At 38.7% G+C, this 113,375-nt stretch overlaps 3 protein-coding genes and 1 pseudogene across 3 annotated transcripts; 2 read left to right on the forward strand and 2 right to left on the reverse strand.

The window, feature by feature from the left end:
• Positions 1-1,433: 1,433 nt before the first annotated feature.
• LOC140240377 (uridine-cytidine kinase 2-like) lies at positions 1,434-27,405 on the reverse strand. Its single transcript, XM_072320147.1, has 6 exons — positions 27,173-27,405; positions 10,592-10,748; positions 8,055-8,151; positions 7,354-7,493; positions 2,625-2,771; positions 1,434-1,914 (listed from the first exon to the last, which is right to left on the reverse strand). The coding sequence occupies exons 1-6, from the start codon at positions 27,260-27,262 to the stop codon at positions 1,721-1,723; spliced, it is 825 nt and encodes a 274-aa protein (XP_072176248.1). The 5' UTR covers positions 27,263-27,405; the 3' UTR covers positions 1,434-1,720.
• Positions 27,406-31,844: 4,439 nt separating this feature from the next.
• On the forward strand, positions 31,845-38,116 carry LOC140240998 (uncharacterized). The gene is made up of 5 exons (XM_072320775.1): positions 31,845-31,935; positions 33,000-33,191; positions 33,456-33,695; positions 34,582-35,252; positions 37,338-38,116. The coding sequence occupies exons 2-5, from the start codon at positions 33,038-33,040 to the stop codon at positions 37,557-37,559; spliced, it is 1,287 nt and encodes a 428-aa protein (XP_072176876.1). The 5' UTR covers positions 31,845-31,935; positions 33,000-33,037; the 3' UTR covers positions 37,560-38,116.
• A 12,444-nt stretch (positions 38,117-50,560) lies between these two features.
• LOC140240581 (uncharacterized) lies at positions 50,561-68,464 on the reverse strand. The gene is made up of 17 exons (XM_072320341.1): positions 68,197-68,464; positions 66,958-67,135; positions 65,289-65,576; positions 64,661-64,884; positions 62,918-63,070; positions 62,472-62,604; positions 61,871-61,992; positions 60,972-61,081; positions 59,684-60,058; positions 58,941-59,203; positions 57,416-57,833; positions 56,571-56,787; positions 54,369-55,426; positions 53,858-53,972; positions 53,429-53,563; positions 51,997-52,350; positions 50,561-50,817 (listed from the first exon to the last, which is right to left on the reverse strand). Exons 1-17 carry the CDS (start codon positions 68,374-68,376, stop codon positions 50,602-50,604), a joined length of 4,539 nt encoding a protein of 1,512 aa, XP_072176442.1. The 5' UTR covers positions 68,377-68,464; the 3' UTR covers positions 50,561-50,601.
• A 4,881-nt stretch (positions 68,465-73,345) lies between these two features.
• Positions 73,346-77,741, forward strand: LOC140240815 (uncharacterized; annotated as a pseudogene).
• The last annotated feature ends 35,634 nt before the right edge of the window (positions 77,742-113,375 follow it).

The raw sequence follows: 113,375 nt of genomic DNA on the forward strand, positions 1-113,375 counted from the left end.
AAGTGTGCCCACAGTGGACATTTGGATGGATGAGATAATCAGAAGAGATTTGCTGGTAATTCACAGAAAATCTCCAGAAATTATTTAGCAATCGATAATCATCACAACAAGCAACGGAGCAATGGCAACGCATCTCAGCAGTGACGGTCATATAGCAACGGTGTCTTTCCCTGAGTCTGTGGATGGCCTACGGACTAGCCGGTCAACTTCTCAATCAGGAAAATTCTTCAGTGAGATGTGAGCAAACTTTGCCGTGATGTTTTTTTTTTTTTTTTTTCACCAATATCTTTGACATACACTCTAACTCATCTTAATACAATATTTACACAAATTTACACACAAGATTGGCCATCACGGAAAACTTCAACTGATCAAACAAGTTTGTGATAAAAGAATGAAGACAGACTTTGCCAGCCTCTCCCTTTTGAGTAGGCGCGTACTTATCCAAAGTGCAAAGGTCAGCTGAACGAAAAACCAAATTTCATTCTGCAAGCTCCAACATGAGTATCACACCTCCAAGCAAAGTCTGAAATTGGAGATCACTCTCAGTACTTGTGACGAAAAAAGGGTGCAGAAATAAAAACATTTTTTAGTCAAACTTTGAGAGTACAATACACACACATTCTTTGAGGGGGAACATACAAAACATCCGTACTTAAGCCAGCCATGAAGAAGCCCATTCATGGTGTAATGATGCTAAGCAACTTTTCGCATTAAATTAATTCCCTAGGCTGCCGTGATATCCTCCATGGCAATCAATGGAGGGTGGTATATCATCTTCTCTTAAACAACTCAGCGCCTAGCCTTTTGTCAAGGCCCTCTCGCTGTATGGTGAAGAGAGCCCAGCCAAGCGCGACAGCATGAGGGCTTTTTGAGATCTGCTTCACATCTTTTTTTGTTAGCCCTTTGAATTGCCGACTTTTGCTCCTCGATTTTGGGAGCAAAAGTCGACCGATCAGCGTGTCTGTATGCCTGAGCCTGATTTGCATACGGGAATGCACGGCACAGACCTCCACTGGTGGTCATTGATGCATGCGAACAGGTCGGGACAGAGGATGCAGGGAGCATGCCATTCCATTGGTTGATCGGAACCCTGTTAATATGAATATTCAGTAGGGTTCATGTGTCACGAATAATAATGGATGAAGCAGATCTCAAAAGGCCCTCGTGCTGTCGCGCTCGGCTGGGCTCGCTTCTTTTGCCCGTTGCAGCGAGAGGGCCTTGACAAAAGGCTAATCAGCGCCATGACAAAGCGACTTAAAAAAAAAAAAATTTTTTAAAGAATCGGTCACTTTTTATTCTTTGCCGTGCTTACAAATTAGAATTATGACAATTCTAGCATTAAAAAAATATCCACACTATTTCCACATTTTGTCTCACAAGAACCCCATGGTGTGCACACACACATACACATTGACACACACACATGCATACACACATATACACAAATACACATATATCTATCTCTATGTCATACACTTCTTGAGTCATAGCCTGAATTCGGGTGGACAATACAATACGATACAATACAATACAAAATGTCCCGTGTGTCATAAAATCCTATTCATCTCATCTCAATCCACACTTACAAAACAAACATTTTGCGACAGCAATGGTAAAGAACAAAGACAAAAGCGAGAGAAAATAAAAGAAATTAAATATCTTACAAAACAAAATAAAACAAACAAACAAACAAACAAACAAAAAGAAACCACCGGGGCTAGTGAGGGCGTCCTCTTCCGCCCGACTCTGATATCTTCCTGCCTGTCGGTCCACCCGCCATGAGCACGGAGTCGTTCAGCGACGAGGAGAGGCCATCCTGGAGTTTGGCCTTGGCGATACCGTTGTGGTACTCCGTCTTGATGCCGTCGTTGAGAATGTCTCGTATGTGGTGGACAATGAGGTTGATGGCGACTGTAGCAGGGAGTGGGGGGGGGGGGGGTGGAGGCGAAAGCAAAAAAGTGAGTATTTATGAGACGCAAGCCCATTTATGACACTTGTCATGACGAGCAAACATGCCCTTTTTGCAGTTTCATGCGCTCATGCAGCATTTTAGACAACGCAAAAACCCTTGAAAAATTGTCATCACTCTTTCAAAATGAAGAATAAAAAGTTAGCAAAGCAAACAAAAATTTCCTTTCCATCATCTCTTCTGTTTCAAAATTCTTCCTGGTATGATACGAAAACATAATATCTTACCAGGTTATTTGCCTACAACAGATACAATCACTGACAGTTCAAAACGGACCCGAGTCTTATAACAATTAATTATGAATGAAAAATGAAAAAAATGAGTCAAGAAAATGGGATTCCATCAGGATTCAAACCCAAGACCTCTGGATTACCAGACTGCAGCTCTTACCGACTGAGTTATGGAAAGCCCTAGTACGGTGTTCGTCCTCAAAATCCCTTGATGCTTTTTTACAAACATGAAATACTAGCAAGTTGTCTTAAGATATAGTGCAGCCTGTAGGAAACACAGAAGAGCTATCTTCATACCCACTATGACCTCACTTGTTACAGATCACACACACACACACATAAAGAATGCATTTGACTCTACTGCTTTCACACTTTGTTTGATGAACATCAGTTTCTCAAGATTAATTCACTGCCTCACTCACCAGAGTTCTCGGCACCTCGCGGAATGATGACGTCGGCATACTTTTTTGTTGGAAGACAGAATTCCTCGAAGGCGGGCTTGACGAACTTGACGTATTGCATGAGCACCTTGTCCAGGTCCCTACCCCTCTCCTTCACATCACGCATCACTGAAAAAAGGAACGAAATCGCAAATTATACATACGGTATAATTTCACTGGGTTGCTTAGCAGCACATCTTCACACACCATGTTTGAAGACTGCTCCCAAAGAGTTTGGTATTTGAATTGCCATACTTGATACTACTTCACTCTCCTACCTGAGCAGAAAGAAGAAAGAGACCATAGTGTCATGTCTAATAGTTTAGAAAGGCGCTACACTTTATGTCCTACTACGCTTACACTGTACAACACTGTATTGTCATAATGTTGCTGGTTTTCTTTTTACCAAATTAGTGCCACTACATCTTTATTTTCCCTCTAAACCCAGTGACATTAAATGCATAATTTACCATTTGCAGATGAAACTAAAACCCAGCAATAGTGCTTTAAAATAGTTCTAAAATGTGAGTTAGTGTTAGACACAACCACTGTAAAATCTGAATCCGTATTATTGATGTTTAGTATTGTGAAATACACAAAATGTGAACAATAGTTATAATAAAAATGAGTCCAGACTAAACCGTCTACAGTTATGGTTTATGGGAAAAATACTGATATCTACTTATATTTTAGGCTTTATTGCAAAAATTTTATGTGGAAGGATGTTTTGTGATACAACAGACCTAAACATATGCATTAAATGTGATATCTTTAATTTTCTTTTTCTTAAATCACTGCTCCCAAAGGTAAACTGGACCTTTAATTTGGCTATCATGGTGGTTATGATGCGCTCATCATCTGCAGTGAAGTTTGGATTTTCAAGTGCTCTGAATAATAGCATCATTTCAGTACTTGTGTCATTGGAGTTGCATGCATGTACAGCCTCCTAATATCCAAGATATTTCAGACATACAGTCAAATTAGCCCCATCATTACCATTGGCAACCAGTTTATATACAATGTCAATGGCATTTTGTGGCTGGCAGGCCTGGGAGGGGCCATGGTCCATATTTGATTGGTGGCATACACACCATTTCCTGATCATTGCCAGGCGTTGCAATCTATTTCATCATCAAGGTCACTCAGACTCAATTCATGATATTACATACTGTAAAACATGATATATTCATGGCATGAAATTTTCACGAATTGGGGCCGACAGACTTTTTTGCAGCATGAAATTTTCTCGAATCGACTGGCATTCAATGCATACAGAGTAGATAAGAACTTTCGCGTGCATTTCAATTTCGCGAATCTTGGCGCTCGCGAAATTCGCGAAATTAAAATGCATGTGAACATTCCTTGTTTTACAGTATGTCCTTCAAAGATAAAGCCAACGATTTGGTTACAGCTCGTTATTCCGAAGGTTCGTTATTCCGAAGGCTCTTAAGTCCGAAGATTCGTTATTCCGAAGGTTCGTTATTCCAAATTTCATTTTCGGATTAACGAATCTCCGGAATAACGAACCTTCGGAATAATGCCAGAAATGTTCGGATTAACGAACCCTTTTTCATTTTCGGACTAACGAACCTCTAGGTATAGGGAATTTGCGTGTTTCGGATTAATGAACCTTTGGAATAATGAACCTTCGGAATAGCGAACCTTCGGAATAATGAACAGCACCCAACGATTTAGCCAGCACCACAAACAAACATGAGACTCGTACAGAGTACAGAGGAAAATTTTTGTCACGATCAACAAACTGCAAAGTGCGATCATCCCTTGGTGTATCAACCCAAGTTTCCAGCCAGTGCCAAGCTATTTATCATCCAGAGCTAAATCTATCCTGGGGACCTGACATAAAATGATATGACAGTGGTTGACTTCAAAAGAAACTAGCATCTGGAAATTGGCAAACAAGTGTAACTGAGGGGCTCAGGGGGGAATTACTCAAACAATGCAGTCAAAACATGTAAGATGTTTCATGAGCTGTTGCAATCACAGTAACAGCTGGGAATTCAACCTTGGCTCATGCCCTCCACTGTGCTGGGGAGGGGGGGGGGGAAGAAGAAATCTCCATAAAGTCATTGCCCCTCTACATATAACTCATCCATGGCCCACCTGTTGGAAGTTGTGTGGAAAATCGCTCCTCAAATCATTGCATTCACAGTTGCATTCCAGTAGTTGAGTGTTGCCGACCCTTCACTCTTAACCTCTGACCCATGGGGATGGGGGGGGGGGGGGGGGGGGGAGGAGGGAGCCTGCCCATGTATAAAACTTAACCCACTGCCAAGCAAGATCCCATGCTAAAACAGATGGTTCTCAGAAGGGCTTAAAATTCATTGCCCTGCATTTGGAATTTGCTGGCAATATATTAAAAGACTCTACTGAGAAACTTGTCTGGCTGATTGAATATGTTAGGACAATGAGCTGTTTGGGGGAATTCTGAGATCAAAAGTGTGAAATGATAAAAGCCAACGTCATCGGAGGAACAGAGGTGTGTACTTTGAGGTATGGTGTGTGTGTGTATATAGCCCTTTTTACACTCGTGTTTCTTAACCCGTACTTTCTATGACCCAGGACTATCGTTAATCCCGTACCAATTTTTTCAGCTTTTTACACTCGCCAATAAATCCAGTAAAGCTCTTGTCCTGGGCTAAAGAGAAAACTGACCTTTTTACACTCGTATTTTTTAGTCCCGTACTTTCCAAACCACATGAATATTCATGATTACGCTGTACACTGTACAAATACATGCACGCACCAGCAGCACTTGATTACCTCATTTCTGATAGGTCAGTGGGGGTCGGACTTCGTCTCCGTCGCTTAGCCCGGATTATTTCTTTGTTCTGTTTACACTCGCTTGCTTGGCACCACAATTGCGGGGTTAGCACTGCAATTGCGGTGCTAACCCTGCTCTTTTGCAGGGCCAGATAGCACGGGATTATCGGTGGGGCTAGCCCACTTTGGCAAAAACAAGTGTAAACAGAAAGTGGGCTAAGGAAAGTCCGGTACCAACGGTGGGGCTAAGGCCCCCCCTTAGCCCCACTGTTGGTACAGGACTAAGCAAAAATTTGCAAGTGTAAAAAGCCCTTATATGTGTGTGTGTGTGGGGGGGGGGGGTTATTGCTCCTTTTTTTTAAAACCAGACAGCAATAAAACGTAGGAAACACAGACACCACATTTGGCCATTTCCTGAGTAGGAACCATAACAATCCAGATAGCACACCCCGTCCAGTCATACATGATGCAAGCACAACTCTCGAACAGGACATTGTGCAAGGGCATCTCCGAACTTTCACTGAGAAAATGACCTAGCAAATCAACCATTGTATCATGTATTCGCTCTCTGTGCATCGCACCCATTCAGAAACATATCATACGGTACTTGAAGTATTGAGGGTGGATCACATGAAATTACTGTGCAACCAGAGAACGCCAGCCCCCACTGAGAAGGTAGCGACTGAACCACCTTAAAGGAGACCTCCGAATGATTTTCAGATTTTTACATTTGAACAACTATAAATTAGTTCTACTGAGGACAGAGTTTCAGAATTTGTGATAATTGGGATGAAGAATAAGAATATTTTCAAAATTTAGAACCAATTGCAATGAACAAGGATGATGACATGGCAGAGTCACCATAAGAATGCATGAGTTGGGGATCAAGGAAGCACAACAAAAGAAGAAGGCATGCATAGATTATACACAGGTGAACTTGCAAGCAAGCGGTATTGTAATGAAATTACACTGCTACATTTCTGAAATATGTGAACCTCTTATGTCATCATCCTTGTTCAGTGTTATTTGTTTAAGGTTTTTCAAAGTATTGTTTCTCTGCTCAAGAACCACAGTAAATTCCACAAATCTATACATGGAGTGGTCGATTTATTTACTACATGATGTGAAATTATGAAAATCGTCTGGAATATCCCTTTAACAAGTATACTTTATATGCTCAAATTAATGGAAATTGAGGAAAAGCTCCGAAAAAAAAAACAACCCAACTTGAACAAACAGAAACCTCAATTACATAAATGGCACCTGGAGCTAATATCATAATGGTTTCATCCAAAGAAAACTGCTATAAAAATTGACCCTACAACTAACCCTTTACATTGCCCCACTGAGGGAGTTATAGTGGCAATTTTGGCAAACAGTCATTTCATAGAAACTTCAAGATGTGTGATGTGGACCATTTACAGAGTATCCCTCATTTGTTTGTGTGTGAAACATCACTATAATTTCATCTCCTCTAACATATAAGAGCGTCTATCAGGAATCTACTGTGATTACTGAGGTCAAGTTCACGACAACTGTTAACAGACTACCTACATGTAAATACTCTACTTTCAAACAAAAATCAACTTAAATTGTATTTCTGGCCTTTTGGTGCCAATAGGAATCTATTGCTCTTTTTCATTTCACTGTTTGAAATCTATGATTCTGATCCTCGACCATGACCTCTCACCCAAATGAACATCATCATCCCAGTTTTTGCGTGGTTAAGTATATCTACAAACCAAGTGGCATAAACAAGACACGAATGCCATCTTCCCAAAGTTTAATTGAAGTAACAAGAAACAGCATCTAAAAAGATAAGCCAACACGACTTCAGCATCATCATGCGGTGGTGATACAAAACACTCTCCAAAGCAACAGATACACATTCTTCCTTAAACAAGAAATCCAACGTCCTTCTTGCGCTCACCTCTTCTTGATAACCTTGTGTCTGCATCTGTGTCCACAAAGAGCTTCATGTCGAACAGGTCCAGGATCTCTTTGAAGTAAAAGACCAGGATCCCTTCTATTAACACAACGTCAGTGGGATCGATGATGGAGAAGGCCGTCCTGTGTGTAAAATCAAAGTCAATGCCTGTGAAGTCTGGTGTAATCAAAGACCCAGATTCTTGACCGGGTTCATGAAGGTTTTGCTTTAGAGTTTTTCTGCTACTCTTCTTGCACTTTTGGTCATGAATGGTCAAGTTTCCCAGATCAAATTTCAACTATCATTCAAATTGCAGACTGATCACCAGTATAACTGGAAAAGTGTGCACGAAGGGAACTTGCATAAAATGCGGAGAACATTTACACAATGCTGACAAGACATGAGTTCTTTGACCTTTGTCAGAGGGCGGCTGACAGCTTTCTTTCTTACAGGGCACTTCTGTTACAATAATTGCGATTTGAACAAAATTTTGTTACAAAGAAGTTAAAATTCAGGTCAAATAATTATCATCCCTATCTTTTTACATACTTAATTTGTTGGCTAGAACAAAATTTCATTGTACTGGTATAATGAAAGAGAACTGTCAGTCCTGAGGACGTCATTGACACTGGAGTCACCTGTACACAATGGGGAAACAATGTATTACAAGACAAGCAGACGTACACACAGAATAAAAGGCTAACCTTGAATTCTTGATCTTGTCGTAGACGGGTATCTTCACCGTCTTTCCGGCCCGTAGATCAGTCAATGTCTGCTTCATCATCTTCTCATCGACAGCATCTGTTGTGTCACAAGGTGTACGTGTCTGTTTTTAATATCTATATTTTGATATAATCATTTATACAGTGCCCTCCCATTATCACAGTTAGTAGCTATACTCTCATTACAATGAAGTAAAAATTCAGGTCCCAAAATTATTGTCTAAATGAGGACATATCTTATTGTTCAGTTATAAAGAAAAATTTTGATTCAATGAAAGACCACTGCCAGTCCCAAGAACTTTGTTTAAACAGGAGTGGCATGTATATCAATTATATTTATAAATTCATATAGACTATATGTGACCCACTACAACAAAAGGATCCGTAAGTCGGGGAGGACAATTTTCTGAAAATGGCATTACATTATTCCCTTACCCTTCTACTTTAATTTCATATATAGCACAACTCATAAGAGTACTCGGTTGCGGAGATATTGATGGTTTTATTAGCACATGTTAAGTGGTTGTGGAAATTAGAGTTTCGAGAAAAACGTCTTCAAAGTTTTCCTTCCGACGCTGTCGTGATCAAGGGCTTGCGAGATATTTTTCACCACTTCCGCGATGTCCATTCAAGCTTAGCAGCAGCGGTCTACGCATGACCAATCAGTAAGCAGGGTCTCACGCACTGACCAATAAGATCATTCCCTCGTTGCTAGGGGCAGAGTCTTGGTACGGCGCTAAATCCAAATCTTCGGACACGTTTCTGTTACGCTGAAAGTCCGAAAATCATAGCCCAGAAAAATGCTGATTTCTTGCCTTTCCTTTGATCATTTAGCTTCGAAATTTCGGCAGATGATAGACAAAACATTAGACTACAAAATCATGCCAAAAACAGAAATCCGATTGTTTTGACCAATTTTTATGATGTGACTTCAAACTTATTTTTTCGGCTCAGCCGTCAGCGACTTTAGGATCTTTTTGTTGTAGCAGGCCACATATAAATCAACATTTGAATGTTTGGACAACATTACAAGTGGCATGGTTGTTTGTGTTTTATAGTCACCTGGGACAGTCTCACAGAATGATACACAACAGAATACTGACTGGCCAACATCACAAAATTGGTAGGTCGTCAACCTTCAACCTCCACAGCATCATTTGGGGGAGAAATACCAGAATTTATTGATGTTTCCTTCTACTAACCAGCAGACAGCAGCCATAATTTCCATGGGCAATTCTATGGCGAGGTACATAAAAACATCATTTCTTTTTCTCTGTATATGATACTTGGCTCGAGTTAATGGACAGCTGGTCTCAGAAACTCTACAGGCTGTACTTCACCAGTAATATCTGTACCACCCCCCCCCCCCTTCCAATAGGCAATTTCCTTTTTATCCAACTTTTGCCATCCCCCATTAAATGTGCATATTTATTGCTGGCTTTGCGGCTGCTAAGCACCTACAAATAACAATAACAATAATAAATCCTTAAAGGTCACCATTACTCTTTGAAGGGCAGTGTCATTCAGAAAGGGTGTGGCACATCGTACATTAGGGAGTTTTCGATTGGGTGAACGAGAAGGACGTGCCGCCGAGCGCAACCGTACGTCAAGGCGTCACGTCTGTACGTTGACCTGCTGCTAAAACACATTTCGATTTCAGGCGCCGGCGTCACGTCTCGTGGCGTGTGCAGGAGGCAACCTGTGCCTTGCGTGCATATATGCGGAATTTGTGACTCGTTTCTGTACTTGTAATATTTACTTTGTCTTTGACTAGATGCGTATCCTGGGAGGAATTATGTGAATTTTAAAACATGATGCATGGTAAGACTACTAGGCAAATGCACTGCTGCACAAGCTAGGCCAAAAGCACCAAGATCTGTTTGCGTACAGCGTTACGTGTAAATGCATGTGTGGGACTACGGTAGGCAGTTGCAAAGTGCGAAACAGTGAAAACGGGCAAATAAAGTAGGTACCAGAGGCTGTAGTTTGTATGTCAGCGCTGCTGCTATGACGTATCAAGATCATAAGCTTTCATGTAATTAGAATATAAATATTCTCTCGAAAGAAAAAGGAAAACAGGTGAACTGAGCACAGATTTCCCCGAGAGTCGTCGTGCTCTTTCGCACTATAACCGAGAGGAGTGTGACGTCATAGCAAGGTGGGTTGAGCGCGGCGCAACCGATTTGGGTGGACGGTGATAACCGGGGTTAACGCGTTCGAAATTTGTGCGATGAGCCGAGGGTCGACACTCGCGCATGCGCAGTACGTAAAAACTACGTCATAACAGGGTGACGCCTGGCTCAACGTGCAAATCGAAAAGTCCCTACTATCAATGTCACAACAGCATGCCACAGACAAGAAAAAGATATGCGCAGCATCAAGGAATAAAAGCACTATATAACATCACACTGTTTTTCCCTCTCTAACTAAATACCCAAGTACCCATTTCCATGGGCAAAGTTGAGTTCCTCACAGACAAAATATAGAGGAGGGTGTTTGGCAAAGTTTTCCACACCAACCTGGATGGTCAAAGTTGTACGACCCGATGGCACTGCTGTTGACCACGTCCGAGACGTCCTTGTAGAAGCTGTCCATGCTGATGATGGCTACCTTTCGCTGCCTGCAGTCCATCTTCTGCTGACCGACGGCCTCCACGATGCGCTCGCACACCGAGGACTGGACATGGGTTGGACAAAGAGGGAAGAAACAGTTATAAACAGTTATATGTTGCCAACTTCTCCACCAAACAGATGATTCTTATATTTCCGCATGTACTACTGTGAAAAACAAAATTTTCATGACTTTCAAATTTCATAGCACAAGTGAATTTGCCAATTGTAATGCAACCAGTTACATTGTACCTTTTAATGTAGTACATTATGCCGCTAATGTCCTTCTGTATCACCGTGGCAGTGGTGAGCAGTATGAAGCACTCGCTCAGTTGCCCTGACCATTTGTGAAATTAAAAACACATGAAATTCATCCCATCCGGCCTACCATGAAAAATTACTCGTGCGAAAAATTACATTTTTAAAGTAATGAGACGGTTGCAGTGTTAAAACATCATTGCCTCCTCTAATTTGCATATAATACTTTTATATTGATATGTTTGCGGCTCATACCAAAAACTGCAACTCTGAACTTCCAAGACTTTTTCATATATATCTCAGGCCAAACTTTGGTGAAAGTTCACCTTTTTAAATTTTTTTTTTCATTTCACTGAATCTATTTGAATCAAATTGAAAGTGATGGCTCAGATCACTTTTAAGGACTACTTGATGTACATAAAATAGTCATGGAACAAACACGACATGACAACGATCAGATGTACATTGTAAATACGGAAAGCAGACGTAGCGAGCACACAGACATGACGGGGAACAGATGCAGGATGAAGCAAACATGATGGAGAGCAGAAATGCAAAGAATCATCAATGAGAATATAAACCAGATGAAAGGACAAATTAATAAGTGACAGGTAACATACATGACAGGGAAAAGAAACAATAGGAACTAGAGACCATGACAAATGAGGGATCAAACTCAAGGGCATTACCCGGTACCAGGTATAAAAGTGAAAAAAAGGACACCACATGTCAGGGAATAAACTCATGGAAAAGGGGTGGGACCAGAGATGGTACCAGAGGTGTGACCAGTGGTGGTACCGGAAGTGGTACTGGATCTGGTACGAAGTGGGACCAAAAGCAATGAGATGCCCAGACTGGCCAGATGAAGATGGGACCTAACAAAGAAAGACACCGACACACACAGATCAAGACATCTATTTTTATAATATTGTATGTGACAGACCTGGGGCCCCGTTTCATAAAACATGTCATCAGTGACAACTGCCAATTTCTATGACAATTTTGCTCTCAGCCAATCAGATGCAAGGATTTCAGTAGCTTGTCACATCTATGACAACTTGTCACTGATGACAAGTTTTATGAAATGGGCCCCTGGAGACAAACAGAGTAAATGTACCTGTAGGGGCATGACCAGAACAGGGACTGGGAGTGAGTAGAAACCAGATGAAGAAAAACTAGGAACAGTGCACAGCTATCCTTCCTTTTCTTTTTCTGTTCTTTTCTTCTTCTTCTTCTTTTTTTTTTTTTGGGGGGGGGTGGGGGTTGTAGGGAGTACTGAGGTACTGCACATACCATGTTCAGTCTGTTTTGATTAAGACTTCATTACCTACATGTGGTAATTGAATACCAGTAAATATAAATTCTGTACTTGGCATAACTGCTGCAGTTTTTACTATACTTTGGATCATAATCTCTTTTTGTATTAAGTGGAGCCTACAAGTATGAAGGTAATGTACAGGTGTTTTTTGTTCATAAGATTTGTGTCATGGAAAGATATACTGTAAAGAATTCAGCCTGGCTAGCTGGCGGATACAAAACTCTAAGCTCGCTGTAAATATCACAGCAAGGGAAAAACAAAATTAGCCTTTTCAATCAATCAACTAGATGTGGTCATTCGATAATATGTCATGATGGTTACCATGTGATTGCTGGATTATGCATGTCACATGAAAGAACTAACGGGTGAGGGGGCAGGTCTCTGAAGAGAGTTCATAGCTCATTCATCGCGACTAGTCAAGTACTAAGGACTGTACTACTCCCACACGCATTAATCAGTCGGTGCTGCAAGGCTGTGGACATCACACACACGCTATTCATATTTTTTTTTCAAATATTGTCATATTTCAGTATTGTCAAAACAAAGACAAGGAAAAGGAAGTGTGATATTATGAGATATCTGTGTCAGCTTCCTTTCTAAAATTCACCAATCTTTACTGACCTGGTAATTTGATTGCTCAATCTTTTTCTTTCTTTTTCTCTTTCTTTCTTTCTGGTGTTTTTTGCAAACCTTGATAAGTCAGTAGGATACATGTATTTGTAGGGTTCTAAAGTGTATTAAACACAATCAATGTTACCCATTCTTAAATGATTGATACTGTCTATTCACTCTCATTCAAATTTTCAGTCTGAGCTGCAGCCCTACAAAAAGTCTGAAAGATGTGGCTTTATATGGCTTTCTTCATTTCATACACTGTACTGTAACTTTCCCTCATTGTCTGCCTCTCTCTCTCTTTCCCTCTCTCTCTCTCTCTTTCTCTCGGAACTTTGAGGATCTATTGGAATGTCTTATTCTAGCATCTTTATGTACACTTTGCATGTCTACCATTTTAAATTGCAGAACCATGTGTCAAAACGTCTCTCTTTAATACCCATTGAAAAAAAAAAGTGTTGGTATTGACAACATACAGCAACCTTTTTTGAACTTGATACTACTATTGTATGCCATGCTGTATCACAATGTCATTAAATTTGTGATCGAGGAGCAAAGTACTGAATGGAGAAATGTATGCATGCATGTCACATTCATGTCGGGATCAGAGTCAATATTTTTGCGTCTTTAAATTCATAAATACCACTAAATTCATAAATACCACCCGACTTGCGAAATGTGCGAAAACAAAAACCGCGCAAAATATTCCGCATATATACAGTATAAACTGCAAGAGAAGCAAAGCAGGTTTGTGAAGTAAGACAAAGTAAAGCCACCAGCAAAGAGGGCCATGGAGACCTGCCCAAATATCTTAACATATAATACACTGTATGCCTTTGAATTATCAAATTTTGCCATAGAATGAGATTTTGGCAGCAAAAATTGCAACCAGTCAACAGTTCTTTTGGAAACTCATGAATGCATCATCTTTCACACTGATGGCTAATGGGTGAATGGAGCAATTTCATCAGTCAAAGAGGCTGAATTTTTCAGCAGGAGTGGTATGGTGCACAATGTAGATTTTCTCTCAGTCGCGAAAAATAATCCCTCTCACAGATCTCAAATATAAGACATCAATTCCATTGACAGAGTCGGCTCCAGCTTTTTTGGCTCTTGATTGTCAATGCGTATTGAACAGAGTGAGGGTCTAAAAAGAAGGCTATTTTCGTGTTGACTACTGTTTTGCCATAAATGGCATTCAGTGGAAATGTCTCATTTATGTTTTATCCTCCTTTATTACGTGTGATATAACAACAAAACACTTGGATGTTTCGATCCAAGAGTGACCTTTCTTAAATAGGGTACAACAGAGACCACTTGCATATGATAACTACCCAATGCCCAGATGGTAAAATCCAAATTCACCACACTGTAGTTGCATGTTATGTACAAATTCATTGTACATTATACAACCCAGATCAATTTCTATCACACTCACTTCTTATATACTTCCATGCTTGCTACCAATGTGGGATGGGGTTCCTGATGTTCCATGACATTTTCAACCCATCGTGAAATGGCCACAGAATTACGCTGTGGCAGTTTGCACACCTTGAGTATTGCAGCACCAATTTAAATTCTAATACACACTGCTACTGTACTGTAGGCTCCTACAAGGGACACTTTGAGTCACTAAATTATGTTTGTCAGCAGAAACATACACAATTGCTTATAAAGTGCAACACATTGAACAAGATTTGTGCTTAGCCAATTTCAATGACCTCTTGTCTACTTGTATGATTTCACGAATGAGAGTGCTTTTGTGTCAAAATTAACATTTCTATTTTTTTTTTCAAAGCTAAAAAAATGTGCTATGATTTTTGTGAGGTTCAGACTACTGTCAAAATTAATTTATATTTCAGGGCTGCACCATAACCCATTTCTCTACTGGTCTGATCTGCCTGTTAGACCAGTAGATACCCAGTTTTCCAATTTTTACTGGTCCATTCCTGAAAAAGGTTCTGGTCTGACAGTGATTTTTACTGGTCAGGGACCGTCGAACATGTGCCAGTGTGCAGCGTTGTATATTTTTAAACTGAAATATTCCATGTTAACAGGTACTATAAATGATAAAATCATCATCTCATTGATAACAGAAATTATCTCTACATGTAGCATTTCAGTTATCGATATGGTCTACAATTTTAATATTATTGTAGACAATCTCTCTCATTAGCTTTGTGTCTTAATACATAATAAGTATGGTAAGTTTCACAGCTGCAGTACAGAACTAGCAGTACACAATTTGCCATCCAAGATGTAAAATGTCAAGGCAAACATCATCATTAGAGGCCTTTCAGTGGTAACTTTCATCAGACCAGAGGAAGAAAAGTCCCACCATTGTTATGGAGTCTTTGTTTGAGTTAATACTCGCTCACATCATATGACAGATCTATACGAAAATATGTACATTGTATATCAGGTAGACGGGGCTTTTAATACTCCTCAGAAATTCTGCCTACAATGAACATGGTTCTAAGAGAAAAACTTACAATGCATCATACAGCAAGTATAGGTATATATAGTATGCGGGCATAACAAACCTACAACTTTATGTATAGGATCAAAGAAATCACTCTTGCTCGGGGGGGGGGGGGGGGGGGAAACACACATTCATTCTTTTATTCAGAGCTCGAAATAGCTTACGCAATCAATATTTAACTAACAAAAATAGTCCATTCTGTAAGCCATATTAAAGAAATAAATTATAAGTACTGTACATTCTGTGGTGACAACAAACAAATAAGGACACACATTCAGTTCTGTAGTTATGATATGTACAGGTCTGGAAAAAATGACAAATAAAACCCAAGAATCAGCGGATAAAATAAAAGAGAAAATCTATTTTAAAAATCCCTAATGATTGATGGTACCAACTGTAAATGTCAATAATTTCCAACAAAATGTGTAAATCTAATCAAGATAAACATGTCTTTTCAAATGTCAATAATTTCCAACAAAATGTGTATCTAATCAAGATAAACATATCTTATTAAATGTCAATGGCATGCACAGATTTGCCACTATTCAGATTTACACTGATTTTTTGAATACAACAAGTGCATTATAGTACAGAATTCATGGAAATTGAATACTATGATATCAAAAACTTCTGCAAGTCAAGCCTAGAGATTCTCGCCAAGCAAATATTTTCGAAAGGAAACGTCCTCACATATCAGTTTCAGTAAGACTTGCACAGGGTGAGGCTTTTGTTGTTGTTGTTGTTTTTGGTATGTCAAAAACTGGAAATAAAAGATGTATGTGTTGCTTGAAGGTTTGATACTGTATGATGTAATGCTTTGCATTCATGACTGCTGTTTTACACATTTCATTCACAATGCTTGTAATACATACAACTGTATACCAGTACATTGTACAGTGCCAAGTAGCAAACAGTAGGTCATGTCCTACATGTGCATGTGTGGGGGAAGGGGGGGGGGAGGCCACTGCAGCTGTTGATTGGATGTCATTATGTTATGACTATGTTGCAAAAACTACCACCAAAAAAAAAAAAAAAAAAAAAAAAATCAGATTGTACTGTCTTCTTGACTTTATAGACAAGTTGAAGTTCTAAAAGAAAGGGGAGGGGGGACAGTAATGAGCTTGCAACCTGGGCTGTGGTTGGTGACTGTAGAATTATCATGATGAGTCTCCCACAAAGAATCTACTGTAGACTGTACAACATGCTGCCAATGAAGCTTTTAAAAGAAAACTGTACTGACATTTTCTAATTGTCTGATAATTCTAATCTACATTTTTTGATGCCTACTACTGGAAAGAAAGAATTGTAAAACCCAGGATAAGCCTGTAATGATTTTTTGAAAAAAATGAAAACGACCAAGCCATGGAACGATCCACACAATTTGGCCTACGTCACAGGTGCTCTTGGTGCACAACTCCAACATTAGCAAGACGAACTACATAATGCCAATTTACTGATGAAATCTCACACGAAGTACAGTTGAACCTCTATTATCCGGCCTCCCTTTATCCGGATCTCTCTATTATCCGGACGCAATCTCGCCGTGATTTTTTTTTTTATAATTACGGGAAGAAAGGGGAATTCCCAACTCCTTGAGAACTCCTACCCAAACACACATGAATTACATATTACTTCCAATATGATTAACATACATTGCATCAAATTTCCTTCCAAATTGCTTACCTTCAGACATTTCAACATCCCGAAACATCCCCAAATGTAACAATGAAAAGGTTGCAGTATACACATTACTACATGTGGTACTACAATGAGCTACATCAGTACATGTGTATGTATATGTACATGTATAAAGCATTGAGTCTCCCGTATCCGGCCAAATCCCTTATCCGGATGAGCCCCGGTCCCGACTTGTCTGGATACGAGAGGTTCAACTGTACTGCAAAAGCTGTTATCTAGTATAATTGCAATATGGAGCTATAATAAACATGTTTAACAATATCTATCAATCTTTAAAAGCAATCTCTTCAACAGCTTTTTATTTAGATAAAACTTGTGGGGAAATTCCAGATATGCAAAATGAAATTGGCATCGTTATCCGAACGTGCTGCCCATAGAAGACTGCGTGTAAGTAACGTTACGCATTGATGATCATGATCGAGCGATGGTTCGCCAGTTCAAACTATCTAACGTAGATGAGGGCTGAGTGAATCTAAATCCAAATGTAGATACATGTAGACTCTCTTCAACGGCACGCATGATTTACGCTTAGTGAGATGAAAACGGTACCCAGTACACTAAGACCCCGTTTACAGTGCGAGGTTCGGCCGCGGCTCGGCCGCGGCCGAGCCCAGCCTCGCTTCAGTGTAAACGCGCAAAAGGCCAAATGCGAGGCCAAAATTGGCCTCGCATTTGGCCTCGCTCTGGAGGTGTGGCCTCTTCTTGGTGTAAACACAAACTGGGCCAAATGCGCGACCAATTTTAGTCTGGCTTTCAGACCCTCTGCCCATACTATTTCGCTATTCACGATATTAACCCCCTCAACGTGGAAAACTAGTATAGTTTAAGGTGGTTTTGTCCTGCAAAGGATTTTTCCTTCGGCAAAGGCCTTTGCCCGAACGGCGACTTTGTCGCCACGGAATCCAGTTGGCAAAGGGTCTGAAAACCAGGCTATACCAAATTGCGTTTGTTTACAAGCAGAGCGCCACTACGACAAAATATTGAAAGGTTTGAATTAAAAGCGCGGCCGAGCCCAGTAGTGTAAACGGACAAAATTGCGAGGCTCGGCCGCGCAATTGAGGTCGGGCTTGGCCGCGGCCGAGCAGAGGCCGAGCCCGGCCCCGCACTGTAAACGGGGTCATAGACTCTGAAATACTAGAACTAGGACTAGGACTACTGAGCAGTCAAGGAGTAGGTTCTACGTGGCAGTCCAAGTTTTGATGAGTAGGCCCTACACTCACTCACCGTCGACATTGCAGCTGTAGGCCATATGTGCACAGCGTTAATAAGGCACAGCGTAACGTTACATACCCCTGCTGCCAGAACTTGAAGAAAGTCCAGACGAAAGTCCAGACTCCAGATCTAGATCTGGACCCTTGTCCTGCAGGCACTGTTGTTCCTGTGCTGGATTTTTCAGGTAAGGTATCTGCTTTATGGATTTCCTATGTTTTGTAAATCTCATAGTGGTGTTATTTACACCAAGGACTAATGTTAGATCTAACAGTTTGTTTCAGTAGGCCTACTAGGACCCATCTCTCGGAAGAGTGGCCTGACCACGTAGATTCTAACACAGTGTCGCCGCTTCGCGATCCCAGCGCTGGTGTAGGTATAGTGCTAGCGTACTTCCGTATCCATGTAGATATCTCAAAATTCACCTTGCCAAATGGCACCAAACTCACAGGAAATACTTTATGATTCATATCCAACAGCTCACGTTAATTGGAAACAAATCACATGTTGGGAAGCGTAAGTGTAGATGTCGACTTTCCTGTCGGCGTCACTAAAAATAATCTGCTCTACGACTAACACGAGTGATAGCGGCCAGACCCTACTTTGAGTGTCTACCTGCTGCGCACGCACAGACTGAAGTCAGCCATTTAATATCATTAGACAAATCTTTCAAGTAATCGGGGGAAATAAATAAATTTACAAATTATTTGTGGTAAGTTGAATGAAAAATGTAGTTCCTATATCACACAAGTCGCAAAAAATCATTACACTTTTGAGTTTAATTCTCGCGTAAATTCCCTATTCGTACAGTACTAGTCGGCTAGTCGTGCTGCGCACGCACAGACTGAAGTCAGCCATTTAATATCATTAGACAAATCTTTCAAGTAATCGGGGGAAATAAATAAATTTACAAATTATTTGTGGTAAGTTGAATGAAAAATGTAGTTCCTATATCACACAAGTCGCAAAAAATCATTACACTTTTGAGTTTAATTCTCGCGTAAATTCCCTATTCGTACAGTACTAGTCGGCTAACTTCAGTTCTAGATTGTGCATCTTGCGTTCGCCAAGATCTCTCGCGAAGAGTGAGTTTTTTTTGAGTGACGACTTGAAAGTCGACGTCAATATTGATACTTCTCGATTACTGATTTCGTTCAAATATAAGAGAATACTTTGAAATATGCTATGAAGTATATCCTGTAATTTTGGTGCGATTTGGTTTAGTAAAATTTGAGATATCTACATGGATAGAACAGTACACAAGCGCTGCCTGCTAGCTAAATTAGGCCTAAGCGTCGTCTGCTACCTCGATACGAATTAACGCACGCATATGCGAGCACTTGTAATCAGTAATAGTGAGAGCACCTGTGACATCATAACATCCGGGGTCGTCAGCTCATTAGCATAATTCTCACCTAAAAAGTTCCATTTTTAACATCAAATTATGGACTTAATCGTTATGAAATTTTGATTCTGTTTGCACCGCTGGGTCTTTTAGAATTAAAAGAACATATAAAAAATAAAAAACCGGTACAATGCCCTTTTAAAGGGGAAGGCTAGTAACTGATCAGTGGGAATCAGTAGAAATGCTAGGAGATGATTGTTCCAATCCTTATGGGATTCATTCAAGAGTTCATTGTATATCTATTGTTGTGTAAAAATGATTTGCTTCAGAATGGTCTCATATTCAAGTAATGTGCAGTTTAATGCTTCCAGGTTAGCGTCCCTGGTCAGTGACGGAGCATTAATCTGCACATTACTTGAATATGAGACCGTTCTGAAGCAAAATAATTTTCACACAACAATAGATATACAATGAACTCTTGAATGAATCCAATAAGGATTGGAACTGTCATCTCCCAGCATTTCCACTGATTCCCACTGATCAGTTACTAGCCTTCCCCTTTAAAGGACACCCAAACTCAAAGAGAAATGATTTGGACTAAGTGAAAGCAGCAACATTGTAGAACACATCAGTGAAAGTTTGAGGAAAATCGGACAATCGATGCAAAAGTTATGAATTTTTAAAGTTTTGGTGTTGGAACCATTGGATGAGGAGACTACTAGAGGTTATGACGTATGTTTGGACAACAATTTAATGAAAACATAAAGAAAATTCCACAAAAATTCCCTTTTTTAGCATAATAAAAGAGCAATTGACTAACCGCTTTCAGAAAGCAGGGGGAATAATTGCTAACCTTAACATATATGTCAGTATCAAGTTGATGGAATGTGTAATTTTTATGAAAAATGAATTTCCTTAATCATTTTCTTTATACTGTTGTCCACACATGACGCCATAACCTCTAGTAGTCTCCTCATCCAACGGTTTCAACACCAAAACTTTAAAAATTAATAACTTTTGCATCAATTGTCCGATTTTCCTCAAACTTTCACTGCAATGTGTTCCACTAATTTTGCTGCTTTTACACTCAATCCACATTTCTCTTTGGGTTTGAGTTTCCTTTAAATGTGAAGGCATGCATGGAAACCTAACCTACAGTGTATGCAACATGTGTATTTGTGAGACACCTCTTCTGAAAGAGCAGATTTGACAAGACAGAATGAACATTCTTCAGTGTAGTTTGATTAAAAAATGGGCAATGAAAGGTAAGATGTCTACAGCTGTACTACACTTGACTGTAGCCTCTGCAAAGAAAAGGAAAAATACGGCATGCAGCTACACACAATTAAACAAAAACAAAAATAGAAGATTCTGCTGGTAACCCCTGACATTTCAAAAGCATAAAATGTAATTCATTATAACATGGTGATGCTGGCATTTTACTGTGTCGCTCTAGATCGGGCAATAAGATAACACTCACCCTTTTGTAACAAAGTGAATTGTCATTTGTCCCCCGATCTGGATTTTTGCAACCACGACTCTATGTAAACTGCATTTATCAGTGTTCTTCATGCACTATACATTGTACATTTGTCATTACATCTGTACATGTACATCCTGTAATGTGTGTATTGTTTACTTCTTAGTTTGCTGCAGTGAAAATAGCAATCACAATTACATGTATATGTGTAATTTACTTCGCTTGAACTGTTCCAACCAAGAGATCAATTACGAGAATAAAGCCCAGAAGAAATATAGTGTACATGAAAGAATTTCATGAAATGAATTTGCTTAATCTCTGTCTCAGGCACGGTGGAGCACCCCAATTATCTCGCAGAAATCCATCGGCAGCCGAGCCTCATTTGCATAAAGTAAACAACATGTACTCGCGTAGTTGAGAAAAAGTAAACAACTTCTCAAGCTAATAACAATTTCAGGAAACCTATTTTCGGATTAAAATTGAGTTAGTTTGAATTTGAAAACACATCCGAATATGCACATATAACATATTAAAGGATTTGACAATGATAAAATGTGAAATTTTAGCGAAAACCTGGCGAGCAAAATTACCAAAAATATGCCTCGAAAATCATCCTAAAATTCACGAAGTGTGATTGCGGAACAAAAGCGCCATTCAAACAAAGTACACCGAAATTTATTTATCTGCTTGCATTTTAAATTTCATACCATAATATTCCCGGCCATGGTTGTGTCGGAAAAAAACAGAAGGTGATGTCAAAAATGACACGAACGCAAAGCGTACAGGTCGGTCCCGTGTATAATTAATCGCGTCACTGTGGCGTTGCATGTCACAGCACACACAACGCATTGCTGCATGCAGCGTGCGCGGCAGCAGCTCAGCAATCACCGCCGTGCGACACTCAGCAAAATTGACTGCGTCACATGCAAACCAACAATGAGCACGAAATCCTGAATCTCACGTACCACGCATGCCCAATATTACGGGAAAAGAAATGACGTCATTTTCAATTGTTTCGCCGACTACAATTTTCTATTCCAAACCCTGTAGAAACAAGTTGATTTCTCAAAAAGTACAGGTGGTACAAAGCGAAAACTTTCACCATATATGGATTGAGGCCTGATGAACTTATGTTGCCAGTTTCGGACACATTGGAGCCCGGCCATAGTCCAGTCGGAAAAAAACAGAGAGCATGTTTTGCGAGAGGTGATTTTCAAAACGCTTTAATATCTCAAGTTCTAGTGCAGCAAATTTCATAATTTTTTCATCAAAAGGAAGGTTTTTAAAAACTTAGATAGTGTGGGAAGTTTGAGTTTACTAGCGACACGCATAGCGGCACAAGGAGAAGGTAAAGATTTGACTTTTTCATGCACACAGTTTCGGGCAGCCGTGGATGCCCGTTGGAAATTCAAATAGAACGGGGCGATAATGAGATGCAAATTGGGGTGCTCCACCGCGCCTGGTCTATGTATCTCTCAACTCTTTCATCAAATTGAGAGAAAAAAAAGTCTATATTTGCCACTGCTGCACATACTCAGGCTAAAAAATCAATGATGTCTCTCAAGTTGTGTATAACATACATTTGTACATACATTGTACTAAACCGGCTGCTCCTGCTAAAAGTGCAAATGTGGTAAGAAGCAAGAGGTGCGTATTATTTAAATACCCATATGTACTATATCAATTGCATTACGCCAGGCCTACATGCTTGTACTCCTGACGAGTTGCATACGTGTTGACCTGCATAATCTGACTCACAGGTACAATTGTAGGACTCGGGATTCAACAAATATTGGGTTGCTATCTATAAGCAACATGTTAACAACCCTTCCCCCCCCCCCCCCCCCCGAAAAAAAAAAGACAAACACTTTGTATTCCTGGTTATCCAATTTGGATAATAACACCATTTTGACTTGCTAGGAAAGGAGGCTTGAGAACATGTTATTTACTGTATACTGAATATTTCGAGAGGTTTTTATTTTCGCGAAATTTTGCGAGTCAGGTGCTATTCATGAAATTAAAGACACGCAAAAATAATAACTCTGATCCCGATATGAATGTGACGCACATGTATGTATTTCTCCGTTCAATACAGTACTCCACAATCGCAAATTTAACCACTCACAAAATTGTTGGGAAGTCTCGATTCACAAAAATTTAGACTCACTAAATATTTGGCGTATACAGGATATAAAGCAGGCCTACAGTGCAATCACAGGCTTCGTCCAACTGCATACATGTACATGTACAATAGACCTTATGCATTGACGTCATCACTCGCTTGACAACCTCTCGCGACGCCATCTTAGAGGGCAAGCGGAGTCCTTGACATCGCAGAGGCATGCAGCTAGTTATGTGCTTTTCCTATGCGCGCTAGCGGCGATCGCCTCACTCGCCGCCAGTCCCCAGGCTAGTGGCAGGTTTTTTTAACCATCAAACAAGTTTGACATGACATGACACATTATGCAGCAATATTTGAGTAATTTTCTCACATTGTGCAATCGAAATACTCACAGTAACTACAGAATTCCTAGGTTAAATCGCAGAAATTTGTATCCATAGCGCAACATCGCCGTTCGCTGAATGTATGTCGCCATTTTGAATTTCATTAGCCAATCACATGCGAGGTACGTGTTTTAGTAAAAAACACATAGAAATCTACCTCACATGTGATTGGCTAGCGGATTCGTAGGTTGATGAGCTGTTACGACCGCTGGTAGTTGCATTATTTTTTTCATGAAAATTGTGCCAAAATGTTGGATATATCATTAACCTGGTGAGTGCAATGCATACCTCAAATGTCGATTTTGCTATACAAGCTTGAATTTCCCGATCTAGGGCTGTAGATTACATGCAATAGAAAAGACAGTAAAAGAAACACTGATGTTGTGTGTAAATGCCCATTGCCTCGCGTGTAAAAGCACGCTCTAGCAACGCATCGCTTGCCCTCTGAGGGAGGGCGCCCTTCAGTTGGTAAGACCGTGTGACGTCATATGCATAAGGTCTATTACTGTACATATACAGTACATGTATTAGTAGTTTCAAGTATGTTACACATGTACAAAACTTCCCTATACTGCTTTTAAAAGTTTGCCCTAGATCTATTTCAAGAGTTAGTTCTGTTTTTCACGATGATGGCCTTGTTGTGCACAATGTCAATGGGAGGTTTTAGATCACAGTTTGTTTTGCATTGAGACTGAAAGTGTGCCATTGATTCTGTATTCCATCAAGGTTTTGGTCGAAAAAAAAATAAACAGGCAGCAGTCTTGACAAAAGGCTGGCTATGAACCTTATTTGATCCTTCAACCCTGCAGTGAGCATACAACATGTACCAGTACTCCAATATCAAATACCACGTACATTGGTGTAGTAGTTCATCCAGCGGTATGCTGCTTTCCTCCACCACACTAAGCTCTTATTCTAATACATTAACTCTTTTATATGCCCTTAAAAAAAAAAATAGACGAGCACTCTGAGAGCGCAGACCTCCACCAAGCAGCTACTTTCCACCGATGATCTTGCTCTTCCATAGCGATCAGTGATTTCCACCCATACGTATGAATGCTGAAAATCGTAAAATTTCCCAATACAGAAGAATATTGTTACGTCATAAACTTCAAGCTGCGCAGCGCACCTCGCCCGAGCAGAAACTAGAGCATGCACTCTAGCTCGAACTCCCAAGTTCATTGACCCTACCTGTCAAAATATTGAAAATCCTTCATAAAATCCATAAAATTTTTTGGATCACTACCAAAATTTAATTATCAGTTCCTTGTGTTATTTTCAACCTTTCCTGCAAGTTTCATCCAAATCCATTCACAACTTTTTGATTTATTTTGCACACGGACAAACAAACCACCGGTAATGAAAACATAGCCTCCTCCCTTGGCGGAGGTAACAATGAGTGTGTGTGTGTGTGTGGGGGGGGGGGGGGGTGTATCGGGTGAAAATGGATTATATTTGACAGCCTGAACTCCAGTCAAGCCCCTTGCATCCATGTGCAGTGCAAAAACAGAATGGATTACTTCCGTTTGATCTGGCATGCCACCCAACAGGCAGTGCCAAGGGCACGTGCCTGGCAAGGCCACACATATTGTAACATCTGAAATGTACACAAGAAAATGGCATCTCCTCATATTTGGGGGCTTTAAAAAAAAAATAAAAAAATAACTCTATGCATAACGAATGTTTTCTTTGTCTTGCTCACTCACAATACGAAAGACAAAAATACATGTGTATCACTGCATTCTCCCCACCATTCAAAAGATTGGTGTGGCTTTAGAATTTATGTACAATACAATTTCCTCCACATTCAGCCAGGCATTATAACTTTGATTAAAGAAGCTTAGCTTTGTGAGTTGAGGCTATATTATTAGTTGTATTTTTTAATATTTGATTTCTTATTCTTTTTTATCTTGACTCCTCCCCCCCCCCCCCCCCCATGTCATCTGAAAATAAATACACACTTTTTCTATAGAGCTAAATTTTATGCAGCAGACTGGGAAACATGAATGTACTGTAGTTGTCAGTGGAATGCAGACCGATGTTTGTTGGAGCACACACACAAAGAGCAGCCCTCAGCGTATTTGTAGGATGTGACATTCTGATTCATTCACCTCTCAGTCGTCTCTCATTGCTGTAGTGACTTTCCAGTTTGAAATTGACTCAATAAGCAAGAGAAGTATACACAGATGATTTGTACTCGTCTCCATTACAGCGTAGAACACTACTTGGTCTTGACAATTCTTCTTTCACATTAACTTGCATCACTTTGATAAATATTTAGTTTTTAAAGTTCAAACCTCTTTGAAACATCCAGCCTTTCATTGCAATGGGTGGACTTTAATATTGATCTAGAAAGCATTTGTACCATCATTTTGTACAGTAATTCTACAGGTTCCATAATAGTAGAAATCTCTTAAGGGAGCATTCCAACTGATTTCTATCCCAAATATCTTGCAGTAATGATGCATCACAACAACAAAAAAGTTTTCTCCCAGCACTGGCAACAGATGCTTATTTGCAACAGATCATGAAATTTAACTAGATATCACAAACATCTGTATTGTGTGCAGGGAAAATGCTCTTAAAAAAAAAAAAAAACACAAATTTTTAATCCAAATGGAAGCCATTGTATCAACTTAAAATCCAATACATTTTGAAGTATTAATAAATGGCTGAAACAGAAAGGGAAAGGAAGGATTTAAAATTGAGGTGCATGCAAACATCCCTAACACAAAGACAAAGGTTAACTTTTGCAAAGACTTGGCATGGTATTTTAATATGGGTATACTGTGCCTATACACAGGTAAACTTGGCCCCTGGGCCTTGTACTAGTTGTATAATTAAGTTGTAACGAGTTCGTGAAGGACCGAGTTTACGGGCTACTGAGGCGACAGACCAAGCAAGTTTACCCATAAATATGGTACAACAGACAGACCAACCATATTCAACACACAGGGAGGAAAAGGAGGAGCTGGGGGGAGGGGGAGGAACCGAACCCTTCCTTGTCAATGACACAATGACCAATGACATCTCACCTCATCTACATAGCTTTACACAGCACAGCACAGTCGTAGAAAATGAGCTTGTTTCATGACCTACATTTCCAGAGATGTTGTCATACATTTCCTGTGTGTATAGTCATCAACCCAAGCAAATGGTAATAATAGCAAGCCTATGCTAGAATCCGTGTGATGTCCCATCATACATGTCAATTGTCATTTATTGACAATTCCAATGATGTATCGTGTAAATTTAGAAAAAGACAAAACTTGTGTAACAATTGACATTGTTACAGTTCAGGGATATCGTATAAATTTAGGCCTAACTATGGGAGATGCATAAGGGATAATCTTGGTCAATAATGCTTGGATGGAATAGATATTTAGTAGATGTGTCAGGCACTGTAAAAGACATGATGGATATTATATTTTTGAAATTTTGGTGGTACAAATACACACACGTCACACGTGTGTTGAACCCATGTGGACGCTGCTTGTCGCCTATGTCATTGCATACGAACACGGGCCATTCTGCAACACGACCGCAGACACAAAGACCATACCATGCGTTCGAATCAGCCATACCTTTCCCGAGGCAGTGCCTCCTGCGACTCCGATGAGAAATGGTCGCTTGTTCCTCCCATTGCTATTCGAGGTCGATCTTTTCTCCGACATTTTCAAGAAAACTATGTTGTGTACCTGGCCAAGTACACCAAGTTCCCACGTCGAGACTGAATTTTCGATATCTTGCCACGAGTAACTGAGTCTACTGCTTCGTATTTTGGCTGCACGGTTCGTAAAACACGTACACACCACGCTGCCGCACCGCTACTGTTTGCTCGCGCCTTTTGATTTCATTACTATGCAAACTTCCATACGATCCGAGTACAACAAGTCTCATTTGATTGCGATCGATCCCGTCCATACCCGTCCGTTGTGTTGAGTAGTGTTTTGTTGTACAGTCGGTTAGATCATCTTTTCTCAGTATTCCCCGATATAACAACAATCAATCGCAGCCGAAATGATGTCATTCGCGGGCAATACCGCTGAGCGTAGTCGCGATTAAGACAATTTCCATACTGTTATTTTGCTGTCACAAAATGTTGGGTCCAATACCAATATGTCATTACATATTTAAAGTCCTATAATGCTTTATCAGTTTTGTCGGATTACACAAATTTTATTTTCCATCGCTAAACAATTCATTATGTGCAAGAAAACTACGCAATAATCCAGTTGAATTTCTTTAATAACTTGACTCGGCATTGTCGCAATCTTTGCCTGACTCTGTTGTGGATGCATGCTATGGACCGTGGAGTAATCATGCCCACGTTCACCCTAAATACAAGGTTTCCTATCTCCTGAAATCACTCTTAAAACCTAAAAGACTGTGACACACGGAAAGAGTTATGACAACGGATAACTTATAAGGCTCAGTGCTATGCACACGCCGCGTACACAATCTTTTTTCTTTTTCCCACAATCTTTCTTTTTTTTTTTCCACAATCAAATGCGTGGATCGATTGAGTGATTGATCGAGTATTAGGTAACCCCCGGCGGCTTAGATTGGGGCATGGCGCGTGTTAAACCTATGGGAAAAACGTTGGGTTAGTGTTTCTGGTTAGGGTTAGGGTTAGGGTTAGGGTTGGGGTCAGGGTTAGGGTTTGATGGTTAGGGTTAGGATTAGGGTTAGGTTTAGGGATAGGGTCCCCAATCTGTGCCGTCTAAAAAAAACACGCCCCCAGCGCGGCCCCTTGCGTCATGCACATCACAAACGGAGAATCATAACCATGCTGAGGGGGGGGGGGGGGGGGGGGGGTGGCCTTCCTGATGTAACGGGCCTAATTTGATGTACAGTGTAAACTGTTTATAGGGCTCACACGGATAAGTATTCCCCCATAGAGACGTGTGTTAAAATTCAAAATTCAAAAAATTCTGTAAAATAGCTAGGCGTTTCATCTTCACTAACCTGAAAAAGTGAGAATATACCCTTTAATTTCATCCATCACATTGATTACAGGGGGTTCTTCAGCTCAAACTCTGTCTAAAGGTTCGCAAAGCCAGAATACGAGCTCTTTTTACTCAATAAAAATCACATATTTCTCTGCGCATGCACCCAATCAAATAATCATAGTCCCTTTAAATTCCACGAGAAAACCTTTCATCTTCCAACAAAACTGCAGTTTGTAGAGGAGTGGTTATTCATACTCAATATTTGCAGCTATTCATTTTTTGCCAAATTGCATTTCTGATTTTTAAATTATTTTTTCCTCATTTTAGTCAGGGATGTTCCATTATATTTGCAGGTGTGAACCCTATAGGTACCATGTCGACTATGTATAACAACCTCTCACTCTGACAAAGTCAAAAGAATGAAGGTGTTTATACAATGCATGATAAATTAGCCCAATTATAATAATAATAATAATACAGATCTCAATATTATGCACAGATGACAGCCTGCTATGCATAGACGATCACGAGATAGAGAGCTAGAGATCTAAATAGATAGATAGATAGTAATAGATAGATCTGATAGATAGATAGATAAATAGATAGATAGATAGATAGAGATAGAGTAGATAGGTAGATCGGTCTATATAGATAGATAGATAGATACTATAGATAGATAGATAGATAGATAGATAGATAGATAGATAGATAGATAGATAGATAAATAGATAGAGATAGAGTAGATAGGTAGATCGGTCTATATAGATAGATAGATAGATAGATAGATACTATAGATAGATGATAGATAGATAGATAGATAGATAGATAGATAGATAGATAGATAGATAGATAGATAGATAGATAGATGATAGATAGATATATAGATAGATATATAGATAGATAGATAGATAGATAGATAGATAGATAGATAGATAGATAGATAGATAGATAGATAGATAGATAGATAGAGATAGATAGCCCCTATGATGTTACGCATGGCGTCTGGTCAGACTGAAGATGCGTAGATGAGTTAGGCAGATAGGGAGGTGGTCTCCCTGGGCAGATCAAGGACTTTCTACCTCCATTGGCCAGATTTAACAGCAGAAGAGCCAACTGCACTCAAAGAAAAAGATTTAAAAATCGATGCGGAGGGGATTCCGTACCGAAAACTATTGAGAGCTGATATGAGTCACTGAGCCTATCCTGGCCTATATACGTATACCACCATCAGGAGGTGGTTCCCACCTCCCCGGTGGTACCACAGAACAATAATTATGCGCATCAACAAGTATGCCTATAAATGGCCTATCCATATTATGGATCCCTTGCTCATGCAGTGACGATCTTCTCACTGAGATGAGATATTAAATACTGGAGAGCAAAAAGAAAAGAATTCTTGACCTGTCAAAATAACAACCATGCTAGAGAGATGTAGATTCCCGAAAGAAAATTATTTAATGTAATTGATGACACGTTTCCTCATTTTTTTATTAATTGGGTCTCGAAATTTTAGCAAAACTTTTTTCTTTCTTTTGGCATCTGTACTGTAAATATTTCGAGTAAACTAATTTTAATCATTATTGACGACTTAACGGACATACAGGTATCTATCATAAAAAAGTGCATTTTAAGCTATGATTGTCAATAATATGTCAGGATAAAGATATTTAGTTGAATATATATTGACTTTTGTTAATATTTTGTAATGGGCCCAAAGATAAAATGAAGGACTCACATGCACGGAAACTCTAAATTCCTTAAGAGAGAAAATTTTAACCACCCCCGCGTACATTAAGGTTATCTTTATTTCCTCTCATGAAAATTTCTTTCCTGACTCAGTATACGAGTGGGGATCACATAACCACGTTGCCCCCCCCCCCCCCGCCCCAACTTTTTTTTTAACCCGGAAGTGGCAGCAGAAAAAAAAAATATATATATATAATCATGTTTAGAATGTGATAAAGACTTTGCCGATTGCAAGTTGTACTGTATAGAGCTTGTGGGAGCGCGGTTTTTGTTTTTGTTTTGTTTTGTTTTGTTTTGTTTTGTTGGTTTTTTTTTGTTTGTCCTTGTTAACATGAAACCCGGAAGTGGCAGTAGAAATATAAACTCGATCCCTCCCCCTCCCACCTTTAAAAACGTGGCGCCAGACGTGCACATTATATTATATGCCCCGTGCACAAGGCGGGTTCCATCGTCGATTAGATGATGCGTCATGCGTCGATTTTATGTCACCATCTGTGATATAATTATGTCATAAACATTGTACAGATATCTTAGTTCTTATTAATGATCAATACCCTATTTAGAACATCGCCCATCAGCGAACATTGTTTCTTACCTCTGATAAGTTTCAGCTCTCTAATTCACTGTGCATTATTTGGGAAAGTAAATTAGATACTTATTTATTTACTGGCAACAGGTATAACAATAATTTGATTCTTTCTTGAAGGGAATATAATATGGCGTTATTTCTTTCGGGGCTGTGTCCCTTAGTTAGGCCTATCATGCCTATCAGAAATACAACAGGCCTAGTGTACTAATTTTACAATCCCATCTGAAATTCCAGTGATAGCATTTGGTTACCATGGGAACAGCACAGCCTGGATAGCCTGATCTGATAGGCATAATCCTACATCTTTGTTGTGACGTACATGTACTTGTGAAATTACAGAATATCACCAGTTGTCATTATCTTAATAAATGAGGCTTCTGCAGCCATGATATTTCCCATTCAATAATGTAGGAATCATTATTATCATTATCACTGCAATGTCTCCTTCAGTGAAGGGTATAACTGCTTTTAGGGCCAATTGCATTATATCGTTTCTTTACAACATGATAAGATCATTTTGTTATTTTGGGTTGTGTCGTCTCTTCTGATCAGGGAGGTCGTCTCACTTCCTCTGTCCCTGCATGTGATTTGTCGCATTTGTTATTAGCTTCTTCAAGTATTCTCTCCTTAAGTTGATGTTAATGATTCTGTATATAGAGCAAAGAACAAAGAAAACGGTTCAGACGTGACTTTCCATGTCGAGATAATTCAGCCCACCATGAGACCAAAACAAAAGCGCAGCGCACAGTTGATTACGCAATCGACACCGCAACACCGAAAGGCGAGTAGAGCTCAAGCTAGCTAGCACGGTAGCAAAGCGAAGCGACACTAGCGCGACACAGGACAAACCACGTATGCGCTCGCGAGTGCCCCCTCGCGCCACACACGCGTACGGTGCATGCTGCATGCATGCTGTGTTTTTAATACGTCGGATTTTTGTATGCATGCGCGCATGCAGCTAGCGCACATGTTTCATGCTGTCCTACGCAGTGAAACTGGCTAGTTTTCAGGAACAGAATGACCCGTGTCTGGTCCCTTATTTTGAATCGAAGTGCTTGAAGTAAGATACAGATTTTCTATCCTTCCTACTGTGTAATGTCGATGTGATCCAAGAGATAAAGCTCGGTTTTCATCCAACGTGAAATCGAATCGTGTTCATTTTATATTAGTCCCATGTACTGAATTTTATGTAACGTAGCTGCTTAATTACTCTCTGTAAGTGTAACCATATAATAACATATTGGTAACAAACATTAAATACACGTCACATTTGATCTAGAACCAGTACCAGTAGATCTATATGTGCTTTTGGACATAGGAGCTGCATATTCCAGGAGTTTTGATAGACCGGAGATTGTAGGCCATGATCTTGAGTGGAGTCGACTCTCGGCCTCGGGGTTTCTTAGAAGGAATGCTATTTTGCTTTGGTTTGCATTTGTGCAGATGTTGTGGATGTTGTATGTTGTCAATTAAAGGCTTATGCCTGTTCCAACAGAGATCTGTTCTGAGTTGTTGAGGAAATTGTGACTCCGGCATATTTGTGAAATACTCAAATACTGGTAGGCCCCACTGATCTGATGCGTGTCCGTACCATCATAGGCAAGTATTAACTACATACATGTACATCATCCATGCAACCGCTGTCGCGAAGCGACGCGGCTGCACCTCTATTCCTTCGCAGACGTTGTCATTTTTCAGTGTGGTTGTGCGACTCCTTCATGAATATCTTTATTAATCGTGGAAAACTAAAATACAAGGAATTATCGTAATCTATGATAATCATTCAATAATCGGTATGCGATTTTTTGTTTAATTACGTCATAAACTCACCAAAATCTGTGGTTGAAATCAGGTCTGTAAACGTCCTTATTGCTTCACTCCTCATCTGCGCGTTATTTGAATGGCATTCACTCTCGTATACTACAACGTACACAACGTAGGTAGTCGGAGAGCTAGAGGGCGCCTCTCCGACTACCTACGTTGTACGTGCAAGTTGTGTTTCAGTTGTGTTTCATGAGCCATTCTTGTTCTAAGTAAGATAGTGTGTCTTTGATGTCTCAGATACACATGTAGATATTAGATTGATTGATAACAACACTTGCTCAATTTCTGTGGCTTTCTCAGGTTTTAGATGTTGAGTTCATCATTCCAGTGCCAAAACCATGGATGCAGAAAGTTTGCACCTCCTGAGCAACCTGCAACTACACAATGACTACTTCAAGAGAATGACTGATCTTATCCCTGCGAGGTACTACTTCGAACAGGAGAACAAGCATGCTGCGGCAGGGAGTGGAAAGTTCTTCCATAACTCCAGAGGTGAATATCTTTGTCTTCCACACACACACACACACACAAAAAAAAAAACTTCATTCCAGATCTAATCTCCTTGACCAACCATATCAAAGGATATTGCATTATAAAGAGACGATATGTCATTATTGCTATCATTGCCATTGTCATCATCGTTAATATTATCACCATCAGCTACATTGCCATTCAAACCATCATTGTTATCAATTTCAGTCTCATTTTCATCACTGTGAAGATGATTTTGAGCATTTCATTGCTTATTATTCACAGAAAAAGCGCCCAAGCAGTCAGTGAAGGACAAGTCTAAGAAGAAGGCGAATAACAAACGGCAGCGCCTCGACCCCTCCCAGCACCGCAGCGTGACGGACATCCAGCTCCAGATGGACCAGGGCAAGCTGTCCGGGAAGGAGGGCGTGGCCACTTCCAGCCGGGTGTGGCGGGAGAAGTCGGAGGACGAGTCGGAAAGCGACGCCATGGCAACCGGGCTGGAGGACCTGTCGGACGACAGTGGTGAGTTTTCTTCCTCGGCAATCCCCACTGGTAGGGAGGAGATTGATGCCCCTAAGCAAGAGCATGGATGGGCAGATTATTTTGCATCCATGGTTGTGCAGTGATATCAGGAAATGGCGAAAGAACTGTGCTACAATGAAGCGTTTGAGTGGAACTCGGCCTCATCAAACGTTAGATCCAACAAACAAAGCAGATAAACTTATGTTGAAGTATAACAAAAGAGCAAGGAAAGTAGTGCAATTTTTAATGAGTCGTACATTTTCAGAAAGGAGTGATTGTCCTCGCAATTACAACTGCGAATAAGCCGAGTTGATGATGTCATCACCTTTCTACATCCCACGTTGGTTTGTACGTAGAAACATGATGAAATGTTGTCTTTTTTTTCTGTGAATGATATAAGAAATTATGACCTGGTCCCCTCATATCATTGTTTGGTTAGTAGTCGGAATTTGTAGAACAACTGGATGTGAAGGACATCAATTGGTTATCTGTGTAAATTATAAGGGGGAAATATTGGGAGACTTAGCATGAGTGATTGTCAGTAATGAATAGGGTTAGTGTAATCACATTTGAAAAATGTTTGAACTCTTTCATTTTGTAGTGATTTTTAGAAAGTATGCTGTATGGTTCAGTCTTGTGTCAGTTGCGTAAAGTTGAAAATGAGTTTCCAATTCACTGCATTTATGTTATTTTTATTCATCTTGTGAGGCATTCCATATGTTGAAACCCTTTGTCAAAAAGATGCAATTCACATTTCAAACCAAAAACTATATGAGTATGTCCACTTTTTTTTTTTCACACATCATTCATATGTGTGTTTTCATTATGAATTGTACATTTTCCATAAGTATTATTATCCTTCTTTTAATGGTATTTTATATTACAGAGGTGGATGTCAAGTCCAGTGATGCCCCTGCCCACAGTAGGTTAAAGCCAATGAGCGTAGAGTCCGTCACCGGTAGCGCCACCATTGATGAGTTGCGAGAGAAGGTTAGGCAAAGGATAGAACAGCTAAGGACTAAGCGTAAGGCAAAGCCTGCACTTCCGGAGAATGCCATTCCAAAGAAGGTGGCAAGGAAGGAGGCGGAGAAGGAAAAGAAAAAGAAACTGGAAGCCATCAAGACGGTCAAGACTGCCAAAACACGCGACGAAGCGCTGGAGAAGGCCACGCAAGCGAAGATGGTTAATGGCGGCACTGAAGAGGTCAGTTCTCACGGGGAAGACTCGGACGGTGAAGGCAACAGAGAAACATCGTCAAAGAAAAAGAGCAAGTCGACGAAAAAGCAGAAGGCCGTGTCCAGAGGAGACGCGGGCAGAGAGGACGTCAGCTTCAGCCAATTCGACTTTGCGGAGAACGAGCGCGAGGTCGGCGCGAAGAAGCGGCGGAAGAAGGTGACGGAGCCGCGGAGCAACAAGGACTACGGCCGGCTCCTGAAGAAGGCAGAATACAAGGAGCAGAAGCTGAAGGAGATGAAGGAGAAGGACCCAGATCAGGCTCACCAGATGGAGACGGAGAGCAAGTGGCAAACTGTCATCGAGCGCGCCCAGGGAATAAAGGTAACCAAAACTCCACATAGTTTGGATGTATTCATTGAACAATTCAAAGCCTATGTGAACCCAATAGCCAGGCATTACAGATGACTCTTGTTACAATGAAGTCCTTGAGACTGGAAGTTTTCTTTCGTTTATAGAAATTTTGTTCTATCCAAATAAATACTGTATACGCCAAATATTTCCCGAGGATTTTATTTTTGCGAATTTCGCGAGTCAGGTGCTATTCGGGAAATTAAAGACTCCCGAAAATATTGACTCTGACCCTGATGTGTGAATGTGACGTACGCATGTACACTTCTCCGTTCAGTACAGGACTCCACGATCGCGAATTTAACCACTCGCGAAATCGTTGGGAATTCCCGATTCGCGAAAATTTAGACTTGTGAAATGTACGCCGTATACAGTAAAGTAAATAAAGATATATGATAACAAATTTTACGATCTGAATTCTTACATGGTCATAACAAAATTTTATCACAACCATGTTTGCTTCAAACGGGAGTACACTGTAGGGAAATATCTTGTCAACTTAAAACGGGCTAGCGCCCAGTCATTTTACTTTCCCCAACAGTGAGTTTTAGGTGCCTCGAGGCAAGAAGGTTAGGAGCATCCTTGCCTGGAAGGCTAGCCCAGCTTGGGTCCTGTAGGGGAATGTCCGACTGTTCTGTGGTTCTGCAGAAAATTTGCAGTTTGCACAAATGTAGCAGCTTGCAAGCATGCCCCCTCTGAGTTGGAAATGCTGAGAGACAGAGAAGTTCAAGATAATATAAAGTTTTGGTATTACCTCAAAAGTTTCCCTGAATTTCCTTGTCTTAGTTTGTGTTTCAGGTTAAAGTACCTTTCATATAACTAACACTGTGAGACTTACTCGCCCCAAAGTGCTCTCATGTCTTAGTAATCATGCAATAATGGTTTCGTACCAGAGCCGCCGCCGTACGGCGGCGAGGTAGTACATGTATTGTACGAAACCATTATTGCATGATAACTGCGACCAGCAGCGTGCAGCCCCATACGCATACTGAGTAGCTAACTGCGACCAGCAGCCCCATACGCATAGCTAAATGGGGCTTCGCATTGTAGCTTACAGGATCATGACAGATGTAGTATCGCGGGTAAATATCAACTTAAAATCAAAAATTTCTTCAATTTGAAGATTTTACCAGTTAAGTTGAAGTATTGAAAACAGGCTTCGAATAACGTTTGGTTCTGCCAATAGTCCCTTTCTGTTCGAATTGATGACTGAATGTGACGCGGTCGAGAGGACCTTGGGAGAGCTACACTGAATTGACAGCCAGCGCATGCGCACACAAACATCTTATCCGTTCGTGGATTTGAAATTTGTTCGCATGTGATGTGTGCGTATGCGCTGGCCGTAGTAATCAGTGTATGTAGCTCTCCCAAGGTCCTCTCGACAGAGTCACATTCAGTCATCAATTCGAACAGAAAGGGACTATTGGCAGAACCAAACGTTGCCCGAAGCCTGTTTTCAAGACTTCAACTTAATTGGTAAGTCTTCAAATTGAAGAATTTTTCGGATTTTAAGTTGATTTTGCCCGCGATATTAAATCTGTCATGATCCTGAATGCTACAATGCGAAGCCCCATTAAGCTATGCGTATGGGGCTGCTGGTCGCTATGCGTATGGGGCTGCTGGTCGCAGTTAATTGCATGATTACTAAGAAATGAGAGCACTTTGGGGCGAGTAAGTCTCACAGTGTTAGTTATTTGAAAGGTACTTTAACCTGAAACACGGAAATTCAGGGAAACTTTTGAGGTACCAAAACTTTTTATTATCTTTAATCAGGATGTCATCCAGTTTTCACACGCTGAATGCAAAATAGGCTGACAGAAGTGAGGTGCATTAATTGGAATGAATTGAACGCAAGTGATTTCAATAAAAATATAAAAAGTAGAGAAAAATGCAAAGAGCAAAAACAAAAAACTTGAGGTCTGTCCAGCAAACAATTTTTTGATGAGTGAAAATGGGATTTAAAAGAAAAGATATCTGCGGTATGGATTTGCAGCTTATAAAATTTTTGATTTTCAGATTTGAAGTGTTTTCGTTAATCCTCTTCCTGGCTCGCAAAAGGTAAAGGATGACGTGGAGCTGCTAAAGAAGTCGCTGAAGCGGAAAGGGAAGCGCAAGCAGCAGAGCAGCAAGCAGTGGGAGGCCCGCACCGCCCGGCTGGAGGAGAAGATGAAGGAGCGGGAGGCGCGGAAGCGACGCAACGTCAAGGCCAAGACCGACGCCCGCAAGTCCAAGAAGGTCAAGAGGTTACAGCGCAAGGGCAAGCTGCTCCTCCAGGACTGAGCCGCCCCCCCCCCCCATCATTACTGACCAGTCTGTCAGATTTCACCCTCTGTATTAAAGTCAGAGTGAAAGTGGGATTGGACTCTTCATGAAAGGACAAATCTGGGACCATTTAACTATGAGCCTGAGAGAAAGACCAGCATTTTAAAAGCACAGCAGTGAAAATTAGATCAAATTGGAACAAGAATCAGGGAAGTTATGCCTATTTTTCACAGAATAGTCTTGGATCAATCAATATGAATTTGCAGATACAGTGAAACCCCGTTATAACGAGTTCGGTTATAATGAGGTACCGCTTATAACGAGGTGATTGCGTCGGTCCCGTTTTCCTTTGAGTGAAACTTATTGCAGAACGAATTGGTTATAACCAGATTCCGGCTATAACAAGGACAATTTCGGTGCATCATGATAAAGAAAAACATAAGCAATTTGATCGGATATAACAAGGTTCCATTTCTTGACTTGCCGCTTTCAAACGCCCGACAAACGAAACATTGAAAACCGAATTCACGCTACCTATGTCTCTTTCCCGTTTTGCAGAGTACCGTTCCTCCCATGTTTTCTTCTAATAAACCACGCGATAAGACACAGGTATACCTTCCGATGTTCCTACTAAGTTATTGAATAATCATTTGATTTTCTTTTTCGTGAGATGCGCGTGCGTGATATTAGGTCAGACCACAACACAAGGAGAAAAAAAAAAATGCATTCAAAAACTTTTAATGTAGCAACACTCTTGGCCAAAAATGGACAATTGGAATGCGTTCCGTCTTCAGTTGTTTTGTTGGTTAGTAGATATGAGTGTGTATGATTAAATCCGAAATAATTAATGAAATCATAGCGATCCTGCCGGGTGACAGTAGCGTAAAAAAAGTTGAATAACGCATGTTAATCTACTTAATTGAGTCGGTGTTCAGAAAAAGAAACATACGCATTTGAAAAGTTTGAATAGATTTGGGTTTGTTCATTATCATTTAACAAATGATAATGTAAATATGAATGTGTATGATTAAAGCCGAAATAATTAATGAAATATCATCGCGATCCTGCTGGATGACAGTAGGGTAAATATAGTTGAATAACGCATGTTAATCTACTTGAGTTGGTGTTCAGAAAAAGAAACAAACGCATTTAACAGTTCGAATAGATCTGGGTTTGTTATCATTTAACACTGCATTTCACAATGAAGATTTTGATTCTTTCAGAATGGTCTATGAGGTACAGATTTGCGTAAAAAGGATCATGACCTTCCAAATTCAAGTGTCGCATATTTTTCAAGAACGGATGTATAAAATGCAACGAGATTTTTGGAAGAAAATAGAGAACGCATTTGTAATCCCTTTAGGCGTAACGATCATACATTGTATAAGATTACAGCCGAAATGATTCATGAAATCATTGCATTCCCGCTGGGCACCAACAGCATAAAATACCTCGCAAGTTACGGTAAACAACGCATGTATGTTACTCTATTTGCACTGGTGTTTAGAAATACAAAAACACAAACGCATTTTAAACAATCTTATTTTGTTCATTGTCACTTTACACTGTATTTCACAAACGAAAAAATAACATTCTTTCAGAATGGTTCAATACAAGAAGAAGAGATAGGTGTAGAAAGAATCAAGAATATGATCCTGCCGAGTAGGCCTCCTTCTCAAGAACATAATGTGTAACTATTATATGAAAAGATTTTCGGACAAAAAAAAAAGAAGAAAGAACGCATTTCAACCCCTACTTTTATCTTTTCTTTTTAATCAATTCACAAATTTCCTTTATTCTCTTAATAATAAAGATCCATAATTGTGTAATAACAATGCAAAGGATATTTTTAAGTTTGATTGATGGGTATATGACATCTGCTTATGTTTTTCTTTGTTTTTGATGCATATGGTTATAACGAGGTAATATTGGCGGTCCCATGGACCTCGTTATAACGGGGTTTCACTGTAGTGAGTAGTGAGTCCTGATATATCTTACTGATCATTATTTTGAAGCTATTCAGCCAGGAATAACATCATGTTTAACACATTTAGAACAGAAGAATTGAATTTTCTCTTATTTTTTTTTTTTTTTTTGGGGGGAGGGGGGATACAATATCAATGACAAATTGTGAGTTGATTATATAATCAGCTCACCATTTGCATATCCATATGAAATGTACAAGAACTATTTTGCAAAAAATTGTTAAAAATCTGTAAATTTTTGTGAATTCTTTACTTTTAATCCGATTTTGATAAATTTTCCACTGTTATGCTTGTGAAATGTACTCTTTCTTTTCAGACTAACTTTGAAGTGGTCTGGAGTAGGTCTTAACAGACACTTGTGACATTGTGTTTTCAACTTGTGTAGACAACAAACCATCCATTGCATTGCCATCAGAAGGGGTGTACATCAGTGACTGTTGAAATGTTGCCAAATCAAAAAAACGACAAACAAACAAACAAATGCACACACAACTTGTGGTTAAGAAAGCAACAACCGTTGTACATGTAGCACTTAGGTGAAGAAACGCTTAAATGTGATGAAACTAGGAAAGCACCGCTGCTTTGTACAAAAAAGAGAAAAAAAAAATGATGCCAAAATATTGGATATAATATGCATTTTTGGACAGTTTAATCATGATATTGATAAGTCTATCATGCTGTATGTGTCTTGGCTTATTTGGTATGAGAAAGGGAGGTCTTGTAGCCCTCGTCAAAAAGAGTACTGTGTCGATTGCCATGAAAAACATGTCATTTTATTGAGCATTCTTCACAGTTTCAACTTAGTCTGGATCAAGTCTGTTGAATGTTGTGCTGAAGATGACCTGTGTGACCAACGGTCTGGTGCAGTTCAGTATTATGTGTGGTGCTGGCCTGATCTATTTGCAGAGCAACTTCAGTTGGCTTTCATACATGTGACCTAAATAACATGCTTTTATCAGCTTATTTATAAGGAGGGGAACCATGTTCGGGCCCAATTTTCACATGTTCATTTCTTGAAAATGCATGGTCAAAATTTCACCAAACTTGGCAACTGTTTTTTTGCGAGAATGATAAAATATATATTTGTACAAATGGGCACCATGTCCCACTTTGGGCCTTCAGGAGGTCCAGAAACCCCAAATTACAGAGCCTTTTAAAAATCTTCCTCTACAGTTAATCCCAGAAATGCTCTGCATAGATACAATTTTCATTTCTAGGTGTACTTACAAGGTTGTTTGTGGGCAGATCCAGGGATGGCTCCCTTGGGGCCAGGACCAAATTGGGGACCAGTTTTCATATTTTGATCTTCCCTTTAAAAATTCATAGTCATATTTACTGCATATGAGCTCACTTACAATGTACCACTTTTAGTGAGGTGAAGTCTACAGTTCCAATTTTCTGTTACTGTATTTAGCTGGTACATATCATACTAGTTTATGAGGTACTGAATATAATGACAAGCTTAAATCAATGGTCCTGGTGACTATGTTTGAGGGCTCATTGCTCTTGATATTGTGTACTCTACTGCATATGATGGTACGCCATAATTTCTTTTTTTTTTTCTTTCTATTCATTTTCTTTTCGACAATGAAACTGTGTATCCATGTATTATTTGCCACAATTATTTTCCTTCCAGAACCCCACTGCATAAAACTTTGATAACTTTATGGTTAATTGTGAACTTTGCACTCAATTTATCATAGCAACACTATCCCAAAGCCAGTCAAAATCAAGAAATCACTGATGGTTACCATTGATTGCAGGGTTACCATTAATTGTAAAGTTACCATAGTTTTATGAAATGGGGCCCAGATTATGTGATTTACAATTGGCTTTGGCATTGTCATTGCATATATTTTCAAAGAAAGTGCTTTTGTTTTTGTATAATGAAACATGTATAATGAAACATAAAGAAATATGAGTGCACATGCCAGCTTGTTAATAAAATGCTTTATGGCGCATTTTTTTAAAAGTGCGATGACTTGTCTTATTTCTTTTATTTGATGGGCATTGCTTGTCATACTCAATAGCATGCTAAAAAGTGAGTTAATATGCCCAAATTTGCATCATGTTAAGGTTGGGAGGACAGAAGAAATACTGCCTTATGAGTATCTCAGCTCTTTACAAGATATCCCTTTTGTTGTACGCAATTCTGCAAGAAAATACATTGTACAAATCCTTCACATGAAGTCATGGGCCCGAATTCCTGAAACAGGTGGATTTTGTAGACCACGCTTTGTGAAATGCACCGAGGTTCATACCAAGGTTTAAACCAGTGCACATGTACCAGGACTAAGGAGACCACAGTTTACAACATCTGTGGTTCAGAATTTTACCACTTTCGTGAATTCGTGCACCAGTTTTGTTGTACATTGTATATCTATTACTTGTTCAGTAAATGGAAAGGCTTGGTTGTAAACATAATTAGACACAAAATATGTACATGCACTGTGCAAACCAATAGGATGGCTTTGAGACAGTGACATCATACAGGGTAAGGTCATGACCTCATGAACAATATCACTGTTTTTTGCAAACATGTTTACTTTTATATACACTGTATAACAGTATAATACACAAACACACACACACACACACACACACAGGTGTAAGATAGTAGTATTCCACTGGTCCAGACATAGCTTCTGCTTTCTCCCTGCCTTATAGGCCTTCAACAGTATCTAAACAAAGACACAAAATGAGTGTGCTATTGCCAGTGATATAGTATACAAATATACCAGGCCTGAGAGGCTCTGGTTGAAACTATGTGCATGAGGTGACTTCAGTAGCGCTCTTTCCTGAGGGGCACAGCCCCGAAGAAAATAGTGCTACTGAAGTCACCGAAGGCACATAGTCATTCATTTGTACGTAAAAATTGACTGTGTGGTTCTCGCGAAGTGAAGGCGCCGCGATACCCATTCATTTGTACATGAAATCTCTCGCGAAGCAAAGGTGCTGCGATACCCATTCATTTGCACGTGAAATCTTTCGCGTCACGACGCGAAGCAAAAAAGGCATGAATTTCACCACTGTAATGAACACCATTATAATGAAATTCTTGTTACAATGAAACAGAAATTTAGGTCCCCAAATTACCATCTATATATCTTTATATTATAATTTACTGTTCAGCTACAACAAAGTTTCAGTATAACGAAAGAAAACTGCCAATCCCTAGAACTTTGTTATAACGGGAGTGAGCTGTATTTAACATTCTTCTTCAAGATATTCTTCCCTTGCATTGGACAACACGACCAATAAGTGACAATGTCAGATGGTTTGTAGCATAGCAACGTACTTGTTTGTTTGCTTTGCTCTTTATGAAGCATAGCATTTCCATCTTGGCATGTTCTTCACCATATCAAAGACAGTGACACAAAAGAAGACCTTGTGAATTGTAACACTGAAGTCGCACACACACACACACACACACACACACACAAACAAACAATGCTATTAAAAAGTAAACACTGCTGTCAAATTTTGTTTACTTGATACTTTAATCACTTCCCTATCACATAGCAATGATTTCATGGGTAAAGGTGTACAAGTGTAATTGCAATATTCATAAAATTAAACATTTGTATATTCTACAAAAATTAAGAACTACATGTATTTTAACACACAAGCAAAAACCTCATCATTCGGACATTCCAAAGCCTGCAATTGGCAGTATTGTAACAGTGTTAAGATTTGCTATAGCTCACTGCCCTTGCAGGAACACGAGCTTTTTGAGGATTCAGAGTGGGTTTGTCACATCCTCTTTCCAGCAATTTTCTAGCCAAGAACTCGGTCAATGTCCTATCAAGTTATTACTCCCAGTCAATCTACCCCATTAACCCTATTCTAACTGGGGGGGGGGGGGGTCAAATTGTCCCCCCCCCTCGACGTTTCGCGCCACGATTCCGCAACGTGCAAAGATTTTGCTGCGTCGTTTCATGACTTTTTTCATTGAAGTCTCCCGCATATTTTGAGACCAAATTTGCGACGTCCGGGTACACTGTTCTCAAGTTATGCAATGCTTTGCATATGCATGTCAACCTGAAAACCGCTAAAATTCATGATTTTGTGTGCAAATACAATGCAAACTGTGTTTTTTTGTTTAATTGATATAAATTAGATTATTTCAACTTTTAACCATTGAAATAAATCAATTTTAATGTAGATGAGCTTGAAAAAGTGCCTCCAACAAATTTTGACAAAAAAACAATAGAAAACAAAAGATCAAAAAAACAATAAAATAAATAAGAAATTAACAAAACAATAAAAAACAAAAGAAAATGATTTTGATTGCGCTATTTTTTTACAAGAAAATTGTTTGATGTGTCTTGAGGAACTCTGACACAAAAATTTAATAATCCTTCAGTATTTTTGATGGAGTTATAGGTGAAAATATGATTTCATTCATTAATTTGCATAATTAATTTATTTAAAAATATGAAATCAACATATTTCTATTGTATGACCAAAATTTTGCGGCGATCGCACGATCGGCGGCCGAGATCTGAAGGGGGTCAAATTGACCCCCCCCCCAGTAAAAACTTGGTCTCAAATAGCCCAGTTAGAATAGGGTTAAGCCGACATTACTAAGGTGAGCTACCAGGGGACTCGCACTTGCAATAAAAGCAGTCACTGCTCAGTCCCATACACCCATGATTCTGTTGGTACAAAGAGAAAGTAAAATTACTTTGATAGGAGTTATAAGAATATGTTTACAACATTACTATAATCTAATCTAAATGTTACAAGAAAAAAGGGAGAGAGGGCATAAAGAGTATACTTCAAAGGTGTATAGTTGAATATTCACAGCAAATCCATGCATAGAAATGATAGAATAATCTGATCTATGACCAACTAACAAGGTTAACTCATTTTCACTTAAATAGTTGGTATAGTTGTATAAAATAAATTCAATGATTAACAGGATATAGCATGATAGATGTGGTGTAGTATGTGTATATTCAGTGGCATTTCTATGCAGAGTGTCCTATAATTACAAGCATGTCAAACGCAATCTAACGACATTGTGCAAAAGTGCAGATCTCCACGCACCTGTCGGGGGAAAAAGAAATATTGCAGCTTCGTGTACCTATTCAACAGCCATTATGCATACAAAGGATAACAATGTTAAAATCGTTGCAATCGCCAAATTCACACATTCATGAAAACGCATTAACTGGCTTCTTATAAACACACACTAATCAAGCTGGGCAATGCAAAAGCATACCTATTCATTTACTGTAAGTTTACACAAGTGACTCATTACAGAACTCAGGGGGATAAACCAAGCTGGGTTATACACATTTACCTGTAAACATGTACATTACAAATATATACATACACCATTGACAGTTCACCAAGATTCAACTCATCTTCCATTTGAATGGACACAATCTTGATACAATACAGTGTATACTAAAGACTCTTTTAATGAGCCAATTCATATACAGAGTGATGTACACTGTACAGCTACAATTTCAGAGAAAATTCATGAGCAGTGTCAGTGAGGAGGAGGAGGAGGAAGAAAGATGCAGATGTTGAAAACGAAGCAAGGGAAGGTGGGAAGAGTAAGAAAAAATGAAAGAAAGAAGATGAAAGGGTAGAAACAAAAAGGGAGAAGAAATATGAAATGGAAGAGAAAAGGAGGAATTACATAGAGCAGCAATGCAGCAAACAATCATCTACTGTAGTTATCACAATGTGGATTATCACTCATTACTATCAATGTAAATCATAACATTGACAAATTGGAGTAATGCAATTTTTTTTCTTACATGATACACAATAATTTTTTTTTGTTTTTTGTTTTTTTCATTTTTTTTTTAATGTCTTCTATGCATACAATGCACTGAGAAGTTACGCGTATATGAGCACCCACAGTAATCAGTTCATGGTAGTAGTCTGTTGTGGCTGACTTTTAAAGTATACACGAGAGTCATCCTCGCTATAAACCAACATGGCTACGTATTTAACATGCCTTCATTCAAAACATGTCCACACATCCCTAGCCATCACGATGCTCTTTCATCACATTTTCATCTACATCAGAGCTGGCTAAAAGAATTGGGGGGGGGGGGGGCTTGCAAAGTAGAGATGGAGGGGGAGAAAAGTGGTAGCAATTGTAAAATGCACATGACAAGACCACTCATCAAAAACAAAAACTAACATTTCTGGAGCAACACTGACAACAATTTTTTTTTATGAAGAGCTAGAATGCACTGCATTTTCAGCAAGTCTCAAGTCAAATTTTTTTTGGATAACTTGAGTGAGTGAAAAAAAAAAATTCAAGTTTGGTTCTCAGAGAATCTCTAAGCATAAAAAAAAAATACTGTCAACAACAGCAACAAAATTATAGTCTAGAGAGGATAAAGATATTTACTCCAAGAAGAAAGAATTGACATAGTAACTCCATCTTCATTAAAAAAAAAAAGACATGATCTTGTGGTGTTTTTGTCACAGAATTTGTAGGACCGTTGCCTGATACCAGCTCTAAAAAAATTGAGTTCACACATCATTTAAGATTTCATTGGATATCATTTAAAAGACATGCCATTTTTTTCATATTCCTACAAATAAAAAAAAAAAAACCCTAATGAGAATTATGAACACTCACTGATTTATAATTGGTGGCTTACAGAATGCTAATAACTCTGATTTTACAGAAAATGATTCTGGCCAAGTATTCCTCACTTGACTTCATATCCACAGAAATTAATTCATCATCAGACTTATTATCTGAGAAATATTGTGGCAAATTTAAAACAACTTCCCACAGAATGGACAACACTCTACTCCAACCTTATAACACGGGCATAGAACTCTGTCCTGAATAACCGCATGATGAAAAAGCATCAAGGCTTTGCCATGAAATGTAAACCCTTGACCACGCCACCACACACAGTAGATGGGTGGGGTTATAAAGAGTTACCCTGTATGTGGTCATCTGCTGATGAATACAACCCCAAGTGGAAATCCCCCCATACCCTCTTAACTCTTACAGTGTACCAAAACACATAAAAATTTAAACTCTGTTCAAATAATGGAATCTGGAGATAAAGTGCAGCTATTGTTCAAGCACAATCTCGCCCCTTCGCAGCCCGACACATAATTGTCGCACAATTCTTTCTTTTCTTTTCTATAGTGCCTGTCGGGTCATGCTACGCTATAAGACAACAATAACCTCTCCATTTTTGTATGCACAGCTACATTCCTGTTATTTGATCACTCCCTCCATAATTTCAAAAGTTGGTGAGTACCATAGTTACTTTCAGCCGTGACCACCAACAGCCATGATTTACATCACGAGACATATTGTTAAGCTTCACTATCTCTCTCTCTAACCATGTGAATCATTGTTATGAATGCATGATTAAAATCAAAGGGAGGAAAAAAAAAAAAAGAACTCGGCCATCCCAATTTTGTTAGCGTCATTCATTCATTCATAGTACTTGAAAACAAAGCAAATATCTTGTTCTGCATTAATACACCAGCTGGACACACTAAAGAAATATCCCTTAATGTGCCACACTTTTGGACGTTTTCCACATAAAAATCATTAAACTATGACCTCAGAAATTGAATACTTCCCCCGTGAAATAACAGATTGAAAGTCACCTACCGGTACTGTATATTCAATGACCTTTTTTTTTTTTGGTCTCATAAAATGGGTTATCATCATATACTTCTGCCATATTGAACATACAGCATAAACAGAATAATAAGGACAAATAAGGCAAAAGCCTAAGAAATAATACAAAGGCTCTAGGGTAATAGAAAATGGCATAGCACAGCAAATAAGATTCAAAACAAAACTCCCAGAAACATCTAGCTATTCCCTTACTTTGTGCTACTAATTCAACGAGATGCCTATTTATTATAATTTGTTGTTGTTTTTTGTTGTTGGTTGTTGTTTTTTTTTGGGTGTTATTTTTTTTGTTTGTTTGTTTTTGTTTTTGTTTTTTTTTTTGGGGGGGGGGAATTAATATTTAAGCATTCCAGCATCAAAACAAAACATTGATGCAACCAGGTAAAAATTCCCAAAACTAACAGTAGCCCTTTCTTACTAGTATGTGCTTTCCCTGCTTGTTTCAAGAGTTATGAAAGTTTGTCACTGTTTCACTTTGGTTTAGAGGGGGAAAAGGAAGTGGAAAATTCTTATTGGTGAGGTGGTTCATTGTCCTATCTTGGTAACAGGATCTGGGGTGTTCGACGAATGCACAGTCATTAGATGAAGCCTGCCCTCTATGGGCTGACAATATATAATCATTACCCAGGTCCCTCCTCTCTCTCTTCCCATCATGCCTCGTTCCCTTCTGATTATCAGAGACTAATATGCGGGAAATTGGGACACGTCGACGAGAAAGAGAACATTACCAGATGGCACCTAAAACAACTCCTCCTCACAAACAATTTGACCACGCAGTGTGGCATGTACAACCTACTAGCGCATTTTTAATCAATATTTGTTGGACAGTATTTTGGTTAAAAATTACGTAAAACATGGGATCTTTTCCCCCAGCTTGAAAACTGCTGCATCTCAGTTTTTGCTTTGGTTTCTGGTGGTTGTTGTTGTTTGCTTGTTTGTTTGTTTATTTTTGTCTTGTTGTTCATGGGACTTCAAGGGGGAAAGGTCTTTAAACCTTGGGACCCAGTTCCATATGATAAGTGAAGCACATATTGCATTTGGGTATCTCTCTCTCTATTTGTCAACCTTGATCAATACTTGTTAATAAGTGTACTTTTTTTTTTTCTTACCGCAGAGGACCGCAAATGTACCAAAATGTACCAAAAACACAATATAGGAAACAATGTCGCTTACGAAACGGTAAGAGAAGTTTGCAAATCGACCAAATATGATGTGAATGACTGTCTAGCAGGCATAGTCTCTGTCATGTTACAGATAATATTTTAAGGTCCCACTGGCATTCCCGAAGAAGAAATTGCCGCATTGTGCGGACATGACACACATATCGTAAATACTCGTGTATGGACGTTACATATTTCTCCCACAGAGTGTTAAACATTAACACTCTCGGTCCCCTTAGTACCATCACAATAGAGGATACACAAGGGGTGAATACGACGATGCAATGAATGTGAAAATCATCGCAAGCCATTTACAAAATGGCGCACGTTAAAGCAAGGTCATCAAGTTGTGCTAAGCAAACACGCTACGGCCTTAATGGTTAGCACAAATTTGCAAATATGCCTATAATGCTAACCAAGAATAATAAGATTATGAACTATTTTTAAAAGAAGAACCAGCATCAAAAGATGAGTTTGTGTTGTTACACCCAGAGGTGAAAGTGGACCCCTATAAACCAGCTCACTTCGTAAACAGGAGATTCTGCAGAATGTGTATTTTAAAAGCTTAACACAGGCAGTGTATAAAGGAGAGGGGTTAATTACACTTCAAAATTTCATACAGTCCTTCTCATGTAGTTAAAAAATGTCTTCAATATACAGTAAATTCTCTTGCCCATGTGTGCTCTCAAGGCTTAAACAGCTCTGATAGTGCAAATCTTACGCATAACAAATTATTAAAACAGCAATATTTGAGCAAACCATACAAAATGCACTCATAAAAAAAAAAGATCAAGGACCTTTTGACATCATTCTAAACATTATATGACACAATCTTATAATGCATAATATATCACCATTAGCCTTTCTTGACAGACTTCACTCAGTATCTCTGACAGCTTGTTAAAATGTCAACCAAATTTCTGTCTTTCTTCGGTACGTGTTGCTACTTTCGATCGCCATTTGCACTCTACAGTTTGCAAATATTTGCAGGCTACTTCTGCTACTTTATACATGATCAACGCACACACTGTGCCAATGCTATTGTCAACTGCGCTATGTCAGCATGTAATAGAGCACAGTTTATATATTCGTCATCTCTTGACATGTTAAACATACAACACATAATGCAATACTTTTCAGGAAATGTGAAAAGAGCACAAGGAACAGACATCAGAACTGATCTCATCTTGAGAGGATTAAGGTCACTAGGGGTCATCAACGCCCACGCAACCATCAACATCAATTTGCTTCATGCTTCCTACAGGAGGCTTCCCTATCCCACTGATTTGAGAAGTCGTGATGGAACACTGCTTGCAATGAAGTGCCCAAAGGGTCTATACAAATTGCACACTGTGCACGTACGCTACGCACAATACTATAAAAACACAAAAACTGAGATGAAGGGATAAGAAGAGATAAATAAAAGCTAAAAGACAATTACAACTTCTCCTTTATGGGTTTGAAAACATATAGAAAAAAAAAGGGGTAAAATTCAAATGTGAAATTATTTAAAAAAAAATATAATTTGTAAATACCCCAGTGAAAATGCTGAAAATGGACAAATAAAATACTATTAGAATTACAATGATGTTGGCAAGACAAGGATATTTTTTACCAGAATGTACACATTCGACATAAATGAACAGTACCAAATATAATTCCTCAAGATAACTAAATATCTTTCAGATAGAAGCAACAGAAGATGTCTGAATCTAGTTAAAGAATTTGGGGATCATTCCTATGCATCTTGTTTTTGTATTTTCATTTCGTTGCACGGCTCGGGCAAGCTTGTCTGTTTGGAGACTGAGACCTCCATAATGGAAGTATATAAGCTTCTCCATTTGTGCAATTGATTTTGACCCTTTGGGCATTCCATACTGACTGACGCATGATGGTGTTGCATAAACTGCACATCCCACCCAATCCTCATTGAACTCTTCTTCAATACATCATCTTTGAGGGGAACACTGATAAATGCAGACGAAACAAAAATCAAAAGCATAACATTCCATCAGAAATGAATAAAATGAAGTTAACGGTGAAGTTAACTGCGCCTCGCTTTAGTCAGGGGTGAGAGAGTACTTGCAAAGAAAAAAAATATCTGAAAAAATATATAAAACTTTTGAAAAAAAAGTCTGAAGTGCATTTAACTGTGAACATTGTAATGCATTTGAACTGCAAAAAAAAAGTCTGAAAAATGGATTTTGAGTAGAATAAAAAAAAAAAAAAAATCTGAAATCAGATTTAACTTTGTACTCTCACATCCCTGTTCAGTAGGGGTAATACGAGTAATTGGTCCTGCGCATTGCCTCCCGCCGTGCCATATCCAGGGCGAGGCGACGGTCGTACAGCTCCTGCTGCTCCCGCTTCTCCGCCTCGCGCTGCTTGGCCTCCTCCTGCCGCTGACGGAGGCGCATCTGCTCCAGGTACTCCTGCTGCTCCTGGTTCTGCAGCTCCCGGGCAATCTGCTGGTCGGTGGCCTCCAGCTGTGGGCGGCAAACCAACCCGACAACGAGGAGAAGCGAATCCAGGCAGAAAGAAGAGCGGAAGGAAAGAACAGAGACAAAGATTGCACATTAGAGCTTATTGCCCCTCATAGACCTTTATACTAGAGACACCACTTCTTTCAGAATTTGGCTATTTATGTCGGGCTGGACAAACCCTATAAGGTAAGATGATGAGACATTCCCAACAACTGTCGTCATGAAACACAATTGAATACTATATACAAGACACAATATTTTTGCGGCGTGAAATTTTCGCAAATGGGAGCCAACAGCCATCTTAGCAGCATGAGATTTTCGAGAATTGCCACTGGCATTCAGTGCATATAGTGTAGACAAGATCTTTAGCGTGCATTTCAATTTCGCAACACTCAGCTGTCGCGAAAATCACGAAATTGAAATGCACGCGAACATTCCTCGTTTTACAGAACAACCTGGACCGCATATGCATGCATTCTGCATCAGTACATGGATTGTCACATCGGCTTTCCTAATGTACCACTAGTTACAATTTGAGAATTTATTGAGTTTTAGCCCAGATCTATGCTGATCTCCCAGCGTCATATTTCATCCACGTCATAATCAAACAAGCGCCTCACAGTTGAGTTGAGTTCAGTTTGGTTGAATAGAGCGAGGCTTTATGTAGTACAGTGGACTCCCATTATAACAAAATCCTTGGGACTGGCAGTTTTCTTTCGTTATATCGAAATTTCATTATGACCAAACAAATAAACAATAACAAAACATAGAGCCAGACAATTTTGCGACCTGGATTTTTGTTTCGTTGTAACCGGAATTTTGTTATAACTGTATCATTTGTTGGTTTACTTGTTTTCATTTCCTTTTTCTTTTTGAGAAGAAGGGGACTGAAGGGAAGGGATACCAAAGTGCAGCTGATTGGAAAGGGAGCCGAGCGGGCTGACCTTGAGGCTATCTCTGAGTAGCCAAATTCCAAGGTCAATCCCATGTTCTTCTGCACAGTATTTTAAGGCAAGAAAAGTGGGGTAGGAGTGGACAATGGAGTTCTTGTGTGACATGTGGGTGGGCAAGGGCACCAGGGATTTGGGGGTTTTATTTTGTTTGTTTGTATCTGGGGGGGGGGGAGGGGTTTTAGATATTCTTACGTAAAGCTGGCAGGAAAGGGAGTGATGGGCATCTCACCATTTGTTGTTTGCTGGCCATTGTTGACTGCAATCCCCTCATCTCGCGCCCAACGGTTCCTGGGTGGTGCACTGCACCACGGTCCGCATACTGGAGCCCCACGGCACCAGCGGTGGCACCTGCAGTGGCACTGGTAGAGGTCCCGTACCTGTAAGTGGGGTCCGCGCTGTAGTACGAGTCCTCCGTCGGGTCGGGCCAGGGACGGCGGGCACCCTTGGCACCCTGTCCACTGGCTGATGTGGGGGGCAGGGGGGCACCCCAGTCCTGCTGGTGGTGGCTAGGTTGCCGACTGTACCGGGCCAGGCTCCTCTCTTGCAGCTGTATCGCAGGGCTCTCGGGCAGCATGAAAGCATTCTGAGTGAAGAAAGAGAGATTGACAGAAGGAGAAAAACAAGATATAATACAGACTTAACTTCCACTGGCCGGACACCATACCTACCACAGCTAACAAACTGTAATGCTCAATCGCTTTCAACTGCTCTGAAACAATCACTCCTGACATGAAAGATGATTTCTTTACCAACATTTCCTGGGAGTCTCATTGGCAGTCTTTCACTTGCTATGATGAGGGATAAACCATCTCTATATAACCTAAGTACTAATTTTCCTTCACTTTGTTACTTCATAACTTGGATTAAAAACATCAACATTGATCTAATGGCTTATAAAGATCTTCTATACACACTAGCAAATTTCACAAACACACAGACAATGAGTGGCAGTCAACTGAATACCTATTGTAGTTTCCAAGGCAGTCAAGATCTCCCAGACGCACGTAGCAGGAATCATTGGTTGAACAGATTGTCATTCCTGACTTGCCATTTACTTACCACTGCTTTTCTAATAGACTACCATAATTAGACATGTCCATTCCATGCGCATTGGTTAGTTTGGTTACATGTTGTAACACACTAGTTAGGCATGGCCTAATTTCTTGTTCCTGTTTAAATCACTTACTACCCATAATGATAATAATCATTAAAATAATAACAAAATTATAATATGATCTCTTCTTAATCATAGGTAGCCTCTTCAGTACTGACACTGCTCTAACAGAGGGCCCTACCGTTATAATAACACTAGTGTTGCCAGGAACCTACTCTGACAATGGGATCAAAAGAGACATGGTGGGTAAAAACATCTTGTCCAAGGACGTAAGCACTGGACTGGATTTAAACTTGTGTCCTCAGACTGAGAGTAAGGAGTCTTATCCACGATGCCCCAATACCTAAGCTAGTGCCTTAGTTAAAAGATAACCACTGAAATATCATATTGCGAATGCTTCTCAGCTTGGTTTGCTTCAAGTGGCATTACGTAAGTGGTTTTGGGTCAAAAGTTCAGACCACTGGCCAGTCAAGTTCTCCCAGAGGACGAACCACCGAGACCACTGGCAGCAACTGCTGGCTAGATCCTCATCCATTCATTCACTCACCACGGAGGTGGGAGGCTCGGCACGCGGGGTGCTGGGACTGCCGTGGTTGCAGACGGAATGGTGGCTCTCTCGCCCTGGCTGCATGTTTTCCAGTGCCTTTTCCTCTATGTCCAGCATCATGGTGTTTCGGGCATGCTAGGTGGGTAAAAGGGGAGAAAAAAAGCAATGATCAAGTGTCAAATCCGTATCAAAAAAACAAACAAAGAAAACAAACAGAGAAAAATAGGCCTGATTAAAACCTTGATGAAATGTGGCACAATCCACACTATAAAAAAAAAAAAATAACTATAAAAAAAAAAATAGTGTGATTAGAGCAGGACAACAATGTTCTTTAATTTTCTTGTATTAGTGTTGTTGGGTTTTGATTGGGGGATTGGGGTGATGGGGGGGGGGGGAGGCAGGAGAGGTAAGGGAGGGTCCCAGGCCTACCTTGACAGTCTCCTTGGCTTGGATCTGCTGGCTGACTTGGTCCAGCGCCTGTTTCAGCTTCTCCTCAGCTCTGGGGTCACACTCCACCAGTTTGGCCACATTCTGCTCCCAGTCACTGTCCATCAATCACAAGACAGGAACAGAGAAAGAAGTTAACAAGAGATGCAGACAAACTGAAAACTATGTGCACACAGCACAACATAATAATAGTGATAAAATACATAAATTACATATATGGAGTGAATGTGAATGTGAATGACAAGTTGTTGAAAAACTGCACAAGCAGCGTACTTTGTGTTAGTCCCACCCCCCCCCCCAAAAAAAAACAACATACAATGGGTAAGTCTGACCAAAATTTTCTTTCAGATGCCATGATTTCTCGATATATCAGAATAGGTAAAATAGGGAAAGAGTAAAGAGCTCTAGGAGGAAAAATACAAGTTGCACTAATAAAATTCATAAAGTCAAATTATGCAGATGAAGAAGACAAATAACAAGAGATTACACTCACTCCTGGTACAGTAAGTCCGTATCACCACTCTCAGTGGTGTCTCTGAGAAACTTGTCCTCAAACGGTGCCACACTGTAACCCTCTCCATTGGAGGTCTGGAAGCCGGGTGCCACCTGGCAGTCCTGCATGGTTATGTTGACAGGTGTAGTGTTCTCCTCCATGCCCGCACTGACCTTCAGCGGTCCCGTGTTCCTGCCCATGGAGCGGGCCGACCTCGAGGCCGTCTCCGAGTAGCCAAAGTCCATGAACGAGCCCATGTTCTTTGGTCTGATGTCCTTGGGCAGACGAGAGTAGAGGTGGAGGATGGGGTCCTTGTGGGCCAGCTGGGCGGGCAGGGGCACCGGAGGGTAGGAGGTGATGGGGCCGGAGCTGTTCTGCCCCTCCTCCCTCCGCTCCATCTCCAGCTGAATTTTGGTGCCGCGCTCGAAGTGGCTGCAGCCCGCCCGCTGGTCCTGCTGCTTGACCTGGTTCAGCGTGCGCTTGAGGTCATCCATGGACATGTCCTTGAAGTCCTGCATGGTGTGGGTGCCCTGCACCGGGGTCTGCTGCTGCTCCTCGGTCTCGTTGGCCGAGACGTGCCGCACCAGCACCTTGCTGTAGGTCATGGTGTAGTTGGTGGCTGTCTCCTTCACGGCTTTTCCGGTGTTCGGGGTGAAGAGCGAGGTGCTGGTCCAAGGGTTGTAGCTCCCTTGGGACGAGACGTCACCCTCCGACCGATCCTCCTGCCCGTTGCTGTCAAAGGTGCTCTCTTTGCTATGGTCCGTCACCAGGGGAACCTCTGCATCGATGTCGATGCCATTGTTCCGATGATCATGGTCATCGTCATCATCGTCATCGGTGATGCCCTTGAACTGAAGGCCCAGGGACGAGGCGGAATTGGGAGGGGAGAAAAACGTCGGCCAGATGACACCATTTGATGTCTGGGATGTCAGCTTTGTCAGCTTGGGCGTAGATGATGCGCTTGGTGTCGTTGGGGGATTATCCGCATCACCTTGTATCTCATCCAGCTTATTCACCAAGTAATCTTTCTTCTCCCTGAGCTCAGTAAGACTTGGTCCCTGTAAACAACAGAGAGAGAGAGAGAGAGATAGAGAGGCTAAACAAAAGTTAAAGCATTGATGAACTTATTAAAACAAAATACATAATTTTTGTATGTCAACATGATACCTTGCTTGAATAGCACACAATTAAAATAGTCAATGGAAGTAGCATACATTGTGTCAAGAGTTAAGTACTGCACAGTGAGTGGCCTTGTGCACAGCTGTTTAAGACTCCACCTAATATAACTTTGCACCTGGTAAGTAATCAAATACACTGGTAGCACCTTTAAAAGGCAAAAACACGACATTCTCTGTTTTGAACATTACAGTAGCATTTGTCAAGTTTTTGCTTACACTACCTTCAAGTTGAACAGAAAGGTGAGCCAATCTGTTCTCTGATTTCGACCACCCCCTCCCCCCCCCCCCCCACCCCCACTGCATAACACTTCTTTCCCTTGGCTCAAGTCAGAAACAACTTTTCTTCGGAGTTAATTCAATAGGGAAAGAAAATCAAGACAAAACTGTATTTATATTGTTTATATTTATGTTGTTTTGTTGCTGTATGTTATATTATTAGTATATTATTAGTATAGTATATTTACATAATGCTGTATTTTATCTTAATGTCATACTTTTTTTTTTTTCTTTTCTTTTCTTTTTCCAGATCAATGCGCTTAGAAACATCAGTATAAAGCGCTATATAAATGTTATTCATTATTCATCATTATTCATTATATATTTATAAGTCACTGCATTCACAAGACAAGGGATTTCCTCTCCTTAAATTTCCAAAGACACTTTGCCACAAAAGTGACACTTGTGTTTTGTAGACTTTGCTATACAATTTGTATGGTTTGTGATGCACAAGATTTTATTGGTTTGGATAGTTCACTTCATCAAAGTGTATTGACCTGCAAGCTACCCAGTATCAAGCCTGATCGACAACTTCCACAGATTATTTTCTGCATTTCCTTTATCTGTATTTTCGGCGAGTGCAACAAGCCGTAACAAGGTTTCACACCATAGTGGAAGCCAGGACCCAATAAAGACATTTGCATACTGAATGCATGACTAATACCTTCAGTAAAGAGAAAAAGGAACATCAACATAAAACACACACACACACAACAGAGAAAAAGATCTCACGGATGCAGAAACCCACCCTTTCAACTTTGAGCGGATGCATAGGGGGTGGCACTTGCTTGGAGGGCCTGGGCTTGCCGTGATGAAGGTTGTCCTCTGGCGAGTCCGCATAATCCGGCCGGCCGTGGCTCGGTATCAGGAGGGGGGCCGATGCGGCGGGCCCCTGATGCAGAGCAGCCTGCCCGTGAGCGTGCTGATCGTACAGGGAGTAGTAGTCTGGGCGAGGGTCCCGCCACCTTCGATCAAAAGGAGCACCAAAGTGGTCATGATGTAATGATAAAACACTTAGAATGCCTCTCCCTCACTCAATCACGAATCTAAGATAGCAATGGTCCATCATGTTAAGATATATGTGTTTTTACCTGGCGGACATAATGCTTGCATCATGAAATTACCTAGTTTATCAAGTTAACATACTGTAGCCCAAATATATACCTGGTACAATGTACATGTAAGGTCAAAAGTCACTGACGTAGTCCGAGTCTAAAGCACAAATAAGGCACACCTTTCACATGCATGTGTCAGCACATGATCATTTATTTGATGCACATTGGCCATGCGATCTCTCACACATATTCACTGAGACAAAATTTGCATAATCCAAGGACTAAATTCAAAGTAACTCTGTGAATTTGGGCCTTACTGTCAGTATCATATGGTTACTGAGTATCTGTAAAGCACACAATATACATTCGCTGTGGAAACATACTTGAGAACATTAACCGAGAGCGTGCTATGTCAACCCCTTTTGTACTGAGAGCAACTAAAATGTTTGGACTGCATGATCTCCAGCGGAGTTACAAGCTCAGAGAGAACCAAAAATGGCATATGTATGATTACAGGCGGGAGGGGGTGATCATCTACCTTGGATCCAATGGGTGTTGTTTCCACTCATAATCACGCCTGGGGAGCAGTGACTCAGGCGGGGCGCTGGGCTCGATGTTGCAATCCGCAGGCACTACGTCATACGCTTTCATGGTGGTCGGGTCCACGTAGCGCTGAATCACGGGGCGGCGGTATCCACTCGCCCGCTGGTTGGGGAGGGGACTTGTTGGCATCGGGTACAGATACCGGCCCCCGATGGGCGCGATGTACCTGTCCCGCTCGTGGTAATCCATTGGCTGCTTAGGACGTGGCATGGGATAGTTGGTTGGAATGAGGATGCGCGGCTGGAGCGGTGGTGCAGGCGGGGCAGTGCCCGCTGCAGAAGGCTTCAGCGCCACCTTGGGCTTTGGGTGCTCTTGGGCTCTTGAAGCCACCTTTCGCTCAATGTAATAGCCATCTGTGGCAACAGGCCAAAAACAACAAACTTATCACATTTGTGCAAAGTCATCAAGCATTCCTTTTAAGTCTATCTCTGCACTATTACGTAGGCATACTATTTTCAAATATTCCCTCATCTTTTATAACCAAGATCTGCCACTTTTGAGATACATTGTTAATAAATGTTAATCAAGCACAAAGTGATGAAGTATAAGTGTTGTGCCCTCTTTATCTTTCACAGTCTTAACATATCAGAGGAAAAAGATGTAAATCCCTTATGACATCTGAGACATCTTTGCATTTTACGTCCTACTTTTACTACTTAGCACATGTCTGAACATGTAAACAATATTAAAGACAAACAAACCTCTGAACAGAATTAAAGCGAAAACATATTTTTCATACGACTGCAGAAACAGTAGATTTTTTCTAAAAATGGAGGTATGTGCATACAAAATGTGTGAAAACAGCACAGTGAAAACACAATATACGTTGAGTTACAACGAAAATGTGAAATACGATTGCCCTGAAAGGTAGGCCAGAAGTAATGAAATCTCAGAGCATTCGCAGTAATGGTTGCTACTTGATGTTTTATAATCCACTGCAGAAATTACAATATATTGGGCCACAGCAGTACCCATGTTTAGAGAAAGAATAGCATGTGCAGCTTTTCAGCTGCACCAGATTCAGAAGTATTGCTAGAGCACAATTCTTTATATTTGTAAGCATTATACCCTATGAGTTATATACCATCGAAAAGCTCACATTATGAAAATTTCGAAATTGACAGTTGTTTTTCTGTATAAAGGCTTTAGACATTTTCCGTTAGTGGTTTCTTTTGAATATGCGATGTGATTTATCATAAATGTGTAAATCATATGAAAATACTAAAATCATGACGTCACATCATTCATGACATGACACTGATTTACATCTTATATGAAAGGCCATTACCTTCTCTTTCAACTGATATACAGATTTCCCTAGTTTTCTTTTTATAAGTGTTGTTGACATCACCTTGAATTTCAGACGGCACAGTTTAGTGGACGTATGTGAAACAGTCTCCGGCACCAACAGCTTATAAACTGCATTACACGACAGGCAGACGTGGGTTACTGTAACTAACCTTCTGGAGGACTCGAATATCTCGTAGACTCTGCAGGCACCAGCCTGGGACTGGACTTTGCCACCAGTCGGTTCCTGCTGGTGCCCAGGTCAGCCTCACCCTGCGGTGGGTCCCCAGCCAGTCCACGTTTCATGCCCAGGTTGGCCAGGTACAGCTCCCTGTTGCTGGCGGGCAGCTCGCTGGCCGGTGTGTAACGCTCCTGGGCGGGGCTGGCCGGCCTGTGCTCCGTCAGACCCTCGCTGAGCCCACGGAGGGACTCTTGTCTGGAGATGAAAGAAAAGAGAAAAACACATTATGTAATCTATCATTTCATGTGAGCTATGAGACAATATGTGAGTTGTTCACTGAACAAATATTTGTCCACTCACAAGTTTTAGCAAAAATAGATACACCATGAAACATACAGTAGACATTAATCTGGACCTTAAATCTTGAAACATTCAAGTTTTCAGAATGCCACAAGCTCAGGTAGAATTGAAGCAATCTGACCAGCATTTTGATTGCTGACAATATAATTCTTTTCCAGTCATTATTGAAGTTCATTCGGCCAAATTATGATCTTTGTAAATTTCGTTATTTATTCTTATTCTCAACTTTTTTTTTTTGCCACAGAAGCAAGTTTCACATCAAGCAGAAAAAAATGATTTTCTTACCAATTGCGATTGCCTCAAACAACACTCTCCATATATTCATACACACACACAAAAGCACACACACACAATGCATCAATTCTTTACACTCACATTTTGTCTTCAGTGTCATCAGCCACCCCACTGCTGGTCCCAGAATCCAGGAGCGAATCCTTTCCTAGACCAGTCTGGAGGAATATACTCGACCCCGTGCCGGTGACAGACGACAGCAAATCGCTGCCGCTCCCTTCAGCCGGACCGAATCTGGGCAGGCCTTCCCCTACGCCCAGTCGGAGGTCCGGACCCGCCCACGACTGGGTCTCGGAGGAGGTTGAGTCACACCTGTCCTTGCCCGTCATGCTCTTGGAACGCAGCAAGAGCTCCTGGGGGTTGTCTGGCAGGGAGGAGATGATCTCCCGCCGCCCAGACTTTGGGTTCTTGGACTGATTGTTGAGGGCCGTCACGAGCTGCCGGCTCTTAGCTCGGTACCTGTGGAAAGAGAAGCCACAGTAAAACAAAAATGAAAGTTTCAGTCCTGGAGCAAGTCCAATCATGGGCATATTCTCGCTGGAAAAGCAGTAGCCCTTGTGCGCAAACTACACTAAGAATCTAAACAGGAGTTGTTTCTTTGCTATATGTATAGAATGGCACATGCAATATGAGAACTGTTGTGAAACTTATTTCCTAGTCAAAATGAGAAACATGCTTCCAAAGCTACACCATTTTCTAAACAGCCTAAATAACACAATGGCAAATGAAAGGAAGAGCAAGCAGCTTCAGTGTTCCAGCCACAGGCCATTTCAACTGAAGAAAAAACATGTGACGCCAAAAATGCTACCGTCATATCTAATAGGACAGTTTTAGTGCCCAATTGGATGCAGAGCTCTTATGCCTGATTAATGAATTTGGATTTGACTAAAATGCACAAACAGTCAAACCTGAAGAGTGAAACTGCTAAGGGGAAACAGAAAATAATAGGAGCTGGTTGGGAGCCAATTTGATTTTATCACAAAATGCATGGATCTGTAATAAATGCCATGTCTTCTGCACACATGAAAAATATAAACAGTTGACTGGTCGAGATGTAACTATTTCATCTCAGAAATGAATGAGTGAAAAAGAATGAAAAACACTATTTAGTGCCTACTTTCTTTAATTCATGGTTAATAATTGTTTATGCATCTCACATCTAAACATTCTCCTGTGTTCATATATATGCATTTATTAAGGCATACATTATTTATTGTGTGTTTTCATCGCTAATTATCTCAGAGCAAGATCTCTGCCGACCTCTATGGTTTCGTTTTGTTATCATTCACCATAGAGGACGATGTTTCATCACCACGACTTTCACATAGCAAGCTGTCACATGACCCAACGATTCATCGTGCGGCAAACTCACTTCTCCAGCTCCTCTTCCGAATGCGCAAAGGTGCAACTTGGACCACGCGGGCAGCCTCCTTTCTGCATGATGTCGCGACACATGCTTGTCTTGTACTTGATGTTCTGGGTCTGTGGGGTGCATCAAATCAAAGTCGGATTGACTGTTAGCATACTGTGTGATAAAAACTTTTGCATTACCCACTTTGCGACATACTTCCCTCATGGCATGGACATTTTCAAACAGCTGACTATGAATAAAAAAATAAAATAAAAAAAAAACTAATTACCTTTAACCACATGCTAATGTGTCTATATAGATCAGTTTCACTTCAAGTCTATCCATTCACAAATTGGCAAGAGCAAAGTGCGTGACTCCAAAGGGAAGAGGATAGATGTAAACACATCTCATATTTCTGGGACGGTCATGGCAAACAAGACTAATTCTTGTTTAGTTTTTTTCAAGACTCAAGAGAAAGTTCCAGTCGTGACACAGGAAACAGAGAGACGGGATGTGGGAAGCAGGACTCTGTCCTCCTTTCCCGTACGTACAGGAAGCGGAGCGAGGAACACTATGACTGCTTGGCCCACATGACAGCTTCACAAGTAAAAACACACTTGTCCTTGTGTGTGGTGGCACCATCAAACTTCCTTCTTGACTGTTGGAAACACATTCCACACATGAGCACACTCTAATCCCAACCCAAATCAAAAGTGCTGGCTGACTCGAAAGGGGGCACGCACATGATATCATCACATTAGATTCTCAAATGATTTGAACAAGAGTCCTCAGGGGAAATAGTCATTGCTGCATTTCCACATATTCCCCTTCATTCAGTAATGACAGGCATTGTGAACGAACAAAAGATTAAAACATACATTATACACTTACACCGGATTCTTAAAGACTTTGTGAATTACCTGTAGATCCATTGCCTTCTTGTTCTGCGAGTAATTCTGCATAAAGTCCACCAGACCTTGCACGACTTTCTTCACTGCATCCATCGCGGACATGATGTCCTCCCACGATGATATCATGGCACCTAGTTAAAACGAAAGGAACATCGTAATGGTAGTCCTGCAACAATATAGGGAATCAACCTTTACATCCTACATGCCGAGTGCAGCTCACTATGATAACAAGAAAGATGATGACTACGTGCAAGTCTCTGACAGTATTCGGACTTGAGTGCGTACAACATTTTCATACAATGTCACACAACAGTGTCTGAAATGCTGCAAGTTATTCACTGTATGCGACATAGGTTGTCACAACATGCATGATATGACAACTTCCCTAATGACAAAGCACAATAAATTCAAACTCAAACATAGATCAAATACATGTCTAGCTTACAGATATGGAACTGGAAATTCCTTACAACTGGTTATTTCAAAAGACCCATAATATCCATAAACAATCAGTCATTGACTGGCAAACAATTTCTAAATGAAAAACTATTGCAAAAACGATAATATTTAAGAAAAGTTACTTTAAAAACATGGACACATCAATAGTTACCTGGGCTTGGATCAATCTTAGCTAACTTTTCAAGGTGAATTCGCAGCTGGGCCAAACGTACTGGGTCCCCGGATCGTTGGAGGCAAATGGTCAGCTCCTCGATGCTAGAAGCAAAGGATGCAGGAGTTTGCAGCTGGAAGAGAAGATGACCCACAATTATTTCTTGGAGCTGCCCACTCAACATCAACCATAATGCCATCACCACCACAATAACCATTATCATAGTCATCATTATCGTTATTGTCTTCATCATCATTATCATTATCATTATCTTCATCATTGTCATCATCATCATCACTATCATCATCATCTTCATCATTGTCATCATAATAATAATAATAATCATCATCATCATCAGTATCATTATGATCATTGTCATTGCCATCATCATCGATCCATAACATCATCCGCAATTTATATCTAATCAATATCCACTTCTTTCTCACCTTGTCTATGATTGATTGCATGTGGGACTTGTGGTTGAGGTCTCCGTAAAGTAGAGAGGACCACTGCTCGGGAGAGATCCGCAGACCAGCTTCGAGGGCAATCTGCACAATCTGGGCATCGTGCTCACGCCTCAGGGAATCATAGTTTCGAAACTACACGGAAAAAAGACACAGCCGATACCAAAAACTGGATGAGCTAGCGCTTTATCAGAAAAGTAGTATCTGCTCTCTCATGAACATGCATGCATGTGTGTACAACTTTGTAACAAATGATATCAACAAACTTATATTAAGGAGGCACAGAGTTTAAAGAACAACTACATCATTTTACATAAATCTTAGATGGCTTTTTTTTTTATTATTCCTTTTGACTGGAGTGATTTGCACAATGTGTTTTTTTTTTTGTGTGTTTTTTTTTTGTGCTAGTTTAGATGTTGATGAGTCAGAGTGACATATCTTGGGGACTTTTCTTGAGATAATGAAAGTAGACAAGAAAATAGACATTACACCTTCCTGATTTCCTCTAGTGGTTACGTCAAGGCACACAGCATATCGGAAGTGCAAGAAAACATTGGACAAGAAAAATGATGACAGCTTAAAGGCTTTCTCACAAAAACCTTGACTACCTTCAGTAAACAAGAATATCAACAAACGCATTGGCCCAATAAACATATATGAGTGTAGTAAATATAGTATTTATCAGTGTTTAATGAGTTTGAATGCAATCAGAGTGACATATCTTGGGGACTTTTCTCGAGATAATGAAAGTAGACAAGAAAACAGACATTACACCTTCCTAATTTCCTTTAGTGGTTACGTCAAGGCACACAGCATATCGGAAGTGCAAGAAAACATTGGACAAGAAAAATGATGACAGCTTAAAGGCTTTCTCACAAAAACCTTGACTACCTTCAGTAAACAAGAATATCAACAAACGCATTGGCCCAATAAACATATATGAGTGTAGTAAATATAGTATTTATCAGTGTTTAATGAGTTTGAATGCAATCAGAGTGACATATCTTGGGGACTTTTCTCGAGATAATGAAAGTAGACAAGAAAACAGACATTACACCTTCCTAATTTCCTTTAGTGGTTACGTCAAGGCACACAGCATATCGGAAGTGCAAGAAAACATTGGACAAGAAAAATGATGACAGCTTAAAGGCTTCCTCACAAATACCTTGACTACCTTCAGTAAACAAGAATATCAACAAACGCATTGGCCCAATAAACATATATGAGTGTAGTAAATATAGTATTCATCAGTGTTTAAAGAGTTTGAATGCAAAATCTGATAAATGACATTTTCAATGCTATTTTACAAGTTTTGATTTATTTTTAAGGTCATCAACAAATAGAAGATAAAAAAATCTTTTCAATAATATTGTAGTTGTTACATGACAAGAAATATTTTTGAAGGTATGACAATTATCACATACGTTAGTATTGTCTTTGTGTTTCAGCAGCTTTAATCTCAAACACCTCAAGCTGCTAAAAATGGAAGGATCAATTTCTACATTTAAACTCTTCATGTGTTTTTTCCACCAGATTTTTTTTTTTTTTTGGGGGGGGGGGGGAGGGGAGGGAGCACATCTGAGTGAATATGGGTAGCAAACAGATATTCGGTCAGTTTCTCTCAGAAGAAAAAACACAAAGGTTAGAGACCTCATACAGTCTGTTGGTTTGTAAGGACAATTTTCCATTTTCTCTTCAGGCCAAAAATAAAATAACCATCTTCACCTCCTCTTTCAGCTGCATGAGGGAGGATTCCTCCTCCCGCTTGGTGACCTTGAAGCAGGAGGCACGGTAAAGCAGCTGCACCACATGGCCCACGCTGGTCTTGGAGGCCTGGGGGAACTGCTGCTCCAGCTTCTGGACCACAAACAGGACCAGGACCTTGCGGGAGAGGGGCGTGCCGTCCTCCAGCGCCAGCAGTACCAGCTTTAGTGTTTCCTCCTGCATGGCTGGGGGGGGGGGGGGTATGGTGGGGAAGGGAGGAGGAGGGTGACAGTATTATTTCTCATGCCAAGCAATACAATACAAAGTGAATGGCACGTTTACCATATAGTGATTCCAAATCAGACACAGGATATACATGCAACTCCTGTTACAACGAAGTCCTTGGGACCTGCAGTTTTATTTTGCTATATCAAAATTCTGTTGCAGCTAAACAGTAAATTACATAGAGATATATGAATGATAATTGTTCTGCTGTAACAATTGTCATTATGGTCATGTTTTGTTACAGCAAGAGTGCACTGTACATGTACATGCTTCACCACACTCAGTCGTGATAGTGCAAGTTAGTCAATCATGGCGAGGCGGGTCATGAAAGGAGGTGAATTAAGGGTCATGTCCTCGAACATACCTGGTCCCAGGAACTGGCATCCCCGGGCGCGGACGGCAGCCCACAGGTTGGTTGACAGCTGCTGGGGATTCTGATGCTGGACGATCAGCTCGGTGACGATGCGCTCCCCGAGTGACCGGGCTGCGCGCACTGCCCGTGCCCGCCCCTCCTCCTCCACAAGCTGGCAGTTGACCAGGGTTACCAGCTTGCGCTGGATGGGCCGGCTCAGCAGCTGACAACTCCCCGAGCTACTGGTGGTACTGCCGGTGCTACTGCTGCTGATGCTGCTGTTTAAGCCATTTGTACTCGCTGAGAAGCAAGAAAAAAAAAGGACACACATCAACAACTAAGTTCAAGGAAAAGCGGGACATCTATAGACAAATGATGCACACAGTCACTGGTGGGGGGGCGGGGGGGGGGGGGGATTGGCGAAGAGGAATACAAAGGATACAAAGGACAAAATGGTGAATCCTGATATCAGGAAGGATTTGATAGAGTTTCACCTTAAAGAAATGGAAACAATGAGAAAAGTAGGTTAGAGGGGAGAATTCAGGCAATTAGCACTGCATGACCCGATGGATTTTTCTTGTTGTTATTGTTTTGTTTTTTGTTTTTTGTCATTCTAGTTGTAGGTTCTACATGGGCAGTCTCGTACTGTGGCAAATGAGCATTGATAAGAATTCATTGCTGGTGCCTAAAAGGAAGCTACTTATCTTTACTTACTTAAAAAAAAATAAATAAATAACATAAACTTCTCATCATATGATAAGAGGGTTGGTATTGATATCATGACCCACTGGGCATATCAAGTCTTTAGTACAGCAGGTAGAAGCTAACTTTTACAAATCAAACCACAACACTGTCAGTGTGTGTGCAAAAGTGTATTTTTTTTTTCACATTCTTTGACTAGATGAATCCACATATCAGCATGAAGCAGTATCAAGTTCTATTTTCCTTGTTTGGGTTTTTGGTGGGTTTGTTGTTGTGTTTGTTTGTTTTTGTGTTTTTTTGTTGCTGTTTTGGGGGGTGTTTTTTAACACAATTGCATTTAATACAGGGAAAAGTTTACATACTGATGACTGATATCACACATACACAAAGAAAAGTATACATACTATGATACTATCACACTTGTACAGGGAAAAGTTTACATATCATGGTTCTATCACACTTTTAATACACAAGGAAAAGTTTATATACAATCACAAAGATATGACATGTTAAAGACATTATTTAACATTTACAGATGAAACAAAAACCAGCTTTAATGCTTCAAAATAGTTCTAAAGTGTGAGTTAGGGACAAAAACAACCAATGTAAAAATGTTAATCAGTACAATCAATGTTAAGTACTGTAAAATATACAAAATGTGAACAATAGATAACAAAACTGTTTCTAGAATAAATAGTCTACAGTTATGGTTTATTGAGAAATATAGTGATATCTCCTTATAGTTTAGGCTTTATTGCAAAATTTTTATAAGGCAGGATGTTTTGTGATACAACTGACTTACACATAAGCATCAAATGTGATTACTTGAACATTTTTTAAATCACTGCTCCCAACGATAAACAGTACCTTTACTTAGATGTGTTTTAATGCTAGGTGTTACAGAAATCTAAAAATACATATTTTTTACATTAGGCATCACAGCAAAGAAGTTGCTTGCCTTCAGTGAATATCACCTCACCTTTGTTGAGGGTCCTCAGATGCAGTGCCAGCTCTTCAACTATCTGCCGCGCGCTGCGGTAGATCTTGTACTCCGCAGGCTTCATGCCGTCGGGCACCCGTTCCCGACTCGCATCGCGCATCACCTCCGATCCGGCCACCAGCTGAAGAATGGCATAGTTCGTCGGTAACTTCTCAACCTGAAATAATAGGCAAATGAATCGGTGGAATGCAGAATTGCATGTCTTGGCACGGGAAAGATATTTAGAGAGCTGCCCTCCAAATTATTTTGCAAGTAAGGGATTGTGTTACTACTAATCTCTACTCAGCATTGTCGTCTGTCAACAAGACAAAAACATGCAACTACACAGCACTGGAGTACCTAGAAAACAATTCATTACGAAAATTTTTGAAACAATCATCTAATACTGATAGATCAGTGCTTATAGAGACCCAGAGTGAAAGTTTGGATTGATAGAAATGCTGAACCATTGTTTAAGTATTTAGGCACTCTTGACTTGATAACCTTGACCTTTTGGAAGCGCTCAATGATGTCTTCTCTATAACATCAATACTATGAAATTTCAAGCTCCCAATTTGTGGTTCGTAACATAATTCAACTGAATTTTGAAAGCTCTTTCATATGATGTTACCATCATTTTGTGTGTGTGAGTGTGTGTGTGTGCGTGCGGTTTTTGAGTGCCTTTCTGCTAAGGCAGGCAACAATTTTGTCTTTATCTATTTAGAATGGTCTATTTGGTAAAAACTTGCAAACTCGTAGCCCGAACGAAGGCTAAAATACATTGCAATGACATATAAATACCTCCAAATTGAATATAATACATTGAACTGTTGTATATAATATCCACATCAGGAATCACAAGTAAATATGAATATATTGCACAAAAATATGACCAAATATTTACCAAAAAATACAAAAGTATAAATATTACACACCATCCTTCATCATTCTACTTAACAGAAAAAAAAAAGAAAAAATATATATATAAAAACCTGCCAAATTATATTCTAAGATATACTTTAATAGTACAAAACATCAGAACAAAAAAAACAAAACAAAACAAAACAAAAACAAAAAACACTGGAACAATACTAAATAGAAAAACAAATGTAATTTATATACAGACATAAAATCCATTCAATATGAAGAATTGAGTAATAAAAACAAACAAGATGAAAACATAACAAGGAAGGGAGTAAAGGAAGGAGAGAGCGAACATCTGTGCTCCAAAACTATTACCTCTCTGGTAATGGCTGTCTGGTCAAACGGGCACTGATGCCGCGGGAGTGTGCCTAGACACATTCGGCAGACTGTGTGGCCGCAGGAGAGACTGACCGGCTGGCGGCCAGATGGACTGAAGTCCTTGCAGCATACTGGACAGGACAGAACCTCTGTCCACTGGGGTGTTTGGATGGGCATCTCTCTTGTGGGTTATAGACTGACCAGTGCCATAGAGTCATGGTATAGGGTGACAGCCCTGTGAATGACTGAACAGAAAATGGAATGCATGTGATAATTTTCATATCTTTTCACTATCTTTTTTGCCCTTTCTTGACTCATATAAATGACAATGAAGAAACAAGATTGCAATAATAGAAACTCAGTTTTCTTCTCACTGCAGATTGTGCAATAGAACTATATACCACATTTGTTACATTCTGCAATAAGCCTTTGATTGAACAACAATTATACTATAAACTTTGTAACTATCATGACATTAGCATAATCACAATTATTGTCTATTCATTTTAAAATATACTTCTAGGCCTACTAAACTGTATTATATGCACCTTGACTGTGTATTAGTATATTTTGTACATGCGCTAGTGCACATCCCATTCATTTTGGGATCAGTGTGAATATCTTTATTTCATTTTTTGATTAATACGTGAATAGCATCAAACTCACAAAATTTGTAAAAACAAAACCCCATGAAACATAAGGCATAGGACTGCAACAGGCCATAGCAGTGATAGCACACTACATGTACAGTTGAACCTCTCGTATCCGGACAAGTCGGGACCAGGGCTCATCCGGATAAGGGATTTGGCCGGATACGGGAGACTCAATGCTTTATACACGTACATATACATACACATGTACTGATGTGGCGAATTGTAGTACCACATGTAGTAATGTGTATACTGCAACCTTTCGTTGTTACATTTGGGGATGTTTGGGGATGTTAAAATGTCTGAAGGTAAGCAATTTGGAAGGAAATTTGATGTAATGTATGTTAATCATGTTCGAAGTAATATGTAATTCATGTGTGTTTGTGTAGGAGTTCTCAAGGAGTTAGGAATCCCCCTTTCCTCCCGTAATTATTAAAACAAAAATCACGGCGAGATTGCGTCCGTATAATAGAGAGATCCGGATAAAGGGAGGCCGGATAAGAGAGGTTCAACTGTACATAGCAGACAACTCATCAGTTGGCACACTGTGGTTTGTCAGGTTCAAGGTGCTTTTACTCTGAGCAATGGGACAAATTGCATTATAAACCTGCCCGTCATATGTATGTTCAAAAACCTAAGGTTAGCTCCATCAAAAAATGAATTGATGAATTAACATGTTTCCCTATTGTATGATACTTTACTCATCATGACATCCACAAATGCAATGAAATTGTTATTCTTATAGGGTATATTTAAACTTTGGATTTGTATCATTTATTTAATCACCTATATACTTATTTTCATTAAAATAAAAACAAAGAAAAGGGAAGTCAGAGTCCAAATAAGTAAAGAATCAAACTAATTCTCATAACCACTTTGATTTGCATCCAGAGCACAGGAAGCAGGGAAATTTGATATTTGTGTCTGTGTGTGCATGTACAATGTATGCGTGTGTGTGTGTATGTGACTGAAAGGAAATAAGCTTTTGGTACACATATCAAATCACAGTGCAGTGCACAAACATGCACTTTGAAATGACCAACAGTCTAACAAATAACACACAAGGAAGATAAACATTTTCAAAAAATAAGTGCTGGTCACTGTCGGGAGAAGGATTTGGACTGTACATGTATGCCAACTTCATCTATTGGCTAAAGTTCATGGTTGGTAAACAGATATTGTCAAGATTCAAGACCATTACAAAAGCATTCTCAAAACAAGTTAGAAACACTTGTGTCCAAATACTTGAAATAGGGACTATTTATACAAACAGCAAATGGTCATGAATGCCATGGTATGCGATTTCGTATGACTCTATGAGGTGAGAGAGGTGAATTTGAGTTGAATAGTATACCTCATCTTTCAGCGAGTGCAAAATCTTGCTGAGACATTGCAGGAGCAAATTTAGAGAGCATGCACTAATTGTTTTCTACAACACCTCAGACATCAAGAGGTAGGGTCCACATGCACACTGGACCACAGCAAATTTTAGATGACTTGAATACAAAAATTGCACCCATTCTTTTTAAAGAAAGGAATGAACAGTTAGTTGAACATTGAATTGTGGCACGGGTGTATGCAAAAACGATTGGTTATTAGGCCGTTGACCAAAAAAAAAAAAATATGACTGAGTGCATGCTTCTACCCAGATGAGGGCGTGCAGTAAAAACCATCATGATCAATATGATCATTATCACAGGCAAGTAACGGTGTAAAAACTATGAGTGGATAATGACCAAATTCAAATGAGCCTATTACACAAGGGAGTAATCTAATTGTTATATAGAGGTCTATATGTAAATGGGTATTGTCGTGAGGCTAAGCCTGCATTCAGAATCATCCATAGGTATCCATAGATATGATCAGCACACAATATTTGCAATCGACCTATATCTATCAGCTACTATAGTTAGAAACTTTAAATATAATATAAAAGGTACAACATATAAAACTAAGTACACATAATCATTGTTTTGAAGAAAGCATCTAAATACCGGTACTTCTCAAAGAGCATCACTAACACTGTTTGTGGCTGTGTCATTGTCCAAAATGATGATCAATGATGAAAAAATAGAAGTGTCCTTCTAGATTATGGGGGAAGGGGGGGGTGGAGGAGGGTTCAAATTTACTGGATTTAATTTACTAGAATTTACTACATCATTACGCCGGGGGGGGGGGGGGGGGGAAGGGGGAGGAGGGGTAGGGTCTAGAAAGCTATCACAGTTTATGTGTTAAAGTTTTTAGGCAGAGTCTCGCCAGAACCCTGGCCTATGTAACTTTATCAGACTCCAACTCTCCAGCTTTCAATGGGAGATCTCCCACCAAAAGCCCATTTTTGCAAAATCTCCCGTTCTCCCACCCTGCCCCTGCTGGCTCTGTGTCTTCCGCTTGAAGTTGTAATGGCTTTGACTACAACCGACTACTACTATTAGAAGCTAGTCAATTTCATATGCAAGCATGAATGGTATCTGCATATCGAATTATGAAATGAAGTTTTACTATGCCAAAATATGATTTGAATCATTGAATTATAGTTACTTACTAATTTAGTGCCATCGTTCAGAAGGCACTTGGGCAGTGGGGTTGGAGTCTCTGCATTTGATTATTATTAGACTCTATCTCTAACCATCAGACCACTAACCTGTTACTAATCATACAGAGAAAATGCATCAATTACAAAATCATTTAATATGCCATCACAGAGGTAATACCAATATATCATGATCCTAACAAAAATAAGACGACATGGCGCAAGTGTAAATTTTAGCCCGACGGTTTAAACCGCTGATAATTTGTCTTTTCTCGTTGCTGGGACCTTTTGTTTTAGTGGACTTCTTATCTTAACGACGTAAACGTAACGTAATATTTACTTAGAGTTAGACTGTGTAACGTGTCAGAAATTAATTTTAATTTTAATAAGTTCATTAAACTGAACCGGTAGTGTAAATCACTGGTAAATTTACCGGGTTGGTACCGATAGCGATATAAAAGTTTGGACCATCACCACTCATTTGCTTTGTTTTATATGTTTATCCAGGACCCCTTTTTTACAAGCTCTGCTTCTTTTGGGGTCCCAAACCATTCATTATTCTTAATGCTGTATCCTTTTGTAAAATGTCAAATGTTTAATGAATTGGTTAAATAAACTTGAACTTGAACTTGAACAGGTAAGTTTAAAATACCAATGCTTATTACCAACGGTGAGTCGTTATAGATAAGTAGATCTAACAGATAAGGTTTCGTACTCCCAACGAGAAGAGACAGATACCATCGATCTAAACTAACACTAACCGCTAACAGCTAGTGCGCATTGAGCCACTTGCAGCTCTACCGTACTTAGACTCAGAGCAGGAGTGACGCCGCTGTGCTGTGCGAATTTTAGTAAATTTAGCGACACGGACCGGACGTTGTCCCACACGTAAGGATAGGTGTAGGTGGCCTATTCAGATAGCTTCCATGGCTGATCAGACAGCCACTTCCGCACTGCTGAGCTGTGTTTCCATGAGAGCGCCATACCTCGACTCGACGAACGTACGTCGGGGTTTCGAAATTTCCGGAAGAGATAAGCATCTTCTCGGTTAAACTTACCGATCAATTTGCAAAGTGAAAAAGCTGCACAAATCACTCACCTCCACAAATCATCACAATTGAGGGAGAAACGTCTCAAAATCATGCACAACTGACAAATTCGACGCTGATGCTGAGGGGTTCAGACGCTGGTACCAAAATTTGCGCCGGAGTAACGAGCGTGCAGCGCTAGCGCGCGAGAGTATATTTCAACAACAAAATTCGACTGCAGATATGCGCTCGCGCTCGGCTATCGCGATGATCCGATCCGAGCGGTGGTACTTTACACGGAAAAACTTCGCTGATAATGAGCTCTCCGAGGGTAGCACAACTCTCTGCGGAACTAGTCCGTGTCCGCGCGCGCGTTCAATCGCCACTCGTACTCTTGCGTTGACCGGTTTGTGCCAATCCAATTCCGGTTTTTACCATCCGGGCAAGATGATGTCTTCTTTCCACCTCCCTGGCTGGAATCACGGAGGAGAACAAAAGGTGGAGGGAGGGGGGGGGGGGGGGGGGAGGGGGGGGGTACAGGGTGGAACAGTTACAGCGAATCTACCGGGGGGGGTACAGGGTGGAACAGTTACAGCGAATCTACACTCTTAAAAATATCTAGTCATTTTGTGACTAGATTTTTGGTTCATATTTTTTCAACTAAATTCTAGTTATTTTGACTAGAATTCTATCAACTTTCAAGCAAATTTGACTACAATCGAGTCAATCGTTTTTACGCTTTAGCTAGAACCGTCTTGTCAACACTTCTTTGAAACGTGATTGGCTCTTGTCTGCGCGCTGCACGCAAAGAGCTAGATGGCGGCGCAGGCAGAGAGCAAAAGCGTACTCGATCGATCGCACGATCCGTGAGGAATGTATGCTGAGCGTATATGTAACGTATCTACCCTAGCAAGCGCCACGTACGTACGTTATAGTACAGTACGTACAAATTGTACTTGATCAAAATGGAGTTTGTGGATGACAAGCTTTCTGAGTGGGGCCTCGACAAATTCATCAAAAATTTTGAGGGTAAGTGCTGTATTTATTTTGTAGCATATTCTAAATCGTGTTTAGAAGCTTGTAGTGTACAGCTTCATATTAGGTATTGATTCAGTATTATCTAAAAAGATAATTCGCTAAAATTGGGCGAGCTCGGGGGAGAGCTGCTGCTGCCTTGGGCCTATCAAGTTGCCTCAAATTGTTCGCGCCTAGCCTAAATGTGTAAAACGTGCTGCATGAACCGTTGCGTTGTTGGGCGGCAATGATTAGCAGGGTAAACATCGGTGAACATTGCCAAAAAAAAAAAAAAAAAAAAAAATCCCCCCAAAATCGGCTTTTTGACAAATATGGTTTCAAGCAATTGTAAGATAGATATGCTGTTACAATATTGGGAGGTCTCTACTAATTTGGTTAGAGACGATTACGGTGATGTAATCAGATTTACCGCACTTCACCACCTTTCAATTAGCAGAAGGTTCACTTTTCGAATGAATTCACAAACAACCGCGCACTCGCAAGTCACAGGCGAACGAGCCGATCTCCGCCATTTTAGGGGGCTTAATTCATTTTGGCTCATCCCTGTCAGTCCCCACCCGTCCTCTTTCCTTCGGTCCAAGATCTATTTGGCACCTAGTTCTAACTGCACTTGGTACAATGGTAGCCTAGATTCTATAGACCGGTGATCTATCTATCGAGTCTCTGTACTGTAGTGTAGACCTAGACCTATCTACCAGTACCAGTAGATGCCTAGTACCAGACAAAAGGTCTAGCCTTCATGTAGAAGAACTCTAGTAGATCTATAAAGGATGTAGGTAAAGTACTAGGTCTAGAGGCATTATTGTGAAATAGGTCCTCATTCACTTCTTCGCCGCACGCGTGCACGTGCGTGTAAAGTACCGTACTAGAATCTAGTAGCAGTTAGTCTTAGTTGCTTGATCTTTTCCTGATACGATAAGCTAGAAATATAGTCAAATACACATAGATCTAGATACTTGGTAATTGAACATCTAGTCTAGATCTTCTAACTACAACGTATTCATTTTTGCTAGTCTAAAGCCCTTTCAGTCCTCTTCTCATTTGGTCTAGATCTAACTGACACTTGCGCTTGGCACAATGGTAGCCTAGACCTCGGATCTATAGGTCTACTGTAGAAACTACCACCAGTTCCAGACAAAAGGTCTAGCCTTCATATAGAACCCCTAAATAGTGAGAAGCCCTAGAGGCATTATCGTGAAATAGGTTCACACTCATTCACTATGCAAGCGCGCACTTGCGTGTAAAATAGTTTTAGACTTAGTCTAGATTTTAGAATAGCCCGACCAGACGCCGTGCAGAGCCGGTTGAGCGACAGGGCTGTGTACGTACTATAATTAAGTCTAGAATTAAAAGTCTAATGACACTGACATATCTAAAGGGAAATTCGACAAACTGATGTGGCTCTAAGTACTGTCATGGAACTGGGTTTATAATCCCCAGAAAATGATTGTGTGCCAGTCATGTTATATTATGGTCTCACACTGGCAATATGTGCTGTACCCATTAGGAGAATAATGTGATATGGCGGAGGCATACCAGTGGCACAGCGACATTTCTGGTTTTTAAGTTAAACAAAAAAGTATCCTTTAGGACACCTAAATGTTGTGCACCTATCAGGATCAAAGTGGTCATAACTTAAAATATTTCAATTCTATCCCTAAAGATACATTTTCAAAAATGAATTTCCAGAGGATTTCCAAAATGTAATTGAGAATGAGGTAGGATAAGGTGGTAACATCTTATAAATGGATAAATTTGACTTTTGATCCCAAAATGTCTTATTTTGAACATCCTATGTGTTTTCCCTTTGCTCTTACCATGAAATTTTCAATATCTTTTAATAATTAATCATGAAATCCTATTTCTGATGATGCATAAGTTATGATTGGGGTTTGTTAATTTTATAATGAAAGGCCTACATGTTAACTTCTGATTTTATATATCACAGGTTGATCAAGGCTTTCGGATACTTTTCGAAAGTGAACTCTGCAGATGCCCTCTTCGAAAAATGGCCGAAAATGTCAGCAAGAGTTCTGGAATATGCAGAAAAACAAGTGCAGTGGAAGAAGATTCTCAATGTCGAAGATCCACATTCAGGTATCACATTACCATGAAAATAGCACAATTCTCACGGGAACTTAACCATTTGACTCATGTATGCATTATATAGGAGGGACAATGATCTAAGCAGATATTGGGGTCACAATTTTAAAGGTCAAGGTCATTGCGTTTATATAAGTGAAAAGGACACTCTTGTGCTAACTATTTATTTGGTGGATCAAACATGAATCATACTTGCATATGAGAGGGACAACGATCATATTAGAGTTGGGATCACAACATTGGCCTATAGATGGGGAATCTGCATGGTTATGTGCAAACGTAATGTCAATGACCTTCGACCTCGCCCACCGTTGACATTATTTGATCTGGCCGGCAGCCACTATTTGCATAACACACTTGTTTTTCACATCACACCCTTCCCGAGCTGCTGCCCCGCCAAAATAGCCCGGGCTTAATCAGGTTAAGTGTTGAGAACCTTTAGATCAATATGAAATGGGCCTGACGCAACGTCATTTAAGTAGATTTTATTTTCCACTTTGTGTAATACATTTCAAATTGACACTGTCATATTCCTGATCTGGCAAAGGTGGAGACATAAATTTTGACCCTGTGCAGTCGAGGATTCATCTGTAGTAGTTTTTTTTTTTTTTTTTTTTGACGGGGGGGGGGGGGGGGTGTTGGATCCATTAGAAGAGAAAAATGAATGTGTTCACTCATGCATTAAGTTTCTCTTTGTTTCAAATACCAGGTTAAAAGACCATTGAATGTTTTTTAATTTGATACATAATCTATTGATCTTTTGAAATCCTTGAAAAATATGAATCTTTTCCTGAGTCTTGATAAAGATTTAAAATTAAAAACTCTGATATGAATAAATGAAATAAAACTAATTTTGGTAATAGAATGAGAAAAAATGCAACCCTCTAGAGAATGTAACCTTTATAAGGGATGATTGGAATTGAAATGTGTATCTTCTTTGTCATTTGAATTTTTACAGAGAGAAAGTATTAAAAAGGTAATAAAACTCCACGTGCCACATTTCATGAACTTGTTTGCTAATGTTTGTGTTCTCCTTAGATGATGAGAAGAGCAACCTGGCTCTACAAGTTCTTCCTCTGTTGTTTCCAGCTGGGGTGAAGAAACGGGCAGAGAAGTGTACAGCGTGCAGCTATGGAAGAGAGCATGCCTGCATTCATCAATGTCGAGAAGGTGATGATAGAAATAGGGATCTAACACTGAAAATAGTGCAATACCCTGTGTTGTGTGAATGGGTCAGTTGACATGCTATGAAATATTTGTCACTTGAGATCTATATTCAGTCAAGTGAACACATTCCTTTTATCCTTTAATTGACATTTAGTTATCCTTTAATTCACCATATAGTCAAATTGCTCTGAAAATGCTTGCTGATTCCTGTTCATTTAGTAAGTAATCGATGGAATTTCTATTAATGATAATGATAAGAATACTAATAACAGTATTACCACTAGTGCTACTACTAATGATAATGATAACAATTACAGTCACCATAATAAAATGTGCTTCGTATGTCCATAGTTTATTGCAGCTGGAATTATCTCACTGTCTGCTTGATATATTGAAAGGCAAGATCAAGTAAATTAAAACCATAAACTGGTGAAGGGCTGAAGATAGAGGTGTGCAGAAGGAAATGTAAAAAAAAAAAAAAATGATATAAAAGTGGCATGGCAAAATCATGTAGATGAAGGGGGCTTTCATTGGCAATATTTTTTTCCAAATTCAGAAAATGAATTAATCTCCCAATGTTTATGATGGTATATCAACAGAATTCATGTTTGATACACTGATTGATGTTTGTGTTTTTATATTGGTTAGATTATTCAAAAGCACTTCTCTTTTATGCCTTAGTTGTGGATCAAAATTTTGAATATTTGTCTTTTATCTGTTTGTTAATCTCTTATTAAAGCTATTAGAGAAATTTCTTTATTTGCTTTTTTACATATAGATGGGACGAACCTGCCTATGTATTTGGAAGGGAAACGAGAACCTCATGTCCTGGTCTTCGGGGGGAGAAAGAATCCGGAGCAGGCATTCGTGGCTGTTGAAGGAGATGCGATCCCTTGCAAATCTCTGCTGAAAGCAGTAGATGTATGCTTCAAACTTACTTATGTGTTGGACATCAACTACTGCTGGCAGTGCAGTCATACATAACATATTTGCAAAAGTATGTGTATGGGCTGGGAATGGGTGATGGTCCACCAACATCCTCTGTTGTATTGCTTAATAACTTCGTTGAGCAAGAGTAAAGCTGTAAGGACTCCACTGTACACCAGCTAGGGCGCTGAATTGAAATGTTCATTGAACAGTAACATCGTATATTGATCTGTTTTTGTAACACATATCTATTTCTGAAGATATAGTTGATTTTGTGGATTGTGGCATGTGGAAATTTTCTTTGGGATTGTCCAGGTTTATATGAGCTGGCCATAATAAGGAGGGATGGTCGATTTTGGTGGCCTTATTGTAGAAGCCCTTTTTGTGTTGCCTAGATTAAATAGTCTATATGATGCAAAAGAAAATGACACCAAGATCATAATATTTGGTTGATTCGTTTTTATTCTATGCTTTGTTGGAGTAACAACGTAATTTCAAAGGTCAAAAGTCAAAGGTCCAGTGACAGTGCTAAAATTTCACATTTTTCTTCATATCTTTGAAATGGTTCACGGTATCTTCATGAAACGTAATGCATATACAATGTACATGTGTTGCCTGACATTGCTTCTCTGTGGATGTTTTGGGACATGAAATCAAAGATCAAGGGTCAAAGGTCACCTTAAAATGCTAAAATTGCATTATTGAATGCTAAAATTACACTACTTTCTCCATATTCATTCGGAGAAAATATGTATATTCATACATAAATATACACAAATTAATGCACAATGATTGTGTAGGAAAAGTTTTGGGTCAAGTGAAAATGCTAAAATTTTGCTCATCCATATATTGAAAGTGGCTCTTAAGTACTGTCATGGAACTTTGTGTATAATCACCAGAAATTTATTATGTACCAGTCATGTAACATACGGTCTTACACTGGCAATATGTCCTGCACCTAATGGAGAATAATGTGATATGGCGGAGGCATGCCAGTCGCCATAGCGACATTTTTAGTTAAACATAATTCGAATCTCAAAACCGTCATCTTCCTCAGAAAAATGCTTCATCAAAAAAGGCTTCATCAGCATTGACAATTTGAGATATGAGCCAAAAAAAGATATTTCATTGTTTTATTGTTCAACTTCAGAATCTACAAACCGAATGGAAGTCTGCACAATGATTCAGCATTGTGTATGAGATCAAAGATGGCCGGGTTTGAGCGTACCCAATGAGAACAATCATACTTTTTGACTCTTTTCAAATATTTGATCTCCGTTATCTATACATGTATATACTCGCCAATTGACTGGGCGTGCGAACGCAATGCAGGAGAGCTGTGTGTATGTGGGGCTCCCTGATCAAATCAATCACTCAATATTATCAAATATCAATTATCAAATTGTCTATGTGAACTTTTTATCCGAAACATTTTTTTTTTGTAAGCCCATTTCGATCAATTAGATCTCTATCATCATTAACTTGCCATTGTTAAATGTGCTATCAACTGAACGAAGCCTGATTATTGTAGTTTACATGATGCCTCGTTTGTTATGATCTAGGAAACTTGAGATATGTGACAAGGTAGAATGTCATGGAAGGCCGAGTGAAAATGAATGTTAATTTTGAGAAAAAAAAAAAAAAAAACGTTCGTGTACATGCCTTGTATTCTACACACATTGTTGATAATGCTGAATTTTCAATTTGCAAAGAGAGAGTCATGAAAGAAAATGAATGAGAAATCATAGATGTTCATGAATCAATGCAATATTCATTGCAAGCTTTATACTCAGTGTTACGAGTAGCATGTTCCGATGATTATTGGTTCAGAATAAAATATGCATTTGTGTCAGTTAAATGTTACACAATTTGTCATTGCATTCATAATTGATTTTGAATTGTGACTGATGTGTGATTGGTGAGATTGAAAAGATGTTCTGGTCATTTTGAATAGAAACTAGTTGAATTTGACTAGATTCATGAATCACAACACTGACTACATATCTAGTCAAATAACTGATCAGTATATTCTAATCATCTTTTACTAGAAACCGGTCAAACCAACTAGATTTTCTAGTCATAAACATTGACTAGATTTCTACTCAAAATCTGTGACTAGTTTTTTCTAGTAAAAATGACTAGAACAGAGTAAGTGCCCCTGGGATCCTATAATCTAGTCAAATACGACGAGATTCTAGTCATATCTGACTAGGTATTTTTTAGAGTGTACCGAGTACTTGAGTTATACTTGAGTAATATACTACTAGTACATTTGTAACAATGGAAAATCGACATCACCCCCTATTTTTTTTTATTATCTCTAGGCCTATAACTCGATGGGCCAACTCGATCCCCCCATATTTTCCGGAATGTGTTAAAAAAAAAAGTCATGAGACAGGTGTAGACCTAGACTGGTAAGGCAGAAATGCAAATCTGCATGTAGAAGCAAATATACGTTGCATTACTTAGCAAGCTATAAAAAAACTTACCAAACGCTTCATAGTTTTTTTTTTTTAATATTCCATCGAAACAGTGCATTAGATCCCGTTATTTCAATCGAGAAATGCAAATCTTTGTATAAGCCTGTATACACAGCAGGCGCACACATAATTATGAACAATGGTGACAGATAGGGCCCTACCAAACAATTTAATCTCTTTCTGCCCTACCATGCAGGATTTAGTCATTCACATTTTAAACATTGAATATCTATTACCTCACCTTTTCAATGAAATTTTCCAAGCATTAACAAAAATAAGTGTGCACGAAATCGCTGAGTTCCAATTCTAACAAGTTTAATTCCAACTTGAAAGTCTCGTCCCGCGGCGAATCGCACAGATTTGCGCGTACATTCTATAAATTCCTTAGATTTAGATGAGGGACAAATCCAAAATAATTAGATTGAAGATCTCTATCTGATAGAGTTAGAAGTCAATCTAATTTTTAAGTCTAATTTTGGATTTGTCCCTGATGACCACAATCTCATAGATTGATTTCCAAAGAGAGATATCGTGTATCTAATTGTTCCACTCGCCTGTTGTCCTACGACCTTGTCTAACAATAATGTCTAACTTCACTTTTGAATGTGACTTTGGTGTGAATTTCATGGTAATGGCTCAAAGATGTTGAAAGTTATGAGACAAAGCCCTACATCACAACTATTGCAAGTAGGCCCTTTGTGTTTATCGGGGAAAATTATTGCCCTTTTGACCGTCGTCACATTATTTTCACCAATATTCGAACTTGGCCGGCATCTTCAATTCGTTACTTTTATTTTTTTTTCTCTCTATTTTCTTTTTTGTCTTTTTTTTTTTAGGTATGAGAATCGACATGAGTTGCTTGAATCATACGCACTAGTCCACAAACAGTCAGATGAAGAGAAAAAAAAAATGTGGAGACCCCATAATTACAGGTATATATGCACGTAATTGTATAGTTCCTCGTAGATGGCATTCCGAGGTAAATATCCGCATCCCAACAATGGTAGAGAAAACCACATGCGAGCTCAATACCAACAATGAGACACAATCCTGCTCATTCAACCGCCGTTGCTCCTAGGTATATAGATGTATTTGGCAAGTCACAGCAACCCATCCACTATCACATGCAGTGCCCCACGTACATAATCGGGAAAAAAGGAAATGACGAAGAAGATATTTAGAAGGGAAAAGAATGGGGATTTGGTCACTCCCAGCTAAGAATACATCTTGCACACTGCGTTTGCAGACTAAACTTAGTTTTCCCGAAGGAGATTTGGTTTTTGACATACCACTCTCAATGTTTATAATGCATTATTCAACATCCATGACCGTGGACTGTGTACGATTAAATTGGGTGGTTTTTCAGGACTTTATGACGGGGCGTTTTAGTGCGATGATGTATCTTAAGTTTATGCAAAGCAGGTGGGTGTGGATAGGCCTACATGCAGTCATCACATGTTTGTCATGGCTTTTCATTCAGATAATGGGAAGACGACTAATTAATGAAATCATAACTCATACAACAGCTGTACGTTCGTTACATGTGAAGATTTTTAAAGCGAAACCATTTAGGGTAAGTGTTATTGTTCAAACATTGAAATATTAATTGTTGTATACGTACACGGCTGTACAGATTAGCATAATACTGGTATAGGGCTAGCAAGAGTCTTGTATGAAATTGTTCAACCAAGAGTCTTGTATTAAATCGTTCAACTAAGTCACACACACACACACACACACACACACACACACACACACAAATAGAATGAAGCTTGAAATGTAAAGTTTGGTTTCTATACACAACACTAATGTCTTGTCGAGAACAAAATATCAAACACAAAATTACATCATGAACCAGCACTGATTATAAGGCCGGAATTTGACCCAAAAAAAAAATGTATTAATCATCGTTCTTGTAATATTCATTACTATTTTTGTTGCCTTTTCATTCAAATGCCTGATTTTGTGTTGCTTTGTTTTGTTTTTTGCTTTGTTCTTATGAGTCCAAGGCTAGTCTATCTAAATTGGATAATGTAAGCAGTGGGGAGTTCGATCGTAAGATGGGCTAAGCCGCCATTTTAAAACAATTTAAAGTAAGTCCATTATCAGATAAAACAAAATAAAACCTTTACAGTGATGTCGCACTTGTAAATAATTACGAATATTCTTGAAGTTATGATCAAAGATATCCCATTTTATCATTTTTTTTTCTTTTAGCAATCGCAAAGATATCTCAACTTACCAAGAATGGAGTTAACTTGTTATGCAATATTCTTAATAATAATACGCAATCATGATTGCTTCTCGCAACCGGACGATTTCATACTAGATAATAATACATTTCAGGGCTGCAGCACCATATAGTTTCAGCATAATATTACCAGTAGGTTAATAATCCCCCATCAGAATCATGATATTTCATACATTCACTTATACTCGTACTGAATAAAGAGAGAAAACAAAATCATGCTATTGTTGTTTTTCCCCAATGTTTAGATATCCCCCAAAATCTATAATCATTCAAACAAAATGAATAATAAACTGACTTAATCCACAGCACTGCAGGTTTCTGATTCTTCAATATTCATTTTAGGCCATGGGGTGAAGCGGAAAAAGAGGCTTAGAAAATGGGTTTCGTTCCAGCAACACTGGCACTACTTTTTGAATGCGGAAATGTGATGTTTAGTACATCCTAAATATACAGTAAAAAGTTCTCCTCGAAATATCCTGCAGTTTTTGCGAAAATCCATATTTTATAAACTGCGACCAGCAGCCCAATACACATATCGTAATGGGGCTGCGGATTGTAGCATTTAGGATCATGACAGGTAGTATTGCGGACAAACGTCAACCTTAAATCGAACAAAAATTTTTCAATTTGAAGACTTACAAGTAAGGTTGAAGTATTGACAACAGAGTTCGTGCAAGGTTTGGTTCTACAAATAGTCATTTTCTGTTCAAATTGATGACTTAATATGACTAGGTCGAGAGGAATCTGGGAGAGCTACGCTGAATTGACGGTCAGCGCAGGCGCACACATCACTGCGCACAAATTTCGAATCCATTGACTGGATATGATGTCTGTGTGCGCATGCACTGGCCGTCAATTCAGTGTAGCTCTCCCAGTTTCCTCTCGACCGAGTCACATTTAGTCATCAATTTGAACAGAAAGGAACTATTTGCAGAAGCAAACCTTGCACGAACTCTGTTATCAATACTTCAAATTTATTAATAAGTCTTCAAATTGAAGATTTTTTCCCGATTTTAAGTTGATATTTGTCCGCAATAAAATATTTGTCATGATCCTGTATGCTACAGTTCACAGCCCTATGACGCTATGCGCATGGGGCTGCTGGCCGCAGTTATGCGTATGGGGCTGCTAGCCGCTGTATAGTTCCCATAGTGTTTCTAAGCTGAAATACATATACGTGTACACATTTTGTAAAGCACTGCTTTTAACCATATAGTACCTAGAAAAAAAAGTGAAGTTTTGGTTTAATAGTTGCATTATATCTCATATTCTAGCTTTTCCTGATGTGTATCAGAGGTCAAGGCAAATGCCTTATATTCTGTTCAAAGACATGTTATCAATCAAATGACTAATCATTCAAGGCAAAAAAAAAAAAAAAATCAGAGCGTTTGTTTGTGTGTGGGTCTGCGTGCATGTGGGAGAATCTTATTGTACACACACACACACACCCTCACATGCACACACACATACGCACACACATAGTTATGAAGCTACCCAAGTGTATTACAATATTATTCTACATGCCTTGGCCATTTATCACATCAGCATCATAAAAAAGATCATCATAAACATGAACACACACAATGATATAATACATGTATTGATCAGTGCATTACACATACACACGTGCATAAAAACGCTGACATATTATATACACTCACACGCACACATACAAACTCATTTACACACATGAGACATTTACACTATTAAACAGATCATATTGTTTATCAGTACACATGTTTTTCTTTTCTTCTTCTTAAGAAGCTTTAATATATTTAGATCACATAGCAATCACGTTGTTCATGAAATATTACAGTACTTTAGAAAATTTAATCTTCATAAGATTTCCTGAAGTTTTCATTGCTATCATTAGGTTGGTGGGACACTACCTCCTTTCATGTAAGATAGCTCAAAATGATAATCAGTCAAATTTTCTAGTTTTAATAAATTTTCTGGAACATTCCATGGTCCAAATATCCTTGAAAGGGTGTAAAAGTTTAGAAAAATGCCAATATATAAAATAAAGGCAATATTATAGTTTACCCATTCATGAGTGAAAACTGCTGGATTCTGTATTGTAGGCAATGTGTACCTGAAAATCTTGGAGAGAGTAAAACAGGTTTGGCATCAAAAATTATGATAACATTGCAATTAACTTCCAATATCAGAGGATCTGTGCAAACCTGACTCAACTTATGCACAATTTTCATTTGGCTGGTATTAGTTTTAGCAAACTGATTTTGTACTCACACCTACATTGTACTGACCTTTCTACATGAACATTCTGTTTCAGTATTAATAATAGTTACATATTTTTTTTCCCCAGAGTGGGAGAAACAAATTTTAATCGTAGTCATTCAGTTTTATGAAAAAAAAACCACACTTAGGAAAACATCTTTGTTCTTAGAATAATTCAACCCTAATCAAATCATAATAGTGGGCAGAAATGTTTACTAAAGGGCGAACAATCACATACTGAGGCAAGGAGTCAAAACATGTTGCATAAACATTGGCATTCAAAATACAGGAAGCAATCTGTATTACAAAGACATCTTATCATGCACAACTTTGGTAAGATGTCAATTCTTGAACATTAATCACATTGACCAAAGCATTGGTGCATATATACAGTACATTCTGTTGTTTCTGAACTTTGCACTGAAGTTCTTTGTGTATGTGTGTGAATGTTTCAGTGGTGTATATATATTGCTCCATTTTATCAAGGACAACTTATAGTAACATTACAATGTTTTCATGCTTCAATATTAATCATATTGACCTATTTCCCTTGGCAAGTAATGAGCAGGTTGACTCTGTTGCAAATGATGCATTTTACAGGCAACACAGCAGAACCTGAAGAGCTTCCAGAAGAAAATCTTGATCTTGATGTGAGCGTCTTAGGGGAGGAAACAGATGCTCCTGCTGACGGACCAGGCTCCTCCTTCAGCTTTCGTTTCCTAGCGAGATTCAGGCGTTTGCTATCTATAAACCTCTTGTAGCACGTTTCATGGAATCCTATTTAATACAATGGAGAAATGAACAGCAATGATTAGCCGTTTGATTTTGTTAGGGGGAAAAAAAGGCTAAACGCTAGGGGGAGGGGTTGAACATTACACTCAATATATCATTAAATGTACGGTAGACTATTGACTGCTAATATTTGAATCTTGTAATTACCTATAGGCCCTAGTACTATGCCAGGTAATCATTAACACCTCATGATCATTGTCATCAACTACTTCAACTTGTACTTGCAGTGCAATTACTGATTTTAAATGACATCTACAGCTTTCAGCACCTGATCACATGCAATATCAATTATCATATAATTATGAATACAACTGCCTTATCATCATTAATACTAGTAATCCCTGGCCTTTCACTATCACCGCCACCCAGTGCCACTGCTTTATAATTTGGCACAACATAATGGTAATCATATGTTTTAGGGAGTTAATTGTTGAAATTATGTCATTATTGTCATTGTTGGTTTTTTAGACCTATTCAGGCCTATATCATATTATCAAATATTAATAAGTTAATTTAATGAGATGCTAAATGTGTGTTTTGAGGGGGGATTCGCCGATTTTGGGGTGAGAGAGACAGGATGGATTTTTAATATTAATACTCCATGGCCATGATTATGAAAATATAAATTTACATGCAGTTTAGACCTTTTTCAGTCCAGTCCTGTGTGTCAAGATTTTTACAAAACAATATCACCGATCAGCTACATCAACCTAACCTGGGCTGTACATAGAACAACATGTAAAATTCATCTTCTGGATCTAGGCTACATTATAACGGCGCTATGCCATGCCAAGGTGAAATTCAAGATAATTTATCTAAAATGTAACAGACACGCTAACTAGTATTCCGTAGTAACGGCTAAGCTACAACATTAGCGTCCATTATAACATACACAAGCAACGTTCATAACATAGCTAACGTTGTACTAAGTTGTAGACATTACGCATAGGCCTATATGAGACTGCACTGCAGTGTCGACTGCTACGACTGTACGCACGTAAACTAACCTGTAAATTATCCTATGTACATGTAGGTTGCAGCAGTCCCCCTGAGCAGCTGAATCACTTCGTTCTGGTCTGCGATTTCACGGTCTCCCCCACTCAATTTGATCCACTCTTTGGCACACAAAATAGGTTTCGTCTATCTTAATTTTCAGCAGAGCAGACGACGTAGACGCGTCGACAGGCTCACAGGGGGCGGCCATTTTGACTCGTAAACAATAATTCTCGATTCGGATTGGATAACATACATCACATGATCGTTCGCGAATGAATATCGTACACGGCAAAGTGTACATATTCAGCTCCTCAGTGACAAAAAAGTTCACTGTTTCCCCCTAAATTACCAAAATACTGCAGGAGGGTTTGTGTCGAACTTTTTCCTGTAGCCTTTTTGGTTATTTGTTTACACGTAGCTGTGGAGAAATTTTAGTGCCGCAGTTGTCGGAACGAAACAAGCGAAAAAACCAGCTCACCCCATGGCCTATTTTAACAATATTCCTTATTCTTTGTTTTTCAATTCAATTCAATTCAATTCAGTTCAATGTTTTATTTCATTTTTCAACAAGAACATATAGACATCACTTTTTTGGGTAACAGAAAATAAAGTGTGTAAAACTATGTAAGATGAAAAGAAAGTCAATGTACAATGATTGTGGCACCTTACAATAATTATACATTATAATAAAACTCAAGTGATTAGAAGTAAGTAAACAGTATGCAAAATTCGAAAAGTGGAGGGACCCACTAAAAAGACAAAGCTTGTAGGATGTGGGCCCCTCAGAGGAAAACATTGTGCGTTGAGAGCAAAGTACAAGTCTGTAAGCCCACTAGAAAGAGAAATCAACAAAAACAGACAGATATACACACAAATAAACATGAAACAAGACTGGACTAGGAGTAACAGTACAACGGAGAGTTGACTATGAGACGACACAAAATGAGGCAAAGCTAACATAACAGAACAGAACAGACAAAAACGTTCAGCAGAGACATGCGTGATCTTGTCAGAAGTATGTCGAGAGAGTGGGAAAAAAGTGACGAGAGAAAGAACAAGGTAATAGAGATATAATCGGAGAATTATCCTTGCCTAATATGAGTATATAACAAGAGCTAAAGTATACGTAGCAATCAATAGGTAAAAACGTAGGTTCTTTATATAGATAAGGAGTTATAATAGCTAGTTAATTCAATTCAATAGAATTATAAGATTGCAATAGAAAAAAAAATCAGTTTCCTTTTGAATGAGTATATATAGAGGGGGCATTTTTAATATCGGGATGCAGGGAATTCCAATAACTTGGGCCAGTATAGACAAATGTGTTCTTGGCTAAAATCGTACGAAAGAATGTAAATGATATTCATTAGGACGTCGGGTTGGATATTCATGAAATGACTGATTTTTCAGGAACATGGAATTGAAAACATCAGGAAGAGAGTACGTTGTTACACATATACATAAATTGTCCTTAATTAAATAAAAACAAGTCTCTAAATTTTAACAGCTTATTAGAGGCAAACAGGCAATATATATATATATATATATATATATATATATATATATAAACATAATGAAAATGACTTTACTTTGGAAAAAAAATCTTTTAAAGTGGCGTTTATCTGTTTTTGCATGTAAATTCTTCATTTATTCTTAGCACGTTTCGACACAACGCAAGAATAGTGGAAAAGTGGCGCTATCAGGATAGCGGTCTTGATAGCGTGGATTCAGTGACATTATATAGACTTGAAGATATCGGATCTGCAATTTTGTGTTAAGTCCAGTATACAATGGTTCGACATGACTTACCGTTTATAATGACCTTTCTCTCTAGATACCATTCGCCTCGTCTGCGCATCATGAATTTTTGCTCTCCTAACAAAATGTGAGGGGAAAGGTGATAATCCACTAATAACCCTTCCTATTACAGCTACTATTCACTGACTTGAAACATCGATAAACTAAAGTGCACTGAATGTGGTGGTAGCGGAGTCCTGCTGCTCGGGTTGGGGGAAAAATCGGGAGTTAAAGGATATTGTTGTGTGTTTATTCCCCTTCCGCAGGCCTAAAACTTTATAATCCGCCAAGGTAGAAGACGTTTTGCTCACGCTATAAAGCAATTAACGATCTCTAAGAGCTTGGTTTTCCGGGCAACTTTCCCGTTTGTTAACTTTTCCCCAGAAAAATTGCGGTTCGCTTTGAGGGGAAATTAGGCAAGAGCGCGAAGGGTACTCTGCATCAATACGGTAGGGGATTCCCGGATCTGCAGCACTCGGGGGAATAGCGAGACGAGAATAATTCTGTCCAGTACAGCGTTTCGTATACGGCTCGCTTGGCAGAATGTATACAATGACGCGTGCACTCGGAGCCTCTTTCCCAAGTGCGACGTTCTGTCTACAACCACACAATACAGTTATTGCAATCTCTCTCGGCGTTAGCAGTGTGTTCTGTAAGCCTCAGTCTTTACATACATTTCCCTCTCTCCCCTCTCTCTCTCTCTCTCTCTCTCTCTCTCTCTCTCTCTCTCTCTCTTTCTTTCAAACAACAATGCACAGGTTGTTCATTATTGTTCAGAAGTACTGGTCAATCATGCCCATGTAAAGATTGCCCAGAAGCGATTGTGAACTACCACGAAAACATCGTTCGGTTCGAGACCACAGTGCTGTGTACCCTCAAACTCAGGCAGAATCTAGCACAAAAATATCACTGATAAGATTATTACGAAGTATAATTCGGACCGGAGGCTGTCGATGTCAAAAAAAAAACAAAAAAAAAAAACTAGTAAACCCCCAACGCTAATATCAAGGTGAACGATAATTGTCAAGCGTTCTAGAAAATCGTGATACTGTTGAGTTGAGTTCGAATACAGGGTTTAAGGGTGCGGGTTTTTTTTTTCCACCTTCCAAAATGAGCGATCCTATCTCTCTAATTGGTAAGTTTCTATTTCTGGTCCCCTTCGCCTTCCCCCGAAGTCCTCCCTCGCCATGGTTCAAAACGAGCCATCGTGTGCACAACAAAATCCGGCATTCAGAGTTGAACTCTGGAGGCCATTGAGTATTTTCAGAACTTTTACACGAAACGTTTTTATAGCTTTTGTTGAAACCTCTGCATGAACAGGCCTCCTTTGGGAAGAAGCCATTATTAAGCGAGGTGATAACACCGTGATGTCACACCCCAGGGTTGTGTTGTTTGTCCATCGGCAGCAATTATCTTTGTGCGTTATACATGACAATAAACAGTGCATGTATGAAGCGGTGCTTATATTATCTCCTCTATTCACATTTGCAACTCTCCTGCGTATAAGACTTCAATGATATTTGATTAAGGTTGGCGGTCCTGACACTTTCCTGAGCGAGGAACAGGCCGTCATGAGCTGACCTTTTATCGCCCAAAACCTGGGGAATAAAACAAAAACAAATCATCCATCATAGGAGCATTCAGCAACCAGTATTGTGACAATAGTTTTTATGGTAATAATGCAGGCCTATTATATTATGTGAATTATACCTTACTGTATTATCATTATTATTATCATCATTATTGCATATATTATGTACAAGGATTCTCAACTCATCGTAACCTAAGAAGACGGAAGTTTGAACGCAGTAAATATTGTACTGGCCAAACAGAGCAAATGATGAACAGAAACAAGGAACAAGTTGGATTGTAAACCACGTTGTGAGGCGTGCATGCTAAATCTCAGATAAAGTCAACTCGTCATTGACAGAGAAAGACTAAGCAACAGAGCGATGATGTTGGAAATTTATGCTTACGTCAGGGTGATCAAAGTTCATGATAACTGAAGAGTTTGGCAAGAACTAATACATGGAAACTGGATTCCATGTACTGCTTTCAGAATACTTTCGGTATTAAAGGGAATACTTTCGGTATTAAAGGGAATCCAAACCCAAAGAGCAATGTGGATTAACGCATCAGTGAAAGTTTGAGGAAAATCGGACGATCGATGCAAAAGTTATGAATTTTAAAGTTTGGTGTTGGAACCGCTGGATGAGCAGACTACTAGAGGTTATGACGTATGTGTGGACAACAATATAAAGAAAATATAAAGAAAATTGCGCAAAAAAAAATTAACTTTTCTAGCCTAATGAAAGAGCACTTGACTAACCGCTTTCAGATAGCAGGGGGAATAATTGCTACCCTTAACATAATTTATGTCAGTATCAAGTTAATGGAATGTGTAATTTTAATGAAATTATTTTTTGTGGAATTCCCTTTATCATTTTCTTTATATTGTTGTCACACATTAGTCTACGTCATAACCTATAGAAGTCTGCTCATCCAGCGGTTCCAACACCAAAAATTAGAACATTCATAACTTTTGCATCGACTGTCCGATTTTCCTCAAACTTTCACTGATACGTTCTACTAATGTTGCTGCTTTCACTCAATCCACACTCCTCTTTGGGTCTGGGTTCCCTTTAAGGCAAAAGCTACTATAGGTCCTTACTGAAGAAACACAAAAAATCTACAAAAATTGAACTCTTCTAGTACACCAGCTATTAGACCGCCTCGCTCAGTGTTCAAAATGGTTTAATTCCATGACACTGACATTTGCTCCCGCGACAATGTTGCTTCCATGAAATATCTGCACGCTAAAAACTACATAAATTCTACACACAAACATATTTTATTATACATAATCCTAAAGATCGAACTAATCCTAAAACCCTATCAAAACCCTAACCCTATTCTCTTTTCCAATATAACACCTTTGAACATTAATATTTTCATATGTAGGCCTATTATGCACTTGCTCATTTTCTTTTTCCACTTGCAAGTTTATATTTCTCATTGTTGTAAGTGTTGTATCTGAACAAATTTGCTGCATTGGAAAGAAAATTCAATTTGAATTTGATAAAAAAATGACAGGAAGTCAGAAATACCAAACAACGACGAGTTCTGGAGCTAGCTTGTCCAACGGAAGGGACATTTTACAGACCAAAAAAGTCTAAGTAATTCCGTGTAATTGCATGCTGTGTTTTACCTTGATATCAGCTTGTCATTGTAAATTTGTCATCTTTGGACATTGATAGTGAGTGCAGGTCAATGTCTAATTGCCTTTTTCGATATTCCTTGATAACATTCTACCCAAACCAAATTTAAAGTGTTTTAAATGGGCTACGCAATGAAAAATGCCTGTTATGACTTGCATTGATTCATGACACCCTGATCATCACTTTTGTGACCAAAAGAATATCTCGGTGCTATATATCTTATAATAATCTATCTATACTATTTTTCTTCAGATTATATCTGGTCACGTAACGCCCACTAAAATCTTTCCGAACCAAGATTCTGTCAGTGACAGCAGCTGGTATAGTTCTAATATGAATAACAAAAGACATTAGAATCCTCCTTCTCCTATTAGACTGAGAATTCATTATACATGAACTTGCATGTCTCCCAGCAGGGAGGTGGTTTCCAACCTCCCTGCTCTCAGCAACGCCTTTTATTAATCATAACATCAACATGGAAACGTGGAAGTTATGTTTATAAGTGACTGTTTTTGATGCACTCAGGACAGAGTGGAAAGTGAAATTTTGAAAATTTGAAATGCTAATTCCTTTCAGGAAATTATTTTGCCCGTTTGATTTGTACACTCTCAAAGCTTAGCACTGCTATAATAATATTATGATGTTCCCGGTGGGGGAAAAGAAATGCAGAAAACGGAATAGAATTGACATCCTCATAAAGCACATGGACCCATACATTCAAATCGTATAATAAGCGCAATTAAACAAAACACCGAGATGGCATGAAATTTAATGATAACTGTACCATCAGTATATATATATATATATGCATATTATTTCAGACTAATTGAATACGATCAGACGATATTGTTTATAATCTTATTTACATGTATGTTTTTGAATGTCCTGATATTGAAAGCGTTCGGATTGATATTTGGTTTCCTGTTACCAAGTCAGTTTAAATTTTAATTTAGAAACACGCTCTATGCAGTTGGGTGTTTTTTTTTTTTTAAGAATCGAGACATGAAAAAAATCCAAACCACACACACACACACACACACACACACACACACACACACACACACACACACACAAACAAATATCCCTAATATTTAACCACCGCACTGCATTCACATCACTGTATTTCGTTACGTTTTGTTTTGTTTTTGACCATTGCATCCTCTTTATCCTGGAAAGAGAAATACTATTTTCTGGCGGCTGGAACATAGCTGTACAGCAAAAGTGAAACAAACGCAAACGGATTTCCCCATCCCCAGGGTTCCACATACTTCGCTTGAGGAAAGGGAGGGAGGGAGGGAGAGAGACAGGGAGAGAGATGGAGGGAGAAAGGAAGAAAAACAACAAATAAAACAGATACCAAAACACAACCTCGCAGGCGATTTGACGAGCTCGAGAAGCATATAACGCATCTTATGTTGTATCTCAGGGAAGCACGACTCGAGTTTACGGGGGAATCCCCCATTGACAAGTCTGATGGGCGTTTATTCCGTCGGACGTCTCAAGTAGGTCACACCTTCTACATGATGACCGTAATGCGTCATTCCCTGGAAGTGCGCCAAGTCTTTAATCGCTGATTGAAGGGTTCAAGTTGATGAACGAAACGCGTGATGACATTCAAGGTTAGGTTTAGGGAAAAAACAACAACTTATAGCGCCAGTCCCTGATCTTTCTCTCTCTCTCTCTCCCTCTCATTCTCAATGTGCTTTCGCTTCTCGTGTACACGACTTCACGTGGTCCATTAAACATTTTTGTTGTTGCTTATTTGTACAATGGTTTTGAACGCCCCTCAAAGAGTCTTTTGGGATTTCCTTTTCTTTGTTTTGCTACGTGTTTATTTATCTCTCCTTTTGATGCCCTATACGTTCACCGTTTATCAAAGACAATCTTGGCTTTGAAACATACAAAGCGGTATTTCCCTTTCACCCATATGATTTCGTTATGTGGATTTTTGTGCGCGCGTGCTTAATAATGTTATATCTATATAGACTGATCATTAATCTGTGAACGCTGAATCTGCGTAGCAATTTTTACTATGATACCTAGGCCCTATAATACTTTTTTTTTAGTGGTGTTTTGTCTTCTAGATTTACATATTTTGAGAACTACTTTTTACCCTGCCGTTCCTGGTACATCATGGTATAATGGCACCCTTAAAAAAAAGAATGACGACATTCTGTGAGAGTACATTCTGCGTATTCTGCGTGTTAGAAACGTATAATGTTGTCCTTCTAGATTCATTCGGGAAGTATACAACAAAATTGAAAAGTGCGACCGAAACCACAAACGAAGTGACCTCACCCTTATCCAATGTTTGATTCATTTGAATACAAAGAGAATTACTATTGAAATCATGTCACATGAAAAAGAAGAAGAAAAATCAAGGTCAGATTTCAGATTCATATCATACAACAGACCCGTGAAATTAAAGCAATATTGCGTCATGAATCGCTAGAGATCCATTCATGCTAAAGATTGATCAGGCCATATACATTTATTGGGGTTTTATCCGCTGCTGACGATCATTCTGCACATTGAAACCAAAACAAAATACACTTGTACACCATGTGTCGACAATATGACGATTTGTCCATCTTGGCTAACGTTTGCTGTTAATATATTTTCATTGCTTTTGTTTAAGAGCTATTTTTTCTTCTTTTTTTATTCTCAAACTTGCATGTGCAACCCATGTTAAAGCATGTGGCGTTCTTTCATGTTGGTTTATGAGAATTAAATGGCAAAGTTTTGAAACAGACATTTTGCCGGTGGTTTCCCAAAGCTTTGCTCGGGATCTTGAGACAGTGATTGTGATAAGGGTCTGCCTATATATCCTTATTACTTTCACTAAATATTTATTTCTCGCCAAACATGACGATTGCTCACGGGGGTGGGGTGAGGAAGGGGAAATTAAGGGTTCGCATATAACAAGAGAATTACGACAGCAATAATGTTAAACATTAGAAATGCTAAATCCCTTTGAAATTGTTTCGTTCGGGAGATTAGACGCCGCCTTTGCTTTGTGTACGAGTGCCTTTGCTGCAAAACTCAGTCCATTTGCTCTAATGCAAATGTATTTCATTATGAAGTGCAAGTCTAAGGAAAATGCAGTAATAGACAATATTCTCTCTTTTTTTCTTTTTTTTTTTTTTGGTCTCATTCAAGGCCATACACGCCAATATGCAGGTTGTTTATCTCCGAGTTGACGAACTTTGCAAGGGTCAAAATATGAACAGAAGGGGAGGGGGATTTCATCGAAATGGGATGTTATAGAATAAACGAGAGCCTTTTAATGACGATTTCAAAGTTTCAAGTGTTATGTTTCACGAAACGGTGACACTGGTCACATTTGCATATATGCAAATTAGATGAGACGATGATGTCCTTGTACTTTCCACGCCTCTTATCGACCTGTGCACAAATCTTCACGTTAAAATTCTTGCTTATTCAGATTAAATCCAGGAGAATTATATACCCGATGCCACAGTTTCTTAAATGATATCATTGTATAGGTAGAATGTATAAACGCCTGGTTTATTCTGTTGCCTATACGACTTGTTTTCATTTTATTTCATTTATCAGTTTTAATTTTCAACAAAGAATATAAGTGTACAAAATATATCACGCAATAAGAAAAAAATACATATTCTACATACATCGAAATATGATGATTATAAACACAATAAATTGAAACTTAACAAGCTTGCTTTGATGTAGGCCCTATAATATTTCTCCAATGTCTTACAAGATTATAATCAACGTAGTACAACCGTAAACAGACCATTACGTTTATTTTCATAACGAGATTATAAGTCATTTAACGTGCAGGTAAATGTTTCAATTAATAATTTATTTATGCTTTGTAACTTTGTGAGTCACAGTGGTATAGGCCTAATTGTATTTTTAATGACCTTGTTTTTAGAAATATGAAAAGGAAGTGAAATTGAAAATACCTGACGCATATCAATTCAAGTCATCTTTATACAATTAGGAGTGCCATCTTACTTTGGAGCTGATCGATGGGGAATATCACAGTATGTCATTTTGATGACTGGAAGTGTCATCCCGATAGTTTCTGCTAGACACGGAAGCCTCCCTAATCCTCATTACCTTCCGCTTTTCGTCCCACATGAGTAAGAATGCTATCACGTCCGGCAGTGTGACCTTTGACCTACACAACAGAACACACCTCCCACGTTCTGTATCTTTTTTTCCCTTTTTTTGTGAGGAAAGGACGCGTGACGCCAACAGCAATTGTTGTTATTATTTACAACAATTAGTATTTACAATCACTTTGGCGACGCCGCAAACAGTGTATTATACAAGGGGACAGCACTGTTGATCGCCCAGATTCGCATAATATTATACTGCATCAGCAGAAGGCATTTCATAATTTTCTCCTCATTATGCATGTATACACTCGGGAACAAGAAATTTTAATCAAACCACAGTCATCTATTGAGACAGTGGAGAACAGGGAATCGGAACCAAACTGAAAGGTTATACATACACTTCCGCGCGGACGTGTCACGATGACTTGCATTTTCACACCTTCATCATCTGTTGTCGTTTCATTTTTATTATTGTTATTATTTCATTTTATTATTATTATTATTTTTTTTTTTTTACACGGCGATGTTCTCGTTTGTTCCGTTTCCTCTGAGAGTGCATGAATGGCGTTAACCATTGTTTTCATGTAGGGCCTATCTCTGTCTTATATGGTGCTGCATGGGTACGGTCGTTGTGTCAACATGGATGAATGTCAGATTCCCAGCATATCGACTGCATGAGCGCATGCGTCTCGTTCGATGTAATGTATGTCTGTAACTGCTTTACACCACTATCGTTATATCACGCTACAAATGGGATTGGAATGAACATGCGAAACATCGGATAGGGATCTTCGGAAGCAGCTTGACACCCGAGCAATAACCCAAGAAATATCAGACAAAGGACTGAACAGCACAGAAAGAAAACAAAAACTAAGGAAGAATGCATGGAGGGTGATTTAGTCATCGTGTATTGCAATTATTCTTGCTTGACCTTTGATTGACCCCTGATTGGTGTGTCTGCATCAACCCTTATGATCAAGAATATGAAAATATTAATGACATCATACTTAAGTATCAGCATCTCCCCCCCCCCCCCTCAAAAAAAAAAAAAAAATCCCAAACAGAAATTAAACTTCCAATTACGGTGGGCATCAAACATTTCTATCTTATTCTTTTTAATCTTTTTATTTTTTGTCGGTTTAATGTAGTCTGCGAAACTCATCCGAAAATAATGTCGAATCGTACATTCAAGAAGAAAAGGAAGGAGATGAAATTGTTCTTTATGTATTCTTTTTGCTCAACACTATTCTTATCAATCGATGACCCTCCGTGTAAATTACTATTGTCATTTTTATAAGTATACCATAATTGTTGCTGTCCTTCTTCTTCGTCCTTCTTCTTCGTCCTTCTTCTTCGTCCTTCTTCTTCTTCTTCTTCTTCTTCTTCTTCTTCTTCTTCTTCTTCTTCTTCTTCTTCTTCTTCTTCATCGTCATCATCTTATTCTTTTTGTAATGATGATGATGATCATCATCATTATCAGTATTATCATCATCATTATCATTACCATTACCATAATCGTCACTGTTATATTGTTATCATTTTATCATCATTATCATCATCATCATCATCATCATCATCATCATCATCATCATCATCATCATCATCATCATCATCATTTATATCATCGTTAGTTCTTTGACAATATCCTGTATGGTCTGCCATAAAGGCAGCGAAAATTCAACTTAATGACTGTTAACCAGAAGACATCAGGACCCGTCGAGTATTATCAGGGAGGTGAGAGGAACACCTCCCCGGTATCATATAGGGGGTTGACCACTTCACCGGGGTAGCTCCCTACCCTCTTCACAAGAGAAGTGTGGTAGGTTCTTATACGTGCATAGGGTATGACTTTCTTTAAAGGGAAGGTAAACCCAAAGAGCAATGTGGATTGAGTGAAAGCAGCAACATTAGTAGAACACATCAGTGAAAGTTTGAGAAAAATCGGACAATCGATGCAAAAGTTATGAATTTTCAAAGTTTTGGTGTTGGAACCGCTGGATGAGGAGACTACTAGAGGATATGACGTATGAGTGGACAACAATACAAAGAAAATATAAAGGATATTCAACAAAAATTCACTTTTCTGGAATTATGAAAGAGCAGTGGACCAACCGCTTTCAGAAAGCAGGGGGAATAATTGCTACCCTTAACATATGTCAATATCAAGTTGATGGAATTTGTAATTTTCATGAAAAATGGATTTTTGCAGTATTTTCTTTATATTTTCTTGATATTGTAGTCCACTCATACGTCATAACCTCTAGTAGTCTCCTCATCCAGCGGTTCCAACACCAAAACTTTAAAAATTCATAACTTTTGCATCGATTGTCAGATTTTCTTCAAACTTTCACTGATGTGTTCTACTAATGTTGCTGCTTTCACTCAATCCACATTGTTCTTGGGGTTTATCTTCCCTTTAAACATACGGAACCGAGGTTTTACAATGTCTTCTCCGAAAGTACTGTGACGTCAGATAGGCGCCCGTTTTTGCTTCTTCTTTTTTTTTTTTTTTTTTTCAATCCTGCACAAACTGGTGCACAGTCGAGATGGCACGGTCGAGTACGTACCATTGACTACCATTGTGATGATTTCATTAATCATCGATCAGCTGTCAATAGGGGGCGTTGCAAGAATGATGCAATCAGCTGCTAAGTACAGTACACTAAATCAGTCGTAAGTCTTGCGATCAATTGCAAATTTGAAATATATCGCAATTCAGCTTTCTTTCAAAGCGCCCTATATACGTACAGTAAAAGAAAATTTAAACATAGTTTACTTTAATCGCAAGGATTACATGCCTCAAAAGATCAAAAGAGTACAAACATGATGTATATACTTTAAGGATGAATTCATTAATATATCACTTATATATGTATATATATATATATATATATATATATATATATATATATATATATATTCAATATGTATATATATATATATATATATTCAATATGTATATGTATAACATGTCTTTGAAATAAGCAAAGGATGAACAGTTTACAGCTTTAAAAATTAGATTTTCAAAGGCATCATAATAAGAGCATTTAAACACTGATTTATGTTTTTAAGTCGCTTTTAATCACAGTCGAGCAGATGCATGTAAGAAGAATTAAAGTTACAAATATCAACAACGACTGCATCGAATGCACAGGTTTGATACTATTCCTACCTGTTATCTTGTCATAGGGTAAGTCAATGGCAGTTGTCGGTGTCGCTGGTCGAAATAGAATCACGCACCCTGGTCGAGGGAATCGAGTCAATGGCCGAGACGAAGACAAATTCGTTCCGTATAATGGCCTTTGACGAAGTTAGCAGACGGCAATTCAAAACTTTGCGACGCACTGTTTTTTGATGAATAGACTTTGTCCGCATGGGTTCTCTGTTGGAAGAACGTCACTCGTAGATGTTCCTTGCTTCCCGTTCACTTTGGCAGTTCTAGGTCCTGCACACAGATCACAACAAGCTTTTATGAGAACTATAAGGAAGGGCAGCGTTTCCCATAATGTAGCCTCCTATATCATTACGATACGCCGCGACTCGCAACGAACCAGTAGGCAGCGTGTAGGGCAAATTGTGCAGGTACTTCCCCGCTGTATAAAGAAATATAAAACAAAACAAACTTGTGTGCATACTTTCCTCTTAACGTTCTACTCAGAAACAGTGTTGCTGAAACCGTGGTGGGGTTTTGCTAGGTGCTGTCACCACGACTTTTGGCCGAGATTTTTGACCAGGATATAACCAACATTACAAAGGGTCACAAGAATATATTACTACAGAAATAAAGAACATAATCAAAATCATTTAATGCAGTGCGTGATACCTGTGCGCAGGTATCCTAAATGCTGAGAACCATAAGCACAGATAAGAAGTGTTTGTAAACACGGACCTTCAGTAGATTATCTCTGCAGTTTACCTCTTCCTCCTTTTTTTTTTTTTTTTTTTTGGGGGGGGGACAGTTAATGAAAGAGCAGTGCACATGCTTCTCGGCATGATTGTGTTGTGTTTGCGTAGTCTTCTTAATTCTGAGTTAGGGGCGTTTTATCAGGATTTCACTGCAGTCTCGTTGTCATGAGAGTTTAAAAGTTTCAAATATACTTTCGGATATGAGCATATTTTTAAGAGCATGCAATAGAGATGATGATGATGATGCTACCACTATAATACCAGCAGTAATGGTGACCGGTATTATTGTTATTATCACATAGGACCTTTTTATTCTCTATACCCAACACGAAAGGAGCGCTACAATTTTGGGAAAAACTCCCCTTGCAATTTCGACTCTCTTATAGAGCAGCGAAAGTTATAGTCAAGACATTTTTTTTTTTTCAACTTATCATAACCTTTATATATAATATTTTTTTTCTTGTTTCATTCTTTCTGTCTTTGATTCAGTGTTTTGTCTAATCTTATAAGAATTCCATTTTAATGAGTGACACACACACGCACTCACACACTCATGTGAATTTCTTGTATGATATATATACGTTTTTCTGTTTATATGTATTTACGATATGTTTATGACTATTATTCCCCATGGAAGACCACTGCTTGTTGGTGAATGTATATACCCTAACACAGATAGAAATGAATAAATAAACTCATTATGATATATATATATATATATATATATATATATATATATATATATATATATATATATATATATATATATGTACACACTTATATATCGGCAATAAAGCTCTCACACACATACACTGGCACGACTGTACATGACGTGACACCCACACACCACACGTCATCAATCATACGAGCTCTGCTCACTGCGTGAACACAAGCCGTGACGTTTCACACCATGACTGTACCGAGATTGGCCAATGACAGGCGCCACTCATCTTATACTACACAGGCTTGCCTTGCTCGGCAGGGGCGAAAACAACAATGTGCCTATACATCACAGAGTGACGTAAATTTATTATGAGCATAGAAACGGAGACATCAGCTTGGAAATGGATTGAAAGACTAGATCCCTTTAATTGTTCATGCATATATATATATATATATATATATATATATATATATATATATATATATATATATATATATATATATATATATATATATATATATATATATATATATATATATATATATATATATAGGGGAACCCGGGGCAAAGTGGACCAAAAATGTTTGTGCAGCCAAAACGGGAATTCAAAGCAGAGTAAAGCAAGATTTTTTTGTTTATACTATTACCTGAGGACTACCGCTAACAAATGGCAGTAAAATTTGTTTTCAAATTATCAGTTTTATCAATTACTGTGAGTTTGAAAAAAGTATGAAAATTTCACTTTGCCCCAGACGATTGGGGCAAAGTGGAATACATAACGCAAGGCATACGGCGTGCGTGGAAACGCACCAAACTTCATTTTACCCACAAGCCCATTAGTAAACATGTTCCACATTGCCCCGTCCACTTTGCCCCAAACATGTATAATTTTTCCCAACATGCATCACTGTGACGTCGGCCAATATTTGCTAGCACTGATATCACGATTTATGGAAACTCAAATTACTTTGTATTACTTTATATGGAAATAAAATCATTTTGAACTGAATTGAATTGAATTGAAATCCATGCATCTTTGTTACCATGGTTTTTGAGATACTATTTCAGATAAACATGATAATTTGGCATAAAATATATAATCATCAATTGTTGGTTTTGAGGAATGCAAAACAGATATTTTCCCTAAAGACAAACATACAATTATTTATTTACACAGCTCTGATATCAATAGATGGAGCATCCCTAGAGGGGTCTTTGTGCATGAGCTTTAGATTCAAGACTGATTCGGGATTATATAGGTTTAATCGGGGTGTTTCACTTTGCCCTGTGTTCCCCTTTGCCCCGGGTCCCGCTGTATATATATATATATATATATATATACTCTCTAAAAAAAAATCGAGTGAAAATATTCACTCTTAAAGGAGTGAATACAAAAAAGAGTGAAATTAGAGTGAAATTGGAGTGAATTTTGAGTGAAAATGTTCATTTTCACTCGTTTTAGAGTGACCTCAGGGATCACTCCAAAATCTTCGAGTGATCCCTGAGGTCACTCCAAAATGAGTGAAAATGAACATTTTCACTCAAAATTCACTCCAATTTCACTCAAAATTCACTCTTTTTTGTATTCACTCCTTCAAGAGTGAATATTTTCACTCGATTTTTTTAGAGAGTATTATATAAGTGTAAAAGAGAGAGAGAGAGAGAGAGGGAGAGAAATAATGCCTTGCTGAAACTGAATACATATAATGGCTGCACAGAATTTTCTCATGACCGAACGAGTTTAATGACTATATTTATCTACGGTGGTAATTTCATAATGAATGTGGCTTCAAAATATGAAGCGGGTCATAAACCTTTATCAATGTTGAATATAATTAACTATGCGTCAAGGTCACTGTTTACAAACAAACAAACCAACAAACAAAACAAGAACGAAGCAGGAAGACAAAACAAAGATAATATACAGGACAAGAACAGAAATCATGATGAGGATGTATTGACGATGTTATTGACAGCGACGACAGCTAATCGAATAATAATGGGCGAGAAGGCATTGCGAAACTGTAACTCTCTGAATTCCAAAAGATACCGTAGCATCTTTAGCTGATGTAGATAACGTATCTTAACTCCTGTGTAATGCGTATTGGTCACGTATCCCATGTAACGAATGTTTCAAGAGAATTGTTTCACCCAAAATGTAAAGTGTTGTATTTTTTTTTTTTTTTTTTGACGTGCACTTGTGATTTTTTTTGTCTTCCGTAAATCTTCCGGTCGTTCTCGTATCAATTTGAATTTCAGTTTCAATTCTAATTTTCATATTTCTCGGTGAAAATACATCAAATAAAACAAAATAAAATAGTGCATGACATCCAGCTAGGAAGCACAATAGAGTATTGTAAACATAATCATAGAACATGGTGGTCAACCTATGAAAGTTTGAACCTGACAATAAATGCTAAAGAAATATGATGGAACCTACTTAAAAGCAAGCTTGTTGAGCGTAGAGCGTATCGACGTATCCGTGTATATAGGGTTACCTAGTGCAAGCCTTCTGTACCAGCCTCATGATAATCGTTGGAACAGGGTTTGATCTTTTATACAATGACACTTTTCTCGCACTTTGGAACAGACTATAGTCGAAGCTTTGACAGAATCCCTCCCCCTTAAAAAAATAAAAGAAACAACAAGAAGTTCTGAGATACAAGAATTAACAAGATCCCTTTCGCACATGAATTATGCCTAGTCTATTATACAACAAAAATATAACAGGAAAGTACACGTGTGGTATTTCATTTCTGTTACGCATAGCCCACCAGCCCGTCATCATTCTTTTCCTTTCTTTTCGTCTTCTTCTTATATTCTTCTTCTCCTTCAATTTCATCTTCATTCTCCTCCCTTTCTTTTTCTCTTTCATTTCACTTTCCTCAACATCAGAGCCGTGTCGGATTATCCATTGCATTTACCGCAGCAGGGAAGCGATGAGTACCCGACTACCTCCACTATGTGTTGTGAAATCAGGGGGGCATTTCATGAAGAATTTTGTCCGACAACTTTGTCGGACAAATATTGCTCTTATCCAATCAGATGCAAGGATTTCTGTAGCGTTCAATAGTTTGTCAGACGAAATATCTGACAAAACGCTTCATGAAATGCCCCCTGCGGCAACAGAATATGCCGGTTTAATCTCAAGTTAGTAAAAGTTTAGAAATGAATGAATAAAGTAATATGCATATTATACAGATACACACACAGACACATACACACACACATAATACATGTATGTATGTATGTATGTATGTATGTATGTATGTATGTATATATATATATATATATATATATATATATATATATATATATATATATATATGTACTTATCTATAAGTACTCAATATGGCCCAAATAAAACAAAAATGAATACTTTTCTTTTTGTTCTCTCAAGCTTATTTTGAGAGGCTTATCCTCAGAGAAAAATTGTGAGCTGAAAAATGAAATATATTTTGCATTGAATTGAACTAAACTGAATTGAACTGACTTATTGAAAGCCACAATTTAATATTCATAACATAAAGTACTCAGTCAGAAGTAGTGAATTTTGTTTGTTGAAGTTTACAGTTTTTTCCTGAATTGCTCATAAGCAGTCATAACATTGAACATTCAATGTTAAACCGATTTATTGAGAAATGTCATGGACGGTTTATGATACCCCTCACTGATGGTAGATTAATGACAGATAATTTTGTCTGTGTGAAAACCCGCAAGCTATACATCGGTCTGTCGGAACCTAACGTAATAGAATAATATTATACATTCCAGTCCGATGTATAAAACATGATGTAAGATATTCCAGAAGATAACCTTTATTTACCTTAAATACCCATTGCGTTTTACCTATATCATGTATATAGCAATTATTGTCTACAGAGGCACAACTTGACTACGTCTTTTAGTTAAAAAAAAAATAGATTGATGATAGTTTTAATGATGATATTATTCTGGTCTATCTACCAATGACATTATAGATGCTTTATTATTATTATTATTATTATTATTATTATTTTTTTTATTATTATTATTATTGTTATTATTATCATTATTATTATTATAATTGTTATTATTATCATTATTATTATTATTATTACTATCATCATCATCATCATAATCATCATCATTATAATCAACATCAACATCATTATCAATGTTTTTATCATTACTTCTACGATCATTATCATTATCTTTATTGTTGTCACTGTCATTGTCGATACTACATAGGGCATGTTGTATAATGTATAATGCAGGTAGGGCCTATGTACGTATACGTATAAGGCATGCACTGATAGAAAGAAATATGACGATTTGACGTAAAAAAAAAATAAAATAATGGGCATTTAGATACAGTCTTAATGATAATATCAATTAGTTAACATCAGTGTGACTGAACTTGACGTGTACATGTGCATGTTTGTGTGTGTTGAGTCATGACTACACTCTCGATAAACAGCGGTCACGAAACTGAAACTCACAAGCAGACGCTATACCCTCATCAATGGAATAACTAAACACTCGAAAAGTGTGTTTCTCTACATTAAGGATCATCATAACTGTCAAGGCATGTTGCCGGGGTACTGGTAATCGAGGAATGAAAAGCACATTAATTTTATATAATAATAAGTGCAACCCACGTCATAGCCCAGTCTGTCTTTGCCCATAATTGGCAGAGTTGAAGTCGAGTAAACAGAATACTGCATGACTTCATCAGAAAAACTGACCTTTTAAAGGCAAAGTTAGAGAAGCTTTTAAAGGGAAAAAGAAAACCCAACTATACATGTGGATTGAGTGCATGAGAACACATCAGTGTAGAAAATATAAAGAGAAATCCATCAAATTTCATTTTATATGAGGAGTACACATCACCCCCTCGTGATACTGACCTAATAAGGGTATCATAATTCCCCCTGTTTTCTGAGATAAGCCAAGTGCTCTCAAACTATGGTAGAAAATGAAGATGGATTGAATTCTCTTTATATTTTCTTATATGTTGTCCATGCATGACGTCAGGAAATGTTTTAGTCTTCCCATCCAGCAATGGCGGCACCAACACTTTAAAGGCTCATAACTTTTGAACGAATGGTCTGATTTTCCTCAAAATGATGTGTTCTACTAATATTGCTGCTTTCACTCAGTCCACATATTTGGGATTAATTATTCTCCTTAAAGTTACATGTGTTCACGACACAAATCATAGGCAACCATGCACACACACACACACACACACACACACACACACACACACACACACACACACATACACACACAACTAGGTGAGATGATAACGCAGGTCTCTCATTGGCCTGCAACCAAACCTCCACGGAATTTCTTATCTTTACATGAAATCAAAGAGTTAAACTTGAATTTTCCCATCGAATATTTGCTGTTTCGCAATAACCTATATGGCAATGGTGACTTTTCCAGTAGATAGGAAGGAAACGCTCGCGAAAGCTGATACATCGGTCAAAAAAATGACGATCATTTTTGTGCCATCTTATTTCACGTCAACACTTCATCAAATTTTATGGGGTTGCGACATTATGTTATCATTTGGTGAAAACATGAAAAATGTAAAAATGTCAGGACATTTTTTTTATGGTAGCTGTGTGAGACGCAGGCTACGAAGTGGAATTCGTACAGAATTCATGTATAGGCCTACCAATACAGCAGAAGTATATATAACAAATGCATGTTATCAAAAGTACGTCATGTGTGCTTGCGTATAGTTTGAAATCAAAGGTCAAGTTTCAGGGAGCTTTCAGTTTCGGTTTGTTTTCTTTCGCTACTGACACAAAATAAGGAATCATAATTTATGACAGATCAACAAAAACGTTTTCGTAAAGTATGATTCAGAGAAATATACAATCACGTCGTGTTTACCAGACCATCTTGTGGATTGCAAGGTACAAGTAGCATATTGTATCTTATTCATCTATTTAAGTACGGGAATAAAAAAAAAAATGCATTCAGCTAAAAAGGTTGGTATTCATCCAAGTTCGCACAAGTTAAATACAAAAGTGATAGAAGTTGTGAAGAGGAAAAAATACAGTATATAGGCTCTCAACACATTGGAGGCATAGTACGATTAACAGAGAAAAAAAGAATTGAAAAAGAGAAGAAGAAGGTAACAACTATGATATAAAATGCGTGACAAAATGCATTGACACTAGCATTATGATTACATACTAGTAAGGACAAAAACATAAGATATTCTGTAACTTTCCAAAGGATCCCAATATTTTGATATTGTTAAATGGACCCTGCGTACATGCATGATCTGATCATGTCACGTATGAATTGAACACAAGGCCTTAATAGTCAAAGAACAATTGGCCTTGGCCCTATATATACAAACAATATCACAGACGTCAAATTCAACACCAGAGTTAACTTGGATGAACGGAAAAAAAATATACTACTTCCAAAATGACAGCAGTTTCATTTAAAAAAAAAAATTCAGACCAAAAATAAGTTTTAGGATAGTTATAAGAGAGTCTCACATTTTTCACTTAATACAATTGAAAGAGGAGATTCCATCTGCTTAGATTGCCCACAAGTCATTAAAAATAATTTTCATAAGAATAACAGTTTGGTAGATGAATTAGAAACCGTGTATCTCTTTCCAACATTAAAACTCATCGTAAATTGGTGATAGACAATTGCACGACTGCAGTAATGGAAAGAAAACGTAATTAATCGAATAGATTCCATGAAAAAAGTAGTAGTAGTAGTAGTAGTAGTAGTAGTAGTAGTAGTAGTAGTAGTAGTAGTAGTAGTAGTAGTAGAAGCAGCAGCAGTAGTAGTAGTAGTAGTAGTAGCAGAAGGAGGAGGAGGAGGAGAAGAAGAAGAAGAAGAAGAAGAAGAAGAAGAAGAAGAAGAAGAAGAAGAAGAAGAAGAAGAAGAAATTTAGTGAAGATTATATGCGCGCAATTTGATGAGAGACTGTAAGGCAACAATATCATACTTCTATATCTGGCTGTTCTAATAAAACATAAATGAAACAAGAAATAATAAAAAGACTTGAGAATAAAATTATGATGCCCTGCGATTAAATCACTGGTTGTTGGTGTGGAAACCTATGGTAAACTTTCAAAACTTGCTTATTTCAGGTCCGGTTTTGATGAACTTAAGAGTTGCGACGGATTTCTTGCCTCGTGACTATTTCATAAGTATCGTATCTCAGTCAATAGGGGTAAAAAAATACAAAATAAAAAAGGGGGAAAGGTGGGTGGCTGTAACTCCACTGCCTTTAAACAGTGTTATATATCTGGTTGACTCGTAAACTGCACATTCCCATTTTCTGTATAGCCCAAAGATGTCTATATTTGGATAGTTTGGATGTAATCGATATGAGATGTTTAGTCTCCATAAACGAAACTTACATTCTGTGCATGTGCAGTCACATGTTAGAACCCACATGACATGACTGTTTTTATGTAAGACTGTTGCGCCATTTACAGTATTGCGCTCTATTGTTGGACCCCATACCTTTTTTATTATGACGTCACTTACCTTGATTCTTTGTAGTAGACAAGTTATGTACCAGTATTTATGTTGAAAACACCCCATACACACATACCCTTTGCAACTCACACTCACAACATAACACATAGTCACATGCACAATGAGTGATATCCAATATCTGCCCAACTCTCAACCCCCACTTCACGTTCATTCCCCCCCCCCCCCCCCCGAGAGAGGATAAGATAAGAATAAGTTTCTCACAATACATGTAATTGTGACAAAATCATGAATCACTATGTAATCATCCATGCAATGTTAACTAATATGGTGCAATGGGAACATGTCTGGTATGGCCACGGGCCGTCTGCTCAACGCACACATGGCCAAGGACATCTCATTCAAATTCATGCTATTAATATCGTTATCAAGTCATGTCTCATTGTGCGTTTATGTATTGTATTCCCTATTATGAGATCTACAAATCAATAAAAAACATAACAATCAATAAATGCAGTTAACATTTCGTTGAACCGCTCGGGAAGTTGGACGATTCCTGGCAACAGATGGCGCATTTCAATAACCTTGATCAGTGTGCCGTAAGTGACTACATGTACTTGAGTTGTCTTTGTGGAGACGAGCAGATGCGGTAAGAGTATGTTTAATAGATTTGCAGAATGGTAGACATTTTTGTCAAATTACAACAGAAAATAAGAAATTTGTGGAATTTGACAGTTTCACATGGTCTCACAGAAGAGTGATATTGATCAATTTGATTGGTCCATTTCATAATAAATTATGAAGGATGCCTCGTATTTTATTTGAATTGAAAGCCATTAACAGAAATTTAGTAAAGATGTCTGCGCGGGTCTATGGATGTCTTGTAAGACGACCACAAGTCATTATCTCCTGCAATTTGCAATATTAGTCCTGTATTGTCTTTTGGACTACCTTTACTTTGAACACGTGAAACTTTCAAGCTCTACCAATTTTTCCAGACCCTTTTAGGTCTGATTTGGATGAAAGCTCGAACATTTTGATCTGCTTTGCGCAATTTCACTCTACATAATTACTTGTATTTTACTTTGCCCGACAGTCGGGGGGGGGGGGGGGGTGGATAAGAAAACCCCATTGAAAACATTGTGGAAAAATAAACTTTATAGTTTTCCTCCATATGACAATGTATACTGAACCTGACATGTCTCAAGAATTTCATCATTATTATCACACCACCGTGCACCACCACCACCACAACCATCATCATCATCACCATCGTCATAATAATCATTTTAATCACGTTTGCTACTATCATTACCACCAGTATACTTATACAATGACTAGCACTATTAACAGTCAAACTTGTCTGAACGACTATCAGTCTATATGCGGCCACCTGCCGTACACAACCACCAAAAATAATTCCCTCCGAGAGAAAAAGCATGTTAAAGAGCCTATCTATAGCGGCCACTTTTTTGTCTCTCTTTGGTGGCTGCTATAGACAGGTTTGACTGTATTATACTACTGCGGCTGTAGCTACTGAAGTATGCTACTACTATATACTACTACTCTCAATTTGTTACTCGCATTACTACTTGTAGTACTTCTGTTTTTCTCCTCTCAACAAACCGAATGTGATTGTGTATTGACGAAGTTACGGGAGGAAAAGGTTGGACATGTATAGGGAAATAATCCCAATATTACCCTTCTATGTATTGCGTACATTAATACAATGTGTCATGGATGCATGGATGTATAGATGCGCATTGCTTCTCTTCAGTTTGACAGTGATATAATAAATATTGATTACAAAGTGGAGAGAGAAAAAAAAAATCCCCTCCGGATTAAATGGCATTTCCTCAGTGTTTGCAAATCATTCATCAAACGCTCATCAAAGGATTAATTGCTTTTATATTGCTTCCATATCACATGACGCGGCATGATATAGTATATCACTTTCAGTATTATTTCAAGAAGATCCCTGCATACACGCCATTGCTTCTGTGATGCAACAAAGGAAAAAAATCCCCCAACACTCAAGAAAAAAAAAGTTTGAAGACAATAAATACTCGAAATTTGTGGAGGCTCAGTTTCAGATATTGACGAACTTTCTGACTGAGCTGTGCATTGATGTTTGGAATGTAGGGCCCTTTAGAATCAACAACAACAAAAACAAGAAGAAGAAGAAGAAGAACAACATGAAAGAGATTTGAGATTTACGCTGCGGCTGTCAAGCGATGCTTGAACAAATATCGCCTTGCTAATATAAGATGTTTACTGAAATGTTTATCTTTACATCACGTACTATCACCACACCACCTAAACTTTTTTTGTTGTTGTTGTTGCATCAAAACGGAAATATAGAGCACTGCAAGTCTGCATGGTCACTCACGGTTTTTTTTTTCAAACTTTATTGAAGCAATTCAGGGTGGTTTTTTTTTTCAATCCTAATTTGAAAAAAAAAAATGCTTAAAATGAAGAGTTTGGTCGGAAAACGGGTTTCGCGACATCTTAAAATTAGAAATGAAAACTTTTAAAGCACCTCACTTGTTGCATAGCAACAAATATTCTTGAAGTTATGATGAAAATGTCCCATTTTTTATGACTTTCTTTGTTTTTAAGCACAGTTAATGGTAAATAGTATTTGAGGTATTATCTCAAATTGACAAGAATGGAGTTAAGTCGTTCTGCCATTAAAATCGACTTCGGTAGCATGTTGGACCATGCAGCTCCGATTTAGTTTGTTTGTTTTTTTGTTTTTCTTTTCAAAACTGGAAACTGACATACAACGACTTAAGAGAGCAATGGCATCCGTGCCTGTTCAATGTAACTATAAACACGAATAGAAAAACTAGCCCCTATGATGTGAAAATGAGTTTCAGTAATCGTGAAGAACAACATTTCCTCCACTAGGAATGCGTATTTGTGCCGTTTTGGGCCTTAAAATGTATGATTCCACCTCGTGTTTTTGGCGGCTTTAATAAACGAAAGTCCAGTAAAATCAAACAAAGTGCAAAGATGAAGTTTCATTCTCTATTAAACAAACTTGAATACGGACCAATAGGAGATTTTGTGACGAAGTGACGACATAATTATCTTCATCTATCTAGCGTGGGAAATGACACACGTAGTTGCAATATAATAGGGCCTACAACATCACTGTTTCATAAAATCTAAAATCTGAAATTCATTCCGTTCTGTTTGTGTCACAGCTGCAGTGAAGCCAACTTTAACCAAATTCGGCCATGAGGTGGAATGACACTTAACATGCTCAGTCTAGTTCAGGCAAATAAAACTACAACAAAAACAAAACGCCAACCCCAAAATTGGGTTCGTATAAGAGGAATTTTTCACTTGCGTCCTTTTGCAAGTGTAGGGAAGGATAATCCTCTGGTGCTTAGCTAGTGAAATTCATGTTTTATGTCAGGAAAAATATATCTTCTCACGATTTAAGGCAAAGTGCACAACATGCCATTGTGCATCCTCTACGTCAGGATTATATATCCTTCAAATTATATCCTTCAACAAATTAACTAAATACGTTAAATTTCGAGTCCTTAGGTAAAAGTCCAGAAGGCACGATGGCAGAAATTTCGTTATGAAATCAGGCGCACGAGGAGAAAGTTATGGAATTTTGACAAATCGCATGTTTTCGCAAAACATTGCCGTTAGTCACAACCACGTGTGAATATTTAATGACGTCACGTGATACCATCACCTAATATTATCACACAAATTCTGCCCTAAATTTCCTTGTTTGGAATTGAAGTCAATATGAATATTTTGTACCATTGCTTCAAGTTACTGTGGTGTTGAATTACCCCCGGCACTGGTGACTTTCACGCATGGGGGAAGGGTTTGAAAAGCGCTGAAGTATGGATAATAAATATGTTTGTTTTTACTTTTGTAAAAGGTGATGTTTTTATCCCGAAGGTTCGTTGATCCGAAAATGAACAACGGTTTGTTAATCTGAAAATTAAAATGACTGCTTACAACGTACCTTCGGAACTATAAACCTTATTTCGTTCTCAGATTAAAATACCTATAGAATAACGAACTTTTTTTTTCTCTCTTTCATTTTTGGATTAACAAACGTTTGGAATACAAACCGTATTTCATTTTCGAATTAATTAACCTTCGGAACTACAAACCTTATTTCATTTTTGGAATTACTATCCTTCGGATTAATGAACCTTTGGAATAGACAACTGTAACTATTTTTTTTTTTTTGTAAATACATGTACAGTGTACAAAACTTGATCTATCAAGGACAAGTTGAACATGGGGAAAGTATTTCACTTTAAATTCAGTCAACCTTACGCAAGGGGAGTTCCATAAATGTAAATGCATGGTCACGTGGCCAGGACTTTGTTGATTTTTTTTTTAGATTGAGGCTTCCATGTAGTGTCATTGTGATGATTTCCCAGCATTTATACTAAATTTCCCTCTTTTTGACTGTTTGAACTTACAGAAACTTGCACAAATCTGGAACTGGAGGTGTGTATTTATGTTGTTTTTTTTTAATCATTTCACATTGTTGCCCTTTCTTTCACAACCTTTTCCTTTATTTTGCTTTGTGTTGCTAAGCTTTCAGCAACACCAACTAGTCTTAAACTGTATTAAAGGAGACCTCCGAATGATTTTCAGACTTTTATATTTGAACAACCACAACATGTATACATTAGAAGAAGAAGTTTATACTGAGTACTGAGTTTCAGAATTTATAGTGATTTGGATGAGGAATCAGAATGTTTTTAAAATTTACAACAAATTGTAATGAACAAGGATGATGACATAGAAGCCTCACCATAAGAATGCACGGGGTGGGGCTCAAGGAAACAGAACAAAAGAAGGCATGCATAGATTCTACACAGGTGAACTTGTTAAGCAAGCGGTATTGTAATGGAATTATAGTGCTTCATTTCTGAAATAATATTATGTGATATGTCATCAACACTGTTCAGTGTGTCATGTTTTGGGTTTTTCAGAGTATTGGTTTCTCATCTCAAGGACCGCACATATTTGATTACTACATGATGTAAAATTATGAAAATTGTCGGGAATGCCCCTTTAACAATATTATTACATGTCACAGAATATGACTGCCTTGAGATGTATGCTTCAAAACTACACTGGAAGCGTGACTACTTTTATGCAACTATTGTCATCTTATTTTCCTGCCTAATTTCCAACTTTTTAAAAGATATTTTCTGGTCTTTACTTGTATGGGGTCTTTATAATCTCTAAACACCATGGATTTCATTGGACATGCAATCATAATTCTATTACATGCTTGATTTTTATGTAGGACCCATAACATTTCTTCATATTCCATTGTAACCCCTACATTACTGTGTCTCTGACCCATTTTGTCTATAATATTACAATTCTCAATATTCTTGTATCTGTTTTTTCATTGTATCTTATCCACTTGAAAGAAATATGAAATGAAGTCAAATTCAGTTGATCCAATTCCATTCAACCACTCTGTGGGGGAGAGAGGTGGACTTTGAGTGATGTATACAAACCTGTAAACTCACACTTTGTTTGCACATTTATCAGTGTCATATCTTTATTGTTACAGGAATTTCAAAAAGAAACAGAAACAAAAAAAAAAATACAACAATATTTGGCAGTTTTGCAAAGCACTGATCACATCACCATTTGCACATTAACAGTCGATCATGTCATTTAAAAGGGTTATAAATCAAATAATATGTGAACTAAGAAAAAAAAAAACACCAAAAAACTTAATAAGTCTTTTTTCATGGGTGGTTGGAAATGGGCCACAATCATAACATGAATGGAACATAATGTAATGGTA

Source organism: Diadema setosum, chromosome 17 (assembly GCF_964275005.1).
Source record: "Diadema setosum chromosome 17, eeDiaSeto1, whole genome shotgun sequence".
NCBI lineage: Eukaryota > Metazoa > Echinodermata > Echinoidea > Diadematoida > Diadematidae > Diadema > Diadema setosum.

What these genes read in the sequence shown, in the direction of transcription:
- LOC140240581 (XM_072320341.1), bottom strand. Translation starts at nt 68,376, where the DNA reads ATGCCCATCCAAACACCCCAGTGGACAGAGGTTCTGTCCTGTCCAGTA. An exon ending in TCATGCAGCTGAAAGAGGAG is followed by an intron (nt 63,071 to 64,660) that starts GTGAAGATGGTT and finishes TTTTCCGTGTAG; the next exon opens with TTTCGAAACTATGATTCCCT. An exon ending in CAACACCCATTGGATCCAAG is followed by an intron (nt 56,788 to 57,415) that starts GTAGATGATCAC and finishes TTTTGATCGAAG; the next exon opens with GTGGCGGGACCCTCGCCCAG.
- LOC140240377 (XM_072320147.1), bottom strand. Translation starts at nt 27,262, where the DNA reads ATGTCGGAGAAAAGATCGACCTCGAATAGCAATGGGAGGAACAAGCGA. An exon ending in GACAAGATCAAGAATTCAAG is followed by an intron (nt 7,494 to 8,054) that starts GTTAGCCTTTTA and finishes TTTTACACACAG; the next exon opens with GACGGCCTTCTCCATCATCG. An exon ending in CACAAGGTTATCAAGAAGAG is followed by an intron (nt 2,772 to 7,353) that starts GTGAGCGCAAGA and finishes TCCTTTTTTCAG; the next exon opens with TGATGCGTGATGTGAAGGAG.
- LOC140240998 (XM_072320775.1), top strand. Translation starts at nt 33,038, where the DNA reads ATGGATGCAGAAAGTTTGCACCTCCTGAGCAACCTGCAACTACACAAT. An exon ending in GGACCTGTCGGACGACAGTG is followed by an intron (nt 33,696 to 34,581) that starts GTGAGTTTTCTT and finishes TTTATATTACAG; the next exon opens with AGGTGGATGTCAAGTCCAGT. An exon ending in AGCGCGCCCAGGGAATAAAG is followed by an intron (nt 35,253 to 37,337) that starts GTAACCAAAACT and finishes GGCTCGCAAAAG; the next exon opens with GTAAAGGATGACGTGGAGCT.